This window comes from Nycticebus coucang, chromosome 1, assembly GCF_027406575.1.
Source record: "Nycticebus coucang isolate mNycCou1 chromosome 1, mNycCou1.pri, whole genome shotgun sequence".
In the NCBI taxonomy this organism is placed as follows: domain Eukaryota; kingdom Metazoa; phylum Chordata; class Mammalia; order Primates; family Lorisidae; genus Nycticebus; species Nycticebus coucang.
Window position 1 is genome coordinate 153,293,673 of NC_069780.1, and position 136,637 is coordinate 153,430,309.

At 42.4% G+C, this 136,637-nt stretch overlaps 1 protein-coding gene, 1 long non-coding RNA gene and 1 pseudogene across 3 annotated transcripts; 1 reads left to right on the top strand and 2 right to left on the bottom strand.

The window, feature by feature from the left end:
• The first annotated feature begins 15,020 nt into the window (after window positions 1-15,020).
• On the top strand, window positions 15,021-15,814 carry LOC128583131 (40S ribosomal protein SA-like; annotated as a pseudogene).
• A 29,550-nt stretch (window positions 15,815-45,364) lies between these two features.
• Window positions 45,365-49,694, bottom strand: LOC128589614 (uncharacterized). The gene is made up of 3 exons (XR_008381111.1): window positions 46,406-49,694; window positions 45,839-46,035; window positions 45,365-45,737 (listed from the first exon to the last, which is right to left on the bottom strand). It is a non-coding gene; the product is annotated as an uncharacterized LOC128589614 (long non-coding RNA).
• A 20,454-nt stretch (window positions 49,695-70,148) lies between these two features.
• On the bottom strand, window positions 70,149-99,684 carry SNX18 (sorting nexin 18). 2 transcript variants are annotated; one of them, XM_053590618.1, is made up of 3 exons: window positions 97,869-99,684; window positions 85,645-85,690; window positions 72,712-72,753 (listed from the first exon to the last, which is right to left on the bottom strand). In XM_053590618.1, exons 1-2 carry the CDS (start codon window positions 99,487-99,489, stop codon window positions 85,662-85,664), a joined length of 1,650 nt encoding a protein of 549 aa, XP_053446593.1. In that variant the 5' UTR covers window positions 99,490-99,684; the 3' UTR covers window positions 72,712-72,753; window positions 85,645-85,661. The 2 variants fall into 2 exon arrangements, with proteins under 2 accessions (XP_053446591.1, XP_053446593.1); XM_053590616.1 differs by lacking the exon at window positions 85,645-85,690 and having other exon boundaries at window positions 70,149-72,753.
• Between the last annotated feature and the right edge of the window lie 36,953 nt (window positions 99,685-136,637).

Here is a 136,637-nt window from a genome sequence, read left to right on the forward strand (position 1 = left end):
ACAAAATGTGTTTATGTCTACAAATAAGAAAAAAAAAAAAAAAAAAAGATGTTCCAGCCACAAAGTTCAGAAATTAATCACTATAAATTAATTCTGATTAATTTATGGTTGCACTTAAAAAGTTAAGTGCAAGGAACTTCTGGTTGCTTTCAAATTGCAAAATTTATAGATCAATAGTTTATGGTTCTGTTTGCAATAAAAACTTAGCTTTTATAGTAAATTTGATTAATTTCCAATGCACTAAAATAGGTATACTGATAAGCATTAATTATTCTAAAAATGCTTATTTCATGAAGATGACTCAATTATTTTTAATATTCCTAAATAACATGTGTTTATAAATGTCTACCTTTCAGATTTCTAATGTATTTTATTTTAATCTGGGGTTTTATTTCCTCAGAAATAAAGGCTTGCAAGTTTTATGTATGTGACTCTGAGTGAAAAGGCAGGTCCCCAGAAATGGTTTTACCCTCTGGGACCAGGGTCTCAATTGTTTATAGACTCCCCTCTACAGAGAAAAACCAAAAGGGGAGAAAATACTGACCTGAGAAATAAGACCTGAGGCTCTGCCTCCCTTTCCTGAACCTACTGGTTCTGGGCCAAGGCCCCTTAGAAGTCCTAATTCATCCAGGACAAAGCCAGACCCCAGATTTTCTCTTCCACACCACCCTCTGTGCCAAGGAGAACCTTGATTCTACTACAGCCATATGAAGAAGTTCAAATAGGTTAGAAGAAAGAGATTCTGACCAGAAGCAGTTATGAGGAAAGACCCTTAAATCCATTTCATCGCCTACTCCCACTGACTTCTAAGGGCCCCAAAGAGCCCCTAAAACCTTTCAGTATTGAAAACTACTCTCCTATAGACTACTTGTTTTGCACAGGGCTGTTGTTGGGGTCAAAATGAGATCATAGCCAGAAAGCAAAGCAGAGTCTATTTGAGATGCTAGCGCCAAGATTGCTAAGATAACAGATGTAAAAGTCTTATATATAATGGGGGTGATATTATATTATTAGTATACTAATAATAAGAGTCAAAGTTATTAGATTCCAAGTATTAACAGTTGCTTCTCTTGTTCATACTACTTTGTATATTTCTTGACCAGTAAACTAACAATAAAATTAGTATCTCCCAACAAGATGAATAGCTCCATGAAGGTAAGATGTGTGTCTTTTCTCTCTGTCTTTACACAAGGTAGAGCCTTAGTAAATATTTGTTGACTAAACGAACACAGGATACGAAGCTAAATGCCCCAGGAGAGTAATGAAGCTGGACAGTCTTGCAAAAGAACATCAGAAAAATGTGAAATGTATACAACAGGTAACAGTTGTTGAGCCTTTCTACCAAGCCGGCATGGGTCTAAGTCCCTAGGCCTATGGTCCCTAGGAGATATGCACTATTATAACACTTTTTTTTTTTTTTAAAGAAACAGAGCTTCACTTTGTTACCAGGGCTAGAGTACAGTAGCATGGTCATAGCTCACTGCAGCCTTGAACTCCTGGGCTCAAGTGATCCTCAGCTTCCTGGGTAGTAGCAAACCTAATGATTTTGATGTCAGAAAGACACTGCCTTGTGTTTGGAAGGAATATTTCTTATCTGCCTGGGGCTTGGCTAAATAGAAAGAATGTATGTTTCCTTTTTAAAGAAATCACAGAAAATCCTTCCATCCCTGGCCTGGTGCAGGCCTGTCTGGTGATCATAGCCCCCAGTACTCTATGAGTGCCACAGTGAAAAAAGGCAGATTCCTGGTATCTATTCCAGACCTGGTGAATCCAAATGTGAGGGTGGAGCTCTGGGTGTTTGCATGATTTAACAAATCCCCCACTTGAATCCTTTGCCCTGAATCAGAGAAATTTTGCCTCCAGTTGCAAATAGAAATGGAGACCGAGAAGCCTGCGTTTTATATCCCAAGCAGGGGTGGCGGCTTCATAGAAGACTTAACTAAAATTCAAGACATTAATTCACTTCCTAAAACATTCTTATCTCCCTTCTCAGTGGTTTGCCAGGGTTTTTAGAAATGGTCACACCACCATTCTGTGCCCAGCCTTCACTTGACATACATGTGTGTTGGGCTTGGGGCTGCGAGGTTCTGTGTGTATGGTTTGACTCTATCCAGAACACCAGGATGCACAGACGAGCTGGGACTCAGGTTGCAAGGGCAGATTTCCATCCCCCGCTGGTGCCAACAACACCCTGCAGGCAGTCGCAACGTTCCAGATTCCCTCAGAGGAAGCCAGTTATCTGCTAGGCTTTCTTTGCTTTCCAGGCAGAGCTCTGCCAAGGACATGTTTTAGCTGGCTCAATTGCCCTGGCCTCTGCATATCTCTGGGATGCTATGCTAAGAAAAACATGGCCCAGGAGGTAGAAGGGAGGCAGGATTCTTGTCTGGTAGAACACAGGACCCCACAAGGAAAATGAGTTTCAGAGGTGCTATTGGACCAGCAACCAGCATCTTCCCAAGACTGTCATGAACCCCTCGACATTTTCAGAGACCTACTGCTAGTAGGAACAAGAGTATGCCAGGGAGTTCCTGTACAGCAGGAGAGGAGGTGTAGGGGATGAGGGGAGGGATCTCCTTGTCTCTCCTACAGAAGGCTGATATACAGGAAATCTGCTCTGGCCCTGTTGGGGTTTTGCAGTGGGGCTGAAACTTAGAGACCACAGCATTCATTGACAAAGAATGGCTACAGTGAATGTGGCTATTCATCAATCACTTGTACAATGTAATTAATTACCTATGACTCCTCTGATCTCACATCTACTTGGGAAGTTCTGCAAATCATTTTAGATACAATTCAAATTGCTCTCCTCTAAGATGCCTCCTCTTGACTTCTAGAGCAGCTGTCTCCAACCTTTTTGGCACCAGGGACCAGTTTCATGGAAGACAATTTTTCCACGGAAGTTGGGGAGTGGGCATTAGATTTAGAGTCTCATAAGAAGCGTTCAAGTTAGATCCCTGTGAAGCTTCACTGACTCCTCGGCTGCTCGCCTCCTGCTGTGCACCCCTTACCAGTCTGTGGCCCCCCGGGGTTAGGGGGACCACAGTTCTAGAGGATCTTTTAGTTAATGGTGAATGTTACATGGTTCACTCAGGTGTTTTATACATGGTGACATCTTCTCAGTCTCTTCTAGAGAAGCAAAAGAGTGTCTTTCCCAGCTGTACATTTGCTGTGGCACCCAGAATAGAGGCTAATAAACAGTAGGTGCTCAGTAGAAGTTACATGACTAACAGCTTTGTGTAGAAGAGAATAAACTCAGTCATGTGGATGATAATATCCAGCATTTAGTTACTGGCAGAAAGAGAAGTGAAAAAAAAAATTACCAAATCATTTTATTGGGAGCCTCTGTAACACATACAAAATAAAACATCTGCTGAAACAATAGCCTGGATTAATAGTATGAACTTTGACTCTGTGATTTCTGATTGTCCTTAAAACTATCCTGGATTCATTTCCCTACAAAATAACAGGGTGCTGAGCACAGTTCTGTGAAGCATTCTTTCAGAGATTTCTCAGCCCTCAATAAAAGGGTGGCTTCTCAATATTTCAAAAGGGGTACAGCTGTTAGTTTTGGCTGGGGGCAAGCACTGAGCTTTCTCCAAATGGAGGTGGCATGATGAGATAAACATGGCTGTATGATATAAAAATATGTCACTATTTTCATCAGAAACTAAATTCAAATAGCCTCATAGAAATGTGTTGTTCTGGTTGGCCTTGAATTACTACAGCTTTCTAAAATTCATTTTTGCCTCTGTAGGTGACACAAGTTCAACAGAGAAGGGCCTGGAGACCTGGGCTCCCCTGGGTGCCAGGAAAGAGAGGTTAGCTTGACTATGCAGCAGCAGCTTTGCAGTCCGTGGGCTGTCATGTCTTTCCAAAGGCCATAAGGTCCTGGATTCAAGGGCAGTGAGTTAAAGGTTGCACCTTGCTGTCAGCAAAGTCCATGGATTTGGATCAGGAACAATATTTCCATTGACTGATGAGATGATGGGTCAGCTCTCAAACTCAGCAGAAACTCCCAGAGCAGCGAGGATGCACATCCCTCAAGGGGTCTCCCTCCCTCTCTGCTCCCTCCCTATACACACATACACAGGTACACAGGTCTCCTCCCTTTCTCTCCCAAACCCAGGGATTTGTGCAGGCAGTCCAGGGATTTAACTCAAGGGAGACAATGCTTGAGACTCTTTCATCAATGCTCCCACCCATGTTTATAGAACAGAGACCAAGGGTCAATGAGTACAACGGCGCTAAAGCGCTTTCATCAAATTTTTCACCTGTGGAGTGGGACCTGATGAAGCCATCAGAAGCTGCCTGATGTCATACAGACAATGGGTAAATCAAGGGGAATCTGAAACCAAACTCCGAGTTCAAACCTGGCTGCTGCCCATCCTCTGACTCTGCTTCTTTGAGCTTGTTTTTTCCTTTATAAAATGTGAATATAAATATCAATCTAGAGGGATCCTCTTAAGGATTGAATGAAATTTCCTTGTCAAACGTTTAACAGCGTAGGACCTTAATAAATGCTAGCTAAATAGTCTATTTGGTCTAATTTTCCTCCCATAATGCAGGGTAGATTCAGTTGGAGGTGATCTTACTTGTCTATCCTCTTAGTTTCTAGCCCTCTCTCTCTCAGTTACATCATATTTCACTACTATTTTCATTCTAATCTATAAGGCAGATGAGATGTTCACCAACTCTTCCAGTGAGAGCCACACCTTCCATAACTCTGAGAGCAACTTTGTACAAAGCACTGTTAGTTGCTACGGAAAATATTCAGTAAGTACAATAAGTACTTCATTGATGTTTTCATTTTGTTTTGTTTTTATTTTGAGACAGAGTCTCACTCTGTCACCCAGGCTAGAGTGCCATGACCTCAGCCAAGCTCACAGCAACCTCCAACTCCTGGGCTCACGCAATCTTCCTGCCCTAGCCTTCTGAGTAGCTGGGACTACAGGTGCCCACCGCAACACCTGGCTACTAATTGATGTTTTAGTTGAATGTTGCCCTGGCTTCTGTAAGAAGGAGACTCACCACAGTAACTGCAGCCCCCTGGGCATAATCGTTACAATAGTCACGCCATAGTTAGCTTGACCCAAGTGAAAGCTTCGAACGGTTGACAGAAATTGTTGTCCTTCAGATTTATTGTATTGTGCATGTGTTATCTGTACAGATTCATTTTAACTTCTACAGTGATGTATAAGTAAGTAATGTATATTCTACACCAGCATCTAAAGGCACAGAAAAGCCTGGCGTGGTGGCTCCCACTTGTAATCCCAGCACTCTGGAAGGCCAAGGTGGAAGGATCACCTGAGCTCAGGAGTTCAAGACCAGCTTGAACAGAGTGAGACAACATCTCCACCAAAAATAGAAAAACTATCCAGGCATTGCAGCAGGTGACTGTAGTCCCACCTACTTGGGAGGCTGAGGCAAGAGGATCTCTTGAGCCCAACAGTTTGGGGTTGCTGTGCGCTATGACACCACAGCACTGTACCCAGGGTGACAGAGTGAGACTGTCTCTGTCAACCAATCAATAAAATAAAGGCACAAAAAAGTGAAAACTAAAATGTTAATTTGTCTTTCCAAGTATGGATAACGAGGTAAAGTTTTCCATTTTGCCAGAAAGCACTTGAACTCACTTCTTTCTGAGTTAGAGAAACAGTGGCAGGATGATGAGAAGAATATGGACCGTAATCCGCAGATAGGTGTGATCATACCCTGCTCAACAGGGACTCCGCAGTGCAAGAGACCAAGGGACTTTCCCAAGAGCCACGATGCAGTCCCAGAAAAAACTTTACAAGAGACAGTGTTTTCAAAAATACTTTGTGAGCAGTGAAGTATAAAATGAGATTCTGGCAAACTGCAGGCATTTGGTAAGCAGCTAGTCAGCTCCAGAAGCCATTAGACATGATGGATGGAAGATGTCCTGACCTCGAGAGAGTTTGCAATGTAGGGGACACAGGTGTCCTGAAGAAGTCTGTGAGGGGTCCAGCAGGGATACACCAATTCTGAAAAAGTGAAAGCAGAGGCTTCTCTCAAGGAGGAGACATGAGGGGACTTGTACCCTGAGGAGCTAAACGTTCATCAGAAGGACAGGCAAGAAAGGAAGGAGAGGCCCAAGGGGCAGCGTGGGTTAAAGCACAGCTGTGAGATAGCCTGGCTGATCTGAAAAACCACAGGGTTTTCCTGTGGCCAGACTCTACAGATGGGGCTCTGCGGACTCATTAGAGATGAGGTAGGAAGATTGTGCAGAGGCCAAGTCATGGGCACTGGCCCTGCCAGGAGACACATGATCAGACTTATGTTATCAGCTTCTTATGGGAGCAGCTTCCTGGAGAAGAGGCTGGAGGTAGGGACAGTACCTCTACATACCCCATAGTCATAGGAGAGGCCACAGACAGCCACTGCTGGACTACACAGTGAGGTCATGAGACTGAAGAGGTGATGGTGTGGACAGAGGCATGAAAGAGGCAGAGGCGACAGAACTCAGTCAGTATTCCTGAGAGCCGTCCAGGTTTCCATCTGGAATACTGGAGAGGATGGGGGTGTCCTTCACCGAGAAGGGAAACACAGAGGGCAGATGGCCATGTGGTGGGCTCAGTAACAGCCTCTCTGCTTCCATTCCTGGATCCCGGACATTGTGGATGACTGAAGCCTCGCTTTTTGATTCACAGTGATTTCCTTCACTCACCTTCCTGGTGAGTAGCTTAGCTAAATAACTGTAAAATTAACTGTAAGAGCGTAACAGCCCAGCTCTACTTTCCAAATGATTGCCCTGCAGTAAAACGCATAGGCAACATGATGTCAAGGGGAAGACACAGGTGCCAGCTCTCAGTGCAAAGCCCATGTAATTTGTCTTTGGTTGTGTGTCAGGGCCTAATAAGCACCTGCCATGCTTTTCCGGTTGGGGGGCAGGACTCAATAAGGCCTTGCTGCAATGATGACTATACTGCCTATGAATCCAAACTGTGGCATGCTTTTCAGCTACAAGAAGAAACCATAAATCTTTAAAATCACGACAAGGCATAGAGCCAGATCCCACCAAGGGGCTCCTAAATCATTTTCTTTCCTTACCCAGAACCCCAGGTCATTCTGAAATGGAAATTATTCTCTGAGGAAAGAACAGAGTATGAATGAGTACATGTCAGCAAAACTCATTTTTAAATAGCCATTTAACAACATTAAGAACCTGTCCTCTATTGGGTCACCTTCCAAGCCTGAGGAACCACCCCGTGAAGCAGAATAAAGGCAGCTTCTCTTCCAAGCAGCACGTTCTAACATGTATATCCTCCTTATATTGCTTTTTAACCACAAACCACATACAAGTGAACGTACCTTCTCACTGTAATTTGCTAAGTTACCCACACATAGTTTAGAGCAGCTGGTTCTCAGCCTGAGCATTATTGACATTTTGGACTGGGTAATTTATTGTTGGGGCTGTCCTGTATGTTGTAGGAGATTTAGTGGGATCCCTGGCCTCTACCCATTAGATGACAGTAGTGCCCCTTCTCCCTCAATTGTGACAACAGCAATTGTCCCCCTTGTCAAATTGGCCTGGTCGAGAAACAGTGCTCTATAGTAACATTACTTTTTAAAGTCAAATTCAGACATACACACTCAACCCGCTGTTGTAATGAGACAATTGAATTGGAATTCTTTCATCGGTCCAGGCCCAGCACATTTAGGGTACTGAACAAATAGTTTACTACAAATGTAAGAAGTGAGCTGTCCATCATCCCCCAAAGCTCTTGCTGATTCTTTTTTACTAGACAGGAATTTATAAAAATAATTACAGTGTCTTTGTACCACTGTATGCATATATCAGTCATCTTTCAGGAGCCAGTAGCAAAAACCCAGCTCAAGGTAGTTTAAGCAAAAAGGATAAGTTTTTTATGGTTTCATGGAACAGAAAAATCTAGGGATAGAGTTGGCTCAAGACATACCTGGACAAGGTATTCAAACAATATCACCAGTGATATTTTACTTTCATCTTTTGGTCATATTTTCCTTCATGTTGGTCTTATTTTCAAGATGCTTTCCCCCCAGATAGTGACAGTGATGGCCAATGAGGCTCCAGAATAACAGACTATAAATTCCAATAAAAGTAGATCTCTTCCCAAAGCCACAAAATATATGGCATGAGGGATGGGATCATAGTGTTGACAGCTGTGTTATCCTCCATTCACCCCTAAGATAGACACTGCTCACTGGAGATCAAGTTTCAGTAAAACTTTTCTACTGCTATAGAACTGTCTGCTCTGGATTTTTAGCTTACATTATTATATAAGTCCTGATATACTCTGTCTATTAAAAGGGACAATTTATTTTCCTTCCTGCTGAAACAGGAAATTGAACAGCCTAATAAAAGCTGAAATATTTCCATGACTCTTTTGCCACAATATCGTGAATGTGCAATTCAGTTTTGAAATATTGGCATTGAGGTCTTGATTAAACTTTTCTTCCAAAACATCGCTGAAGCACTAAAACAAGGTATTTGTAAGCTCTTAATTGCTTCATGTGCTCCAAAATATGCTTTACGGAGGACTGAATTCACCTTGTTTTGCTCACTTCTGTAACACTAATACCTGGCTCATGGCAAATACATTAGGAAAAAGAAAAGCCCTATGAAGTATTTGGTCACTACAAAGACTGAAAGTTAACTACTAAGGAGACTGTGGCTTGTTGATGATAACTCACCCACATCTCTCCTAATTGCTCATGATGAAAAATCATAAGGCAAAGAGAACTTCAAACACAACTTCAATACCAGGAGAATTAAACATCCTGAGTACTATTACTTAAGCCCATTGAGAATATTTTATGCAGCTACTACATAATGGGGTATTGGATTGATCCTATATAGTGTAGAGTGATTGATTATTTTCGGAGTAGAGATCAAACTGACTGGGACACTGATGAGGTCAGTTAATGTGTGCTTTCAGATCAATAGCTCAATGTGCTACTGGATACTCAGGAGCCTCCCATAAACTTTGAACCACATTTCTTTGTAATGAACTGAGCATACTTTTAAAGATCTGCTTACTCATAACTGAAGTAAAAAAAAAAAAAAAAAGTTTCTATTCTGTTTCTATGTTAGTGAAAGTTCCAAATGCTGAAGGCGTGGAGAAGAAGAACGTCATATCGAATGAGATTACTGACAAACCAAGATAATGAGAGTCCTACCTGAAGTCCAGGTTGGTAAAGGCTTATTTGTCTTTCTTTGCATATTTCACACACACATACACAAAAGCCTAGAACACCAGAATCTCACTAATGCCAGTTATTTATCTAACTTCCATCTACCCACTCCATGCATTTTAGGGAAGTCTAACTCCATCAAAATCCTCCCAAGTGGTGTGTATTAACTGAGCGCAGGAATGGAGATGACTTGGCTATAGACACTCCTCTGTAAGTTCTTCTAGCTGCAATGTGGTACCTGCTAGTTCCTTCTCTCCTGCTTGGAGACTGCTGCCTCTTGGTGCCTACTCTAGGCCAGCCTTGTTTCAGAGCCACACTGCCCTCCACAGCCTGCGCTCCACCAGTCCTCTCACTGAAACGGAGCAATGATGGACTATATGCCTGATGCTGGCTATCTCTCATGGAGACTTGTGAAAAGGCTCCTGCCTCTTTTGGTTTTATTGCTTCAACTCCCCAGGACTCTGACACATGTTCTGGGGGATTCAGAAAAAGAGCAAAGCTCAAAATATTTCTTATCACTGGCCTTTTATCCTCAAACGAAGTTTGAGCAAAGGACTCTCTTTGCTCCAAGGGTGAGCCACACCACACCACTGGCTAGCAGACTGGTCTGAAAACTTAGGATTCATAGTTCATGCCCTCAAGCTTATATACTCTCTAGTTCTCATATTAGGGCATAATCACTATGGATGTGAAACAAGTGAGACTGAGCTCACAATGTGGAAGGTAAGGTCATGAGTTTTGGGAAGGTCCAAAACAATCTTCTTATGTTTATTGGCAGTATTGATATTAAGGAAAGAAAACTCACAGAGTGATTAGCATTGACTATGGAGTATAAGAAAACTTATCAAAGAGTATGCTATTTATTCTTCTCTACTTCAAATATAGTCTAACTTACAAGTATTTTAGCTTGCAGTGAAGAACCAGACTCAGAAATCAAACTACCACTTATAAGTTGTGTTCAATTCATCACATAACTTAACCTCACAGAGCCTCAGTTTCCTTATTTGCAAAATGGTGATAATATAGTCATTAACTTATCAAATTATGTTATCATCAGATAAATGAATGAACATAAAGAAAGTAGAGTACCTGACACAGAGTAAGTGCCTGGCCAAGCTTTTAGCTTTTAAGTGCATAACTGTGTGTCTACACACCTCAACTTCTTTATAATACAGGTGTTCAAAAGCATTTTCATAACCCTGCTAGAGAGTAGTCAAGTTCAAAGCATTTATGAAAAGGTTGGTTGCTATTTTTAAAAACCAGCCCCAAATATTGATTAAAAGTGACATTTCTAATTCTTTCTTCCCACTATGTAAATAGCACACAATTCTCACAAATAAATAGAATCAGTCTGTATAAATAGATTCCTAGCTTTCTCCACAGCCAAGGACGGCTCCTCTTGAATTCTTTTTGAGAATGCTTAGGCTCGTCCCAGAAACCCATGCTGAGTTTACTATTCAGACCAGATTATTACCAGGCAATTGGAGCAGTCAAATTCCCATAGCCAATTTTCTATAAAAATCCCAAGTAATTGAAATGGGAGGAAGGTACCCAGTAAAAGTCAGGGTGAACAATCAGCACAGTAGCTTTCTACAGCCTCCAAGGCAACGTACTCGAGGCATTTTATTGGAGAGTTGACTAACTCTTATCTCCAGGGCATCCTAGCTTCAACCCACTCAGCTGCTCAGGAACAAGGAGTGTGGCTAAATGAACAGCCAGAGGGATTTACTATTAACCCTTCTCACACATGGAAGTAATCCTGTGGATGCCCTTTCATTGCACTTTTTCTTTTTCCCCAATATAACAGTGATGTTGCTGTGCTTGATAATCTTCTGTTGGAAAATATCGTGACTGGCTGGTCACTAAATAGGGGTGTTGTGACCTTCCCTATAGGTCCCTTCAAGGGGAAGACATATCTGCTAGGGATAGGCTGTTACTATTTTAGAAAAATGGTCTCAAATCTCTAATGTCTGATCATTTTGACTGCTCAGGATTACCCCCTGCACCAAGGCCAACAATGTCTCTCATTAAAAGGGGTGCAGCAGAGGTTGGCCAGTGGCTCCTGTCTATAACCCTGCTGCTCTGGGAGGCCAAAGAAAGTGGATTGCTTGAGCTCAGGAGTTCAAGACCAGCCTGAGCAAGAGCAAGACCCACCCGCACCCCAACCCCCATCTCTATAAATAGCCAGGCGTTGTAGCAGTCCCAGCTACTTGGGAGGCTGAGGCAAGAGGATTGCTTGAGCCCAAGAGTTTGAGGTTGCTGTGAGCTATGACACCACGACACTCTACCCAGGCTGACAGAATGAAACTTTGTCTCAAAAGGGGGGGAGGTGCAGCAGAGAAAGATGAAGCTTTTCTTGCCTCCTTTCATGCTTAGAAAAGAATGACCTTGAAATCAGAAAGTTGCACATTCCCCACCTAGGCATGCCACTAATTTCACAGGTAAAAAACCAATTCTGACATTAACTATGCTAATTGACGAAGTACCTGTTATTAGTGAGGATATGAATAGCAAGTTCTTGTCTCTGGACTGTGCATTCTCGATTAGAGTCCGCAGACATTTGGTTAGATTCACAGGGGTCCTCAAACTTCTTAAACAGAGGTCAAGTTCACTGTCCCTCTGACCATTGGAGGGATGGACTATAGTTTAAAAAATAAAAAAACTATGAACAAATTCCTATGCACAGTGCACATATCTTATTTTGAAGTAAAAAAACAAAACGGGAACAAATACAATCACACTGCCTCATGTGGCCTGTGGGCTGCAGTCTGAGGACCCCTGGACTCACCTATGTGGGATCTCTTGCCCTTCTCCCTTCTGCCAGGGGGTGATGCATCAAGAAGGCCTTCATCAGATGCAGGGCCCTCAACCTTTAACTTACCAATGTCTAGAACTGTAGGAAAAAAGTCTCCACTCTTCATAAAATACCCAGTCTCAGGTATTCAATTATAGGCATGTAAAACAGACTACGACAATTCCTTTAGGTGGGGCTTTGGCTGCTACCCAAGCTGTCATCAGTCTAAGCTCTCCCAATTTTGGTATTCATCTGCTTCACACCCTGCAGGCATCCGAGTAACCCCCATCCCAGGTTCTGGCCATCAGAATTCTTTGGCACATAACAGGCATCTTATCCCATTAGCCAGGTACAGCAAGGAATGTTTGACACAAGAAATTTTGTGGAGGTGGGATGAGAGGGAGCAAGAGAAAAGGTCTTTACTCATGGGTCTGGAGTAGATGACCTAGGAACAGGATCCAGTGGCTGGGGGCCCAAGGGATGCTGGTGGGGGAGTGTTGCTGACTAGAAACATCATACCTAGTGCTTCTGTCACCATTCCCAGAGTCAGTATTTGCCCCTGGTGAAGATGGTAACAGACACTACCTTCGAACACGAATCAGTTACATGACACTGGAGAAGGGAGAGACATATGGCTGCAGCTCTGGGAAACAGAAATCAGCTGCACCATTTCTGGCAGCCTTGCAATCAAGTGGAAATTATTTTGTTTTTCTGGTGTTTATGACAAATGTAAACCCCAGTGCATATGCCAATAAGGTCCAGCTTTAAAACTTTAACTTCCCACCAGGAAAATTGGGAAAGAATCTGTTCTTCAATAGCTCTGCTGCCGGGCCATCACTTGAATGGTGCTTATTAGAAATAGCTTATTACTGACAACAATAATAATTATATTTTTTTGTCTCCACTTTCTGGTGATAAGAACAATAATAATTATAATAACAAGGAATGATTAACAAAATCACTGAAGCAGCCTTCTTGTTCCCAGTGGCTGCCGTCAGTGATACGTATCTCTAATCAAAGCTTCAAAACATTTTGTTCAAGGCATGTGGCTAGCCCTGTCATGGTCCACAGTCAAGTTACTTCCCCACCAACCCCAGCCCCTGCCCTTCTCTTTTCTGTATCAAGGATGGGCCTATGAAAGTGGAGTTTATGCCTTCAAAGAAGGTAGAGACTGAAAACTTTTGGAGACATCTGGAGGTTCCATTCTAAGAAAGTGAAAGAAAAATTAGGAATCAGTAGGCACAGTTTCCTAGTTTACACCCTCTTCTTCCTTCCTCTTGAGTTGTTCCTGGAGGAAAAACGACGTTTTAGAAAGTCATTGCAGACACCAATAGTCAGTAGGAGAATGGAATCTAAAATGAGTATTACCAAAGGGGACCTGGGGGGTCTCAGACAGCAGGCTACACTGGGGCTGCAGGATAAGGTGGGAACTAAGGTCCAGCAGGGGTCTGACTGTAGAATCAAAGTCATGTTCAAAAGATGACTGGACTGGTAAATTTTCTGTCTGAGTCTGGAGAGGACCCCTTTGGGAGTGCTTTCTACTGGGAACCAGCGGGTTTAGGACTACCTGAGGCTGTTCAAAGGGCAGAAGAATGATCTTAAAAACCAGGAAGAACTGCTATATTTATCATGCATCTCTCCTAGGGAAATGTCCTGTCAAGGGAACAGGAGCAGCCTGAGACTGTCAGAGTTCTCTTCGGGTCCAGCTCAGCTCCTAGAGAGAAAGCAAAGATCATGGGTGATCGTGCCTGTGGGGACGAGAAAGAAGGAAGGCAGGAGCTGGTGAACTGAATTTATATGGGATGATCTTTAGCTTCCTAGTCTGTTTCACTCTGGATTAGGATAGAGGATAGCCATAGAAATCAACCAGAAGAGTTGTAAAGTCAGTGAAGAAAGTGATTCTGTAGTTTCCTAAAAAAAGAATCAAGCAATGTTGGGGAAATTGAGATATCTGATCAGAGTAACTTCCCAAGTACTCAGACTGTGAACTGTGTTCATAACTAGCTTGCATTTACATATTCCTGCCAGAGCTGCACAAGGGTTGCTAACCCTGTCCTAATACACACTCCTAATTACTTCAAGACCATGACCGGGAATACTAAAATATCTCAGAGGTCATGTTCTTCTGCTGGTAGAGGAAGAGCTGAGTAACTAGTAAACATTTGTGATTATTTAACATGTTCCAACAAATAACACACTGAAACAGCAATATTGTACAAAGAACTCCTTTGATTATTTGCCTAATCAGGACCTAAAGAACAGAGTCAAGAAGGGCAGCCTCCAAAACTCCTGTCTTGGCTGAGAGGTAAGCCTGGCTTGTAAATCACTCTATCAACCCAGCAGATTCCAGCTCAGGGAGCTGCATGGACATGTGTTTGAGTCTCACAAGTCATGTAAATCACTTGCTCCTCATCTCCATTTCTTCATGTGTAAAATCAGAGCAACATCCCAACACGTTCAGCAGTCATGAGGTTTGGTGAGCCACAGAGCACGCTATGCACGTGAGATTAAAACTCATGACAGATGTGACACAAGGGTGGCCTGACATCACGGAGGCTCCTACCCTAGGCCTTCCTGTATTACTGTGGCATGGTGATTAATTGAAATATTAACTTGTGTTTGTTTTCCCTATACTTTTTTCTTCTCACTTTCAAGGAGATCACCAAACCCTTGGTATTTCCTTGATTTCAGCACTTTTGTAGGGTGGGGCAAACAGAACAGATGTGAGGCTTTTTAGTCTTTCATGAAAATTAATACCATCATAGACATTGTGGACAACATCCCCAAGAAGAGATAAGATATGTTTTGGGGACAACAAGAAGGGAAGAGAGATTTTCTCCAGATGTCAGAAGTCCTAAATAAAAGGGGAAGCCACAAACAAGTGTGGGGGTACCTGTACAGCCACATTGCCCACCACAGTAGTTACTGTCCAAGTGTGGTTTTTAAGCTTAAATTAATTATTTTCCATGCTCTCAGGAGGGTCTGTACAGCATGGTTTGGGATTCCCACCATCACTTAAAGGGAAACGTTCACAATGTCCGGAGCCCTTGATGTCCTGCAAATAAAGGAGGAGGATGTCCTCAAATTCCTTGCAGCAGGAACTCACTTAGGTGGCCCCAACCTGGACTTCCAAATGGAACAGGACATCTACAAAAGGAACAGTGACAGCGTCTGCATCATAAAGCTAAGAGGATGTGGGAAAAGCTTCTGTTGGCAACTCAGGCCATTGTTGCCACTGAAAACCCTGCTGATGTCAGTGTCACAGCCTCCAGGAATACTGGCCAGCGAGTTGTGCTGGAGTTTGATGCTGCCACTGGAGCCACTGCTACTGCTGGTGGCTTCAGTCCCGGAACCTTCACTAACCAAATCTAGGCAGCCTTCCAGGAGCCTCCCCAGCCGCTCACAGAGGCGTCTTATGTTAACCCGCCTACCACTGCTCTGTGTCACACAGATTTTCTCTGCATTATGTGGACATTGCCATCCCATGCAACAACAAGGGAGCTCACTCAGTAGGTCTGACGTGGTGAATGCTGTTCTCCACATGCGTGGAGGTCATGCCTGATCTCTACTTGTATAGAGCTCCTGAAGAGACTGAAAAGGAAAAGCAGGCTGCTGCTGAGACAGCTGTGACCAAGAGGAATTTCAGGGTGAATGGACGGCTCCAGCTCCTGAGATTACTGCTACTTAACCTGAGGTTGCAGACTGGTCAAAAGACTGCAGGTGGCCTCTGTGCCTATTCAGAAGTGCCAGCCTGCCACTGAAGCCTGGTCTGCAGCTCCCACTGCTCAGGGCACTGACTGGGTAGGAACAACCATGGAGTGGTCTTAAGCTATTTTTCCACAAGCTCTTAAACATGGTGGAAATAAGGTTTCAGGAAAACAAACATCTGTTTTTAAAAAGTTTTAATTAATTAAAATTAAATATAACTAAAAATTCGGTTCCTCAGTGGCACTAATCCACATTTTAAGTACTTAATAGCCACATATGGGTAGTGGCTACCGTATTGGGCAGTGCAGTTACAGAACGTTGCCATCAATGTGATTATCCCCTCGCAACCTCATAAGAGTCCCATAAACCAAGAACAGGAATTGGCAGCTGAGCTGCCCAGCATGAGACATTCAGGTTGGGAAAATGGGGCCAGTGCTTCAGTACTTCAGAAAATAGTATGGACCCACAACTGTAAACTAGAGGGACCACCCCTGTGCCAGAGGGTTTAATAAGACCTGAAGATTTTTACACAACTTAGCGGGTAGGGAGCAGATACCATGGCTGAATTTGAATTTCCCACCAGCCTAGGAGGATGGGCACTAGGATGATTTAAAGAAAATAAAGAAATGCAATGATCTTTGTACACTTGAATGTAGAGAACTAAGATTAAGATCTGCTACATTCAGGCGGCACCTGTGGCTCAGTGGGTAGGGCGCCGGCCACATATACGAAGAGTGGCATGTTCAAACCCAGGCCCAGCCAAACTGCAACAACAACAAAAACAACAACAACAAAAATAGCCAGGCATTCTGGCGGGCGCTGTAGTCCCAGCTACGTGGGAGGCTGAGGCAAAAGAATCGCCTAAGCCCAGGAATTGGAGGTTGCTGTGAACTGTGATGCCACAGCACTCTACCAAGGGTGAGTGAGACTCTGTCTTTAAAAAAATAAAAAAACTGCTACATTCATATATATTTGCATATCTACATGTGCACACACTACCCTCACCCAAGCATTCATCCTTCCTTGACTGAGTTTATTTCAACAGTAATTTCACAACAGGGAGGGGGAATTTAAACAGCCCAGGCTGTCTCCACCTTAATAAGTACTTGTCAGTACACAAATAGGTTACAACCTATTATTTAAAAAGCATGGCTCCAGAGTCCGGACGTGGTGGCTCATGCCTATAATTCTAGCACTCTGGGAGGCCGAGGCAGGAGGATCACTTGAGCTTAGAAGTCTGGGACTAGCCTGAGCAAGAGCCAGATCCCATGTCTACTAAAAATAGAAAAATCAGCTGGGCACTTGGAGGGTACCTGTAGTTCCAGTCACTTGGGAGGCTAAGGCAAGAGGATTGCTTAAACCTAGAAGTTTGAGGCTGCTGTGAGCCAGACTGACACCACAGTACTCTAGCCTGGGGCAACAGAGTAAGACTCTGTTTCAGAATAAATACATATAAATATAAATGGCTCCAATTAGAAAATGGGCAAAAGACATGAAGAGACATTTCACCAAAGAGAACATACAGATGCCAAATAAGCACATGAAAAGATGTTCAGTGCCATTAGCCATTAGAAAAAGATAAATTAAAACCAAACTATCACCACACACCTATCAGAAAAGCTAATGTAAAAATCAGTAACAAAACCAACCCTGGTGAGGAAGTAGAGGAACTAGCTCATTCATACCCTGCTGACAGGAATATAAAATGGTACAACTACTCTGGAAAATAGCTTTGACAGTTTCTTTTTTAAAAAAATGTAAATACCGGGCGGTGCCTGTGGCTCAATGAGTAGGGCGCCAGCCCCATATGCCGAGGGTGGCGGGTTCAAACCCAGCCCCGGCCAAACTGCAACAAAAAAATAGCCGGGCGTTGTGGCGGGCGCCTGTAGTCCCAGCTACTCGGGAGGCTGAGGCAAGAGAATCGCCTAAGCCCAGGCGTTGGAGGTTGCTGTGAGCCGTGTGAGGCCACGGCTCTCTACCCGAGGGCGATACAGTGAGACTCTGTCTCTACAAAAAAAAAAAAAAAAATGTAAATACCATATGATCCAGTAATTGTATTCCTGGGCATTTACCCCAGAGAAATGAACACTTACAGTCACACAAAAACCTGTACACAAAGTTCATAGCAGCTTTATTTGTAATAGTGAAAAACTGTAAAAGTCAGAAAGGTCCTTTGACAGGTGAATTTTTAAACAAATTTTGGTACATACCTATTTTTAAATACTACTCGGCAATGAAAAGGAAGGAACTTTTGATACATGCAACAACTTAGATGAATATCCAGGGAATTATGCTATAGTAGCCCTCTGAAGGAAATAGGATAGGTTCTCACACCAAATTTTGTTCAAACATCGGTACTGATGACACTGCATGCACTTTGAGAGGCTATGAAAAGGTTTATCACTTAAAGATTTGGGGGAACAGGTGGACAGGCTTCTCAAACAGGTGCAAAATGGCCTGAGTGAGCAAGAAAAGAAAACTTCCTGGGGCTTCTTGCTGCGATTAGGGCTTGGGATGGAGTGAGGGTTCCTGTACAGGGGCAGGTTCGGGCTCACATGGTCTGAATCTCTTGCCAGTGCCAAAGGAAAGAGAACCCAGGCTTTCTTATTGGCTCGTGCAGGTGTGGGGCCGAAGGGGAAGGGAGAAGAATGAGGCATAGAAGCTACTAGCAAATATCAAAAAATGGAATCAGACTATTAGATATGATGAATGAAAAAGGCCTGTCTCAAAAGGATAATGGATATATCCATTTATGTATCATTTTGAAATAACAAAATTTCAAGAAAGGGAAGACATATTTGTTAGTGATCCCCAGGGTATAGAGATGGGGTGAGGACGGTGTGGGATGTTATCAAATAAATGGGCAACATGAGAGATCCTTGTGGTGTTGGAACTGTCAGTGCCTTGACTGTGGTGGTGGATACACAGGTGGATATACAGGTGATAAAATTGCACAGAACATGCACACACCCATACACATGAATACGAATAAAGCTGGGGAAATCCAGAAAAGAGGGGTGCATTGTATTAATGTCAAATATTCTGGTTGTGATATTACCCTATAGCTTTGCAAAATGTCACATTGGGAGAAACTGGGTAAAAAGTATGCAGGATCTCTCTGTATTATTTCTTAAAATTGTACATGAATCTACAATTATCTCCATTAAAATTTCAAATTTAAAAAATGCTTAGATCAGGGAAGGGGAGTCAGTTTGGACTATAGGACACTCTGAGGTGTGAAAAGGAGCAAGAATGAGTGAGGCCTCGGAATTGAGCCAACTGACAAATTGCCATTACCAGGTCTAATATCCATCATTAGGACCAAAATGCTGAGTAAACACTTGGAAATACAGCCAAATGCAAGGTATAATTTAGAGGAGGCTTCTAATAATTTGAACACTGCTCACGTTTATGATATACGGACCAAATGGAAAAGAAGATTCATCTAGGAATTATCAGATACCCACGTATGCAGGGATGTCATCTCTTGTTTACAATTTAGTCAATCTTAAACTTCTTCAATAAAACATTCCCTAAAAATAGAAGAAAATAGATGGAAGTCAGGTGTACAGTTGGAAGCAGCCATTCAGAAACTGAAATACCTGGAAAAGCTATACAAATGTTGCAGTACACTCCATAGCACATCCACACTTATCACAATACAAAAGCATTATTTTCAATAGTTAACTTTTAAGCTATGTGTATTTTACTACAATTCAAAACAAGAACAAGAAAATGTTCAAAAGTTATGAATTTTTAAAAAGGGTCAAAATCGATGATAAAAACTTCAAAAATTTTAATACTGATTACATGTTAAAATGCTCATATTCTGGTTATCTTGGGTTAAAGAAAATATATAATTAAACTTTAAAAAATATTATTTTCAATTACAAATTTTTGTTAAAATTATGCCCCAAAGCTAAGTCATTTGAACAAAACAGACCTCCAGGGAGACGATTCTTCTATAGCCCAGGTGTTTGGGGCACATAGCATCCTACTATGAGAAGCATAGCTTTTTGTTTTCTAAGACCTTCAAGTTAAATCTTTCTTTATCTTAAAAAAAAAAATTATGGGCCTTCTCCATTCCTATTACCTCACTTGACTAGCCTAAGGGGGAAAAAAGTTCTTTTTTAAATTTCTAAACTAACTGTGAGTCTTTGCTCGTGTTCTTCCTTCCACGTGGAACAGTTTTCTAGCCCTCTTCCTCATGAGTATCCCTCTATCTATGACTTATGGAAGTCCCAGGTAAAATGCTACCTCCATAAATCCATCTCTAATTCCCCAATCAGAATGCGTTTCCTCCTTGTCTGTCTCCCAATTCTACCCATTTTAGTTACTGTCCTCCCACTTAGGGGTGTAAGTCTAAGATGGAACGTGTGTAGGCACCTAGTGACTTAGAAAGAAACATGGTGGGAAAGGCCCAGGCTGGGCCCATCTACACATTTCCCCATTGTGATCTCTCCACTCCCACCATTTTAAGTAAATAGCATTCAAGTTGTATCTCTGTCCTCTCCTTGAATTCAACTTGCATATCCAACTGCCTACTCAACACATCCACTTTCTCACCTAAAGATATTCCAACCTTAGCCTGGCCAAAGCAGACCTCTCCATTCCTCACCCTGCCTCCAACCTGACCCAGCTCACTCACCTGTGCCGTGATCCACTCAGCTGCTTCAGTCAGAAACATCTAGGAGCAACCCTAGATTCTTGTTTTCCTTCACGCTGTCCCCACCTTCAATTCACGAGGAAGTCCTGTCAATTCTTCCTCCTAACCTACCCAGTCAGACCCTTTGCACACCCACACCATGGTCATAGCTTCCAAACTAGCATCCAGTTTTCACATCTCCTCTTATCAGTGTTATCCACATAGCCCCCCGGGATCTGGTATATCAAATCATGTCACTTGCCTGCTTAGAACCCATTAGTGAATTCTAATCACAGCAGAATAAAGGCCAAACCTTCATCCTGACTTCAAAAAGTCCCTTGTTTATTCTCAAATCTTCCATCTTGACTATTCACCCCTCACACTCGCTCTGCCCTCTGGTCTCTTTTCTGTTCCTCCAATGGTCCAAGCCTGTTCCCACCTTGCCGTCTTTGCTCTAACGGTTCCATCTGCTGGGAACCTCTTCTTTCCGACTTCCTGCTGCTTACGTCTCATCTTTGACATTCAGATCTTAGCTTACCTGGCACTTCCTCAGAAAGACTGTCCCTGGCCACCAAATCTAAGATCAATACCCAGTCATCTTCTTGCCCTCCTTAAGTTATGAGCATGGCATTTTTTTGTTGGTTTGATTATTTATTGTGGCAAAATATATATAATATAAAATTTACCATTTTAACCATTTTTAAGTATTTTATAATTCAGTTACATTAAGCACATGTACAATGTTGCACAACCATCAGCATCCTTTCCAGGACTTTTGCATCTTCCAAACCTAAAATTCTGTATTGAATAATCACACCACATTACCCCTTTCCCCAGCCCCTCGTAACCTCTATTATATATTCTCTCTGTGCATTTTCCTACTCAAGGTATTTCAGATAAATGGAATCATACAATGTTTGTCCTTTCATGTCTGGCTTATTTCACTTAGCATAATGTTATCAAGATTCATCAGTGTTGTAGCCTGTATTAAAACTTCATTGTCTGTTGACACTGAATAATATTCCATTATATATACAAACCACATTTTGTTTATCCATTCACATGTCAATAGACATTTGAGTTGTCCCCACGTTTTGGTTATAGTAAATAACACTACTAAAAACATTAGGACAAAAATGTCTGTTCAAACCCTTGCTTTCAATTCTAAAAATGGAATTACTGGATCATATGGTAATTCTATATTTAACTTTGGGGGAGAGCACCAGTCAGCATGGCGTTTGTATAATGTGTTTGTCTGCTTCATTAGAATGTTGATGAAATCGAGGCCACATCTGCCTTATCCATCGCAGAATCCCCAGCACCTAGAACCATATGTGATCCATAATAGACACTCCAAAGTTTTAGTTAGATGAATGAATGGAGGAGGTTGTTGATGCCACTCTGTCACCCTGTCACCCTGTCGCCCTTGTCAGTGCTGCTATGGCATCCCATCACCGCGCACAAGAAACAGCCAGTACACGGATTGAAAGTACAAGTTGGCAAAAGGTGGACTCCCCATTGGTGCAGGAGAGCCCTGAGTAACCTCTGCCGTGGCCTTTTATTGAAACAATATACAATAGGTGTGGGGGGTGCCCTGTGATGATGTACAAGGGCTATGTGCTCTTTCCCCATAGGCTCGACTGCACCCTGATGCACCACAAATGTTCAGGGTCCAACACCTGCTTGCTAATAAGCAACCGATCTTATCTCATTAAAGCAAGCAGTTGCTTGAGGGCTTGCCTCCAGGCTGCAAAACATCTCCACGCCAGCTAGGAGGTCCTTGGTTATTGTTAGCATTCTTTCTCCTTTACACTTTGTTCTCTTTAAATAGAGCATAGGCCCCTTGAGGGCACGGATAGTTCGATCCCCTGAGAAACCCAGCATTTAGCACATTGAAGGTACACAGTAACTCTCAATCTCCAATCTTTGCTTACAGTTTGGTTTTCTCAGCAGAGCTGGGTAGGGTCGACCTGATGATTACGCCCTAGTAAGAAGGGAGGACTTTCTCAGACAGAATGAAGAAGTGTTTTTTCAGTGAGCCAAGAAAAATGCCAGCGAGGCTCACAGAACAGTTTGCCTCTGGGGCACCTCCTTTTCCTTTTGGTTTCTGGACTCTAGCATTTGCCAGAACCAGGTCAGAAAGAAGCACAAACAGCTGAAAAATCTGTCAAATGACATCATCGGCCTCTGGGAATTGAGGCATATCAGTTGGGTTTGACTGAAAAACAACAAGGACTTGAGTCTTGGGTTCAGATATAATACAAGTTCTAGTATCTCAAGCTTTCTTAAAATTTTAGATAATGGTCCATGGATTAAACATTTATTTTTAAATGATTTTCAAACAACTTTGAGCCTCATACTTCTGGTTAATCACCCCATATACAGGTAAATAATGTATTTACCCCCTATATTATACGTAATAAATTATACACACATACTACAGAGCACATTTTATGTGTAATAATTGGTTGCCATTTCTGTGAAGTTTCTCCCTCTATCTTGCCAGTCTCTTTCACTATTGAGGAAACATCTTCATTTCAGCTGAAAGACTTGGGGCAGAACCCCCCAGCCAGCAGTGTTTGAGGTAAAGGGCAGTGAGAAAAGCCTCCTAGAATCTTAGCATTATCAGGCTCCAAAAGCCTGCTAGACCAGGGCCATTTTCCCAGTGACCCCTATCAATCCCCCCAAGCACTGTCTGCCCTCTGTATCAGAGCCACTGGCCTCCACCCAGCTCCTGACTCCATATACCTCTGCCTGTATGATTCCCCAGACTCGCAGCCTCAGGCCTTCAACCTTTGATCACGGAGCCTTCCAATTCTGCATCTCCTTGCATTTAAAAGTCTCCTAAGACTCTCCAAAACAGCATGGTACTGGCACAAAAATAGAGAGGTAGATGCATGGAACAGAACAGAGAACCAACAGATGAACCCAGACACTTAGCGTCATTTTGTCTTTGATAAGCTTATCAAAAATATAAATTGGGTAAAGATTTTCTATTTAACAAATGGTGCTAGGTAAATTGGCTGGCAACATGTAGAAGACTGAAACTGGACCCACACCTTTCACCATTAACAAAAATTGACTCTCAGTGGATAAAAGATTTAAACTTAAGACATGAAACTATAAAGATCCTTGGAGAGAGAGCAGGAGAAACACTTGAAGAAATTGGCCTGGGAGAATACTTTATGTAGAGGAACCCCCGGGAAACTGAAGCAATATCAAAAATACATAACTGGGATCCGATCAAACTAAAAAACCTCGGCACAACCAAGAACACAGTAAATAAAGCAAGCAGCCCTCAGAATTGGAGAAGATATTTGCAGGTTATGTTTCTGACAAAGGTTTGATAACCAGAATCCACAGAGAACTCAAACCTATTAATAAGAAAAGAACAAGTGATCCCATTTCATTGTGGGCAAGAAACTTGAACAGAAGCTTCTCTGAAGAAGACAGGCGCATGGCCTACAGACACATGAAAAAATGCTCATCATCTTTAATCATCAGAGAAATGCAAATCAAAACCACTTTGAGATACCATCTAACTCCAGTTAAGAGTAGCCCACATAACAGAATCCCAAAACTACAGATGTTGGCATGGATGTGGAGAAAAGGGAACACTTCTGCACTGCTGGTGGGAATGCAAGATAATACGTTCCTTTTGGAAAGAAGTTTGGAGAACATTTAGGGATCTAAAAGTAGACCTGCAATTCGATCCTGCAATTCCTCTACTAGGTATATATCCAGAAGACCAAAAATCACTTTACAACAAAGATATTTGCACCAGAATGTTTATTGCAGCCCAATTCATATTTGCCAAGTTGTGGAAGAAGCCCAAGTGCCATCGACCCATGAATGGATTAATAAACTGTGATATATGTATACCATGGAATATTATGCAGCCTTAAAAAATGGAGACTTTACCTCTTTTATGTTTACGTGAATAGAGCTGGAACACATTCTTCTTAGTAAAGTATCTCAAGAATGGAAGAAAAAGTATCCAATGTACTCAGTACTATTATGAAACCAATTTATAATCACCCACACTTTCATATGAAAGATAAAACGCAACTATATCCCCAGATGAAGGAGGGAAGAGGAGGGAAAAGGGAGGGGAGGGGGAAGGTTGGACGGAGGGAGGGTAAACAGTGGGACCACACCTATGGTGCTTATCACAAGGGTACATGTCAATCTATTAAGTGTAGAGTATAAATGTCTTAACATGATAATTAAGTAAGTGAGGTGAAGGCTATGTTAAATGTAAGCATTCCAAAGTGTATATAAAATCAGCACATTGTACCCCATAAACACATTAATGTATACAGTTACGATTTAATAAAAAAATAAAATAAATAAAAGTCTTTTAAGACTCTCAATACCAGGGCTCTGCCTCAGGTGATGTCCATTCTAGTAGGGCCATAATTATGGAAGGGCTTTCCTCACTTAGGAAGTACTATCTGACTCTAGGATGGAAGGTTTTTTTTTTTTTTTTGGTTATTGGCTGGGGCTGGTTTTGAACCCACCACCTCTGGCATACGGGACCAGCAACCTACTCCTTGAGCCACAGGCGCCGCCCAGGATGGAAGTTTTATTAGGATTATTCAGGCCTCACAGCCAGCTAATTTGCCAAGTTGAAGAACTGACCCACCTGTGCTCAGGACTTAAGAAGCTAAAATTCTAGGAGACACCATTGAGGAACCAACTGAGCCATATCCCAAGAAGTGACCTTGGCTTCTACTGCAGGCCATTTGGGGTTTTCTCTCCCCATAGTCCACCATCCAAAATGGCAGAGTAGTGCATTTATTTATTATTAATTTATTTAAGTCCTTGGTAAAAGTGTCCTAAAACAGTAATGTCTAAATGTATGTAATTCAAAGCAATAAATGCAACATTCAAATGTGGTTTGTAGGGTGGGTGGGAAGAATTCAGCAACAAGGGTTTAGAAATTCTGTAGTTCAAAGCTGGACACAATGGCTCACACCTGTAATCCCAGCACTTGGGAGGCTGAGGCAGGTGGATTTCCTGAGCTCATGAGTTCAAGACCAGCCTGAGCAAGAGTAAGACCCTGTCTCTAAAAAATAGCCTGGCATTGTTGCTGGTACCTGTAGTCCCAACTGCTTCAGAGACTAAGGCAAGAGGATCGCTTAAGCCCAAGAGTTTGAGGTGGCTGTGAGCTCAGATGCCATGGCACTCTACCAAGGATGACCAAGTGAGACTCTGTCTCAAAAAAAAAAAAAAAGAAAGAAAGAAAAAAGAAATTCTGTAGTTCAGAAGAGCCACGGTACTGAGGGTTTAGTCACAATTGCATTAAATGGAATTACTGCAAAGAGCCAGCACAAGGTCTCTTTACCCCACTCGCTATTTTTCAATTGACATTATCAAGGTATAATTTGCATAGAACAAACAAAATTCCCCCATTTTAAGATGTGTCATGGTGGAAGGAGAAAAGACCACCATCTCCACTTACAGAAATTAACTAAAAGAACTCATAAACTCAGCATATAGTTGTATCCTAAGCTAAATACTTTAAATTAGCACTTAGTATAGGGACGTAATAAGGAGACACAGGATGTAAGAGAAAAAGAAACAGATTCTGGAATCCACGTGCAGTCTCTCTGATACTCCCTCCCATCAAGAGTCACACAGAGGTCATTCTTTCCCCTGCAACAAAAACGCAGTGATGTGTGATGTATAGCGGATGTAGCCCTCAAAAGATGCATCCATGTCAGATCCAATGCAGTGGCTCACACCTATAATCCTAGCACTCTGGGGAGCCCAGGCAGGGGGAATTGCTTTAGCTCAGGAGTTCAAGACCAGTCTGAGAAAAGTGATACTCCATCTCTACTAAAAATAGGAAAATTAGCATGATGGTGGGCACCTGTAATTTCAGCTATTCGGCAGGAGGATTGCTTGAGTCCAGGAGTTTGAGGTTGCTGTGAACTAGGCTAATGCATGGCACCCTAGCGTGGGCAACAGAGTGAGACTCTGTCTCAAAAAAAAAAAAAGAAATATGTATATTTATGGAGCCGGTGGGTATCTCAAGATGAAGAGATCATCCTGGAATGTCACGATAGGTCCCAAATTTAGTGATAAACATTCTGGTATGTGTAAAAGAATATCAAAAAGAGATAGGCACACAGAAAAGGAAGAGAGACCACAGAGATAGAGATTGGAATGATGCAGCCACATGCTCAGGAAACCACCAGAAAGTGGAAGAAGCAAGGAATAGAATCCCTCCTAGAGCCTCGGGAGGGAGCTCAGCCCTAATACCTTTATTTTGAACTTTTAGCCTCCAGAATGTGAGAGAATAAATCTCTGTTGTTGTAAACCACTTAGGTTGGAGTAATTTGTTACAGCACCCATAAGCTACTAATACACTGTGCATGATGTTTCTGCCCTGAGAGCCTATTAAAGACTCAGCACCCAAGGTTTTAATTGGAGGCTGGTCACCTAGGCACCCCCACCTAACACATACCAAAATTCCAGACTCTCAGAAGGAAAGCACTTTGCTTGCACAAATAGTCCAGACACAGTCAGCCACCTTAGAAGTTAGGGAACAGTGAGAAGACTCCAGAAATCCAAGTTCTCAGATACCAGCCAAGGGCCAATCTTGCAGCCAGTCCTTACTAAGAATAGCAGTCTCGGGCATGCTATGTTTACTCTTTTCTGGACATTAGGGCACAGTCTGATAAGTTTTGACAAATGTATGTGGTCATGTAATCACCACTACAATGAAGACATATTTCAAAAAAGTTTCCTGTATCCATCCCTTTGCAGCTAGGTCCTGGCCCCTCTGCCCAGGCAACATGATCTTCTATCACTATAGTTTTACCTTTTTATAAAATTTCATTTACAAATGAAACAACATAGCATGCAACCTTTTGCATTTGGCATCTTTCAACTGGTGTCATGCTTCTGAGATTCCTTATACTGTTCTTTGACCCAGTAGTTTTTTTCCCTAGTAATGTTAAATAGTATTTCTTTGTATGAACATGCAACAATTTGCTTAACCAATGTATCTTTCTTTTTCTTAATGGCTCATTCTTCTGTTGCCTATCTAAGAAATTTTTGCCTAATCAAGGATCACAAAGATTTTCCATCTCCTAGAAGTTGTATAGTTTTAACTCTTATGATTGTTTATAATCCATTTCAAGTTGAGTTTTGTGTAACAGATGAAGACTGAGATTTATTTTCCCCTATATGAATACCCAATTGTCTCTATACTGTTTGTTAAAAAGACTATACCTTCCTTATAGAATTATCTTGGCAAAATCAATTAACAATATATGAATGCATCTAAGTTAAGAATAGAGTCTTTACAAGGTCTATGCTTTCACCAATACCAAGTTCTCTTGATTACTGGAGCTATATTGTAAGTCATGAAATCAGAGAGTATAAGTGTCCCAACTTTGTTCATCTTTCTCAAATTTGTTTTGGCTCTTCTAGGTTCTTTGCATTTCATATACATTTTATTTTATCTTATTTTGTTTATTTATTCATTTATTTTGAGACAGAGTCTCACTTTGTTGCCCTTGGTAGAGTGCTGTAGCATCATAGCTCACAGCAACCTCAAACTCTTGGGCTCAAGTCATCCAGTAGCCTCAGTATTTTATTTTTAGTAGAGATGGAGGTCTCACTCTTGCTCAGGCTGGTCTCGAACTCCTGAACTCAAGCAATCCACCTGCTTCAGCTAGGATCACCCAGAATGGATTATGGGCATGAGCCACCACACTTAGACTTTCATATACATTTTAGAATATGATTATCAATTTCTACAAAACAGCCTGCTGAGATTTTGATTGGCAATGAGTTGACTCTATAGATCATTTTGTGGAGAACTGACATCTTTACAATATTAAATCTTCCGATCAATGAACATGGTCATTGACCATGGTATGTCTCTTCAGTTATGAAGGCCCAGACTATATTCTCAATTTACTATAGTTTTTCCTCATCCCAATCCTCAGAATTGTTAAGAAAGATTTCTTATACACTTAATGACAGAAAAATATATTGATTATGTAATGTAAACAAAAATGTCAGTGATTCAAATTCCTTCCATAGTAGATTGCAACTTTCACTCCATCTATATTCCTGAAGGTAGATCCCTTTGAATTTTAACATAGAACATCTGACTATCAAGAATATAATTGTGATTTTTCAGGAAGAGAACTCGGCATGGGGCAGAAATGGAAACAAACTCTAATCTTTATCATCATTTATTGCAAACACACTGACTTCCTATGTTAGCAAATGTAGAGCATCCACCCAAGGGCATGACTCAGTCTCCCTGTAAGAATCAAACCAGCCAACTGACCAGGAAGGGAAAGCATTTTGTGGTCCATGGGTTTTGGTTTCACAAGTGCTAGGAATGAACTTATCTTTCTCCGGATGAATTCCCAGCCCCTCTGTAGACATCCAGCAGAGAAGAGTGTACTGAGGTGGAGGCAGCTCAGCTGAGATAAGAAAGAAGGTTGATTCTGGAGCTGTGGAGGCCAACACTGACAGATCGCACAGGAGGCATTCTAGGCTACCATGTGTGGGGACCCAGACCTCTGAGGAAGGGGCACAGGAGGCAAGGGTATAGATGGGAGGCAGGTCAGGCTTAAAACACCAAATACTCCTATTTCTTGGACATCCAAGGTCCACTATAGGTCTAGGCGACCCTCAAGTGACAGCTCAATAATCCATAGAGATTATGAATCTGTCCCATATCTCATGGACCTCTTTCTAAATCACACTTCTGTGTATTGCCTCGGTAACCATGATTGGGGGAAGTATGTTGAACATTGCATATCACTTTTTAATCCTTGTGCTCCTATTTCATTGAACAATGCAAGCCCCATGGCTATTTTTAAGTGCAAGGGTACAATAGGATATCTCCGTGTGTGCCAGAATGTAAAGAACCTGAGTGAAGTCAACCTTGACTACAGTAGCCAATGGGAAACATCTTTCCAAGTGCTCATGAGCCCACCACAAATGGTGCAGCTTTATCCCGTGGGCCTCCCCAAGCACAGCCCTCTCCCCAGCACTTGGTAGCCAAAGTGCTGGATCCAGCCTACCTCAGACTGTGGCCATACTGGTGCATTGAGGTCTTTACTCCTCTGATTTATGGAAGCTGGCTTTGCTTCTGAGACAGGGAGAGAGATGAAGACATCAGGGGAAGGAAGAGAAAAGAAGTGAGAGACGCCAGAGAGGCCGAACTTCACTTACTTTGTCTCTTTAGCTTTCACTGACTCACACGGGTGGAGGGAGAATTCATGTCAAATGATCACTCACCAAGTACCAGGCATCAGGCACTTGGGCAAACAAACAGTGGATTAAATGCTGTCTGTGTGGGCAGGAGGCCGGAGCAGGGGAATGTCTGAGAAAAAAGTGCTTCAGTTTGAAATACATTATATCACAACTGGTTTTTCAAAGATGAGGTCTTATTCTGTAGCCCAGACTGCAGTGCAGTGGCTTGATCCTAGCTCACTGTAATCTCAAAATGCTGGGCTCAAGTGATCCTCCCCGTAGGCCTCCCAAAGCACTGGAATTACAGAGATGAGCCACAGCCACTGGCTCATCGATTTCTAATTTTGTGTGTGAAGATCTTGATATCGTACAGTACAGATCCAGATGTCAGGCACTTTGCCATGCTTGTTAATATGGACAGCTGATTATAATTATTCATTGCTATTAAATTGCTGCTTAAAAATTTTCCCATTCAAGTTAATGAATCAGGATGTTATCTGGACTTATCTTTTCCCAGGAAAACTGTTTCCAAATTCCTAATGCTTTGACTTGAAGAATATTTAAGAAAAAAGGACAGCTATAATGTATGCATGGAATTCATAATAAGTCTGTTAGATATCTTCTTCAAAAGGAAGAAATGTCAAAACTCAAAGCAAAATATAAACATAGGCAATAATAGAGGAGATTTTTCTGTAACCCAAATGTTTCTTATACAACATCCATTAATTTGACTTAACACTTCACCTCCAAGTTTGTGGATTTTGAAATTGTAAAATCCTCACAAATTCATACAGCATGAGGTCATAGGATGAAGATTCTCACCACTGTGGCTTCTTGATCTGCAGTAGAATTCTGTTTTCATTCTTGCCATTGCTCTTCTCTTTCAACCCAAATTTAAAATGTTTCTTCTTTGACTTTTACAAAACAAATAAATATGGAAACACAGTAAGAACTTGAGGGCATAGTAGACTTTGCAAAATGATTTCCTATCTGAGTGACCCTGATGCAAATAAATTTATGGCATATCAGATACCCCTACAGCAGGCAAAGGGAGCGGAATGATGTGGTTTAGCTCGAGCATTAAACTCCTGCGGCAAGGAATTGTGCAGAGTCAGAGATGGTGGTGAGATAGGTATGGTGCTGATCCGAAAATCCACCGTGGTGCCAGTTATAGAGGCTGAAAAATCTAAGGTCATGGGGCTGCATCTAATGAGAGTCTTCTTGCTGGTGGGAGGCAGCACAAGGTATCCCAGCTGTAACTTTTTAAAGGGTATATCTTGCCTCCCATTTGGTATTAAGTTTTGGTAAATAAGTTTTCATTTTTAGAATAAAGACCAGAAATCAGGGTGGGATTGGAGGCAAGTGAGCCAGGTGTAAGCAGGGATTACTGGCCAGGGTAAAAGCCAGGTCACCTGCTAGAAGCTGTGATCAAAGGCAAGGATCACATGTATCAGGCCTAGAAAGATAGGCCTGCTCTTCTGCCAAGTCTCTCTACAAAAGAAACCAGTGGTCTGACTTAAGCTCCACTGAAGAATGGCAGTGGAACAAAACAGGCTTGGGGTTGTAATTCAGCATGAAGTTCTCAACCATTTCAGTAACAGGAAAGGCCCTCCCTCTAGAACTGCATAAATGAAACATGCTCTGCTGGACTCAACTACTGCACAGAGGCTGATACACCTAAGAGCATTTGAAATAGCCCATTTGGCCTTGATAATCAGCATCAGAAGGAAGGGAATACTATCTCATTTGAATTTCTAACTATTCACAGACATTGGGAGAAGTCAACTGGAAAAGGGCAAGTCTACTTTACCGCCAAAGTTAAGTGGTGATCATTATGATTTTCCTTTGGAACTGGAGAGAATACTTCTCTGTGGCACTTAGAAGGGCTCTGGGTGACTAGTTTTGCAGGCTCCATGAATCCAGCACAGCTTCTCCCTGGGCCAGCAGAAGTTATGTTACAGCAGCGTCTTCACTTTGCAAGGTCCACACTGGGAAGGGAAAGAGGGAAAGCTCTGGAGCTGCTGGGCACTCCCCAGGAGCGTGGCTTTAGCTGCTTGCCTTATCTGAAGCTTTGCCAGTTCTCATGCCTGACTAATTCTCTGTACCTCAAATTCTTTATTTTGAAATGTACCTCTTAAAAGTGGCTTAGAGGACACAGCCTATTATGGAGCCAAAAGTTTTCCTTTGTAACCACAGTTTAATTGCTTCTTTAATTGCTCCCTGAGGGGAGTAGAATTTTTTTTCTTAAGTGTGGAAGGAATAACCATCCCCAGGCCTCAGGGTTTCCCACACCAGCAACTACAGCCCCCTTCACAGTGCACAGCTAGGGGCAGGGCACCTGTGGTCTCCGGAAGGGAAAGGCAGCGTGGTTCCGGAGGGCAGTAGCCTGAGAGCCAGCAGCTAGTGAAACGGAACAAATGACCAGGTGGAAGGAAAGAATCAAGAAGGAAAGGAAAACATCTTAGAGGACAGGCTTGGAGGGGTTAGAAGGCAATGGCAGGGCAGGGGGCGGGAGATGTGTGTGTGTGTGTGTGTGTGTGTGTGTGTGTGTGTGTGTGTGTGTGTGTGTGTGTGTAACTTTCAAGTAAAGCTGCCCAGTTGTTCCCTGTATCTACAAAAAGGGAAAACTTTTTCTCTTTTTGTTTTAATAGTTTAAAACCATCTATTAGATAGGATTGGTGTATGTTGGCTCTGACCAATTTTATGCTGCAGCAGTTTAAAGACAACAAAAGTTCATCTTTTTCTTACATGAAAGGTATAGGCAGCCCAGGGCTATTACAGTTGCCCCACAGTGGCGATTCCCAAACTATGCACTGAGGCACGGCAGGGTACCACAGTAAATTTTACATAAAGAAAGTAGTGATACTTGACATTCATCAGAAATTGAGGGAACTACTGGGATGAGGTAGTTCAGAGTTTCAACTTTAGATCTGTCACATTCTCTTTGGTGAAATACCTTTGCAAAATGCAAATATAAATGATAGTACTATTGTCCAAGGTCTGAGAAGTTGTAGAGTTGTGATGTCAAGGTCTGAGAAGTTGTATAGTGCCCAGCAGGTGCACACATCTCCCTGGTAAGTGATTGAGGTTATTTATGAATGGAAATAAGAGTACTTCTTTCTTTCAATTTATTTGTACTATATTTTCACATGGCTTCTAAGTCATTAGGACATAAAATATATCAAATTATATAGATACAACTACTTAAAAATAAGATTTTTAGCCATTTCTTTGCCCTAAAGTAAACACGGAAAAGTTACCCAGACTCTGTGCTGTGAAACAAGAATGCTTGGGAACTTCTGACACTGGGTACTGGTGTCAGAAACACAGGTTCCCTTGATTTTGTTACTTGGCTTCCTCGGGAATTGGCTTCTTCCACAACTTCTTCTTCCTTGACAGGACAGGAGCAAAGGGGGTACACATTTTCCTTTTATAGACGCAGCCTAGAAAATGGACTCATTACATCTGTTCATGATCCACTGCAGAGAACGTAGCTGTATGGTCACACCTTCTGCATGATAGGCACAAAAATTCAAACTGCACCCTAAATGGCCATGTGCCCAGAAAAATATTGGGGATGTTATTAGTGTGCACAAAAATGGAAGTGTAGATACAGGGAACAACTTGTAGCCTCTACCACAGACCACAAGAATAGAAAGCAATGGTTCAGTATCCCTCCACTCTTGATAAGTGATAGTGTCCCCAACAGCAATAAGGTGAACGAAAGGAGAGCAGCAGGCTCAGAGCTCTGAGGGCAGCACCAACAGTGAGTGGGAGTGGGGCGCAGCTGCACGTGGGGCACCATATTGCTACGGGACATTAAGGGGGTTTTGATTTCATTTCGTTTTTTGCCTTTTGGAAGTTATTAGCAGTTTTCAATCTATACATGTAAAAATATTCACTTTTGAAGCAAATGGTCTTTTGTTCTGGTAAGAGCTATTCTCTGTTCCAGTGGAAGACAGTAATTAATTGTCTTTGGCTTGGTCAGGACCCATTAGTTATATACCATTAATGTGCATCCCTAATCACTTGTTTACATGACCATTTTATATAAGATAAACAATTCCCTCTTTTTTTTATATTCAGATTATTAAAAGATAGTTGATGAACTAGGGTGCCCACACCAAGACCTGATAATGGGGTAAGGTAAGGGATTCCCAAGTTTAAAATAATGCCTATGAGATTAGAGTTGACTGGATCAGTGAGCACACTATTACAACAAAAATCGGATACCCAAGAGGAACATTTATCTAGAGCTGTGAGGCTTCAACTTTGCCATCTGGAGTTGGGAATACTGGACACCCTCCCTAGAAGAGGGGCTAGGAGCAAAAGAACTGAAATGAGTTGCCATCAACCTTACAGAGTGCTCACCTTTTGCCCTGGCAAGGGTCCCTTCCTCGGCTGTATTTTTGACATATACGTATACTTTGTTAAACTATTTTAAATTGCACATGACCTTTTGTCCACCCTGTACATGTTTGTTCATGAATCTGGCCATTTTCCTCTTTGTGCTATGAGCTGCCATGACTTTCCCTGGCTTTGCTGTTGGCTTCATAAAGGGGTGATATGGGGCTAGATATGCCTTGCTATGGTTTAAGCATCCCTTCCAAAACTCATGTTGAAATTCAACTGCCACTGTGATAGTATGAAAAGGTAGGACCTTGAAGAGGTGATTAGGTCATGAAGGCTCTGTTCTCATGAATGGATTAGTGCTGTTATCAGAGGAGTGGGTTAGTTAGGGTGGAAGTGGGCTCCTCATGAAAGGGCAAGTTTGGCCTGACTTCTTCTGTCTCCCGAGCTCATTTTTCGTCTGCCTTTCCACCATGAGATAACATTTACCAGATGCCAGTGTCATGTTTTTGGACTTCTCAGCCTCCAGAATTGCAAGCCAAATAAACTTGATTTCTCTATAAATTACCCCGTCTGTGGTATTCTGCTCTAGCTGCAGAAAGTGGGCTAACACAGTTCCCATGACCAGCCCTGTCCCTTATTTCTCCACAGCAGCATCCCACCAGGCTGCAGATATGAATAGTTGCAAGGGAAAGATTTGGGAGTGGCTAAAGGACATGACAACATGGGAGAAAAAGTAAAACTTGGCACTAAACTTGGCCATTTCCAGGGTCCAAGGGAAAGGAAAATAAAATGTATATAATTCATGCCCCAATTCCTACTTGTGCTTCCTGCCTGGAGGCCCATTTTCCCCCATTTTTCCTTTAGTGGGGCCTTTCCCTGTAGGAAAAATCTATCCTCTGTCCATATGGGTTAGCCTTCTCTTAGACTTTGGGGACGTACTACTGTGTGTAGAGTCCTGTGACTTTGCCACTGGGAAAGAAGCACCCATCTGACCACTTCTCTGTTGGGAAGCTCATCACAGGGTCTTTTTTTATGCTCCTGCTATAGCCTAATGCACAATTTGCACTTACTCTGATTCTCTCTGACCAACCCACACAAGCCAGGCCCAGAAAATCAGCTACAGTGGTCACCTAATCCAGGGGAAGTCCTATGTCTCTTTCTTCAAGATGACAGAGGAAGCCAGTGTGACAGAGACCCACAGATTGGGACTAGGCCTCTGGGGCTTTCAACTCACCCCACCCACCCAATGCTAAAGCTGCTTTATGGGCACAACCTTTCAGCCTCCTGCTGTGTGATTCCGTTGCCAATTCCCTACACTGTCCCCCCACACAGAAAGTAGGTAGTTTGTCAGGACATGTAAATCATGATGTTACCTTCTGATTTCCCTTGTACATTCTATTCACAGAGTACATGGTAAAGGCTTCAGTCACACAGTCAGAGATACGTGCCAGCCACCAGTGTGGCCTGTCCATCCAGGAAATTCAGCCTAGAATAACACCAGGGCATTTGCACAGGACAGCCCAGGATAGGCTGCTTCCACGACCACCCATCTGTGTGAGCACAGCCAGGCCTTATTCTTCTGGTGGCTAACTGTGGGACTGTGGGAACACACACACAAATCGCCCCATTTTAAAGAAAAAAAAACACTTTTCCTAATTGTCGTATAATCTATAATGATTTCCCTACCTGAAATTAAGCAAGTTAGTGACAGATTTTTGTTGCTGTTGTTCATGTTTCTGTGTTTAGAACCATTCCCTTTCCCTATAGGCCCTCAATGCACAGACAGCTGGCCAGTTATTAGTTTACTCAGACAAGACCATGAACCCCAAAGGCCACACTCTAGCTACACAGAGACCTGATTGAAACTTTTTTACCTTAAGTCAAATCACATTTTTAGTTAAAGTATCCTCCCCTATTAGTCTCCATAAACAAATAAGGAGTAATATATGAACTTATAGGGTGTCCCTAAAGCCGCCATACATAGGGAAAACATAGCTAAATGTACCTTTATTTACAAACTATTCATTACAAGATTTCACAAAAGATTTACAAAATTCTGTGTTAACTACCTCTTTATAACATTTTGTAATGAATATTTTGTAAATGAAAGTACATTTAGCTAACATTTCCCATTTTCCCTATGTATAATGACTTTAGGGGCAACTTTTGGGACATGCAGTATTATTCCTCTCGACCCAAAGTAAACCCAAGTAGTCAGGGGAAGTTCTATTAAAAGGCTACAATACTAGCAACCCAGAAAGAGTCTCCCCCTGGCCTGAGGAAGTGCTGCAGGCTTGACAATGGCTGACATGGGCCTCTGCTTTGGGTGGTCCGAAGTACAGTGGATTTAGCAGCAACATCAGGCTTTGCTGGAAGCAACAAGATCACAGCAGATGTCATTTGAGGAGCCTGAAGCATCCAGTAAGGTGAGGAGATGCAGGACTGGCCCTCAAGGCTGAGTAAGCGCTTCTGGACACTGGAAGACAGGAAGGACCAGGACTATGAACTTTCCCACCATGGGCATAGAAGCACTCCATATCCTGAGACAGCCAGTGGATTCCATTATTTATATACCCGGCTGGGAAAGTGAGACATGTGTTTCTACATAATTTAGTTTATTTCTCAAAAAGTGCTAAGCTGTAGGTACCATTTTGAGTCCCACTTTTTATACGAGGAAAGTAAACGTTGGTAAAATCATTAATACTAGCCCAATGCTACACACCTGGATAAGAGGTAAGCCCAGGTTTGCTGACCCCAAGGCCCTTGTTCTTAACCTGTGGAGGTCAATAATAATTGATTGACTTCATCATGACACATCATGTGGCAAGCCCTGGATCACTCAGAGCCCAAGATCTCTACAGCAAAGGACAGACCCAGAGCTAGATCTGGCTCCTGAAATAAGCCCCACTTAGATGCTTACTTTTATGCAATAAGTGTCTATTAAATACCTATTTTTCAGAAGTATGCTTGGCTTATAAGAGAAAAGAAATCTCCTAGGATCCTTTCTGAGATCCTTGCCTTGGTTGGGGACACAGGAACAGCACAGGTGAATGCAGTGTATATGGTGAATAACATAAGGCAATTTATAATGAATTGTATGGTATTTGCCATAACTTTGATAGTAGCTCAGAGAAGAGGTGAATATGGGCTGTGCTAACTCAGGGAAGACTTCATAGAGAAGCAGCAACCTGAACCAAACTCTCAAAGATGGGTAGGATTTGGACAAGGAAAGAGGCATGATCACACTTAGTAAATACTAAAGGCAGTGATAATAAGTTATGTATTCAGCTTGTCCTTTTGTTTCAAATTCCAAACAGATTCTACATTTAGGGGAAAAATTATATAAACACAAAATTTAAAAAAACATAAACAAAAGTATCTAACATTGCATCATGAACTTTTCTTGTCGACGCTCATTGGATGTCTTGTGATTTCCTCAGAGTGTTCCAGCCCATTCATAAATAATTTCAGTTTAGGGTGCAGGCACCTGCCACCCTCTGAATGATCTTTAGAGATATAATAAAGGAAAAAGAACCCAGATGCCTGGGTCTAGGGGCCTACACTAGCAAACTATAGTCTGTTTTTCTCTCCTAATTTTTAACAAGATGACCAGAAGCTTTTAAAGTAAAGCAGAGTTTTACCCATGAAGTGAGTTTTTCTCCAAAGTTCTCCACTTCCTGTTTCCAGGGAGGCTCTGTTCCCAGGACCAATCTAGGGTTGTAAAAGCAAATTCTCATGGACAACCTAAACGTTGGCTTTCTTGGCACTCAAATCCACAACCACAGCTCTGCAAAGGGCCAAAGTGAGTGTCCTGAGCTCAGCCTGGTGAGCGAGTCCAGCTGGTGAGGGTGCAGCTGTTTCCGGGCTTATCCCCTAAAGCTGCGGTCTTAGCATCTTCAGATATGAACAGGCATTGGCAATCAGATGTTTTGCTACATTGCTACAATTAACAGAATAGAGATTAGGTTCAATAAAAACAACCATCACTCACATGGAGGCTTTTGATAAGGAGGACGGTTCAAGGGAGGCGCCATCAGGCCAAGAGATCTCAGAAATGATCAGCTGCCAACAAGCCTTGCCAGCCTTTGCTACACTTTCTAAAGGGAAATCTTTCTCTGTTGATTATTGATTGATGGTAAACATGAAGCTCAGAACCAGAACAAAGGAAGGAGAGGGGAACAGTAAGAGCTGGAGGATGGGGGGTTTGGGGGCGGGGGAGGTGAGTCCAGGAAAAGCTGGATGAGTGCTGCAGATTTTATTTTGGTTCACACCCAAATGAAACCTGGACATGATCAGATATATAACATATATATATATACACACACACACGTATTTTTTTAACCATATTTTAAAAATCTCCCTTTCAGCCATTTGTTCTTTTAGAATCTATAATCCCAGAGCAATAGCAATCCCAGCTCATTTCCTAAAATATGCATTCCTTTTTTAGACAACTGCTTTCTAACTTGGCCCCGCCCCCACTTCTACTTTCTGTTTCTAATTGTTCCCACGCAGTGGAGCCAGATTAATCTTCTCAATGTAACTTGGCTTGCAAGTATATTTATCCAGGGTTTGTTCATGTTACCCCTTGACACAGAGAGGTCAAAGGAAAGGACCCAGGTGACTCCATGCAGAGAATTCAAGGTGCTCTACAATCTCAGCTCCCATAACAACTCTGTCACTGACTCTGCTGCCCTGAGACTGGGGTCAGCTTTTACACCTTCCCTCTGTGCTTCCAAATCGGTCTTTTCAAGCTCTATCTCCTCCATTACACCCACCTATTTCCCCTTTCCTGGGGAATCTTTTTCCACATTCTTGCCAATCGGTACTCACTTTTGAGCAAAGTTTCCCTAAAGCAAAAGTCAAAATGCCCAAACGGTCTCTCCTACTGTGATAAGCAAACTTGGTTTTTTTAATTTACCCGAGAAGCATACCAGGTCTCCATCAGAGCAGGAATGCCTCTGCTTCTGAGTTCCTTGCCAGAGACTGAGCCTCCTTCTTCTCAGCCACTGTCTTGGACAGAAGGGTAGGTTCTCGGTTGATACTTTGAGAAAAGAATGAAAACAGTGGCCATTTTTTCTCTTACTACACTTGTAATTTGTCAAATCTAATTAAACACACTTGCAAGGAGCCCTGCAGGTTGTTATATAAATTGGCTTGAAATCTCAGCATACCTTAAAAAATATATTCCCATTCTTTAGCTAAATAGAAGCCATATGCTTTACCTGGCTATTAAATGAACAAAATACTTTAAAGCTGTAACTGCTTGGCTTTAAGAAGGCTTCAAGCAATAAAAGTGAACCATAAAATTGTAAAAGAGAAAAAGAAGTGAGGGAGCAAGCAAGGGGAAAGCTAATAGTCCATCTCATTCTTAGTCCCTAAATTCCATACTTTTAACAGTACCAGCAGGGGTGGTGCCCATAGCTCAGTGGGTAGGGCCCTGGCCACATATACCCAAGTTGGCGGGTTTGAACCTGGCTCAGGACAGCTAAAACAACAATGACAACTGCAACCAAAAAAAGTAGCCAGGCTCTGTGGCTGGTGCTTGTAGTCCCAACTACTTGGGAGGCTGAGGCAAGAGAATCACTTAAGCCCAAGAGTTGGAGGTTGGTGTGAGCTGTGACGCTGCAGCACTCCTGTACCCAGGGCGACAGCTTGAGACTCTGTCTCAAAAAAAAAAAAAAGTACCATCAGAATTTATCTTTTAAGACATTCTGCTAAATGTGGCACTCCTGCAAAAGCATAAATAAAATACAAATGTCAACCCAAGCTTAATGAGGGGAGGCTAGTGTGTGTTAAGGCTGGCTGTTACAAATGGTTCTCATTTTATTGACCAGTTGGATAATCTCTATCAGGCAAGTATCTATCTGTCTGTCTCTCTTTCATGCACACGCACACCCACGCACATCCTAATGTGTTTTAGCCAGTGTGACCTGAGCCAGACTATATGCATTCATGGATTCATTAAATGTAAAAAACAAATTAGTCACTGAGTGCTGTTGGTTTTTACTCTTGCAAGCCTCCCCTGTGCACTTGGCCCTGCATTCTGACTTACTGGGCTCTCGTGTCACCTCACAATCCGGTGACTACAAGGAGTGTGAGCTATTCCAGCCTCTCCAACTCCAGATAGATGGATGAATGAAAGAGGGAGTAAATAGAATTTGCATTTATTAAAGTAAATAACTGGATTGGTTCCTGATTCTATATTCACTTTCTTCGCTCATTTGACCAAAAAAAGCATAATGTGATTTTAAAATAAAATAAGTCTCATACTGTCTCAGGGATTCTTAGGGGTTACAGAAAAGATATACGACGTGGTTCTTGACATCAGGGTTATATCAGCCTAGTTAGAAAGGAAAGATGAAACAACTTTAAATTATGAGACAATAATTCAGTGCTCAATGATCTGATAAGTGAAAGAGAATATAAGGTAAGTGGGGTTATAAGCAGGGGGAACGAAAGCCATGGGGGACATTTCAAAAGGGTAAAGTAGCTACCCAATTTAATCACTCCTGCCTGCCCCCACCGCGAATTGCACAGATGGATTTTTTTTTTTTTTTTTATTTACAAGGTTCGGAAGAATATTCAGTGACATCTCTTCCCACCCTATTCCTATATTAACGGCTTTTTGTTTTTTTTGAGACAGAGCCTCAAGCTGTCACTCTGGGTAGAGTGCCATGGCATCTTAGCTCACAGAAACCTCCAACTCCTGGGCTTAAGTGATTCTCTTGCCTCAGCCTCCCAAGTAGCTGGGACTATAGGCACCCGCCACAACGCCCAGCTATTTTTTTTGGTTACAGCTGTCATTGTTGTTTGGCAGGCCCCGGGCTGGATTTGAACCCGCCAGCTCAGGTGTATGTGGCTGGCGCCTTAGCCACTTGAGCCACAGGTGCCGAGCCACAGATGGATATTTGGTTGCAAGAGATAGAATTCTCGGGCAGTGCCTGTGGCTCAGTGGGTAGGGCACCAGCCCCATATACCAAGGGTGGTGGGTTCAAACCCAGCACCAGCCAAACCGCAACAAAAAAACAGCTGGGCGTTGTGGCGGGCGCCTGTAGTCCCAGCTACTCGGGAGGCTGAGGCAAGACAATCACCTAAGCCCAGGAGTTGGAGGTTGCTGTGAGCTGGGTGACACCATGGCACTCTACAGAGGGCAATAAAGTGAGACTCTGTATCTACAAAAAAAAAAAGGGGGAGAGATAGATAGAATTCTCTTGAGCTCCCAGAAGTGAACAGGAATTTATTCTAGGGGCCTAGGGACATCTTATAGGACCAGAGCAGGGAGTCCAGCTGGCCTCATGCAGACAACAGGAAAGACCTGGAACCAGTCCACTCGCTGTCTCTGTCACCATCCTTCCATGGGTCGGGGGGACGGATTACTGCTGCTATGCAACTGACTCATTCCGGGCTCTCAGCACAGAAGGTCAGAATGACTTCCCCTGACAGCATCGGCTCCTTGGTCTTCATGACCTCAGCTAACTAACTGCCTGTGGCTGCCTGTTCCCAAGTGCACAGCTGGAATTCAGCACGGACTGACCCGCTACTCCCCTGGAGGCAGGGACAGCAGGACTGTCTGATGCAGGGCTAGGAGTGGGTGGGTTGTCCAAGCAGGGTCTGGGAGCAGGGAGGAAATGATTGGCATCCCCAGTACAGAGGACAGTGAGTACACACTCAGAACTTGTCTCTTATGACACAAAAGGAGAACACATTGGCTTAGAGAAAGGCTGACCTCTCCAGAAAAAAACTGACCTGGCATTCAGGAAGTAGAAATGTTTGTGATGGATCACATTGCAAGTGGCATGTTCATTTCAGCAGTAATTAAGTCATCAGACTTGATTAATGGACCTATGTTGAAGAGTTATGAGCTGCGGAGCTCATCTGACATCCAGAAATAGTGCACTGATTTGCCTAGGATGTTCTATAGCTACAGGACAAGCCCCTCCTGATAAAGCTATAATTGCAAATAGAAGAGGCGGGGCCAGCCAGTCAGGGAGCAAACTGAACCTTTTTGTAGCTGAAAATAGCAATGGAGATTTACCTACTAATCCTAGCTCTTCCTTAAACTAGGTGTGTGATTATAGGCAAGTTGCTTAACCTCACTGGGCTTTGATTTTCTCCTCCATAGAAATGAGGCCTTACCAAAGCAAAAGCCTTAGACTTGGATTCTGCTCCTTCTCCCCTAAGCTGGCTTCAACTTGCACTTTATAGATTTCATCCTTTCTGATGTCTTCTCCTAACAACTGCTGAAACAGTTGAGAAGGTGGGGTGGAGGGAGGAACAGAGCTGATACTTTGATGTGCATTCATGAAACATCCATTCATCACTGTACTCCTATGACATAAGTATTCCTGTATTCCTGTGACATAAGTTGTCTCAGTTCATAGATGAGAAATGCTTTCTGAGAGGATATATGATTTGCCAAGGGTGTTATGGCTAGGAATTGATAGAGTTAGAGGCTTGAAGGTTTGAACCTGAGCTCAAATGCCAGTCTTCATTTACAACAATACAGCCACTTACTCCACACCAAATAAACATCAGGCCTTACAAAGTTGCTGTGGCCTCATTTGGAGGGAGGGAAATGATCCTCGCAATATCCACCCTGGCTTGAAGCTCACACTGCTGTGCTAATCACGTGTTGTCACCGTGAAGATTCAGAGCCACCATTCAGTACATAGTCTCCACTAGTACAATTAGGGTAAAGGCTGCAGATGGCAGGGAGCTGAGGTCTACTGTCATTGAACTCAGCCATTTAGTTTGGGATTCAGAAAGATAAAACTCCCCAAGAGCCTCATTCCCACTGGCCTCTCTGCTGAAATGGATCCCAACTTCTACATCTGAAGGACTCAAAACCTTGAGGACACCTGTCGCCCACAATGGCCTGTGTTCCTTGGTACCCCAGTTACTGCGGTTGCATAACATATTACCCCAAAACTTAGTGGCATAAAACAAAGACAAATTATGCTTGTGGATTCTATGGAGGTGGCTTGGTCTCCAGCCTCAACTGGAAGGCTAGAAAGTATGGGGCTGGAATCACATGAAGGGCCACTTACTCACTGGCACTGTAGTTGGGAGAGAATAAGTTCTCCTCTGTCCCTTGGGATCTTGGGCTGGTTCTAAGGACTAAAGAGACATAAGACAGGTTAACAGGAGAAAAGGACACGTTTTACTAATTTTTATGTGTACATCAGTTCTTCACAAGGTGCTGGAGGAGCAGACAAGATGACAAATACTGCTGTGGCCATTTTTTGAAAACTATAGTCTGCTGTACTTAAGATCAGATGCTTCTGAGACTGGCCTAGGGCTCTGGAAGGACAATCCTGGGCCATATTGTTTCTGGCTAATGTCTAAAAACTTCACCTGACACCAGATTGACCTTGGAAATGGAGGGAATGCAACCATTTTTGACTCTGCATCTGGCTAGGATCTTAGCCCTTCACACATGCACATGTGTGTGCACACTCATATCCACCAACACACACACACACACAGCAGCCCAAGTCATCTCAAATCCTGCTGATTCTTATTCTCCGACATCTCTCATCCCTCCTGCCTTTTTGTTGCCATACCTGCCACCCCAATTCACCAGTCTTCAAGTCACTTGAGATTTGCTACCAATGATGAGATTCCTAACTATCCCTAATGTCCATTTTCTCCTCCCGTAGTAATAAATCTCTCCTTTTTAGCTCCATCTTTGGTACTTCTTTTGATTATGGTATTTGTACCGCTGGTTTTATCTTTCTGAATGTGTCAAGTATTATATGCAAAGCCCCAGGAAAAACAAACTGCCCCTTCCCAGAGCATCAGTTTTACAATTTGGAAAGGTTTTATGCTTTTGTTCTTGATAGCAATTTAAATATTTTTATAAAGTGATACAAGCACCAATATATTATAAAATCAAATGCACCATTTATATTTGTGTTTCAGATAAAATATGAGGTCTTTTTTTTTTAGAGACAGAGTCTCATTTCGTTGCCCTCAGTAGAGTGCTGTGGCATCCCAGCTCACAGCAACTGCCAGCTCTTGGGCTTAGGCGATTCTCTTGCCTCAGCCTCCCAAGTAACTGGAATTATAGATGCCCACTAAAACGCCCAGCTATTTTTTTGTTACAGTTTGGCCTAGGCCCTTAGTATATGGGGCTGGTGCCCTACTCCCTGAGCCATAGGCGCTGCCCAAGGTCATTTTGTTGTTGGTGGAAGGACATTTGAGCTATACCCCAGGGTGACAGGTCACTACACCTCTAATAATAGTGATACTTGGGTATACGATTTGAAAAGCATGCATTTATTGCTCAGAAACACATTCAACTAAGTGGTGATTAACAGAGTCAAAAGTTACTTACACAGCAAGAAGTAAGGAGGGAGGCAGCTATCTGTCCTTGATTTGGAGCTCCATTGAGACTCCCCCAGCCCTTCCTTCAGGCCTGTTCTCAAGTCATTCATTCCCTTACCATTTCCTTCCTGCTGTCACACAATGGCTATTACAGCTCCAGACATCAGTCTTTGTGGTCAGTGTGGTTACAAGAAAACAAAAGAGTGTTGCTAGTTTCATATTCCATTTTTATTAAACAAAGTATAAGCCTTCTCCAAGCCCCCAGGAGACCTCTACTTACTTCTCACAGGCCTGAGCCATCATATGGTCAGCCCTAGGTGAAAGGAGGCTAACACTACCAATAAATCAATCATCTACAGTTGGGCAGGTTGCTCTCCTGGATCAAAAAAATAAAAACATTCAGTCTGGGCATGGTGGCTCACGCCTATTATCCCAGCACTTTGGGAAGCTGACAGTGGTAGGGTCACTTGAGGCCAGGAGTTTGAGACCAGCCTGGGCAGTAGAGTGACACCCTGTCTCCACATTTGAAAAAAAGAGCAGGTTCTGTTAGTAAGAGGAAGGGGCTAGATCCAGGGAGGCACTAACAGGAGTGTCACAGTCTTTTTCTCTTCAGCTAGGTCAGTTTTCTGGTTGATCATAGGGCTGGCACAGTGTGGGGGCAAAACAAGCCATTGTTGCTTGTAGGGGAACAGAGACTTGCAGCTCACGCAGCCTCCCCCGAGCCACCCTCCCACACACAGTCTCCATGGCAGGACCTCCAGCCTGCTGAGACTCCGCATAGTCAGGAGCCATCTAGGCACAGAACCCAGCTCTGGGGTGGCAAAAAGAACTCTCTGTCCAGGTAGGTCTTTGCAAGGGTCTTTCCCAAGGACACCAGCTCCAAAGTCTTCAGAAAATGTGAAGATCTTGACCCACAATTCAGTTAGTTAGTCCTCGCTGAGTCCCTACTCATGGAGCATCAAGGATTTATGTATGAAAAACAGAACTACAACTTCAGAGAGTTTTTAACCACATTCCAAAAAGTTGCCTAGACAGTTGTATCCAGAACACATAAAGATCTATGGAAAATGACAAAAACACTGCCATTAGAATTATTTAATAGGCTTTATTTTTCCTTCAGGCACTTTATTAGAAGACCACCAGTCCATGGAAGAAATGAAACGACACACCTAGTTCAGCCTTGCAGAGCTAGCAGCTTTGCCTGCCACTGACTTCCCAGCCCCAAGAGAAAGGGAGGGCTCCCGGGCTCCAAGGAAAGAAAAGAGGGAATTGAACTTAAGAAGGAACACACAAGAGGCCTCCTCCAACCCAGAAATCATAAAGGAGCAGCAGAGAGGACCAAGAAGCACAAGGCCCGTGGTGTACAGGGTATGTTTCTGTAGCTGTCTGCCGGGATTACATTTCTGAATCATTCCTTAACCCTTGGCAAAGAGGCTTGGCTGCTTCAGACTTCTTTGGTGGCTTCCTGGAGAACAGGAAGTCTTACATCTGTAAAGAACAATGGATTTTAACTTTTTAGTATTATAATCACTTTCACTTAAAAACATTTAAAGTCTTACCAGAATGTTCATTCACACTAAAGTTTTTACCTGTTCCTTAGGTCACCTAATCAAGCAGGTTTTCAGACAGGACAAGAGTTTCTTTAAATCCTTAAAAATCTTAATACTTGAGATCCTTTCACATAATCCTTGTAGGTGATTAGTCCTTGTATTTTCTCATACTTTTTTGTTGGTGGTGACTAATTGATTTGCATTGAAGGCTGATTCCATGATAACCATGCAAGGCTCTGTGAACGAAACAAAGTTTATGAGATCATGAGCGCTCCACTTAACTGCATAGAATACAATCTCATGCTAAGCATTGGGCTACATTTCTTAGACCTATTTTCAGATTGATTAAATAGATGATGTTAAGCAATCAGCGCATACAGTGCACCTCTGAAATGATGATGCAGCTTCTATATAGATGTGGGCAACTGCATTTGTCTCCCAGGGCTGCCGTAAGGAAGTGCTAGCCATAAGACACAAACTGTAGCAACTTAAAACAACAGACATTTAGTCTCTTATAGTTCTGGAGGCTAGAAGTCCAAAACTAAGGTGTCAACAGGACCGTGCTTCTGTGGAAGGCTCTAGGGGAGGGTCATTGGCTCTTCTCACCTCCTGGTGCTGCCAGCAATCCCTGGTGTCCCTCGGCTTATAGGTTTTTTGCTCCAATGTTCACTTTCACATGGCATTCTCCTTATGTGTCTGTGTCCAAATGTCCCTCTTCTAGGAACACTTTTACACTGTTGGTAGGACTTCACTCTAATATGGCCTCTTTGGAAAGAAGAATGGAGAATCCTCAAAGAACTCAAATTAGACCTTCCATTTGATCCTGCAATCCCATTATGAACCATCTACCCAGAAGAAAAAAAATCATTTTATATAAGGACATTTGCACTGGATCATTTATCACAGTTCAATTTACAATCACCAAGATATGGAAACAACCCAAGTGCCCAGCAACCCAGAAATGGATTAACAAACTGGTATGTGTGGCTCGGGGCCTTTAGCTCAAGCGACTAAAGTGCCAGCCACATACACCAGAGATGGCGGGTTCGAATCCAGCCCAGGCCTGCCAAACAACAATGACAACTACAATTTTGGTTGTAGCTGGGCATTGTGGTGGGAGCCTGTAGTCCCAGCTACGTGGGAGGCTGAGGCAAGAGAATTGCTTAAGCCCAAGAGTTGAAGGTTGCTGTGAGCTGTGATGTCACAGCACTCTACCCAGGGCAACAGCTTGAGGCTCTGTCTCAAAAAACCAAAAACAAAAAAAAAAACTGGTATGTGCATACCATGGAATACTATTCAGCCATTAAAAAGATGGAGACTTTACATCTTTTGTATTAACCTAGATGGAGTTGAAGCACATTCTTAGTAAAGTATGACAAGAATGGAAAAGTAAGTATCCAGTATACTCAATAGTAATATGAAGCCAAGAGGTGATCTAACACACCCACATAAGAGAAAAACTCGATTCTAGTTGGCAGAGAAGGAACAAGGGAAGGAGGAGAGGGGAAGAGGAAGTGGGATCGGTGTTCTCCCACTTAATGGGCACGATGTGAGAGTAGCTGGCACACCTCCTCGGTGCAGGGCACAACTATGAGACTCCTCTTAACAAATGCAAGCAGTGTAACCTAGTTGTTTGGACCTCACATTAACCTGAAATTAAAAAATCAAAGTTCCTTTCTCCTTAAAAGGACACCAATCCTTAGATTAATACCCACCCTAATCCAGTACAGTCTCATCGTAACTTGATTACATCTGGAAAGAGCCTATTTCCAAATAAGATCACATTTACAGGGACTGAGGGTTAGGATTTGAACATATTTGGGAGGGGGACACAATTAAATCCAGTATACTGTCCATGTTATGTATAAAAGAAACAAAAATTTGTTAGAATTTTAAAACACAGTGGCAACTTCTTTGCTGCCCGCTCCCCTTGAATCTGAGTGGCTTGCTATTGCTTTGACCAATACAGTACGGCAGAAGTGACATTTTATGTCTTTGAAGGCTAGATCATAAAAGGCCACACTTTTGCCTTGTTCTCTGGAACACTCACTCTTAGAGCCTTGAGCCACCATATAAGAAGTCCAACTACCTCAACACCACGGTACTGTGAGGAAGTCCAAGCCACATGGAGATGCTACAATCAGGCACTCCAGTCAACAATCCCAACCATGTTCAGAATTTCAATGAACTCAACCCAAGTGCCAGCCGTGAGAATGAAGAAAGAAGCCTCCAGAAGTTTCCAGGCCCCAGACATTTCAGTCATCCCCAGTCATTTGAGATTTTCCAGGTGCAGTCCCAGACTTCATGGGGCAGAAGTACGCCATGCCATGGTCCATACTTCCCTCCCACAGAATTCATGTGATGTAACAAATTGGTTGCTATTTTATACTTCTAAAACTTAGATTGGATTTGTGTGGCAATGGATATTGGATCAAAGGTTTCCCAAACAACATGAATAGTACAGTCACTTAAAAAAAAAAAAATGAATGAATTAAGTGCATGCATAGGAAAAGTCTATGAAGTTTGACTCCAAACTATTAGTAATTATTTGGGGGTGGGTAGAGTTAACTCTCTTCTTTACTCCTTATTATATTTTCTGAATTCTCTACAATAAGCTCAAATTACTTAAGTAACCAGGGGGGAAAAAAGTAATTTTCAGTTGGAAAAAAAAAAAATGTACTTCTGGTTGTGCATGCTGGTTGTGCAAGTAGTAAAGAACTTCTAAGGATGGCTGAGGGCTCTCTGTGCTGTAACCATTCAACATACAGCTGATTCTGCATCAAATGCTCATTTTAGCTGAATAAGTCCCCTACCCTCATAGGATTGAGTCTTGTCTCTTTAGAGCTGGGTCATATGGAAGTGACAGTAACTGAAAAGGAGGTTAAGGCACTTTCTTGGGCACTGTTTTCCTTTTCCTCAGCATTCAGGCAACCACCCCTTTTTTTGCAAATGGAAAGAGCACTGGTTGTGCACCAGCTTGAGGACAGGAGCAGGTGGAAGAGGCAAAGAGAGAAGTGGGAGTGTCCCCTGGAGGCCTGGGAGATGGAGTCAGGGTACTGTGGCATCCTTCCTTGCCAAAGAGTGGGATTTCTATGCAATCGCTTGATAAAAGGGTGCCCTCCTACACCCCAGAATTGGGCCTGCGTACTGCCGATGTTATTTCCAACACTACTCACAAAGTTCCTAACTAAAGTGTGTCACTGGAGCACAGTTTTTCTTGCAGAGACACGGCATTCAAAGGTTAACAACACATCCTGCCAAGAGCACAAACACAATCTTGGCGTGACACAGGAGACGGCCTTGGCCCTCTTGAATGGCCACACTTTAGAAACCCAGGGAAAGCAGGGACAAGCAAAAGGCCACAACTGAAAGGAACAGACCTTGTGATTCACACACAAAAAAATAAAAATGTGTTCAAATGGAGCCAAGGGTGAGTTACATGATAATGTGTGGTTTCTAAGGAAACTTTAAAAGCAAATAGTGCATTAGGGGGGAAGGCACTCACTGAACAGAGAAGTTCCCAGACGCAGGAACCAACACTGTCCCTTCCAGCAGCTGCTTGCCACTTCTTCACAACATTCCAAGCCAGGGACTGCATCCACTTAGTCCTCATCAGCGGGAGCAGAAGCAGCAGCAATCCAGATGCCCTACCCTAGCTGGCATTTAATCACTAAATGCTGTAAGGCCATCATCTCATTTACTCCATGTGACATCTTACAAGACAGTCTTAGTATCTTACATTTACTGGTGATAAAACTGAGACTCAGAGGTTCAACAACTTGTCCATGCTATATCATACAAACCAACTGAGTCAGAATTTGAACTCAGGCAGGTAGCTCTGAGTCCAAAGTCTATGCTCTTAATCTTGACTTTTTTTTTTTTCTGCAGTTTTTTTTTGGCTGGGGCTATGTTTGAACCCACCACCTCCAGCCATATGGGGCAGGTGCCCTACTCCTTTGAGCCATAGGTGCTGCCCTAAAGCAATTGTAATTTTTTTTTTGCTGTTTTTGGCCGGGCTGTGTTTGAACCCGCCATCTACGGCATATGGGGCCAGCGCCCTACTCCTTTGAGCCACAGGCACCGCCCCAACCTTGACGTTTTTAATATTATCCTGGTGAAAGGAAATTTGATGATGGAACAAACCATTTAAGCCCACATAGATGTTCTGTGTTCTGATTGTATCCACTGGACCCTTTGACTTCGGTGAATAAGACTGTGTCCAGGGTCTGACTCAAACCAGATTTCTGACTCACAAGGCTGAGGGCAGGCCGTGAACATAATAGATGTTGGTGGGGAAGGCTGTGGGTGTGAACTCCTTCAAGACACAGATGGCCAGGCTTTTCCCCAGCAATAGGCTCCGTTCTGCATCTTTGAGCATGGCTGGAAGATGGTCAGTGAATTCTTTCCTCTAAATGAAAACACATTCACTAGTTAATTTTTATAATAAAATTATGGCTCACTAGATGAGCAAAATCTCGAATAGATGGAACTGTATAAAGCTAAAAGTACAAATCTACCCTTCACTTTACCCATCCTGACTTTCCCATTCCACTGCTGACAAACTCAAGTCCCTACTGCTAACAGTTTGGAATATGTTAAAAGGCACCTTCTAGGCCTCTTTTAAAAAAATATATTAAGTTTTATATATGCAGGATGATACACTTTTAAAGACGTATCAATAAGTTACAGAATAATATCACAAACATATAATCATAAACATAAAAATGCCTACTTTACCTTTTAAAGTTGTTTTCTAGTATTTGATTTTTGTATTTTAATCCTTAAATGGGTTGAAGTGATAAAGAATGTTAAAATAAACATAATTTATAACTATTTTTGGTCTAGAAATGCCACTTTTAGCAAGTTAACCTATACAAATACTCATGCTAATATGCAAGGGGGTGTGTTAATCTGCGTTGATATTTGCAAATTGCCCTCCTAAAATAAGCTGTCAATTTTTGTTCCCACAGTGTGTGATTTTGTGTATCTTTATACCATTACCAACACTGATTGTTGGTGATCTTTAAATTTTGACAAATCTGACAGGTTAAAAATTCATTATTTTAGTAGCTATTTCTTTAATCTTTACTGAAAATGAACATCTATAAAAAGATAAATATTATCTTTATCATATATACTCATCTTCCGTATTTTTTCTGTAGTTTCCATATATGCATACATGACATGTATATATCACATACACATACATGACACATATGTCAGACATACACCATGCGCATACAGATCACATATACATGCACGACATGTTGACATATCCTTTGCCCAATTTTCTTTTGAGCTGTCATTTTCTTATTAAAATGTAGGTGCTGGGTGGTGCCTCTGGCTCAAAGGGGTAGGGTGCTGACCCCATATGCCGGAGGTGGTGGGTTCAAACCCAGCCCCAGCCAAAAAAACTGCAAAAAAATAAATAAATAAATAAAATGTAGGTGCCATTTATAAATAAAAAATACTGAGGTGAGAGGATCACTTGAGTGTAAGAGCTCAAGACCAACCTGGGAAACACAGCAAGACCCTGTTTCTACAAAATAATAAAAATATTAGCCAGGCATGGTATTGTGCACCTTTAGTTTCAGCGACTTGGGAGGCTGAGGCAGGAGGATTACTGGGCCCAGGAGTTTGAGGTTGCAATGAGCTGTTATCATACTATTGCCCTCTAGCCTGGGCAACAAAGTGAGACCCTATCTCTAAATAAATGTTTTATCAATAACATGTTTCAAATACTTTTTCTAAGTTTCTCATTTCTTTTTTAATTTGTTTACAGTGGTCTTGCCATACATAAAATTTCAGTTTTTAGGCTGGGCATGGTGGCTCATGCCTATAAATCTAACACTCTGGAAGGCCAAGGTAGGAGGCTCCTTTGAGCTCAGGAGTTCGAGACTAGCCTGAGCAAGAGTGACAGCCTGTCTCTACTAAAAACAGAAAAAGTTAGCCAGGCATTGTGGTGGACACCTTAAGTCCCAGCTACTCAGAAGGCTAAGGCAGAAGATCGCTTGAACCCAAGAGTCTGAGGTTGCTGTGAGCTAGGTTCATGCCATGGCACTCTAGCCTGGGCAACAGAGTAAGACTTTGACTAAAAAAAAAAAACTTCTTTAAATTTTTAGACATCCAAGGCAATCAGACTTTTCCTTTGTTATTTCTTTTATTATGCTCTTTCCTCAAGATTATAAGAGCATTCCAGCAATTTTTCTTCTTAAACATTTATGGTTTTATGTTTTATAAAGAGATCTGATTCATAAGGATTTGCTATTTTGTTGTAAGAATTCTTTGTTTTTCTTGATTAATATAAGAGTACACACAATTACATTGTTTGCATTTGTTAAGTAAAGTCCAAGTTATAGTTAGATCCTTTACCCAGGAGGTGTGACATATACCCCTATATTGTACCAGTTAGGTGGAAAATTACTGAACCCCTGCCCCTCTTCTGAATTTAACTGTGTTTTTCTCTCAAGTGGGCCTACAGTTGTTAATCTACCAGTTTCATTCATGACTACATCAGTAGCTTGCTTTTCCATTCTTGTGATAACTTAGGAGGATGCCCTCTGTTGTAAGAATTCTAATTTGTTTTATATTTAAACAGGAAGCTAATTTGCCCCAATTTATTTATTAATAATTATATCTTTTCTGCAGTGATTTGGGGATCTTCTTGTGCATCTGTTATTACTGATATAATTTCACATCTTTTTTTGGACTTGATATTCTATTCCATTGATCTTTTTAATACTGACCCAGTACTATATTATTTTAATTAGTTTAACTCTATGACTTAGTATCTATAAGGCAAAAGGTACATTCCCTTTGTTATTCTTTTTTTTTCTAGAATAGTATATTTAAATTAGTAGATAAAATTCAGCATCGTTTTGGTAACTTCCTATAAAAACTTCTAGAATTTTTTGTTGTCTTAAGTTTAGAATTAGGAAAATGTTTTGTCCTAAACATTGAATCTACTTTTTAAAAAATTATGTCCATCCATGGGCGGCACCTGTGGCTCAGTGAGTAGGGAGTGTGGTGGGTTTTTTTTCTTTTTTCTTTTTTTGTAGAGACAGAGTCTCACTGTACCACCCTCGGGTAGAGTGCTGTGGCGTCACACAGCTCACAGCAACCTCTAACTCTTGGGCTTACGCGATTCTCTTGCCTCAGCCTCCCAAGTAGCTGGGATTACAGGCGCCCGCCACAACGCCCGGCTATTTTTTTGTTGCAGTTTGGCAGGGGCTGGGTTTGAACCCGCTACCCTTGGCATATGGGGCGGGCACCCTACTCACTGAGCCACAGGCGCCGCCCGGGAGTGTGGTGGATTTGAGCCCAGCCCCAGCCAAACTGCAACAAAAAAATAGCCAGGCATTATGATGGGCACCTGTAGTCCCAGCTACTTGGGAGGCTGAGGCAAGAATCACTTAAGCCCAAGAGCTGGAGGTTGCTGTGAGCTGTGATGCCAAGGCACTCTACCGAGGGTGATAAAATAAGACTCTGTCTCTAAAAAAAAACAAAAAAAATTATGTCCATTCATATAGTCATCCTCTTTAATGTTCTTATGAAATTTTATAACTTACTTCATGTGTTTAATGTTAATTAATTTTATTCCTAAGTGTTTGGGTTTTGCTACTACTGTGAATGATGGCTTTTTTTCTCTTAATGTTCTATAGCTGTTTATTGTTTGAATATAATAAAGCTGTGTTGGATTTCTTTCATCATAGCTTTTTTTCTCACCCAACTACTATCTTCCAGAACACAGATGGAGAATGCTACAGAGAGTTTCAGAAAGTGATTATTAGATATGGTGATGGCATGATTGTTTATGAAAATATGAATTCATACTGGTAAAATCTGCTTTATTTCACAGACTGATATATTATACTATAAGTTTCTCTCAGCTAGGCATAGCTAGTATTCTCATTATAGAACAGACATCCATTTTCATAGTGTAAACACAGCATTAAAATTTAGATGGAGTCCATATGTCTGCTCTAAGATTGAACTTCTTTCAATATGCCTTTGTGCACTGAAACTTTGCATCTTCAAAAAAGTACAGTCCTAATGCATTCATGCTTTTAAGTAATATAAAAAATGAGAAGATCTCTATATGACTTACCATTCACTAAATTAAAATAATAAATCAATTTATTGTGGCTATTTTATGACATGTAAAACTTCTAGATTAAAGATGGTATATTCATCTACCCACATTAGCCTTATTTTAAAAACCTACAAAGATATCAGAATAATGTGTATAATATACTACCATTTGTATAAAAAGGAGGGACATATTCATATGTGTGCTTATATACTCATAGAATATCTCTATAATAATATATAAAACCTGGCATCATTTGGTATCCTCTTGTGATGGAGAGTGGAGGCTTCAGATAATTAGGTGACTAACTTTCCACTTTGTACTATGAATTTTCTATCTTATGCAGGTATCAAATTAATGAGCTTCTATGCCAGAAACATATTGAAAAACAGTAATATTCCATGTTTGCCATGTGAGAATTTTTAAAAAATTGCAAATGGGATATAAGTTGGTACAATTACATTTGATGGATCAGAATTTTTTTTTTTTTTTTTTTTGAGACAGAATTTCACTTTGACACCCCTGGTAGAGTGCCATTGGTGTCATAGTTCACAGCAACCTCAAACTCTTGGGCTCAGGTGATTCTCTTGCCTTAGCCTCTGAGTAGCTGGGACTTAATAGGCGCCCACCACAACACCCAGCTATTTTTAGAGATGGGGTCTTGCTCTTGCTCAGGCTGGTCTCCACCTTCTGAGCACAAGGAATCCTCCCATGTCGGCCTCCCAGAGTACTAGGATTAAAGGCACGAGCCACTGTGACCAGCCAGGTCAGAATTCTTAACAAAAAACTTCCTTGATCTACATTTCTGATTCTTTCTGCAGGATGGACTCCTAGAAGCAGAATCACCATATGTGGTAGGCAGAATAATGGTCCCCTAAATTGTCTTTTACGTCCTACTCCTTGGAACCAGTGAACATGTTGCGTTACACAGCAAAGGGGAATCAGAGTACATGAAATTGAGGTGCTAATCAAGTGCCTTTGAGATGGGGAGATTATCCTGGATTATCCAGGTAGATTCCATGTAATCACCAAGGACCTTATGGATTAAAGAAGGAAGCAGGAGAGTCAGCGTCAGCGTAATCTGGGTGAGAACTCAGCTCTGGACAGAAGGCAGCCATGCGCCAAGCAATGTGGGCAGCCTCAGAAATTGGAAGAGGCAAGGATTTGCTCTAGACCTTCCAGCATGAGTGCAGACTTACCAATAACATCTTGATTCCAGCCTAATGAGATTCTTTTTGGACATCTGGACTCCAAAACTGTAAGATAATAAATCTGCACTGTTTTTAGTGAACAAGTCTGCAGGAATATGTTACAGCAGCAATTGAAACTAATATACTGCATCAAAGAAATACTCATGCAAGTAAAAATATGCAAAGAATCTAAATCTTCAATAATAAGGGAACATAAACTAAATGCATTTTACATGAAGAAATCTTATTCAATTAGCAATCACTTGATTTTAAAATTCGTGAAATGTTTATGAGAAAATATTAAGTTATAAAAAGAAGCTTGTACCTGATTCCAATTATAAAAATTATATACTCATGTAATATATATGTGGTATTAGAGCTCGGCTACAAAAAAATGAAGAACCACTGAAGGTATTACAAACAGAGGAGTGTAAAGAATCAGATCCAAACAAAATCAGAGGAAAACTGTAGGAGAAGGTTCTCAAAGGGCCTCTTCAGAGGTCAAACTAGACTGCTAGGGTTATGGCTCCCTTTATCTGGATCAAAAGGGTGGAGTATCGGGTGGAGTCACTAGCCTGAGGGCATATGGTCATGAGTCCCTTAATGATGGGAACACATTCTGAGAAATGCATCATTAGGTGATTTTCTCTTTGTGCAAACATCAGTGTGTACTTCCCAAACCTAGCCAGTATAGTCCATTACACACCCTGGCTGTATGGTATGGCTCGGAGGCTGTACACCTGGGCAGCATGTGAATACTGTAGGCAGTGGTAACACAGTGGAAAGTATTATGTTGATATGTATCTAAACATATCAAAACCTAGAAAAGGCACTGTAAAAATGAGATGGAAAAGACAAAAAAATGCTACATCTGTATAGGGCACTTACCATGAATGGAGTTTTCAGGACTGGAAGTTACTCTGGGTGAGTCAGTGAGTGAGTGGTGAAGGCCTAGGGAACTTGTAGGCCTAGGATTTAACTGTGCACTACTGTAGATTTTATAAACTCTGTATACTTATGCTACATGAAATTTCTGGAAAGATATTTTTCTTCAATAATGAATTAACCTATTAGAATTTTTGACTCTTCTGTAAAACTTAGCTTAAAACACAAACACATTGCACAACTGTCCAAAAGTTTGGTTTTTTTTAATCTCATTCTGTTATCTAGATTATAGTGGTGTGACCATAGCTCACTGTAACCTCTAATTCCTCAGCAATCCTCCTGGGTCAGCCTCTTGAGTAGCTGGAACTATAGGTATACACCACTGCTTTCAGCCTTTTTTTTTTTTTTTGAGATGGAGTCTCACTCAGTCATCCTCAGTAGAGTGCCCTAGCACCTTAGCTGATAGCAATCTCAAACTCTTGGGCTCAAGCAATTCTCTTGCCTCAGCCTCCCCAGTAGCTGGGACTACAGGCGCCTGCCAGGAACTAATAATGACCAAGGGTGTTCACTGCAACACCATTTGTAAGACCCAATTATTAGCAACCTAAGGGCCCGTTAATAAGAGCATGATAAAGTATTATGTCATTATTGTGGATGCTGATGATTTTAGGCTTTCACCAGAGAAAGCTACTGACAGTAACCTCTCTTTCTGCTTTTGGCAAGGGCTTGCCAACCACTTTAAAATAGAAGGGAGAGAAACTATAGCACAGAAACCCCAGTTAATAAATTGTCCTGTGTGTAAATGCATAGCAATATAACACAACACTGAGACCATGGGACTTTTGGATCACCTGATCTTAATTTAATTCTTAAACTCCATAGATATGCCAAGGACTGTGCTAAACACTGGAAAATAAAGTGAAAAGCAGCCAACTGACTAGAGAAGGAGGAAGAGAAGCAGGCAAGAGAATTACACCAAGAATAACCAATGCCAAAGGCAGAGGAAAGCATCGGGTACCCCAGGAACACAGAGATGGTGGGAAGATGGGACAGGGACGGCTGCCATTAGAAGGTAATTCCTGAGCCCGGTCCCAAAGGAGGAGTAGGATTCAGCCAGACAAAGCAGCCTTAGAAGGCCAAGCCAGCGGAGGAAACAGCTCACAAAGGGCTAGCTGGCACCATGTCCAGTGTGGGTATGGGTGTATGGGTGGGGTGGCACATGAGAAAGCCAGAAAATTCTTACAAAAGACTTTTACATAAGTATCTTTTTGAAGTTCCCTGAACCTCAGTTTCTCCACCTTTATATTAGAATCATAAAAATCTTTCTTTCAGGGGAGAATTAAAGCATCTGCCCAGGGTCTAAGGGCCAGAAAAAGGAAGACTCAGCTTCTGGAAATCCCTGCCCTATACTCTCTCCACCAGGCCACGGCTGTACCCAAGAAAGTCCCCTCTGCCTCAGGCAGACTGAGGCCAGTTCCTTTTTTTTTTTTTTTAGCCATAATGTATTAAAAATTTAAAAAAAAATTGAGTTATATTTTTTCACCATTTCTATTTAACAAGTCATTGCTTTTAACACATACAAAATACAATGAAATATAATTGTCCTATTCAAAAAGGGTTACAGACTAATGCTTTATTAATTCATAGTTCATTATAGGCCATGCATTCTGGTAATGGAACAGAGAATTAAATTTTATATAATGAACTTCGTTTGTTTCAATCCCTTCACTGCATCTCTGTGACTCTCTAAGGCCTCATTTAGGGAGAACCTTTGAGCGCCCTGGTGAATGAGAAGCCCACACAGCCTGCAGTGCTAGGCCCTGGTTATGTCCACACATTGGAAAAAAAGCAAAACTGTACATCAGAATCATCTGGGGAGCTTTTAAAACATACTGCAGCCAGGGCTCCCCTCTAGATTCTGACTCAATTGGTCAAAAGTGGAGTTGAGGCATCATAATATTTTTATAAAGTCCCCAGATGATGCTAATGTAAAGCCAAGGTCCAAAAGTAGGAGAGACTAAGAAAAGAAACTAAGTTTTACCAGCTCATTTGCAGATATTTGTTACAAGACAAACAATGGTAAAAAAGAGATAAACAAATGGGAGCAAAGGAAAGTGCAACACAAGCCTCGCCAAGGACCATCTGGTGGTAAAACTCAGAGGCGCCCTGGCAAGCAGGCAGGGCCCAGGAACCCAGTGGAGGCCAACCGTGAAGATAATGAATCAAATGTGTGCACATTAGGGTGCGGGAAGGAATCCAAAAGAATTGTGAACAGTCTGTTAAAGTCTGCTGATTCAGTTTACAAATGTCACGTGGCAGCACCCTAGCCAGGCAGTTATGAAGTCCCCAGAGTGGAGGGAGACGCAACTCCTGGGCCTCGACTCTATTGAAGACACTGGAGCTGATCAGAGGGAGCCCACGTGGCGACCCCCGAGAGGGACGACGTTCTCAGGCCACAGCCAGGATAGCCCATCTCCTGATGCAATGCAGATGTATGCACCAGGCAACTTGAAGGTGGCTTTCTGTGTCTGACCTCTTGTCTGTCTATTATGCCCAGGGACAGCAGCCCCAAGAACTTATAAATAGAGTTTAAGAAGATTATTCTCTGAGAGCTACTTTCTAAAATCAGTCCTTAATAGATCGTGAGAGTCATTCTAAATATAAAAATACTCTTGAATCATGGCAATATGATTGTTAAACCATAAGGTAAGAAGTTATCAGTCAAAGGGGGACAGCCCTCAGGGATGGGAGCATAGAATACAAAGGAGGGAACTGTTCCTGTGATTCTCAAGCTCCCTACTGGGGACCTGGTGTCCTTGTCAAGGGACTTAACCCAACCGTTCTCAGCCTCCACAGCTGCTATCTTGGTATGGGCCACCATAATGCCTGGATTATCACAAAGCCTCCCATCTGGTGGTCTCTCTTCTTCTGCCTTTGCCCATCCCCACAGAGCAGCCTAAGTGGCCCTATCACAATATGAGGCAGATCATGCTCTTACCAAACCCTGAGAAAAGGCCGGAGTCCTCACAACAACCCGTGTGGCCCTCTGAGATCTGCTATCCACTGCTCACCTCTGGGTATATCTGCTCCTACTGCTCACCTCTGGGTATATCTGCTCCTACTCAGGGTATATCTGCTCCTACTCAGCCCTGTACCACCACTGCCCACCCTCACTCCACCCACCCTTCTCCCACTCCAGCCACTCTGCCCCTCTGCCGTGCTCCAACCATGCCTGGTGTGCTCCTGCCTCAGGGCCTCTGCACCTGCTGGTGGTGCCCTGGTTGTCCACATGGCTCACTCTCCTTACTTCAGGTTCAGAAGGCTGTCCTAACCACCTCCCTGAGAACAGCAAATTCTCCCAGTCCTCTCTGCTCATACTCCCTACCCTCTTCCCCAATAATTTCTCCCCTTCTATCATCTATTTTACTAATCTGTGTGATTATTACGCTTCTCCCCACAACTGGGATGCAAATTCTTATTGGCTTTGTTCCCTGCTGTATTCCCCGTACCTGAAACACTACAGGCACCAATGAAAACTCATTAAAAGATTGAAGGAATCCATGGGTCCCAGGCTGTCTCCACTGTGCTGATGGCTTCAAGCTTGTGAAGTGACTCCAGTGAGTGCTGGCTCTGCGGTAAAACTACATTTCTCACAGCAACCTTTAGATGATAGTGATTTGGATCCCACAGGGGAGAACACCTTGGTCAGCAGCGTGTTCTCAATGAAGTTTTTGTATTGAAGGAATGAAAGAATCAATATGTCCCAGCTACTCGGGAGGCTGAGGCAAGAGAATCACGTAAGCCCAAGAGTTGGAGGTTGCTGTGAGCTGTGATGCCACAGCACTCCTCCCAGGGTGACAAAGTGAGACTCTGTCTCAAAAAAAAAAAAAAGAAAAGAAAAGAAAAAATTAGTATGGCAACTTATTTTTTCATCTTATTTAGGGTGTCTGACTCCAGAAGCTGTGATGGTGGTAAGTTCATTGGTCTTGACCTCTCACCAGACCCCGGGGCCACCCACTCAGAGGCCAGCCTTCCTCATGAGTGTGGAAGATCAGCTTGCACCTTTACTTCCTAACTCCCAATTGTGTAACAGGAGAACAAACAGCAGCTAGCTGGCATATGTGGATTTGACAGTCAAGTGACAGCCATTCACAAATGTCTCAGAAGGGTGTGATGTGCAGTCACATCACGACACTGAAGCACGATTTTGAATCCTGCAGGCTGATGCACAGAACAAGCTGGCATGGTGCTGCTCTCTCCTCCATTCTCCTGGAGCTAGGACAGAGGTCTGTGAGAGGCTGCCCTAAGAAGGCAGCCAACTGCTGGTGGCAGTGACACCAACGCTGAGGGCTAGCCTACTTCCAGTTTTCTTCCACGAAGTGCAATTTAGTATTATTCACAAAGCTGGCAAGTCACAAAGGTCTTCTGTCCTTTAAACCAGAACTCGGCTGTATTTCCTGCTCGTGTCTAGCATACTGCATGGACCCCAGGGAACATGCAAGACAGGGACAGGCCCTGTCCCCCAGGAGACCACCCAGCCCCTCCCAGCCCGTGCATGCATGTTTGCCTGCTTCTCTCGAGCAACCCAGAAAGTGATCAAGAGCATGAGCCGTGGAGTCAGGTGACTGCATTCAAATTCCAGCTCTGCCACTTTCCAGCTATGTGACCATTATGGAATGTCTATAAGCCTCAGATAATAGTACCTGCCATTCCCAGAGCGAAATAAACACTTGATATATAAGTGGCAGGAAAAGAAATCACGCTTAGTCCAGGATCTTAGCCCTTAGTTGCCAAGGGTAATGATTCCCAAGGGCACTATTTTTAAACTTTGCATTTTCTAAAACTGGAAGTGGAACAAGGTGTCTAATGAAATTCGGTCTACACGAATAATGTATTTGAGTCAAGGTATGGTTGCTCTAAAAGCCACTCAGAGGCACGAAATTCAACTTCCATAGTGATTGTATTACCCATCATTCTAGAATGTCTATATGCAGTGGGGGTCAGGGCTGACATACTAAACACAAAGTGTCCTAGGTCTCAAGTATTTTTAAGGTGTGAAAAAATGCAATAAAATCACTATTAATTTGAATAAAATCAAATTCCATATTGCCTTCCTTAGATACTCCAGGTTACAGCTACAGACAGCATCCTAAATGGATTAGTGCTTACCTCTCAGAGACCAAGGGAGAGCCTTCCTGAAAAGGGGGCTATCTCTGGAGAGTTGAGTCCCTCCCACCCTCACAGGAGAAATCAGGGGAACCTGAAAAGCATTGGAGGATTAGGCTGCTAGACAGGACATGGAAGGATGCAGAGCCAGGGTCATGGGAGGCAGGAGGCCAGAACGGGCTGTGGTCCTGTGGCTCAGGTGGGCAAGGCAGGTGTCAGGCGAAAGAGTCAGGGCTGAAGCAAGAACCTCTGCCTGCCTGGGACCAAAGTGTAGATTCTAGGTATTCAACCAATGGAGGGTAAAAAATAGTCTTAAAAAAAAAAAAAAAAAACTCAACCCACTAAGAAATAGTGGTATAATAAAAAATTCAAATTTTTAAAATATAGTATAACAACCATTCACATAGCCTTTACGTTGTATCAAATATAAAGATTGAAAGTATATGGGAGGATGTACATAGGTTATTTGCAAATACTATGCCATTTTATATGGCTTGAGCATCCATGGATTTTGGTATCCACAGGGCTGGGAGGGTTGTCCTGGATCAATTCCCTGCAGATACTGAGGGATGACTGTGTATGCCATTACCAATGAAAAAACTGGCTCAGGTTAAGTGACTACCCCAATGTCACACAATATTGAGGAATATAGCTATGTTTTATAAAGTACCTGCTTCTGAAATTTTTAATCACATCTCATACTTTCTTTCCTTTTTTTACAGACAGGGTTTCGCTCTGTCACCTAGGCTGGAGTACAGTCGTGTAATCATAGCTCACTGCAGCCTCAAGCTCCTGGGCTCAGGCCACCCTCCTGTCTTAGCCTCCCAAGTAGCTGGGACTACAAGCATAAACCACCAAACCTGGCTGCTTCCCCCGTTTGTTATTGAGACAGGGAGTATTACAAAATGGTTAAAACTTTACAAGGTGATTAATTCAATACTCTCAATAATTCAATAAAACCTAAATAGGCCTACCCACCATTAAGGAAACTGAGGCTCAGAGACATGTTAATGAGTTGCCTGAGGCCATAGAAAGTGGAACAACTAGGATCTGACCCAGGTCTCCAGCTCCCTTTCTCAGTGATATGCTAGGTCAGCTTACAGAGAACTCCAACTACTCAGCAATTATTAAGTCCTAAGAGCCATTTCCTGGAGTGACTGAAAATTTAAACCACTATAAAAATAAAGTTTTCAAACTTCAAATTTAGAGATTGTTTCCAGATAAGCTGGTGGGACATACTGCAACGGAATACCACATATCTTGAGTTTTTCCAAGCCCAACTGAAGGGGGCAACTTGGCCCTGCCTTTGGCACATTTCTAGAACAAATCACTTAATGAAGTTGAACTGTCCTTTAAGACAGGCAGGCCAATGTGGCAGTTTTGGAAGTTCCCTTGCTACCACAAGAAAAATGGGATTGGGACATCCTGAGAATCAGGGCCAAGTGGGGAGAATTTGTGATCTCTATTAAGGCTGTGGCCATGGATAGGTCCCTCCTACTGCCCCCGGCCCCCAGAGGCCTAAAGTAGGGGCAGATAGGCCTGGTCTTCACTGCTGGGTTTCCTGGGTTCCTGCCCTTGGTGCCCCAGCACAGCATTACCTCTCCATCCTCTGCCTAGAAGTCTACACCACCACTCCCCAGACCCCTCATTTTACTACTCAGGGAATTCTGTTTTTGTGACCAAGTGACATTCATGGCTAACCTGCATTCTGACCAACTGGAATGAAATATTTGGCCTGTGCTTCTGCCAAGGCTATGTTATGACAACTAAAATGCATTTATAGTTGCATGGAGGTGAAAGTTGGGAAGGAGAAACAGGTTTTGGACCTTTTGCCTCTCTGTTCATAACAAGGTGGGAAAGTCACACCCAGACTTCTCAGCCTATACAGAACTGTAGTCAGCCTTTCCCATCGAGGCAAAGCAAAGCAGATTCTAAGGTTCTCCTTGCACCTTCGTGCTGTGCCCAGTGCCCAAAGAATGACAGAATCCCTATCAATCCAACATTGGGGACCTGGAAGATGTCAGTGATTTCTGAAAAGCAGGGAAGTGGCATCCACAATAGTCTCAATTTGAATCTCAGCTCCGTTATTTACTTTGCGTGACCTTGGCAAAAGATGCCAGATGTTTTTAATCTTAACTCATCTATAAATGGAGAAACACCCTTCCTTACAGGTTTGCCATGAGGATTATCAGATAAAAGTCATAGTAAGAGGTACCATCATTTCCTTTCTTTCCTCACATACCCTTGAACAGAACCTCTTCTTCTCATGGTCTTCCAAGTCATGGGTGATCTGTCCAGGTGTCCACCACTGCTCCAGGCAGATCTAGGAACTAAAAGATGACTTAGCCATTTTAGACATGTTGGAGGATGCTAAGTAGCCAGGCTACAGAGATAAAAAGAATAAAACAAACCTATAAAGATAAGCAGATGCCAAGTTACAAAGTCCCACAAAAAAACTAGATGGGACATTGGTCCCTTTTGGGATGCACCAGGTCCTTATGTCCATTTTGCTTTTGGCTTAGGTGGCTTGAGTTGGCCTGTTTCTGGCAACCAACAGAGACAGCAGGTAACTACTTTACTTAAGCACCTACTTTGCATCAAGTTTGTTGGAATCATGGTAGTTATTAAAACATCTCATTCACACTTTATTGCTCTATGCTTAATTACTGACATCAGCAGATACTCCCTGAGACTACTTCAGTGACTTATAGTTTGAAGTTAATCAAATTACCTGTAAAGTTTCATGAACAATTTATAATAGACAGAAGCTTAAGAGACAGAACACGCTCTCCTATTTTTCTTTGTAAGTCTTCACATTAAATAAACGCCTTCTTGATGAATGGAGAAAAAATAATTGTAATATTCCACTGAAGCTGAGAAATAAAGCAATCTGTTTATTTTTTAAAAGAAATAAACATGGCCGATCTGCACTAATTATAACATTCTGAAGAAAAAACAGTATTCGATCAGGGCACCGTGAGTCTGGGGAGATAGGACTCCAGGCATCTCTGGCTGGTGGGAACTGCCTATCATCACTCCTATGAGGATACAGGGAGTCAGCGAGAGACTTCTGGACCCCAAGAGGACTAAAACAGTGGAAAACTGGCAAGTGGTCGCGTGTGTTCAATCCGTCTAAACCCGCCCACAGCTTCCACAGGCACAAGAACTTAAAGAGCAAGAGGAAGTGAAAAGAAAATTAGGGCAAGGAAACAGATAAAAGAAACCACTCATGAGGAAGAATCAGCAGAAAACTCCAGGCAACATGAAGAACCAGTCCAGAACAACCCCGCCAAGGGACCATGAGGTAGCTACTGCAGAGGATTCCACCTATACAGAAATGTTAGGAATGACAGAAAGGGAATTTAGAATACACATGTTGAAAACAATGAAAGAAATGATGGAAACAATGAAGGAAACTGCTAATAAAGTGGAAAATAACCAAAAGGAAATCCAAAAACAGAATCAAATCAGAGATGAACGATATGAAGAATATAAAAAGGATATAGCAGAGCTGAAGGAAATGAAACAGTCAATCAGGGAACTTAAAGATGCAATGGGAAGTATAAGCAACAGGTTAGACCATGCAGAAGAAAGAATTTCAGAGGTAGAAGACAAAGTTCTTGAGATAACTCAGATAGTAAAAGAGGCAGAAAAGAAGAGAGAGAAAGCAGAACGTTCACTGTCAGAATTATGGGACTTTATGAAGCGTTCCAACATACGAGTTATAGGAATTCCAGAAGGGGAAGAAGAATGCCCCAGAGGAATGGAAGCCATACTAGAGAATATTATAAAAGAAAATTTCCCAAATATCACCAAAGATTCTGACACACTGCTTTCAGAGGGCTATCGGACCCCAGGTCGCCTCAACTCTAACCGAGCTTCTCCAAGACACATTGTGATGAACCTGTCCAAAGTCAAGACAAAAGAAAAGATTCTGCAAGCTGCCAGGAGTAAGCGCCAGTTGACCTACAGGGGCAAATCCATCAGAGTGACCGCAGACTTCACTAATGAAACTTTCCAAGCAAGAAGACAATGGTCATCTACCTTTAATCTACTTAAACAGAACAATTTTCAGCCCAGAATTCTGTACCCTGCTAAGCTAAGCTTCAAAATTGACGGAGAAATCAAATCATTTACGGATATACAAACATTGAGGAAATTGGCCACAACAAGACCAGCTCTACAGGAAATACTTCAACCTGTTCTGCACACTGACCACCACAATGGATCAGCAGCAAAGTAAGAACTCAGAAATCAAAGGACAGAACCTAACCTCCACACTGATGCAAAAGATAAAACTAAGCAATGGACTCTCACCAAATAAGACGAATAGAATACTACCACACTTATCAATTATCTCCATAAATGTTAATGGCTTGAATTCCCCACTGAAGAGACATAGATTGGCTGACTGGATTAAAAAACACAAGCCATCCATTTGCTGTCTGCAAGAAACACACCTGGCTTCAAAAGACAAATTAAAGCTCCGAGTCAAGGGTTGGAAGACAATTTTTCAGGCAAATGGAATTCAGAAGAAAAGAGGAGTTGCAATCTTATTTTCAGATACATGTGGATTTAAAGCAACTAAAGTCAAAAAAGACAAAGATGGTGACTTTATATTGGTCAAGGGAAAACTACAACAAGAAGACATTTCAATTCTAAATATTTATGCACCCAATTTAAATGCTCCCAGATTCTTGAAGCAGACCTTACTCAGTCTGAGCAATATGATATCTGATAATACCATCATAACAGGGGACTTTAACACACCTCTTACAGAGCTGGACAGATCCTCTAAACAGAAATTAAACAAAGATATAAGAGATTTAAATGAGACCTTAGACCAACTATGCTTGATAGACGCATATAGAACACTCCACCCCAAAGACAAAGAATATACATTCTTCTCATCACCCCATGGAACATTCTCCAAAATTGATCATATCCTGGGACACAAAACAAATATCAACAGAATCAAAAGAATTGAAATTTTACCTTGTATCTTCTCAGACCATAAGGCACTAAAGGTGGAACTCAACTCTAACAAAAATGCTCAACCCCACCCAAAGGCATGGAAATTAAACAATCTTCTGTTGAATAACAGATGGGTGCAGGAAGAAATAAAACAGGAAATCATTAACTTCCTTGAGCATAACAACAATGAAGACACAAGCTACCAAAACCTCTGGGATACTGCAAAAGCAGTTTTGAGAGGAAAATTCATCGCTTTAGATGCCCACATTCGAAAAACAGAAAGAGAGCACATCAACAATCTCACAAGAGATCTTATGGAATTGGAAAAAGAAGAACAATCTAAGCCTAAACTCAGTAGAAGAAAAGAAATATCCAAAATCAAATCAGAGATCAATGAAAATGAAAACAAAAGAATCATTCAGAAAATTAATGAAACAAGGAGTTGGTTTTTTGAAAAAATAAATAAAATAGATAAACCATTGGCCAGACTAACTAGAAATAGAAAAGTAAAGTCTCTAGTAACCTCAATCAGAAACGATAAAGGGGAAATAACAACTGATCCCACAGAGATACAAGAGATCATCTCTGAATACTACCAGAAACTCTATGCCCAGAAATTTGACAATGTGAAGGAAATGGATCAATATTTGGAATCACACCCTCTCCCTAGACTTAGCCAGGAAGAAATAGAGCTCCTGAACAGACCAATTTCAAGCACTGAGATCAAAGAAACAATAAAAAAGCTTCCAACTAAAAAATGCCCTGGTCCAGATGGCTTCACTCCAGAATTCTATCAAACCTTCAAGGAAGAGCTTATTCCTGTACTGCAGAAATTATTCCAAAAAACTGAGGAAGAAGGAATCTTCCCCAACACATTCTATGAAGCAAACATCACCCTGATACCAAAACCAGGAAAAGACCCAAACAAAAAGGAGAACTTCAGACCAATCTCACTCATGAATATAGACGGAAAAATTCTCAACAAAATCCTAGGCAATAGATTACAGCTTATCATCAAAAAAGTCATTCATCATGATCAAGTAGGCTTCATCCCACAGATGCAAGGCTGGTTTAACATACGCAAGTCCATAAACGTTATCCACCATATTAACAGAGGCAAAAATAAAGATCACATGATCCTCTCAATAGATGCAGAAAAAGCATTTGATAAAATCCAGCATCCTTTTCTAATTAGAACACTGAAGAGTATAGGCATAGGTGGCACATTTCTAAAACTGATTGAAGCTATCTATGACAAACCCACAGCCAATATTTTACTGAATGGAGTAAAACTGAAAGCTTTTCCTCTTAGAACTGGAACCAGACAAGGTTGTCCTCTGTCACCCTTACTATTCAACATAGTGCTGGAAGTTCTAGCCAATACAATTAGGCAAGACAAGGAAATAAAGGGAATCCAAATGGGAGCAGAGGAGGTCAAACTCTCCCTCTTTGCTGACGACATGATCTTATACTTAGAGAACCCCAAAGACTCAACCACAAGACTCCTAGAAGTCATCAAAAAATACAGTAATGTTTCAGGATATAAAATCAATGTCCACAAGTCAGTAGCCTTTGTATACACCAATAACAGTCCAAGATGAGAAGCTAATTAAGGACACAACTCCCTTCACCATAGTTTCAAAGAAAATGAAATACCTAGGAATATACCTAACGAAGGAGGTGAAGGACCTCTATAAAGAAAACTATGAACTCCTCAGAAAGGAAATAGCAGAGGATATTAACAAATGGAAGAACATACCATGCTCATGGATGGGAAGAATCAACATTGTTAAAATGTCTATACTTCCCAAAGCAATCTACCTATTCAATGCCATTCCTATCAAAGTACCTACATCATACTTTCAAGATTTGGAAAAAATGATTCTGCGTTTTGTATGGAACCGGAAAAAACCCCGTATAGCTAAGGCAGTTCTTAGTAACAAAAATAAAGCTGGGGGCCTCAGCATACCAGATTTTAGTCTGTACTACAAAGCCATAGTGGTCAAGACAGCATGGTACTGGCACAAAAACAGAGACATAGACACTTGGAATCGAATTGAACACCAAGAAATGAAACTAACATCTTACAACCACCTAATCTTCGATAAACCAAACAAGAACTTACCTTGGGGGAAAGACTCCCTATTCAATAAATGGTGTTGGGAGAACTGGATGTCTACATGTAAGACTGAAACTGGACCCACACCTTTCCCCACTCACAAAAATTGACTCAAGATGGATAAAGGACTTAAATTTAAGGCATGAAACAATAAAAATCCTCAAAGAAAGCATAGGAAAAACACTGGAAGATATTGGCCTGGGGGAAGACTTCATGAAGAAGACTGCTATGGCAATTGCAACAACAACAAAAATAAACAAATGGGACTTCATTAAACTGAAAAGCTTCTGTACAGCTAAGGAGACAATAACCAAAGCAAAGAGACAACCCACACAATGGGAAAGGATATTTGCATATTTTCAATCAGACAAAAGCTTGATAACCAGGATCTATAGAGAACTCAAATTAATCCACATGAAAAAAGCCAACAATCCCTTATATCAATGGGCAAGAGACATGAATAGAACTTTCTCTAAAGACGACAGACGAATGGCTAACAAACACATGAAAAAATGTTCATCATGTCTATATATTAGAGAAATGCAAATCAAAACATCCCTGAGATATCATCTAACCCCAGTGAGAATGGCCCACATCACAAAATCTCAAAACTGCAGATGCTGGCGTGGATGTGGAGAGAAGGGAACACTTTTACACTGCTGGTGGGACTGCAAACTAGTACAACCTTTCTGGAAGGAAGTATGGAGAAACCTCAAAGCACTCAACCTAGACCTCCCATTCGATCCTGCAATCCCATTACTGGGCATCTACCCAGAAGGAAAAAAATCCTTTTATCATAAGGACACTTGTACTAGACTGTTTATTGCAGCTCAATTTACAATCGCCAAAATGTGGAAAGAGCCTAAATGCCCACCAAGCCAGGAATGGATTAACAAGCTGTGGTATATGTATACCATGGAATACTATTCAGCCATTAAAAAAAATGGAGACTTTACATCCTTCATATTAACCTGGATGGACGTGGAAGACATTATTCTTAGTAAAGCATCACAAAAATGGAGAAGCATGAATCCTATGTACTCAATCTTGATATGAGGACAATTAATGACAATTAAGGTTATGGGGGGGGGAAGCAGAAAGAGGGATGGAGGGAGGGGGGTGGGGCCTTAGTGTGTGTCACACTTTATGGGGGCAAGAAATGATTGCAAGAGGGACTTTACCTAACAATTGCAATCAGTGTAACTGGCTTATTGTACCGTCAATGAATCCCCAACAATAAAAAAAAAAAAAAAAGAAAGAAAAAACAGTATTCAACGTTTCTAGTTTATAAATAAATAATACCCTGTTTTACTTATTCTGTTAACCAAAGATAAAGTTGGAAATAAGGAAACTGAATCATGTTTATGGATTGAAAGGTTTCAGACATGGTATTTGATTCTGAGAAAATGAAGACATAAATGGAAAAAATGGCCATCGCAATAAATTTAGTAAAGAATGACATTTACAGGTTTATACATAAACTTCACATGGTTCACTTGACAGACTAAATCAGTTTTCAAGTCCTTAACTATACCAAGAGCAGCAAAATTGAAGACAAAAATAGGCATTTAAGAATCTGCTATATTATTACAAATAAACCTAACTGTATCAGTGAAGCAAAAAAAAAAAAAAAAAATCCAAAATCTAAAACCTGGACTACTACACTATTCCAGCCATGTGTGCAAGTTTTATGTTTCACTGTCAAATGTGTTCCCTCATTCTGGGTGTGAACCGCGCACTTCAGATACAACAGCCTGGAAGGATAATGGGATTGCAATGCACGGCTGCAAAACCAGTCTCGCTAGATTATGGCTACAGTACACAGGCAACTCCATCTGTAATCACAACCAGGTGCAAGTGCACATCATCATAAATATATCACGTATCAGAATTACAAATCACAGAAATAAAGACAAATAATGGCAGGAAGGGCATGATAGTTTATTTTAAAAAATTGTACCACACTGATCTTGATGACCAGCATACACATGATAATGGCTTTTCTCTTGGGTATTAACATTGCAGTATCTCTGTATACTGAAATGTTTCAATAGGACCAAGAACGTTAGAGAATAAAGATCTTAGATGAACATGAACACTAATAATTCTGGTGTCTGCCCCCATAGAATGTAAACCCCTTATGAAGCACTGTAATGTTACCTAGTTATGAAGAACAAAAGTTCTCTTACAAGTAGGCAGCATGGACTTATACTTCCTTGCACTTTCATGTTTAGTTTTATAATTTATGTCTACCCTGGCTAAAGTACAATCATACAAGACACCTCAGATAATTTCCATGCTACCATTGTACAAGTTTACTGATTTTACTTTAAAAAAAAAAAAAATCAAACCACCATCAAAGTAAAGAGGCAAACAAAAGTGACTTCCAAATCATTTGAAAAACATAGTGCTTATTTGTCCAGTACAGACTCAAACGTAAATGCTACATTTAAAATTTCCAAACGTCTGCAATAAAATTACCATTTATATATGGGTTTTTTATAGAACTGTATTTTGCAATCAACAAGAGAAAGTTACTTTTAAAACAGCAATATATTTGGTTACAGTTCCACGTATCTGTAGTAAAGACAAAGCCATAGGATGTTAAATCTGGCTCTAAGTAACCTAAGGTACAAAATTTTGACAAATATCAAAATTACGATAATCTGATCTTAAAAATTCAACCCATGAGATTACATTTGAGAGAGTAAATGTGCTGTTGAGAATTATTTCAATAGCCTTTTCTTTTTATGACTATCTACAAACTGACTCTTTTTTAAATCATTGTGACTCACCAGTATTTCAAACCTCTTTACTTCTGTTTCCATTTTAGTACCCCGGGATTTCTGAGGCAGCATTAAGTTTGACTTCATAAAAACAGTAGATACTTGGACTTTTCAGTGAGTTTTTAAATCTGTAAACTCAATAATCACATTATTTAACTCAGCAACTATAAAAACATTGAGATGTTGGCATTAAGCCAGAATCTCTTTGTGCTTTTTAAATTAAGCTGCTTTGGAATCTTTTTGGTATTTATCAGCCATTTGTATTTCCCTTTTAATAATAAAAGAATATATTTAAAATAATTTTTAAGATTAACTGTTCTGGGGGGTTTATCAATACTTTTTTAAAAACACAGTATAAATCAATTATTCTTTTCCTTCAGTATTTGGAATAGTAGAGATTATTTCTGGTCCCTCCTTAGATCAACCAACACTACTTTTCATCACGTAAAACACTGAAATTTACAGACATCCCTGAAAAGTTTTTAAGTAAACGAGTGAATCACAGTGGAGTCTCAATCAGTTAACAGTGTAGATCCATTAAAAAAAAACAAAACTGAATATTAAAAGAAAATCTTCAAGGTAAAAAAAAAAAAACCCTCCTGAAGAAGTAAAACCAAGTGTATGTTGTCACTGATTCTATCATTTTATCCCCTGATTGTTTAGACTCCTCCTTCTCCGTGTTGTAAGATTTGTAATATCCTCACGCCAAGTTTTGGGTACACTTGCGCGAAGAGGCTATGCTGCTGTAGCATCTAAGGGAATATAGCGGCACCATTTCTTCCCTAACACGCTTCCTATCCAAGATGAGCACCGAGTCTCACTCCTCTGCATTCACCGGCATCTTATCAGGAGATAATACTTGCTGTGCAAATCAATGACGGCTGATCCTCCCACCCTAGCCCCACTGCCAATATGAGGTTATCATCAGTTTGTCATTATATGCACTGGCCTTTCACTCTTTCAATCAGAAAAGTTGTATTATACTTTTTTAAAAAAAGAGGGAGAAGGAGAGAAATGAAAAATCAAGAGTCTAAAGGCACAAAGTCGCATAGCTGCTCTAGTTGGAGTTGTAAACAGAGAACAGGTTGAATTTAGGTAATCCCAATCCGTGAGAGTAAAAGGCATCTACAGCGGGCTTTTATCCAGCCAGCTTTTTTGAGACCCTTCGTGGGTTTTGAGGTCTACAAAGTAAGCACTAAAATACCCATACTTCAAAAAGCAATAAGGCAAATAGTATAATCATTATTCAAAAGTTACAATGGTAGTGTAGGCATACATAGTATAATTTAGTTACAATGTGTGGTACTGTTTCTATTATATAACCATATTAACTGTTTATTTCCTACGTAATTATATATTCAGCTGCATTTCAGTTGAACACAAAACCATCCTTGTACCACCACCGATAGTTGGCAATAGCTCTTTGATAGCAGTTTTTATTCTGCTGGAGAAATTATCCTCGAACTGAAAAATGTCCACAATGTCCAGTCATTAAACACTATCATATTTGTGAAGAGCTTCTTCCAACTTCTGGGTCACTTTTTGGAAAAATATTATTTGTTGTTGTAAGAAATGTTGCATCTGTGACTTAAAGTCTCTTACTCGAATTTGATGGAAGTGGTGAATTTCAGCCAAAGTGGCAAAAGAAATAGTGTTACAGCGATCCTGAATGCCGTCGGCCTTCTGGACCTCCATCTTCCCTTCTTCCACATGTCGCCTACTCTCCTTTACTTTGGTAAGAGCTCCTAGAGTTAAAATAGTAACAATTAATTAATTGCAAACACATGCCACATATCCCAATGACATAACTACATACTAGACAGACTCCTGGGCATTATAAATGCCTCTAGAATTTAAAGTGGTAACGATAATTACTCTTTAAAAAAAGAAGAAATCTGGTAAAATTTCTGAAATCATCCTCATTGCTAAAACTTCTCTTCAAAAAATTAGCATTTGCATACTCACAAAGTATCTGTGGCATTTTTCGTTTCTTCCAAGTAAAGACACAATACATAACAGAGAATTTTCAAGAAACTATCCTTAAGACAAAAACAAGAAACTGCAGTTTTCACATGTTTAAAAGGTGACACCATTACAGTCACACATATTAAAAGAATTATACTGTATGTAAAAACACCCCATAAAGAATACAAACCCACTTCCTCAACAGTCTTGCTAAGGAATTATTGTGTAAGACTCCAGAACCAGTCTCTGAAACAAGTTAACACAGACTCAGGCTGTGTTTTGGAATCATGCCATGGTTGGTCTACCAACAGAGTCCTCATCAGGGCTGGCCACGCCCAGGTCTTATCAGCTGAAGTGCCTGAAAAGGGGGTGGATTACGCATGCATGTCTGGTTCGGACTCCACCTTCTTTCAGGAGACCCAAATCTGCAGTACAAGGTCTCTGAGCAACAGGAATTCACCACTTTTTCTTTAGGGACTGTAAGATCAGTAACTATTAAGTCAGCCCAAATGATGACTTGGGAATGATGCCAGAGGTGCCAAAACCTCTTGCCAACAACTATCACCAGCAAGTGCTGCAGGGGTGGGGGCAGGGATGTGGCAGGTGGCATTTGAGGGCAGACCCTCCCCCAGAAAATCACATAAAGACACATAAAAGACTGAGGATGTTCAGGAGTAGGAACACAGGCTCCTCTTGGGTTCTTATGAATGAATAATGGTAAAGCTCAAATCACTTGAACAAAACCAGCTGAAGAATTCAGACTTCCCAACTCTACCTAGCACTCATTCCACTAAATCATGCTGAAAGACAAGACAGAATAGAGAGAGAAACAGCCGGGACACTGGCCTGGCAGTCCTAGAACATGGCAATACTGGTTGGGGGGGGGGGCCGGGGGGGGTGGCCTGGGGAGGAGGAAGTCAGAAACCTGAGAGACTCTGCTTCAGAAATGTCCTGCTTTACTTAACAGTGAAATATACAAGGGAAGATGCCATATTTCTAAATTTCTTCAAATCTCTTACAAAATAACAGAATATAAACCCAATATTAAATAAAACCATTATTAAAGGGCTGGGTATGGTGGCACATGTCTGTAGTCCCAGCATTTTGGGAGGTAGAAGCAGGAGGATTGCTTGAGGTCAGACATTCAAGACCAGACTGAGCCTGAGCAAAACAGTGAGACCCCGCCCCCATCTCTACAAAAGATTTTTTTTTTTTTTGCAGCTTTTGGCTGGGGCTGGGTTTGAACCTGCCACTTCTGGTATATGGGGCTGGCGCCCTACTCCTTCAGCCACAGGTGCTGCCCTCTACAAAAGATTTTTTAAAAATTAGGCGTGGTAGTATGTGCCTGTAGTCCCAACTACTTAAGAACTAAGGTAGAAGCATTACCTGAACAGGAGTTCAAGGCTGCAATGAGTTATCACACCACTGCATTCTGGCCGGGTGACACAGCAAGACCTCATCCCGATTAAAAAATAAATAAATAAAATAAAATAAAATAAAATAAATAAATAAATAAAAATTAAAATTAAAAAATAAGGCTTGACGCCAGTAGCTAAAGTGGTGAGGGCGCCAGCCACATGCAGTGGGGCTGGTGGGTTCAAACCCAGCCAGGGCCTGCTAAACAACAATGACAACAATAACAACAACAAAAAAAAAAAACAGCCGGGCGTTGTGGTAGGAACCTGTAGTCCCAGCTACTGGGAGGCTGAGGCAAGAGAACTGCTTAAGCCCAAGTTTGAGGATGCTGTGAGCTGTGACAGCACAGCACTGTACTGGGGGTGACGTAGTGAGACTCTGTCCAAACAAAAAAAAAAAAGAAAGAAAGAAAGAAAGATGGGTGGTGCCTGTGGCTCAAGGAGGAGGGCGCTGGTCCCATATGCCACAGGTGGCAAGTTCAACCTAGCCCCGGCCAAAAACCACAAAAAATAAATAAATAAAGATAAAACTTTTAAAGGTAAAACCACATATTTTTCCACAGTTCAAGGGCCTGAGAAATGAAAAACCACTGACAATAAATTTCAAACGCATATATGCACGTATGTGTAGGTATGTACATACCCAAACATTTATTTTTATTCATTTATTCTAAGTGAGAGCTTTAAGTGAAAAGCAGCACAGCCTTGAACAGGAGGGACAAACGGGCACTGAACACCCATGCAGCACACAACTTCCACTCCACCCACGGCAGAGAAGCGTGCTCTGCTAGACACAGGAAGACCCCTACCCCAGTTCCAAGAAACCATCACTCAGAAAGGCCGGCACTTTAAAAATCTCTACCATGGCTAACAGAACCAACGGGGGTGCTAAAACTTGTCCCCTTGCTGTTCATAGAGAGCAGGGTGCAATGACTCACACCTATAATTCTAGTACTCTGGCAGCCCAAAGTAGGTGGATTGCCTGAGCTTGGGAGTTTGAGACCAGCCTGAGCTAGAGCAAGATCTGGTCTCTAAAAAAGTCAGGCGTTATGACAGGTGCCTATAGCCTATAGTCCCAGCTACTCGGGAGACTGAGGCAAGAGGATTGAGGTTGCTGTGACCCCAAGAGTATGAGGTTGCTGTGAGCTACAATGCCATGGTACTCTACCCAAGGCAACAAAGTAAGACACTGTCTCAAAAACTAAAAACAAATAAAAAGATAGAAAGCAGCCTAGTCAACAGAGCAAGCCCTGCCCCCAAAAGGGAAAGAATGAGAATTTCTTGTACAATGTTTGTCTTTGATACTGGTATCAGTTTTACATTTTATATACAGAAATTTAAGTTGAAAAGACCAGGACAGTAGAAGAGGTAGAACTAAGGGAAAAAAATTTTCCAAGGACAACTGAGAATATAAAATGATGAAATACATGTTTAAAATGGTCAAGAGAAAATTAAAAGACAAACATCTCATGTGATCTATTTTTTCATCTGATTTTGAGCGGGGGTTCCCCAGGAAGCCATGGTCCAATGTTCAAACACAGAGGACAAGCACACAGGGTCCTATCCTGCTCTGATTCTGTTCTGTGTAATGGTTGTTGCCAGCATTGATGACATTCCACCAGTATTACTTGATCTAGTCACTACAGCCTTGCTTTTCAGAGGTCTGAAACCTAGCCCAGAGTTGTATGAATGTCAGCTAAAGGTGCAGCTTGTCAAACTTCCAATTAGCTCACCACATTTTAAAAAACCACATTCTAGCATATAAAGTTGTAGGTGTGCACCTATAACAACCAATTTAAAAATGATTAAGTATTAAGTTTTCCCATCTTACCACATTGGCATACATTTTCAAAACTCTCAGATACAGCAATGAGTATTAAAATCTCTCTGAGGCCTAAGGACCTTTTGGCATTTAATATTTTTAAGCTTGCTAAGTGTACATACTAACAGAACCAAAGAGAATTTAAGATTTATGTTTTTTGAAAAATCATTTCATAGCCTTCCAATTAGTTTTTCCTATACACATTTGAACAGATATTTAAACACATTTTAAACACATATTACTGTGTCTTCCTCCCTATGAAAAAAGTAATTATAGAAGTACTAGTTTACTGACTAGGAGTAAACAGAAAAAAGATGTGACATCTTTTAAACAGCTCAAGCTATCCAGATGAACAAACAGCAAGGGTATTTTAACACCTGGGGGGGGGGGGGGGGTGACAACACAAACCAATTACTTTCTAGAGTTCCCAGGAAGCTTCCCACTGAGCTCCTAAGCTCCCAGTCACGCAAGAGGAAAGTGGAAACATATTTTTCCAATAGAAATGACATTACAAGCATTGGTTAGATGTTAAGCGAAATCACATTATTATTAGAACTAGAATTTGGGTTTTGTTACAAATGGCTGGGTTCTCACAGTTGATTTAACAATTCTCAAAGTGAGAATTCTCTGTGCATATATCTAGACCTCACACATATTTTCATATTCAAAACCTTAAATATTACAAGAAAGGCAGAAACAGTAGAATTTTCAGTCAGGTCTAACATGTTGGAGAATAAAGCTAGTGAAGCAGAGTTAAATCATCACAGACTTAAACAATTATCAGAGGGGCTTTAACTAAAAAATGCAGTCAGTGTAACCTAATTCTTTGTACCCTCAATGAATCCCAAACAATAAAAAAATAAAAATAAAATAATAAATCGCTACAGACTTGCTACTTCGAGGACAGCTTTAAAAATTAATTTGTAGCTGCTTAAGGAACTGCAGAGGTACTATACAACCAGCTGCAGAGCTGTAACAAAGCATTACAGCATCTTTTAAGCATTCTTTCAGCTGGACTGAATTTTTTACCAAACCCAAGAGGAGTGTAAATAAAAGCTGAAAATGTTGCCCAGAATCTAAACAACAAAGGGACCACACATTTTTATCATGGGATCGATACAAATACAGGCACAAGTTTCAAAAGCTCCAATTTTTCAGTGGCTCATTTAGCAGAAACCTGCCCCTGGCCAGCCCCCTCCTCTCACAAACATCCGATTGCCACACTGCTTTCAAAACAGAAGAGGGAAATGAAAGAGCAGGGGGAGAAATTATACAATGAAGTCTAAGGTCAAAGGCAGCACTGTTAAGAATAAACAAAAGGTCCCATGATACTCAAGGTTAAGGCAACGGTTTTAAAAAAATAATAAACAGGAGCAAACAGAGAGAAAAACATTTTAGAATGATCGTGCCAATATACACCTACAAAACTGCTTCCTGGGCTAACAGACTTTGGTTAGCTGGATCTGGAATAGCATAGGCATATTAATAAGATTTTATCACAAAAAGGAAATGTGGGCAAGTATTAAGTTCTGAGATTAAATACAAGGAGGCTGACGATACACAGCAGTGTGGATGAATTCTTAAAAACAACAATGAAGGCTCGGCGCCTGTGGCTCAAGCGGCTAAGGTGCCGGCCACATACACCTGAGCTGGTGGGTTCAAATTCAGCCCGGGCGTGCCAAACAACAATGTCGGCTGCAACCAAAAAAAAAAAAAGGCTGGGCATTGTGGCGGGTGCCTGTAATCCCAGCTACTTGGGAGGCTGAGGCAGGAGAATCGCTTGAGCCCAGGAGTTGGAGGTTGCTGTGAACTGTGATGCCACAGCACTGTTACCCAGGGTGACAGCTTGAGGCTCTGTCTCAAAAAACAGAACAAAACAATGAAGTGGTAACATTTCTATTATAGTTATTAGAAAGTTGTAGAGACTAGTAGAAAAATACTACTTACAAGAAAGTACAATGAAGTAGCACAGCCTCCCCCAGTTACACAACTGAAAATAAATTCTTAACATGAACTGAAGAACAGGAAAAAGTATTATTGAAAGTGAGGCAATGTATGTCAACCACATCCCTTAACTGTGATTCCCCAACAGGCAAAAGGAAGCCCAGAGGCCTCCGGGCTGTGAGGCTGAGCCTCCAGCACATTGCCATTGTCTCTTCCTCAGGGGATCTCTGCCAAGGAGGCAAAAAGCAGCAGAGAGAAAGGTTTACAGGTTGAGAATGAAGTTTCAGTGGAGCACTCAATTTAGTTATTAAATTAGTCTGGCAAATTATTAGAATTTTTTTCCCAGGATACAAAGTTCACTGAAGGAGCAGGAACCCTGAAAACATTCCCCTCATCACCAGGTTCCACAAAACCGCCCCTGGGGAAGTGGAGGTAGAGCTAATTCCCAGGTTAGAATGGCAGATTTGGTTCCCTGGTTTGGTTTTGTTGGGTTTTTTTAAGCTGAAAAGGCCTTAGAAGAGTTTTTTATGCAATTCTCTTAATCTTATAAACAAGTGCCAGAGTCACTTGCCTAAAGTTCCACAGCTAATTCACAGCAAAGAACCCACCTTTCCTACCTGTCTGCCAGGAGTTGCAAGCAGGTGTCCTTGTTCAAAAAACCAGTTCATCGGCTTGGCGCCAGCCACATACACCTGAGTTGGCAGGTTCGGATCCAGCCCCAACAACGATGGCTGCAACCAAAAAATAGCTGGGCATTGTGGCGGGCACCTACAGTCCCAGCTACTTGGGAGGCCGAGGCAGGAGAATCGCTTGAGCCCAGGAGTTGGAGGTTGCTGTGAACTGTGATGCTATAGCACTCTACCGCGGACGATAGCTTGAGGCGCTGCCTCAAAAAAAAAAAAAGAAAACCAGTTCATCTTTTTTGTAGGTACAGATGAATGGATCAATGGATCAGTGGATCAGGCCTGAGACTGGCCTTAACCCTACTACAGTCTGTTGAAAAGGGAACTTCCCTTTTCACATTTTGAGAGTTAAAAGGAAAATTTAAACCAATTTTTACTTTGTGTTAGGGCCTGTTATTAATAAAATCTCCTAGACTCCCACACTGACTTTAAACATGCAAAATTCCTAACAGGGCTCATTTTCAATTTGTTGCAATTGCCAAGGCTCAGAGAAGGGCATTCTGCCCCACTTTTCCACCATCTATCCCAGCTCCAAAGAAACCCAGCAACTTCCACCCCCTCCTACTACCCTTTTTCTTTGTATCTTATAATGTTCTATAATAAAATATGCTCAGGCTGGAAAGAGCAAAGCAAGAAATATCTGCATGCTTATTTATAATACATATGTACGGGCGGTGCCTGTGGATCAAGGAGTAGGGCGCCAGTCCCATATGCCGGAGGTGGCGGGTTCAAACCCAGCCACACAAAAAAAAAAAAAAAAAAAAAAAAAAGAAATATAATACATATGTACTCAATTTTGAAGGATTATAATAACAATGTAGACAATGAATATAAAAAGATTGAGTCTAATCACATGTCAAGGTTTAAAATATTATTACCTTAAAGTGCTCAAATTTTAAAAACTCATATTATAAATTAATGATCCAGGAAGTCACCACCATTTTTAAAAAGCATCACATTTTCACAATCTGTCATTAAACTATTTCCATCAGTAAAACCTAACACTGAAGAAGCATTCCAGTGTCATCATTTTTTTTTTAATCAGAGTAGCGAAGCTCCAGTATCATCTAGTCCACTAGCAAATACCAAGAACCCACTGCAGGCTGAAGTAAATAAGCACACTAGCAAATGCATTTGCACTACGCTAAACCAAACTGCTAATGTTCCCCTGCTTCTGATCAGCAGAGAGGAACAATTTTCCGAGCAACCTGAGTGACTAGGAATAAAAATCCTTCACACAAGGGTATATGTGAATCCTAGTAATTGTGGAATGTAAAGGTCTTAGCAAAATAACTAAGAAAATGCTATGAAAGCTATGTTAACTAATGTGATGAAAATGTGTCAAACGGTCTATGAACCAAGTGTATGGTGCCCCACGATCATACTAATGTACACAGCTATGGTTTAATAAAAATAAATAAATAAAATAAATAAATAAATAAAAATCCTTCACACACTGTCCAGCCTCATGCATTTTAGCCAGGAAGGGCCCCACCCTCCTTTAAAGAAAGTGTCCACCTCTTCCTTTCTCTCTTGCCTCCTTGCCTCCTTTCTCTCTTCAGGACCCCTGCGAGACTTCCAAAACAACCCTGTCCAGTTCTTGCACCTGAACTTTGCCTTCCTTTTCTCAATCAGATCCCTTATCCTCAATATATTTCCTCTCTTCTAAGACTGATGATACAAAAGGCCCAGTCATTAAGCAACAGGAATCCAAAGGCTACATTTTTCTCCCTTCAAAAAATAATAAATAGGCCGGGCCAGGCGCCATGGCTCATGCCTGTAATCCTAGCACTCTGGGAGGCCGAGGTGGGAGAATTGCATGAGCTCACAGGTTCAAGACCAGCCTGAGTCAGAGAGAGACCTCATCTCTAAAAATAGCTGAGCATTGTGATGGACACCTGTAGTCCCAGCTACATGGCAGGCTGAGGCAAAAGGATCACTGGAGTCCAAGAGTTTGAGGTTGCTGTGATGCCACTCTACCAAGGGTGACAAGGAGAGACTCTGTTTCAAAAAAATGAAAGAGAAAGAAATGGAAGAATCTTACTTAATTTTGAAATCATAAATGTGTATGTGTATATGCCAAAAACATTAACTAGGTTTCCTGTCTTCTCAGGATCTTTCCCTCCAAAAAAAACAGAATCTCTGGTGTAATGGACAGAAAAGGAGACAGGCTGAAGGGCAGTAGGGACACCCACAGGCAGTTTCTCCAAACTGAGCTCAGCCTGTTTTTCTTCATTCCCTGGTACACTGAAAATGTTGAAAGGAAATGCTAATTTGGCCAAAGTGGTCCATTTGGTTCTTCCCCTCCCCTTACTGGTATCCACACCCCGCTAACTTCCCCGCCCAGCTCACTCCCCATCACTTCTTCCCCTCCCCTTTCCTTCCACACTTCTGGTCTCCACCCACTTGTTGATTACCTTTTCCCTCTCTCTGCTCCAATATTTACTTTTTAAAGTTGAGTAAAATGTCTCAAAAAGTGAAGGCCAACACCCCCTAACACAGAGGGGCAGGATGGCAGCCCATGCAGGCAGTAACCCCAGGGGAGCACCTGCTCTGTGCGAACCTGCGCTCTGCACTTTCCATGTCTTATTTTCTCTTTAGCCCTAAAAGAAAAGCAATCGGTAGAAAGTGAAACTTACAGAAGCTAAATAATTTTGCTAATGATGTCCAGCTGCATGTGAACCTGGGTCTGCCCAACTTAAGCAGTTCTGTACGTGATCTACTGGGGACTGTCTCACCTATGCAGACCTCAAAGCCGCAAAGATCAGCCTCAACACACAGAGCACAGCACCTGCACACCAAGCACCTCCGGAGCCTACACCACCTCAGGTATAAGCGACCCACAAAACTCTTCCAGCCCAACATTCTGCTCCTGCATCAAGCCATACTAAGAAGGCTCCCAGTCTGAACCACACTAATAAACTCTGGAGAGTACCAATACTGATACTGAACTCAAGTAGTGAGAGCAATTTTTGAAGGGACTAAAGGTCCTTAAAACCAAGAAATATCAAAATTCAAAGGTAAATAAGTGACAATAAATAAATTTATTTAAATAAATATATTTAAAAAAATAAATTAAGCCATTTTAAAAAGGAGATAAGAGGGTGACGACAAGGACAATACGCCAGTGTAGTGGCTCATGCCTGTGATCCTAGCACTCTGGATATCTTGAGTTCACAAGTTCCAGACCTGCCTAAGCAAAAGCAAGACCCCATCTCTACTAAAAATAGAAAAACTGAGGCAAGAGGATCCCTTGGGCCCAAGAGTTTGCAGTTGCTAGATGCCACAGCACTCTAGCCAGGGTGACAGCCTGATACTCTGTCTCCAAAAAAAAAAAAGACAAGGTCAGTAATTGCCAAAAAGGTTGCTTGATGGTTAAAAAATAATAATCATCATTTAAAGAATTCAGATCTCCTCTAAGTTTGGTTTGGTCCTGAAGATAAAGTAATTTGTTCTAGGTAAAAGCCTTGTTATATCCTAAATTAAGAAGCTCTTACAGTTTCATTCAGCAATCACCTAATTTAACAGCAAGATGACATTCAGCATGAATGAAAACATTCACTTAAGTGTCAACACCTTAAAACAGGATTGCTTTTACTCACCATGCATGTATACAGATTCACACAGCTTACCTTGTTCCAAAAATGGAGAGGAAAATCACATGACTACATCTCAAAACAACTGTTCACTGCTAGGCAATTTTTTATATATGTAAAGGTTCTGTATTTTAGCTTATAATGAATATTAAATACGCGATAAAATTACTAGAGTGATAGTTTGAAGAATTCCATAAACACAGTGTCTTTAATTCAGAACAATCTTTGGATACAATGGTAAAAATGTTGATTTGCCTATAGTCAAACAAGTACAGATGAAGACTTTAAAATCTGAGAACAGGAAAGACAAGAAAATAATATATTGTTTCTTTTCTTAAAGATATGATATCCACAGACTCTTAATACAATGAGGTAGAAATAACATCCTTGATAACAGTGAATACATAATAAAACTTTAAAAAACAACTGGTTTTGTAAAGTAAAATCCGTACAATGATTTAAATTCAGGGAACACAACTAATACCTGAAGTCCGCAGTTCAAAATTCCTAATTTCCTAATTCTTTTGCTGCATTGACTTGTGCGTGGATCTGCACGGATAAAGCAGCATTAGATGTGTCTGCAAGATGCTGGTGCTTTGGGTTCTGTCCACACTTGACATGCAACAAACATCTGTACCAAGAAAACAGCGAACTTCAGAAACTACCTTTAATTAAAGGTAAAATCTTTTTTTTCTAGAAAGATAAAGGCAGACCTAAGCTGAAATAAATCTAAATACAGGCTGCTAAACAGAGGAGCCCCTCTATGTGGGGCAGGAAGCGCGTTAAGTGGCACCAGCTCTTTAGAAAAGACAACAGGGAGACAGCTCAGAAGCAGGGCCAGGGCCTTCTAGGATCCCAGACTCTGAAAGCTTCTGAGAGCGCTGCAGTGAGGAGAGTATTTTCAAAGAATCTGCTTCTTAGTTTTAAGTACTATTTACAAATAATGCCTAGTTTTCAACTGAAATTGTAAACCCTGTTGTCACAAACAGCTACTTACGCGATTGGTGGTACTGTGAACAGCACAGCACAAGCATTCATCATTTTCCTCAGGGCCACCCACCCATAGCCTCCACCACGGGTGCTTCACATCATTTAAGGATCACTAAGCTTTGGAGATAAGTCTCAGATCAGCTGTTTTAAACTTAAGAACGCCCCCACCCCCACTGCGTGGTTTTCCTACTTTCCTTATGCTGGCAGGGGCCAGGTGTCCATTGGCCGTGAGTCTTTACTCCAGCCACAACTGCACTTCCTTGTATAAGAGCATGAGTAACCAACTGAACACAAAACAAAGCACCTCAAAGTGTATCAAGTTTTAAAATATACACCAGAGTCAAAACATGAAAACTTACACATTATCCGTGCTGACATTAGTATTTAAAGAGGTCTTCTGCAGACAACAGGTAGCTTTTGTGAAAATCATGTCAGTATAACTAAATACAATAAAAGGCCTGAAAATGGAATTTTTTTTTTTTTTGAGACAGTGTCTCAAGCTGTCAGTCAGGGTAGAGTGCCATGGCGTCAAAGCTCACAGCAACCTCCAACTTGGGCTCAAGCGATCCTCTTGCCTCAGTTTTTGTATTTTTAGTAGAGGCAGGGTCTCACTTTTGCTCAGGCTGGTGTTGAACTCCTGAGCTCAAGCAATCCACCAGCCTCAGCCTCCCAGAGTGCTAAGATTACAGACATGAGCCACCTCACCCCGCCTGAAAATGGAATTTTCTAAGACTCCCTTCAGCCCTGTACCTTGTCTTTCCTTCTAATCCAGCTCCTCCTCTTAGTCTGCCCATTCCTATCAGTGGCTTCCCCACTTCCTATCACCCAAACCTAAAACCTCAGTTACCACTGTACGGCTCAGGAGAGCCAGCCTGTCACCAAGTCCTCCCATTCCACCTAGCAGGTGTCTCCAGTCTACCTGTTCCTTTCCAAAGCCACCTTCTCTGTGCACAACCACCAGGAAGAACTTCCTAAAGGCCTGCCCTCAGGGGTGGCTCCAGGGAAGGATGTCTCCAAGAACTCACAGTTTAAATTGCTATGGCTCCGTTCCTGTTAGCAATGTGGGAATAGGAAGAGTATTTACCTCAAAAGCTCCTACGAGTGGTTTAAATAGACATAATGAACATAAAACCTGAAGTACCATGCCTGGTATCCAGTAAGTCTTCAAAATACGTCAGCTATTTTGATTATGATTCAGATGTCACTCTTTAGTGCAAAACTTTCAGTGCCTGCTGACTGCTTTTAGAACAAAAGTCTTCCAGCAAGCACACTAGGTATTACAGCATAAAATGCAATAGTCTCAAGTCAAGCAAAAAAGGCACTGAAATCCTGGCTCTTATTAGCTGCATCTGGAAATCACTAGCCGTAACTTCCCTGAGCCTGTTTTCAAGGCTCACCGAAAGTGGCTAACACCCTGTTAGGGGAGTTAAGAACTGTGCTTGGTTTAATAGGATCTCCCTTCCCCAAATTCATATTCACCTGGAACCTCTGACTGGGACCTTATTTAGAAACAGGCTCTCTGCACATGTAATTAGTTAGTAAGGACATTCTGGATTAGGGTGGACCCTAAATCAAGTATCACTAGTGTCCTTAAAAGGAAAAGAGACACAGAGACAGACACAGGGAAAATGCCATATGACAATGGAGGCAGAGACTGGAGTAATGCGTCTGTAGGCCAAGGAAAGCCAAGGATCTCTGGAAGCCACCAGAAGCCAGAAGAGGAGGAAGGCGGCTCCTCAGAGCCTCTAGACACTTTCATTTCAGACTTCTAGTTGCTAGAATTGTAAGGGAATAAATTTCTGTTCTTTTAAGCTCCCCAGTTTGTAGTAAACTCTTCCAGCAATCTTAGGAGACTAACACAATAGGGAAATAATTAATGCTTAAAAACATAGATACTAACCATAAGATAGTTACTCAGTGTTACACACCAGGAAACTGAGGCTGAGAGACGTTAAGTCTATAACCCAAAGTTACAGAGGGAAGCTGGCAAGAACTCAAACCCATGAGGTTCTACCAACAATGTCCAACCTGCCGCCTTGTACTGCATATAGATTATCTGAGGACTGTTTTGCTTATTTGTGCGGTTGGATATTGTGAAAAGCAATCACAGACCTTTTTTTCTTTGCTCATCAGCTTTTGTTAGTGTTTCTGTATTTAATTTGTAGCCCAAGACAATTCTTATTTTTTATAATGTGCAGCAGAAAAAAGAGGTTGGACATACCTGTCTCTAGTCCATGCTCAGAAGCACTCTGTTGTCATACCCATTCCTGCATGGAATTAAGACATAATGCACACATTATGCCTGGAATACTGCCAGGCACATGGCAAGCACTCAATTAACAGCAGCAATTACTATTACCATTTCCACTCCCTTAACTTGCTTGTTCTCCAAGTCAAGGGTCCGCAAACATTTTCCTTAAGATCCAAATAGTAGGGCGGCACCTGTGGCTCAGTGAGTAGGGTGCCGGCCCCATATACTGAGGGTGGCAGGTTCAAACCCAGCCCTGGCCAAACTGCAACAAAAAAATAGCCGGGCGTTGTGGCGGGCGCCTGTAGTCCCAGCTACTGGGGAGGCTGAGGCAAGAGAATCGCGTAAGCCCAAGAGCTGGAGGTTGCTGTGAGCCGTGTGACGCCACGGCACTCTACCGAGGGCAGTAAAGTGAGACTGTCTCTAAAAAAAAAAAAAAAAAATCCAAATAGTAAACATTTTAGGCTTCACAGGTCAGGAGGCAAAACTGAAGCTACATAATATGTAGGTACTTATATAACCACTAAAAATGGAATCATTTAAATAATAAAAACCATTCTTAGCTCAAGTGCCGTAATTAGGTAACGGGACAAATCTGGCCCTGGGCTGTAGGTAGCAGACCCCTGCTCCAAGCCATCACCAAGCGTCTCCCTTGGTGACTCCAGTCCCTTGTCTGCAGGTCATTTTATACTCCTCTCTGCTTCTCACCCCACTCCCTGTAGGCAAGCAGCTCCTTCTGTCTCCTCCTCCTAAATAGCCCCATTGTCCCTATTTAGGATTCTATCACGTCTTGCCTAAATTATTGCAAGAATTCCCCATTTCACTTCATCCCAAGCCATACTTTACTCCTGCCATAAAGACCTGTCCATCTAAAGTGTGAGCCTGAGGCCAGGTGGTGACTCACACCTGTAATCCCAGCACTCTGGAAGGCCGAGGAGGCAGGTGGATTGCCTGAACTCACGGGTTCAAGACCAGCCTGAGCAAGAGTTAGACCTCGTCTCTAATAATAGCCAGGCAATGTGGCAGGCACCTGTAGTCCCAGCTACTTGGGAGGCCGAGGCAAGAGAATCACTTGAACTCAAGAGTTTGAGGTTGCTGTGAGCTGTGATGACACAGCACTCTACTGAGTGTGACAAAGTAAGACTCTGTCTCAAAAAAGATAATAAAAAATAAAAATAAATAAAGTGTGAATCTGACCTCATCAATTACCCAACTGACTTTCCATGTTTCCTCCATCACCTCAATGGCAACTGTCAACCGAGCACAATATCAAAACACACATGAGGAGCTTTTTGAAGAACACTAATGTCCCGGAAGCATTATTGTCCAGGAGACATTCTGGTTCAGGAGGTCTAGGGTATGACCAATGTTTTGCTATAACCACTTCACAAATGATCTGAGAGGCAGCCACTGCTGAGCCCCATATGGTTCTCTCAGCCCAGAGTGCCTCCGCCAACCCCACGCTCCGCCTGCTTGGCAACGTTCGATTGTGAATCCTCCCATCCACTCCCCATAATTACTCCCTCCTCTGCCCTATGTCACATCATAGCACATGTCCATGACTGTGTACACACTACATGCTGACAATCTCCCTCACTGATCTGAGCACTGAGAGCCCAGATTATCACCTACTATGGGCTTATTAAAGCTATCCCAGCCTGTAATCCTAGCACTCTGGAAAGCCAATGGCAGGGGACTGCCTGAGTTCACAGGTTTGAGACCAGCCTGAGCAACACTGAGACCCTGTCTCTCAAAATAGCTGGGCATTATCTCGGGCACCTGTAGTCCCAGCTACTTGGGAGGCTGAAGCAGGAGAATCATGTGAGCCCAAGTGTTTGAGGATACTGTGAGCAATGAGTCTAGAGCACTCTACTAAGGACAACAAAGTGAGATTCTGTCTCAAAAAATAATAATAAAATAAAATAAATAGGGCGGCGCCTGTGGCTCAGCGGGTAGGGCGCTGGGCCCATATACCAAGGGTGGCATGTTTGAACCCAGCCCTGGCCAAAACTGTAACAAAAAATCAGCCAGGCACTGTGGTGGGCTCCTGTAGTCCCAGCTACTCAAGAGGCTGAGGCAAGAGAATCGCCTAAGCCCAGGAGTTGGAGGTTGCTGTGAGCTGTGATGCTACAGCACTCTACTGAGGGCGATAAAGACAGACTCTGTCTCTAAATAACAAATAAAATAAAATAGGCTATCTCAAAGCATTTTCAAGACCACCAGTGCACTTTTCACCTCCACTCCTCCAAAATCAAACCATGACCGTGTTTCAAAGGGGAAAACCAAATGCTACCACCAAACCAACACAAATTGAAAATCACTCTCCATTTGCTGGACTCCCATTCACTCTGTTACTCTCAGCACTTAGTTAAACCTACTTTTACTTCAGTTTTCTGTGCACACATCCCACCTCCCTCATGGAACTGAGCCTTCCTTGAGGGCAGGTTCCTTCTGCTCATCACCTAAGCTAAGTGCTCCATGCACTCAAGTCAATCAGCAAGGTCAATGTGCTCTCTCTGGATTTTGTGCATTAAATTAAGCAAATGGGACCCATAAAAGTATTATAATTAGAGCTTCCAAGGAGGAAAATGTGTGTGTTAAACACCAACTTAAAATACCAAGAATCAACATAAAGTGAGACCATGAGAAATATGGTATTAATTCTCTGGCACATGAGGTAAGAGTTTTCAAGCTTCCTCTCCCCTCCCCAATGGATTTTGGAAAGTCATTTCACAGATACCTAAGACTTTTAAATCACTTACATGCTAATTAATGATCTCATCCATTAAACATATCCGGATCCTATATTTATTTCCTGTACACTTTTTTTTTATTATTAAATCATAGCTGTGTACATTGATGCGATCATGGGGCACCTTACACTGGTTTTCTACACAGTTTGACACATTTTCATCACACTGGTTGACAAAGCCTTCCTGGCATTTTCTTAGTTATTGTGTTAAGAGAATTATATTCTACATTTACTGAGTTTCACATGTATCCTTGTAAGATGCACCGCAGGTGTAATCCCACCAATCACCCTCCCTCCGCCCATTTTCTTGTACACTTTTAAACTCTGTTATCCATCATCATATAAATGAAAAAACAAAAACATCCTATAAATTGCAGAAGCCATCTATCTCAAAACCAACCAAAAAATAGCTATTGAGGGCCTACTTCATTCATTCAACAAGCAATCATTAAATACATACTGTGTGGCAAGGCGTGGTGGCTCACACCTATAATCCTAGCACACTGGGAGGTCGAGGCCAGTGGACTGCTTGAACTCAGGAGTTCAAGACCAGCCTCAGCAAAAGCAAGACCCTATCACTACTAAAAATAGAAAAAGCTGCGGTAAGAAGATCCCTTGAGGCAGGGTTGGAGGTTGCTGTGAGCTATGATGTCACAGCACTCTATCCAGGGTGACAGCTTGAGACTCTGTCTCCAAAAATAAAAAAAAAAAAGCCATACTATGCATGCGTAAAATGATGCAGTTACATAATAAAGGAACATAAAAACATGACCCCACACTAACCAGTGACCTAACATTGCATCCGGTGATTACTCACAAAAGGCCCAGTCTTGGAATGGGATACTCCAAGAAAAGGTTCTAAAGCTGAAGCTTGACTATGCCTGTGTTGGGATGGGTAGATGAGGAAAGGAATCCAAGAGCCCAACTCATCTAAAAGGATAAAACTAAAGTCCTGGTTACCCATCTCCACACCTGTTCTAGCAGCTCTTATTGTTGATCAGGACAACTACTATGGTTTCACCCTTGATGGCCCTTCTTTCTCTCAGACGCCATACCCCATTCCTCAAGAAAATTTGCTTATTCCACCTCTAAAATGTATCTAGGGTGGGTCCCTCCCTTCTGTCATTCTACCCTGGTCCAGGCCACCAGCACTCTCACCTGGTTTACGAGAGAAGTCTCCTACTGGCTCCCTGCTCCTGCCTTTAACAATGCAATCCTTTTATTCCCAACACAACAACAGGAATAAGCCTGTTAAAATGTCCAGGTGGATGTCATCCCCTGGCTCAAAACCCTGCAATTGCTTCTGACTAGAGCTTTTATTCCAAGTCCTGACAGTGTCATGCAAAGCCTTACAAATCAGACCTTCCATGACCTCATCTCCTACTAGGATCCTCTTAGCTCCAACCACCTGGCCTCCTTGCAGTTCCCCAACCTGCCTCGAACCCACCGCCTCTGGCATATGGGACCAGCGCCCTACTCCTTGAGCCACAGGTGCCGCCCAACATCTCACCTTCTCAATGAAATCTACTGCCCATCCTTTTTAACACTACATCCTGACTCCCTATGTCCTCTTTTCTTGCTCTAGTTTTTTCTCCTAGTGCATGCTACACTCCAACATACTTTATAATTTAGTTCCTGTATTTGTTTTTCATTGTGTCTCCACCCTGTAAGCTCCACAAGGGTGGTGATCTTTGTTTTGACCACTGATGCAATCCTAACACCTTTAATAGCACCTGGATGATGACAAACACCTAAATATTTGCTGAATAAATTCAGGTTTATCTTTGAAGGTCCTATGAACAAATCTAATTATTTTAGTTCCTCTCCCTAATCAACGTCTCCTTTTCTAAATAGTACATACAATTTCTTTAGCAGAAAAGGAAAGACAATCACAGTATAAGATAAACGTCCTAAGAAAAGGGACAGAAATGGCATGTGGATTAAAATTCATTCACTGAAGCTTAATAAGCTGTAAGTATAAAATCAACATTAGATTGCTTCCATTTTTGGAGAGAAGACAATTTTAAAAACTCAAAATGAAGTTTGTTTTCAGGAAAGAAAAATCCTTACATTTTATCTCTTTGGTGGCTGTATTAATTACACCCCTCAATGGGGTCAGAGAGAAGCTGCTTTAGCTGTCCCTGGCACACAACTTCAGAACACCAGAGAGCCCTCACCAGCAGGCAGGAGGCCAGATAGGCATCACTATTTGAAACACCCGGTGGAGTAAACCTGCATGCATGTTTGCTGAAAGGAAATAAATGTGCAGAGTTCTTTCACATCAGTGGATAAAGTATAACCATGCTCCTAGAATACAAAGTCACAAGAGCACACAGAACACTATTAAAACCAGTCTATTTTATTTTCAATATAAAAATGTTATTCAGAAAAAAATCAACCAACAAAACGTACTTAGTTAATCATGAACCTCATACATGCAGATGAGGGAACTGAAGCTCAGAAACATTAAAGTGATTTTCACTGCCTGCATGAATGTTTGCTGCAGGTACTAGAAGCTGGGGGTCCGGCAAGAGACAACTTACACACACTCTTTAACGTGAAGAAATTAGTGACTCCGAAGAAGACCCACATTCAGCCCTCTGTTAACGATTATTTCTGGTATCCAACACAGGAACCTGATTGAAATACATATGTAATTGCTGGATGAAAACTCCTTGGGCTTTTGTACTTTTGCCTGTAATTGGAGTGGTAACCGGTTGACAGAAGGAATAAGATTATTATACCTGTCTTTTAAAGTAGAGTGCCTGCCCTTTTAAAAGAACCTTTTGGTCAATTTGGAATTCTGAAGCAGGAGGATCACTTTAGGCCAGGGTTTGAGACTAGCCTAGGCAACAAAGTGAGACCCCCATCTCTAAAACAAAATAAATAAAAGCACCTTGAACTTCTCAAAAGTAAACATTTAGTGAGTAGCCAAAACCAACCATGATATTTAATTTTTAAGTTATTTAATTTTTATGTCAACTTTGTAAGGAAGTGTTCCTGGTTGGCCAAAGAGAACGGCCCCCTAGAGCCCACACTGGCACACAGACAAGCCTGCTCGCACAGCAATAAGACTCTGCACATGCAAGACTTGGCACACAGCCCCTTAACTGGCATGGCTAACTCAGCTCCTGCTCTTTGGCAAACCCTGGGAAGCTCCCTCCAGAGGCAGATTGGCCCATTCTCCAGCCATCAGCAACATGGCACTTAGCACCACCATGGCTGGTTGGTTGACCTGTCTGTAACACTAGCCAAAGAACTCAGTGAGGCTCAACCAGAGTCCGCTCCTTCCCTCCTGCAGACACAGGTGAAGCAGCCAGATTCTACTCTGATGACAAATGGTACAGGTCTGTCTTCTGGATACAATCTCATCAAACAGGTCTAACCAAGGCTGTGCCAGTTTATCTGTAATAACCATTTGGTTAATAACCATGGAGTTTCAAAATAGACAGCAAATTAAATCTAACTTGTTTTTTTTCAGCCTCCATTAGTTGCCCATGCTGGAGTGCAATGGCCGCTCACAGTGATCACAGCTCACTGCAGCCTGAAGCTCCCGGGTGATCCTCCTGCCTCAGCCTCCTGAGTAGCAAGGATTACAGGCACACACCCCAATACCCAGCTAATTTTTTAAAAATCTTTTTACAGAGATGGAGGTCTTGTTATATTGCTCAGTCTGGTCTCAAACTCCTGGACTCAAGCAATACTCTTTCCTCAGCCTCCCAAAGTGCTGAGATTATGAGCACAAGCCAATGTGCCTGGCCCAAACTTGACTTTAAACTTGGATTTAAAAATACTTAGAGACAATGTAAGAATAGGTTTTTATTCAGCCTGCAAAAAAGAAACACAGTTTAAATAAGTATCATCTTTGTAAGTGAATCAGGAAACTTCTTAGTTGTTTGGGTTCTACCAGCATGCTTGAAAATCATAGGATGACCAGATGGGATGACATTTCTGAAGGAAGAGTAAAGCCCAATTGAGCCTACAGGCTTCAAGAGTTACTGGGAGAATGTGGGTGGAAGGGTATGGCCTCTGCTGCCTTTCTGTTCTGCTGTGGTCAGTGGAGCAGACTGGGCTCGGGCTTCCCAGAGTGATTATGAGGAGGGCTTCATGGCTCAAAAAAGAAGTCTGAGAAACCACTGACAGGGTGATGTGAGCAGTGTCACCACCTAGCTTCTTGGCCAAGACTTTCCTTGGCCCATGACATTTACATTTTAGCCACGGAACTGAGTCATCTTATTCCAAAAGCCTGAAAGATTACCTTATTTTCACTAAGAAAATACAAACTGGGGCAAAGGGTGAGGATAGAAGTGAAGTCTAGAAAATACCTGGAGGTGGAGGGTAGGGGAGAGGAGAAGTGGGTTTAAACAAAGACAGGGCTAAAAAAAAAAAAAAGGATGAATGACTCAAGTATTACAAAAAATGATCTGTGTAACCTAAAACATTTGTATACCTCTTAACATTTTAAAATTAGAAAAAAATAAAGCCTAAAGGAACGTTTCCAAATTATTCAGACAGTATTTGATTCCAGTGGAGAAGAAACTAAGAGCATATGATGTCATTTTAAAGCAATAAAACCAATTCGCCGGTGAAAAGAGAGAGAAAGAGAAAAAAGATGAATGGCCTCAACTTCTAGCTCAGAAGTTTCAAAATAAGGATGAATTTGCAAACAGGCCAGCTTCTAAGAGCTTTTCTCTGCCTTCCTCGCACCACTGGCCCAAGGCTATTTCTAGGCCATGGGACAATGGGGAGCAGACAGGGAGGGTCTAGTCTAGGTGCAGCTCAGCCTTACCCTTGTGTGCCCTGCTGGCTCTCTCGCTATCTTTAATTAATGTCTGAGAGACATTAGGCCAACCCTACTAGTGGTAAAAGGGTGCACAATGGTGAAATTCTACCCAGCAAGGCTGACAGGCCCACTCCTGGTATACCATTCCTCAGGTCCTGGGGCTATTCTTTATTGAAAAGAAGCCTCCATCTGAAACATTTAGAAAGCAATGATGTCCATTCTGCACATTCAAGAGTACAGAAAACAGACTGCCTGTTTGTTTATCTGGTTCTGCCTCCCTGCTTTACATAGCTCAAACTAGATTTTACCAACACATCATTTAACATGATTTTATACCTTTTCTCTGGAATAAAGGAATTTCACTTTAAGTAACTCCTTCCAGCCATCAAGTCCATATTCATAAACAAAGATAAACCAACATTTCTCATCATCTAGCTTTTATAATCTTTCCTCTTCGAAATAGCCTTTAAGAAATAAGCTAAAGCTTTTAAACCACAACTTGCTGCCATCCAGATTTAGCTTTATTAAGTATTAGAGATTAATCGTATGTTTGGGAAGAAAACTGAATAGCTAAGAAACTGATAATAAAACATATGCTATGTACTTCTCCAAACTCCCGACATCAGCATTATAAAGGCATACTCCAGGCAGTGAGGATAAAGAGATGATAAAATCAAGACCACAGGGGTTACACATCAGTGATAAACACACGCTGCCTCTGCCTATGAACAAAGAACTGAAGGGAATCCTGTTAGGTCACAGCAACACACGAATAAAACTCAAACAGATTCTGAGTTTCCATCTAATGTGCTTCAAACTATAGCAAATTGCCTTCTCCCTTCACTCAGTTCCATTAACCTAAAGATGTCTGTTTATTTAAGATCCCATTAGTTGAAGAAAAAATTAAAATTCTAGAATTCTTTTAGCTCGAGGAACCACATGGCTTTCTGCACTTTTGCAGGAAGTACTTACAGTAAAACTATTAATAGTTTAAGCAATGGTTTCAGTATTGAGTACAGTTAGAAAAATGCCCACTCACTGCATGTGAGAGTCCTTGAGTTTTCCACCCTCATTCTGAAGCTGGGTCCTCACCAGGATGGCCACAGACATCCATCCAGGGACCAGTGTTTTCTGAATGGGACATGAGGGCAGACTACAAGCAGATGTCCATCCACTGAAACATGACTCCTGGGTTGAATGCCCAGGAAATGCTATAAAGAGGGAACTAGTAGGAACCTGCTTCCCTTGCCAGGTTTTACCAAGCAAACCTGGGAAGGAAGAGATGCCATGAGATCACTACATAAAAGGAAAAGTATCAGGAAAGTAGATTAAAAGGTAACTAATTTGCTAAAGAAACTTATGACACGGTGGATAGCTGAACTACAGCCAACTGTGCGACACAGTGATGTCCAACAGAACTTTCAGCAACGTTCCACACTTCTGCTGCCCAACAGGGTAGCAACTAGCTACTAAGTAAGCACTTGAAATACGGATAGTGTGACTGAGGAAATGAATAATTGTTTTATTTTTAAATGAAATGGCCACTTCTGGCTCAGGGAAATAACATGGAATAGAAAAGGTCCAGAACATTTCAAATGCTGACAGACCCCAGCAGTCTTCTGGAGAAGAAAAAATGTTGCTTTCTTTTTCCCAGCAATTAAGCGGAAAAATTAAAATGTCTCACTCTCCTTCTTAACTTCTTTTTTTTTTTTTTTTTTGTAGAGACAGAGTCTCACTGTACCGCCCTCGGGTAGAGTGCCGTGGCGTCACACGGCTCACAGCAACCTCTAACTCTTGGGCTTACGCGATTCTCTTGCCTCAGCCTCCCGAGCAGCTGGGACTACAGGCGCCCGCCACAACGCCCGGCTATTTTTTTGTTGTTGTTGTTGCAGTTTGACCGGGGCTGGGTTTGAACCCACCACCCTCGGCATATGGGGCCGGCGCCCTACTCACTGAGCCACAGGCGCCGCTCCCTTCTTAACTTCTTTAAAATACATTTTCTAATTATGGTCTATCTCATTTCCATGTGGACCATCCTAATACATGATTAGAACACGTAAGAACGTTGAAGTAGTGAAATTGCTTTTCTTCTCTTACACGATGAGAATTTAAGAGGTAAAATAGTAACTGAACTTTTTCTGAATTCTTATTTCTCTCTAATTTGAAATACAAACTTTGGACTAAATACTTATATCAAAAGATTGGTTAAACTGCTTAAGATTTTAGTTTGTCTTTTGTTGTTGTTCTCTTCTCAAAAGTCATGGCTTTGAGAACTTACGGGGAAAAAGAAAACAACCAATGAACAAAATTCCCAAGGGCTCATACTGAAGAAGATTAATTCCAATAGCAACTGCATGGTTAAGGTAGAGGGGCAGGAGACTAAAGCTGCTCTTTATAATCTCAAGTCCTAAAAGTATGCTCAAAAAGCTTATATTTGTCTATCCTAGAAATTGCTAACACCTGGCATCCTCGATAGATACGTACTACAAGCAAATGCTTTTAGCTTCATGTATTATATACTGTCTCTTTAAATGGCAGTACATTCTAAAGACATGTCATCTAGGGACATAGGCTCACTACATCACACACCAAGGTTACAGTAGAAACAAATTACGGTATATTGAGTATCAACTGGTGTTCTTTCCGAAGTTCCTAGAGATTATGTTTAGTGCCCTTGAATCTGTTTAAGCCAATAAAATGATACTGGTTTGAATGAAGGAGGTTTTTCAAATCCCAAGCAATGGCAGACAACTCCAGTTTTAATATCCGAAAAAATAAACTAAATGGTTTAACAGACTAAGTAGATTACTTAGGTAAACTCAAAATAGACCTTAGGACAAGCACCACACCTTTTCTAATACATATTTCAACAGCAGGGCACTTAACAAAGGCTGAATGAAAGCATGGTCTTGAATGACAGTAAAGCCGATGAATGAACTGATACCAACCTCCAGCAGACACACACCTGCATGGTTACATTCTCTTTCAACTATTTACCCACGATTTGCATAAACTCACAGAAATGTATAAAAGAAAAAGCCAGCAGGGTCCAGAATTAAGTAACGAAATGGAATCTGAATGTTAAGGTCCTGGATTAAAGGTTCAAAAAGTCAGTCCCAATAATACCAGCCAAAAAAAAAAAAAAAAAATATATATATATATATATATATATATATCAAAGATTCATAATAATTCATACCAAAAAAACATGCAAAAAGGGAATGCAGGTGCAGGTTCAATATAAGCCAACAGCAATGTGATTGTTCAAAAAGCTAATTCAATCTTAAGACGGCATTTACTAATTGTAAATCACAGAGAAAGTTACTATTCTCTATTAAAATAAGTACTGGTGTTCAGGGTACTCTGCAGCAGCAACAACATATTCCAGGCATTTTACCGCATCCCCTCCATCCCCACCCCAACACGTTAGGAGTCAGAAGATTAGTCCTTGGAAGGGGAAGGAGAGAATAGAGACGAAGAAAGCGAGACTGCTGTCTCCAAATGTCTGAAGGCCTGACATGCTGATGAGGAATAGATTTTGTACAGTTCCAGGGAAAAGACAGACAATCAAAAGAGGCAAATTTAAGTCCAATACAAGAAAGACCATGCCAAAGATCATAAATGGCCTGAGCCACCTGAGTGAGCACGTCATCACTTGAAGGTCAGACTTGATGATCCAAGTGGGTTTCTACCCAGCAGGAAGTTAGATTAGATGACTCCTGCTCACTCTCCCCCACACTAGACTTTCACAGGCAACACTGCCCCCCTAACTCAAACACCTCTCCACTAAGTCAAGGCATGACATGAGAATGCACACTCGTGAGTAATGTTCACAGATATTACTGCTATAATCTATTTTACAAAAAAAAAACAAAACAGTAATTTGCAAATTCCAATGCTTTAACAGAAGGTGGAGACAGTAACTACTAATAAAACTCTGACAATTGGACACCTAACTCATTGCTATACCAGAAATACCACTCTCCTACAACAATCACATTCTGTGCATTTCTATGTAGTTTCCCTACATAATTTCCCTAATATTATTAATTTCAGTTGGCTTAGAGAGTCCAAACACAAAATAACTAAGCTTTTCCTGAAATTACAGTGAGCCTTTTACCTCCTTTTACAAAGGTTGCAAGCAAGAAACCTATTCAGTTCTTAAACTGCCCCAATTCAGATAACAGATCCTAATTCCTCTACTAGAGTAGGAACTGAGGTGCAGAGAGAGAAAGAGGACTCACCTTTCTTTGCGGACATCCATTTTTCCCTATAATTTCCTCACTTTCTGAAATCCACCACTAAGTGACACTGAAATGTCAAATGGATGCCTGACAATGGTTTGGGTCATCGCCTTCTAATTCTACCCTAGTCACAAGATTACAAATCTGAGCAGCTCATTACTCAACTATTCCAGCACCGTCAAAAAAAAAAAAGTACTCTCAGAACCTTCTCTGACTGGAAGATACTGGAAGGGGGAAGCTACCTGTCTATCCACTGCACATTCTAGGGAAAACGGAGGTGCCTAGACGTCCACACCCCCGCTGGCTTCTCAACTTGAAAAAGAAGAGTCTGAAACTGACAAAGGTACTCCTGTCAAAGTCATTTCTTTCAGCCTGAACAATACATTCCGTATCACCTGCTGTGAAGGCCAGGTTTTACCTTTCTGAACATGGATGATGTCCGGGAAGTTGGCCAGGTGCCCCTGATACAGCGCTAACAGGTCCATGACGGGATCCAGGTCCTGCCTGGGCTGCTCAGCGAAGAGCTCGCCGATGGCGTCGTAGGCATCTCCGGTGAAGGCGATGGCCTGATTCAGGCCCACAGAGAAGGCCTGCTGGTCCAGCTCAAAGGCCTGGCTGAGGCCGCGGAAGGACTGGCCCACCTTCTGATACTCCTTCTTGAAGCCAGTCACCTGCTTGCGCGCGAACTCGTTGGCCGTGTGGTTGAGCTGCAGCGTGCTGTCGTCCATCTTTTTGGTGAAGCACTTGAAGCCGTCGATCTTGCTCTCCACTTCCTGCAGGTCAAGGGCGGCGGCGGGGGGCGTGCTCAGTGTCAGGAAGAAATTTGCTCCCACCATCTCGTCCCTCTCCGCCTTCCTCTTGCCCTGTTTCCAGGCCTTCTCATCGGTGCTGCTGGGGCACGTCAGGAAGTGCTGGAAAACATCGCACTGCGCCAGCACTGGATGGCTGGCCATGTGGTTCATCCACCAGATCAAGCCCTTCCTGCGCTTGGAGATGAAGTCTTCCTCGAAGCGGCCTGTGGCCTGCTTCTCGGGTAAGTGGGGCACTGAGATGACTGGGAACTTCTCGGCCAGGCGAGCATACAGCCAGTCGAAGTGCTTGTAGCGCCTGTGCACTGGCACCTGCGTGTGCGTGGGCACCAGCTTGTAGGAGATGTAGCTCTTCATGCCTTTGAACTTGGTCTGCTTGGTGGGGTCGTCGATGGTGCACTGGAAGGGGTAGGGGTTCTCCTGCCACTCCGGGCCGTAGGGCCCCAGCACCACGCACAACTTGTCCCCATCCTTCACGAAGCCCGATGCCTCGCCCAGCACAAAAGCTTCCCCACCGGACTTCACAAAGGTGGAGAAGCGGTTAAGGTTGCGGCTCACGGTGGCAGAGCTCTTGGCCCCGGACGGGTGGTGCTGCGGGGGAGCGGAGCCACTGCGGGAACCTAGCGACAGATCCGAGCGTGTGGACAGGCGGTAGCGACCGGCAGCGCCGCCGCCCGCAGACGACGAGCCGTCGAGGTCCGGGTACGCGCCGCTACCCAGAGCGCCCGGTTCGTCCGCCACCGTGGAACTATCGTCCCACTCGTCGTCCCAATCATCGTCGCTGCCCTGGCTGGCCTGGTAGCCGCCGTACAGCTGCTGCGGCGACGGCTGCAGGGCGCCCCCGCCGTACGTAAAGCCCGCGCCCGGCGGCTGGAAGGTGCTTGGTGGTGGCGCCTGCTGCGGCTGCAGCAGCGGCTGGAAGGCGTCGGGAGGCGGCTTGAAGGAGGTGGGCGGCGCGGCGGGCAGGGGTTCGAAGCCTCCGGGCGGCACATTGGCGTAGCGGGCTGGGGCGCCCGGGCCGCCGTCTCCCGCCGGGCCGGGTTCGGGGGCGCGGATCACCTGCACGTACGAGGCCGGGAAGAGGCCGCGGTCGCCGCGGCTGTTGACTCCCTCGAGCCAGCCCTCGATGTCCTGCTCGCTGCACAGGCTCAGCACCTCATGTTCCCGCAGCGAGATCTCGCCTGGGTTCTCTGACCTGAAGTCGTACAGTGCCCGGGCGCGCAGCGCCATGGTCCCTGCGCCCCGGAGGACGGTCTCGACTCCCGGTGTCCAGAGCCGGAGCCTGCCCAAGGGACCCGCGGTACTGCCCGCGCCCTGGAGCGGACTGGAGCCCAGAAGGCAGCTCGCACCCCACCGCCCTGCCCGCCAGTCGCGCCCTCCTCGCGGCTCAGCTCGCAGCGCAGACTGCCGCGCTGTGTCGCTGCGGCCGCCGCCGGTCGGGGGCGGGGCCCGCCGCCTCCCACGTCCCCAGCTGCGCTAATCCACGACCGAGAGCCGCGCGCCAGGCGAGAGCAAGCGATGGCCGAGCCGCCGGGCCTGCTGTTTGGCCCGGCTCCGCGGCCGCGGTTGCCCCCTCGTGGCTAGTGCTGCGAAGTGGGGCGACAGGGTGAAAACGTCAGAGTAAAGGAGGAGGTTTCTATTCAGAAGTGAATTAGCTGAGAAATTTTTAAGCTTTTAAGTAAAAAAAGCTTCCTGGGGGGCGGCACCTGTCTCAGTCGGTAAGGCGCCGGCCCCATATACCGTGGCGGGTTCAAACCCGGCCTCGGCAGCACTGCAACAAAAAAATAGCCGGGTGTTGTGGCGGGCACCTGTAGTCCCAGCTACTTGGGAGGCTGAGGCAAGAGAATCGCTTAAGCCCAGGAGTTGGAGGTTGCTGTGAGCTGTGTGAGGCCATGGCACTCTACCTAGGGCCATAAAGTGAGTGAGACTCTGTCTCTACAAAAAAAAAAAAAAAAAAAAACGCTTCCTGGAAAGTTAGTATTTGCATGCTAATGAATGAACGTTCAAAGTTTATTACTTTAAATACTCAGGGAGTGTGCCTAGAATGGCTTAACGCGCTAACGATAGGTAGGAAGCCTGTGCCGGAGAGCTGCTCATTGACGGAGTATCTCCTTTCCCTCTGCTACTCACTGGGGCTTTTTGGCAGAAGAGCTAGAGAATTTCCAATAAAATCAGTGTGCGCAGAGAGCTAACATTCTGCACGGGTCTCCTCTCCAGTCGATGAGAGGTCGGACTTCGGAGCCAGGCTTCTGGCGGCAATCTGTGTTCTGACACTAACTAGCTGTATGAACTCGAGCAAATCACTTACCTAGTACCTACCTCCTGGGTGGTTGTGGGGATTCCGTAATAATGTAATCCCTATTTTACACGTGAGGAAAATGAAATCTTACTGTGTGGGAAACACTGTATGTGAGCACAGTTTAAATGTTTGCTGCTGCTGTTTCTGCTGTTACTGTTCTTTGGGAAAGCAACATCCCTGGCCTCTAAAGCGAACAGGGGCTCTAAAATCAGTATTATAGGGTGCACATCGGGAAGGGTCCCAATGTTCACGTTCCTACTCCTACTCTGGATCAATTACCTGCTCTACAGTCATCTTTACGTTTCACTACATTTGTATTGTTTTTAAGATAAATAGATCAAAAATCACTTCTTGAAATATTTACTCCAATATCCTATAGTTGTCTTGTTTCATTTCTTCTTTTACTTCAGTCTATAATTTTCCCAAAGCTTTTTCTTTTCATAATCCCCTCTTATTAAGACTAGCCTAATTATTCCTTTGACAATACTTCTAATTGGGGTTCAGTATTCATATGTCATTAATTTCAGCTTGTCCTCTGACCCTTTTCAAGCAAATCTGGGAAACAGGCCAGAAGACTATGTGATTATTGTAAGGGCTGTGGTTTTATAAGCATTCTGCACAAAATCACCAACCCAGAATACCAGAATTACTCCCACACTGTTTATTCTACTACAAAACCTTACTTCAATTCAGTAAGCAAATTCTAAATTAAATTTTTAGCTGAAAAATTTGGGTCATGACTACTCTCATGGGAAGGAGGGGCATTGTATTTCAATGCCAACATTTTATGTGTCAGAAACATGAAGTAAACATTAACTAAATATTTAGAACACAAATTATTTTACTTATTAACTCAAAAGCTAACCTAGAATATTTAAGATAAATAAATTTAGTTTGACTCCTGCTATTCATCTGGTAGTTACTTATCAATTAAAGAGTTACTTACAATAACTTTAGGCTTATTTCAGGAGTTTAAGGTGATGGTTTTTACAGACTGCTTGAGCCACTCTGTAGAAGTAGCAGTTGAGGAACTTTGGGGTATAGGAGCACAGGTGTATGAGCATCTGTGGGTGCTCAGTTTGTAGGGGTCAGTGGGAGGCCTTTGTGTTTGCCAGGCATCTGGCTTCTGGAAGGATGGGGACAGGGTATCACGGTGGTTGGCCCTATGACCCTCTGAAGGGTCTTGGATAATAGAAAATGTGTTCAAATATTCAAAACTTGTTCACTCAGGGAAATAGATATAGTAATACATTTTTTTAAGATTTCTCTGGAAAATGGAGCATGGTATTCATAATTTAGTTTCTACACACAGTCATTGTAATCATCAACAATTTCTATTTCACAACACTTCAGTAAAGAAAAGTCTTTAGGGAGGCCAAATGGCCACAAACAACTGTATATTCTCACTTCCTCCCTTGACCTGAGACACAGCTTAGGTGGCCTGGCCCTTGACTATCTCTCCTAATCCTCTCTCCCAATCAGAAAAGCCACAGTTGCTTGGTGCCCATAGCACAGTGGTTACGGCACCAGCCATGTACACTGAGGCTGAGGGTTCGAACCCAGCCTGGGCCAGCTAAACAACAATGACAATTGCAACAAAAAATAGCCAGGCATTCTGGCGGGCACCTATTATCCCAGCTACTGGGAGGCTGAGGCAAGAGAATCGCTTAAGCCCAAGAGTTTGAGGTTGCTGTGAGTTGTGATGCCACAGCACTCTACCAAGGGCGACATAGTGGGACTCTGTCTCAAAAAAAAAAAAATAAAGGGCGGCACCCGTAGCTCAGTTGGCAAGGGCGCCAGCCACATACACCTAGGGTGGTGGGTTTGAAGCCAGCCTGGGTCTGCTAAGCAACAATGACAACTGTAACCAAAAAATAGCCAGGCGTTGTGGTGGGTGCCTGTAGTCCCAGTTACTTGGGAGCCTGAGGCAAGAGAATCACTTAAGCCCAAGAGTTGGAGGTTGCTGTGAGCTGTGATGCCACGACACTCTACCCAGGATAACAGCTTGAGGCTCTGTCTCAAATAAATAAATAAATAAAATTTTGAAAAAGAAAAGCCACAGTGATTTCTTTCCTATTTCTAGAATATACCAAGCATGTTTCTATCATTGCTGATCTCCCTCCCTGGAACTTCTTCCCCTGGAGATCCACCGTGCCATTCCATCAGAATCAGCATGCTTTCTCCATCTCTCCTTTCTCCTCCTGCTTCTTCCTGGGAGAACCTGGCAGTATGAAGAGGGAACCTGGGTCCCTGAGTCATCGATCCCAATCAAACTTTGTGGGAGAAAAGTCCTTTGTTGGGCTAAGCCACTTAAATTTCAGGTTTTGCTTATTGAGGCAGCTGGTATTAATTATCCCGACTAATACGGTCTTCCTCAATCCCTCCCTCCCTCCCTCCCTCCCATCCCCCATCCATCATGCAGTCTCACTTTTCTTCATAGCACTTACTACCTAAGATAAACACCCCTCCCCCTATTAGAACAAAAACCTTTTCAGGGCAGCAAGTTTGTTCTGAGCACTGGGGATACAGCAATGAACAGACATGGTAGGCAACCAGTAAATATTCATTCAATCGATGAATGAGAGAATGCCCACTTATTTCCCCTGTAGATGCTGTCAGCTCTTCCCAGTGGCTCTTACCATGTCTGGGTCTGTTTGCCTGAATCCTTGAATTCTCCTGTTTGCCTGCCAACTCTTAGTATGTATTTCTAAGGACAGCTAAATAACACTTCTCTTTAACTCAAAACCTTAAAACTAACTCAACCACTCAGAAAACACCTCTCCACTTTTTCAGAGACTACTAGAAATTTCACTATTGCTAAGTCATTATTTTTTTTAAATAACTTCATCAGGGCACAGTGGCTCACACCTGTAATCCTAACATTCTGGGAGGCCAAGGCCAGTGGATTGCCTGAGCTCAGGAGTTCAAGACCAGCCTGAGGAAGAGCAAGACCCTATCTCTAAAAATAGCTGGGCATTTTGGTGGATGCCTGTAGTCCTAACTATTTGGAAGGCTGAGGCAAGAGAATCGCTTGCCCCCAAGAGTTAGAGGTTGCTATGAAGGTATGATGCCGTGGCACTCTACCAACGGTGACAAAGTGAGATTCTGTCTCAAAAAATAAAAAGTAATCTGATTCCTAGGGTTTCTCAGGATTTAATGAGGTAGTAAGTTTGTGTGGTATTTTACAGTGCTCAAAGTGAAAAATTAATTTTAATAGAATTAAAATCAATTTCCCAAAATGTGTGATTCATTCTTCAGATGAACACTTGAACTGTTGACTTTGATAAATCTGCATATTTAGATTCTATGATGGTAGATTCTTCTGCAGTGGTGTTTACAGCTGGAAATGTACAAGTGCCTAAAAAATTGTCCAGCACTATTCAAGAAATCCCTAATTTTTTATTACTTGATCTCTTCAATAAACAGTTCATTTCTGCTGCAAAATCAAACTAGATTGTGATTCAATATTTGTTATCTGACAGCTCCCTTTGTAAATTTTCCTCTTTTCTCAAATGTGTTTGACTAAATTAACCCAGCTATGACTGATGAGTCAATGAGATACATTTCCCTATTTGCTCTGTAACTGCAAATGTTTTCTTCCTTTCACAATGGACATATCATTTCTGCATAATAATTATTAGTTTATCTCTTTCCACTCACTACAGTCCTCTCTACTTTTTGGTGTCTTACATTTGAGCCTAGCTTCCTTCTCTACCCCTATAAGTGTAAGAATTTGCCCCATACCCAACTTCCAGGGGTAAAGCAATCACTTCCGGGGCATTACCACGAGTAATTAATATTCCTTTCTGCCACAACTCTCAGAGTATCTAGAAACTTCCCTCAGAATGTCTATTGGTTTGTCTTTCCTTCTGCCAAACAAATAGACATTTGCTTCATCCCTCAAGGAGCTGGTGGATGAAACTGCAGTGGAAACCATTTGCTATGTCATATGGTTAAGACATATACAGGAAACTATAAGACTTAGCTGACCAGGGTGGGAGATGGGGTTGTGATCAGAGAAGACTTTATGAAGCAAACACTGCCTAATTTGATTAATCCAGGCTACAGTGGGATGGGAAAAGAGTAGAGATGACTTGTATTCCTTGAGAGTTGACAAAAGCCAGAAAACTAAGAGCCCATTCCCATTCCTTCAGTTACTGTACTAATATGTGAGTGTCTGCAATGTGTGGGCCACTCATAAACTAATGTCAGTTAAGACTGAAATGGTCCCTGCACTCGTAGGACTTGGGACCTAGAGGAGCCTGAGCAACCAGGTGGATAAAGAGGGCATTTTCTGAGATGAGGCACACACGAAGAATAGCAGATGCCGGCTAGGGAAGATGAATATAGGTGGATATTGATTCTGAAGTGCCTCCAGGACACCCAGGGGAAAATGTTAGTAGTCAGTTGCACAGAAAGCTGTGGAACCCACAAGGAAGATGTAGGTTGTGCCTTGGAGTTAGAAGTTAGCATCTCAAGCCAGGTGCAGTGGCTCATGCCTGTAATCCTAGCACTCTGGAAGGCTAAGGTGAGAGGATCACTTGAGCTCAGGAATTCAAGTCCAATCTAAGCAAGAAGGAGATTCCATTTCTACCACAAATAGACAAAATTATCTGGGCATGTGGCAGGTGCCTGTAGTCTCAGCTACTCGGGAGGCTGAGGCAGGCTAATCACTTGAACCCAGGAGCCTGAGGTTGCTGTGAGCTAGGCTCATCCCACGCACTGTAGCCTGGGGCAACAGAGTAAGACTGTCTCAAAAAAAGAAAGAAGTCAGCAACCCATAGCTAGTAACTGAAGAGCTTATGTTGTGTAGCATTAGGACTGATAATGAGCTCTCGCACATCACCTCGTTTCATTGTTCCTCTTCCTCTGCATGCTTGAAAAGGAGGGACCAGAAAGAGCAGAGGAAATTTAGAAAAATTCTGCCTTGGAAATTAAGAGAAAAGAGAAATTTAAGTAAGTGTAGAAAGTGGTCACAACAGAAAAAGGCACCAAGCATTCATTTAGATTTAGCCAAAGAAGTCATTCAACGGATTTACAGTGTCCAAACACTGCTGACTGAGCCCAGCCCTGCTGCCTCCTGGGTTCCCTTCCTCTGATCATGGTGTTAGCACACAACAACTCTCCAAAGGTTGAAACTCCAGTCACCCTTTATTTCCTCCCACCCTTCATCTAAATGTATCCCCTCTCCATCCCACCTGTATCCTAAATTTAGCCCTTCTCTTCATCCATTCTGCCACACCTGAGTCTAAGCTGCATTTCTTACTCTAATGGATTATTTCAAATGCCCTGGCCTTTCCAGTTAGCTAGCCTTCTTCCTTTTTCCTCACTAGGTTGCATGCCTGTCAAGACTTGGGACTTTGACACATGTTCTTTCCTCTGCCACTAGTAACTCCTTCTCTGTCTTCCTCTGCTTGGCAAAAATGTTGGTCATCCTTCAGTTCCTTTTCATCTAAGAAGCTTCTTCTGGAAACCCCGTGGAAACCCCTTATGTTCTCACCACATTCTGTTCATACCTGTTTTGTGACATTTGTCCCACTGTGTCATGAGGATTTGTTGCCAGTGTCAACAGAAAAGAACCCAAATTCAGTAAAACAATTTAAAGAAGTTTATTCTGAGCCAAATATATGTGACCATCACCCAGAGATACACACCAAAGAAACCTTGAGCAAATGGACTCCCTGTGGTTGGGTTACAGTTTGGTTTTGTACATTTTAGGGAGCAGAAATTACACTTAAAGTCATAAATCAATACATGGAAGGCATACCTTGGTTTGTCCTGAAAAACTGGGACATCTCCAAGCAGAGAATTATAGGTGGGTCAAGTGATCTCTAAAGTAAATTGATGACCTGTGGCGTGGTTTAAGCTTATGTTGTGGAGCCTTAGGACTGATAATGAGTTACAAAGCATATGTCGAGGGGGGTGCCTGTGGCTCAGTGAGTAGGGTGCCAGCCCCATATACTGAGGGTGGTGGGTTCGAACCCAGCCCTGGCCAAACTGCAACAACAACAAAAAATAGCTGGGCATTGTGTGGGCGCCTGCAGTCCCAGCTACTTGCGAGGCTGAGGCAAGAGAATCGCCTAAGCCCAAGAGCTGGAGGTTGCTGTGAGCTGGGATGCCACAGCACTCTACCAAGGGCAACAAAGTGAGACTCTGTCTCTTAAAAAAGAAAAAAGCATATGTCTAAGAAAAGAAGGGGCCATGACTGACCTTTTCATAGCCAGCATCTCAGCTGTTGGGCATTTCTAGGGTCCCCTTGGCCAAGAGAAGGGCCCATTCAGTCAGCTGGAGGGATTTAAGATTTGCTTTTAGGTTACAACAGTCTCTAAGTCAGCCTTCACTTGTTTGAATTTCAAGTGTGAAAATTCCAGGAGTTCAAAGTGATTGTTTTTACAGACCACAAGATCCTTGATTTATCACTCGTATTTTTGGTGGCTAATGTTATGACAGAACTACAAGAGGTACTCTAAGATTTCACAGTGAAGTGATCAAATCGATAGTGGCCATAGGAAACAGAGCGTATTATAAATGTGGATACAGCATTAACCAAATTTGAGAGAAAAATAGATGTTTGGGGATAAATACCATGAGTTTAGGTTTCTGGATATGAAAGAAGAATCTTCTGTTCTCATCCTTTAGTTTGGAAAAGAAATAAAGTCATTAGTAAGTTAGAAAATGAGAGGTCCAGAAGAGAAGAGGAAAAATAAAACAATGAAATAAGCACCCAGTTGCTCCAAGAAAAGAATCTACTACTCTTACTTTCTCTCATTGTTAATGATGGTGGCTCTCTCTGGAGCAATTGTTGTCAGTGGTCTTTTGAATAAATTCTAATGAAGCCAGAAACTTTATTTCATTAACACATCAGAACTCCATCTAACTTCTCTAAGATGGTTTTGTTCTTCCATTTCCAAAATCACAGTTTTATACATGAAAATTCAAAGTGAAGACCACATTAACCCTTATTTTAAATAATAATCAACATAACTCAGTGACCTATTACAACATTCCAGTTCAAAAGTTAATCCCCTAAATCAATCCACCTAAACTACTCAAGATAGACATTTAGGGTGGGAGCTAAATTTACAAAACAGTAAGAATGAGAGACAGAGGTCAAGGTCACTGAGGACCTAAACCGATCAGACCAGCTGTGTCACGAATGCCCTAGCCTGATTGAGTCCATCTCATCTCACTACATGTGCTTTCAAAAGTACTATAATTCATTTGAACATTCCATTTCCATTAAACAGACATTTGTAGATATTATTTTGACTGTGCTACCTTGCTGAATTCTCTTATTGCTTATATTAATTTTTGTCTATTGATTCTTTTGTGTTTCCTGCCTTATAATATCATTTCAAGTCTAATTCTAATTTCTTCAACTTCTAATTTCTTTTTTTTTTTTTTTGGTATCACTTCATTAGCCATTATTTGACTTGAGCTTTTAAAGGAGCAGGACTCATTCAAAGAGAGGATTGGTGTTGAAAGTGGGAAAAATATCAAAGATGCAAACATGTAAAACACCACAATGAATGCTGAGAATCAAAAGAAATAAGTAATGTTATAGTATAAATGATAGTAAGATATGAAAGGAATTAAAGCAAAAACACATGTAAGGAAATTGGACTGTATGAGGATGAGAAGTGTTTGAAATGAGGGAAAGGTAAAAGCTCATGCAGTTGTAAGACAACTCATGACAAGAAAGGTGACAAGCTCAAAGCACTTCAGGGAACTACTGAATTGAAATAGGAGAAGGATAAACCATGTTCATAGAAAGAGTGGTAAGAACAATGCTTAGAAGGTAATGCAAGAATGCAAAAGCATGAAGGAGCAGGAGGATGGGACGGATGGACGGTGTCCTTGGGCAAGATAGAGAAGGTAGTTGGAGAAACCAGCCTGGGAGGAAGGAGGAGGAATTCAGCTTTCAACAGGATAATCTTGAGGTGCATACTTTCAGTATTACACTCCTGTGAGGGAGGAAAAAGGAGAGGCACATTTTATCCCAACTTTACCACCTGAGTTGCCTGATGGCAGTATTGATCTCTTATTTGGCAAATGGTAGAGCTTGGACCTGAAACTAGCCTTTTTAGTGCCAAAATCAGCCATCATTCCACTTTGTGTGCTGCTTTCAAAATAAGTAGTGCTTGCACAGCTGGTTAAAATAAGATGCCAAACAACAAGGAGAGACTAGTGGAGGTAGGATGGTGGAGACAGACAAACTAGGATCACCTGTGTAACAGAACTTAACAATTGGGGCTTTGATCCAGCTAATACGAATGGGAAAAAATTGTTTAAGACTATGCACTTAATCGTCTCCTACTCTGTTGGGAGTAGGAGACACTGTCTCAAAAAAAAAAAAATAAGAAAGAAGGAAGGAAGAAGAAAGAGAGAGAAAGAAAGGAAGGAAGGAGAAAGAAAAAGAGAGAGAAAGAAAGAAAGAAAGAGAAAGGAAGGAAGGAGAAAGAAAAAGAGAGAGAGAAAGAGAAAAAGAAAGAGAAAGAAAGGAAAGAAAGAAAGAGAGAAAGAAAGAGAGAGAGAAAGAAAGAGAGAAAGAAAGAAAGAAAGAAAAAGAAAGAAAGAAAGGAAAGAAAGAAAGAAAGAAAGAAAGAAAGAAAGAAAGAAAGAAAGAAAGAAAGAAAGAAAGAAAGAAAGAAAGAAAGAAAGAAAGAAAGAAAGAAAGAAAGAAAGAAAGAAAGAAAGAAAGAAAGAAAGAAAGAAAGAAAGAAAGAAAGAAAGAAAGAAAGAAAGAAAGAAAGAAAGAAAGAAAGAAAGAAAGAAAGAAAGAAAGACAGTTGTATAGAAATGTGGTTAGACAAAAAAAGAGTATGACCTCAGGGTAACAAACCAAGGGGAACTCAACATGGCCTGTTTGTTAAGATTCTCCTCAGCCTCTCTGTGTAGAACTCCTTCCCTCCTGGTTTAGGGCAGGACCCCCTCTAGAATGAGGGTCTTAAGGTCTAGTTTCATGTAAGGTAGGTTAGAGTATTCCTTTGTGGGCAACTCTCCTACAGAAAGGTGGGGGAAGTTCGGAATAACCTTCTTGCTTCTGTGATTTTCTCAATTGTCAAGGTGCCGTATTTAGGGGTACCATGTTCTGATCCCCAACACTGAGAGAGCAAAACCCTGTCACCTTTTCGGAGCATGGCCTCTATAAAGAGGTATCAAGTTCAATTGCACAGGAGCAGTTTCTCTTTTCATAAACATTCAAGACTCCCCTATAGCTTATTAATATGCACATCTGGCCATCCCACTTAGCATAAATTCCTGTTCCCATTGTTCCTCCCTTGAAGCACATGTTTCTGCTCCCCAGCCTGTGGAAACAGCCCCCTCCCCAAGCTGCAACCCTTTATGAGAAATAAACTTCTCCTTTCCAAATTTGTGAACTTCGTGATTTTCTTTGGTTAACACCTCCATCCTCGTATCTTTACAATATGAGAAGAGTTTCCCCAAAAAGCACCAGGACTAGCTTTGACTCTCTAAAGCAGAGTGAGTAAGGTTTGGTTGTTTGGGGTTTTCCTGAAAGTTCAGCATCAGAGTTAGACTCAACCATTCCTGTACTTTTCTCTCTCCAGGTGTTGTGAGCAGTGCAAGGTCAGAGACAACCAGATTTACATGTGTCTGTGTCTTTCTACAACGTCAGACTTTTACTGATGCTGTTTCTGTCATAAAAGCCCTGAGCTATGTGGAGTTCCCAAGGAGGCAATTCTTTCTCATTGTTGCCCATTCACTGGGTGGTCAGAGCTGCTAATACATGGACTCTAGCCCTCACAAGTCAGTCAATATTGCAAACAATACATAGTAGTATACTTCATCAATATATAAATATTATAGTTTAAAATTTCCACACCAAAGAAATTAGCATTTAACATCAAAAGGAAGAAAAGTAATGAAAAAGAGGCATTGAATCAGTCTGAGGGAAGTGATGTAGACAAAAAGAATGTTCTGGGCTAACCTGGTTGGTTGTCAGGGAAGGTGCTAGCATCTGGCAAGGAAGCTTTGATTTTGGCCCAACCTTTGGCAGCAGATGCCTAATTGCTTATCATGAGGGACAGAAGGTAGTCACCATGGAAACAATTGCACCTGGCTGGAAAAGTCCTATGCCCCTGTGTATCTCTGTGTCCAGATTTCCTCTTCTTATAAGGATACCAGTGATATTATACTGTGGCCTACACTAACAGCCTTGTTGTAACTTAATCTCATTTTTAAAGACCTTATGTCTTAGTCTGTTCCAGTTACTATTAAAAAAAAAAAAAAAACAACCCACAGACTGAGTAGCTATAAGCCAAAAGAAATTTCTCACATTTCTGGAGACTGGTAAGTCCACACCAGGTCAAAGGCAGATTCAGAATGTGCTGAAGGCTCACTTTCTGGTCCATAGATGGCGCCTTCCTGCTGTGTCCTCACATGGAGGAAGTGGCGAAGCAGCTCTATGGGACCATTTTTTTTCCTGTTTTTTTTTTTTTTGAGACAGAGTCTCATTCTGTTGCTTGGGTTAGACTGTTGAGGCATCAGCCTCACTCACAGCAACCTCAGACTCCTGGGTTCAAGTGATTCTCCTGCCTCGGTCTCCCAAGCAGCCAAGACTAAATGTGTGGCATAACACCCAACACTAATTTTTAGTAGAGAAGGGGTCACTCTTGCTCAGGCTTGTTTTTTTTTTTTTTTGAGACAGAGTCTCACTATGTCGCCCTCACAGCTCACAGTAACCTCAAACTCTTGGACTTAAGTGATTCTCTTGCCTCAGCCTCACAAGTAGCTGGGACTATAGGTGCCCAGCACAACGCCTGGCTATTTTTTGGTTGTAGTTGTCATTATTGTTCAGCAATCCAGGGCTGGATTCAAACCCACCACCTCTGGTGTATGTGGCTGGCGTCCTAGCCGCTGAGCTATAGGGGCTGAGCCAGCTCAGGTTGGTATTGACCTGAGCTCAAGTGATCCTCCCACCTTGGCCTCCCAGAGTGCTAGGATTACAGGTGTGGGCCACTGTGCCTGACCTAGGGCCACTTTAATAACCACATTATCCCATTCATGAGGATGCTGCCTTTATGATCCAAGCACCTCCCAGTACCATCCCATTGATTAGGTTTCAACATATGAATTTTTTGGGAAACACCAACATTTAGGCCATGGCACCTTATCTCCAAATACAGTCACATTCTGAGCTACTGGAGGTTGGGGCTTCAGCGTGTGAATTTTGGGAGACATAATTCAGCCCATAATAGGCTCTATGTCCTCTGGCTGCACTTCCCAGGCTCCTCTGTCAGCTAATGTCCAGCTGGACTTGGCCACTGGAGGTTCTGGAGGAAGACTGCAAGCTGGGAGAAAGGAGAAAGCCAGAGTGTCTTCCAGCCTGACTCAGGAAATGCTCCAGCAGCTGCCCTTCTTCCTCACTCACCTTTCCTGGGACAGGCGCACCATTAGCTGCTTCTGCTTGGTGAAACTCCCTCCAAGTTCCACTGACACTTCCTCTTCCCTCTGACTGGCTCTCTGGACTTGGAGTAAAAGTGGCTGCCTGCTGCTGCTAATCTCTGGGTGCTTCACTGTCCTTTGCTTGCCTTTTCGCCCATTCCCATCACTTACCGAACAAATTACGTGCATTCTCTCCCTTTATTTCAAATAGCCATAGTGGTTTCTGCTTTCTTGGTGGGAAGCTGACTGATGCAAATATCTTCTGAAAAACATATATCCATGAAAGATGATGGGCTGGGGCATCCTATCTTAAAAGATCTCTGAAAAATCTGCTACTCTTTCCTGATTGCTTTTTATTGCCAAGCCTCTCAAAAGTGCCTCTGTTTTGTCTGCCTTCGTCAGTTATCTATTGCTGTGCAACATTTTACTTCAAACTTATCAGCTTACAATACACATACCTTTATCTCAGCTTCTCACAGTGGGTCAGACGTCCAGGCACATCATGGATGCATCTCTTGGCCAGTGTTTCATGAGGCTGCAGCAAATGGTCCACTGGACTGTGTTCTCACCTAGAAGTTTGACTGGTGGGAAACCCACTCCCTGCTCCCAAGGTCTTTCGCTCCCTTAAGGTTATAGGACCAAGGTCCCCATTGTCTTGCTGGCTGGTGGTTGGGGCTACTGTCAGTGCTACTAACACCTCGCCACATGGCTCTCTCACAACATGCAGCTCACATCTTCAAAGCCAGCAAGGAAGTCTCTGTCTTTAGTCAGCTAAGACAGAGTCTTATATAACACCACATGGTCAAAGGTGCGACATCCCATCACCTGTACCAAAATTCCTTTTGGTTTGAAACAAGCCACAGGTTCTACCAGGACTCAGGGAAGGGGTTCCACGAAGGCATGACTCATTGTGGGTCACCTTACTGAGTGCCTGCAACACTGCCTGTGGGTAAACAGATGGCCAGCAGATGCACAAAGTGACAAGTCTCCAGGCACACCTGATATTTTTTCAAGATAATCTGGTGGTCACCGAGAGCAAGCCAGAAGGAGCAAAGAGAATGGGCTAGCTAATTCTTACTAGAAGTAGAAAGATCCAGGGGTTAGGGCAGGGGCTGAGAGAGACTAACACGAAGCAGGCCTGGGCGCATGGAGGAGGGTGGAGATGGGAACTGTTCTGCCTGTGATAGGGGCAGACCCAGTTGGCAACAGGGAGAATATCAAAGGATTAGGAAAGTACTAGAAGTGGGAAGAGCCCAGTCAAAAGAGCTAAGGTGTAATGCTAAGTAGCAATCAGAAAGCACAAAAACGTATTCCAGTTTTGTAACTTGAAGACTCAGTTTCCCCTCCCCCACCATCCTAGCCAATGAAAAGAGGCCTTATGCCCCCAGAGGGTGGGAAACGATGAAGAGCCACACACAAGCCACCAGGTTCCCTTTCTGACCCTATGTAATAGTGGCACAAGGGCAGAGCCCAGTTTCATTTCCTCTCCCCGGCGTTCTTAAGCTCATTGTTAAGCTTTCTGGCTTCCTCCCAGTTCTCAAGTTCTACCAGCCCTTGGAAGTAGCTGACTTCCTCAGCGCTGGGCTGTCCCTGTCCCCTCCTCCCTCAGTGTTTCTCTTCTGGCTCCTTAGGGTCCTTTTTCAGGGAGTTTTAGATTTTGTAATTTCAGCTCTCCAACTCAGGTGAAACCTCAAATTCACATCTCCAGCCTTGCATGTCTTCTAGGCAGGCACTTGGGAAAAAAGGATGGGAGGACAGGTTTTCACTTTGCGCCATGTGCCCTCCTACCAGTGGCCCAGCCAATGCATAGAGGGTCCTGTTCTGTTTTTTTTCCTACCCCCCTCTCATATATATAACATCCGGTCTACCAAACTGAAACCCTGGAAATCTTCTTTGGAATTAGTACAAAGAGCAGTACAGAATGGTTCTTGAGCAGGAGCATAATAGGATGCATCTTCCTTTTCTTTTCTCTATGCACATCTAATTCTTGTGCCTGGCTTTTCATATCCTCTGTTGGCCAGCCCTACCTAGCTCCCAGCCTCATGTGACGGCCTCCTGAGTCCTTCACTCTGGTCAGCCTTGGTCTCTTGACGAGTCCCTTTCACAGGAGAGGACCACCCAACCCCTTCCCTTGGACTGAGAAGTCAAAAAGCAGATGACGTGAGAATGGGCTCCAGGGCCACACTGCCTGGGTTCAAACCCCAGCTCCATCTCTTACTGGCTGTGTGACATTAGGAAAATGACCACTCTTTGTGCTTCAGCATCCTCAGCTATAAAATGGGGGAGTGGTGTAACAGGTGCAAAGCACTTAGAACATTCCTGGCAATTAGGTGACATTGATCAGAAAAACCAAGCAGTGAGGACCTCCACCCCTTTTCCTCTGCCACAGCTTAGCTGTGTTACCATGTGTCATCAAACAGTAATATGACTTACTATTTTTTTTAAATTTCCCATCCTTTATTTTACAATAAATCTTAGCAACAATTAATTGAATATTGTTTCCAAAATTTTCTGTGTGTGTTTGTTTAGCAGGCCCCAGCCAGGTTTGAACCCACCAGCCCTGGTACATGTGGCTGGCACCCTAACAACTGAGCTACGTGCGTGGCGCCCCACCTCCACTCTACCCCACGTGGCGCCCCACCTCCACCCACCCCCGCACATCCAAAATCTTTATAAGTATGTTTCTTTTTTTTGAGACAGAGTCTCACTATGTCGCCCTTGGTAGAGTGCTGTAGCGTCACAGCTCACAGCAAACTCAAACTCTTAGACTTAAGCGATTCTCTTATGTCAGCCTCCTGAGCAGCTGGGACTACAGGTACCCGGCACAACACCCAGATATTTTTTGTTGCAGTTGTCATTGTTGTTTAGCTGGCCCGGGTTGGGTCAGAACCCGCCACCCTCGGTGTATGTGGCTGACGTAGTAACCACTGTGCTACAGGCACCGAGCCTATAAGTAGGTGTCAATTAAGTAAGTCTTACTGCAAATTATATGCACAAAATTCCAAGGTCACAAAATCAAATGGCTTTATCTAAAAGCAGTTTACATTTCAACTTATACTGGTAACCACTCTGGGGATCCTAATAAAACACAAGGCATTTTAACATCTAATTGGCTTAAATGAACTAACTATACTAATATTATAACAGGTTACATTTCATTTTTAAACCTGTAGGAAATAAGCTTCAAATAAATGCCTTAAATACCAAGTAGGGGCCTTTTCACCATGGTTTCAGCGGGCTTAGGCTCCAATCTTTAATCCACACATATTTACCTGGAGAGCGGGGATGGACTAGGGGTGATAACTAACAAGATATCTATCATTCACCCGTTCTGAAACCTTTTTTTCATTATTTTTCCCAGTGACATTAGTTGGTTAGTAAGTCAGTAAGTTTTGTTTCTTCCAGTTCTTTTAGGGTCCCTGGTAAATTTCTTAAAATGGGAGGAGTCTTGTGATACAGTATTTTATAGGGTGAGTAACCTATTTATTTATTTATTTATTTATTTAGTTCTTTGAACCAGGTTACATTGATTGTATTTGTTAGGTAAAGTCCCTCTTATAATTGTGTACCGCCCCCAAAAGATATGTCACACAGCGTAACCCCCCGGCCCCTTCCCTCTTTCCCTGTCACTACTCTCCCCTTCCCCCATCCCCCACCATGCACTACGTCATTAATTGTCCTCATATTAGAATTGAGTACATAGGATTCTTGTTTCTGCATTCTTGTGATGATTTACTAAGAATAATGTGTTCCACCTCCATCCAGGTTAATACAAAAGATATAAAGTCTCCATCTTTTTTAATGACTCGATAGTATTCCATGGTGTACATATACCACAGCTTGTTAATCCATTCATCCATTCCTGGGTTGGTGGACATTTAGGCTGTTTCCACATTTTGGCAATTATAAATTGAGCTGCCATAAACAGTCTCAGGAATGTGTATTTTTTTTTTTTTTTTGAGACAGAGTTTCACTATGTCACCTTCTGTAGAGTGCTGTGGCATCACAGCTCACAACAATCTCTAACTCGTGGGCTTAGGCAATTCTCTTGCTGCCACAATGCCTGGCTATTTATTTATTTATTTTTGCAGTTTTTTTGGCCGGGGCCAGGTTTGAACCCGTCACCTCCGGTATATGGGGCTGGTGCCCTACTCCTTTGAGCCACAGATGCTGCCCACGCTCAGCTATTTTTTGTTGCAGTTTGGCCAGGGCTAGGTTCGAACCCGCCACCCTCAGTATATGGGGCTGAAGCCCTACCCACCGAGCCATAGATGCCACCCAGCAGGTATCCTTTTGGAAAAGGATTTTTTTTTTTTCTTCTGGGTAGATGCCCAATAATAGGATTGCAGGATCAAATGGGAGGTCTAGTTTGAGTTCTTTCAGGGTTTTCCATACTTCTTTTCAAAAAGGTTGTATTAGTTTGCAGTCCCATCAGCAGTGTAAAAGTGTTCCCTTCTCTCCACTTCCACACCAGCAATGACTTACTAATTTTAACCAATATTTTATATTTTAATCTGTTTGTATAGAAGTATAAACTGCTATGGGTCTTAGAAAAAACAATTGCCATTTTCAAAAAGGGCTCTTTTCTCTGCCTTCCCCCATCCAAATTCTATCCCATTCTTCAAGAGCTCAAGTCCCACTTCCATAAAACTCTTCCCTGTTGCTTCATCCTATACCAAATTCTCATTGCTATGCCTACACCATAGAAGTTAGCACCGAACTGTTTTTGTGGGTCAATGTGTTCTGTTGGGGTCTCTAAGAGTCTCCTCAGTTAATAGCTCTCCACTTTTCAGACTGAGTTCTGACAAACCAAAGAAGTAAAAAAGATAGTTAACAGGTGGAACCCAAGTTGTCACCTTAATTCTGAGGAAGCTAAATTGTAGGATGTACTATAGGTTGAGGGCCAAATGCACCTCCTAACTACACTGGAAAATTCATTGCCTTTTCTTTGTAGGATCATACCCAAAGTCACTCCACTCTAAGAAGTTCTCTCCTCTCTCGTAAGAATGAGCATAGAAACATGAGAAGCTAAAAGTATGTTTAAGGAAAATTCCTTCCTCTGAAAACCAGCAAGAGGTGTAAAAGCCCATTCCTTTATCAAGATTTTCTCATGTAAACTGTAAACTCTTTAGGGGCAGAGCCTAGATTTTAAGTTTCTGGTGCATTCTTTATAATCCCTTGAAGGGTATAGGCACATGACAACTGCTTGATAATAATAATTGTAGGCTCTGTTCTAATCACTATCCATATATTAGCTTAATTCATCCTTAGAACAATCCTATGCGTAGCTGGTACTAACACCAATATTTGATGGCTGAGGAAACTGAGGCACAGAGCTCACACAGTCAATAAAGGGCAAAGCTGACATTTATACCAGTTTGGCTTCAGAGCTCATGCTTTTAACCACCATCTCATGCTGCCCTCTTTTTTTTTTTTTGAGACAGAATCTCACTTCCTCACCCCCGGTAGAGTGCCCTGGTGTCAGAGCTCACAACCTCTAACTCTTGGGCTCAAGGGATTCTCTTACCTCAGCCTCCTGAGTAGCTAGGATGACAGGTGCCCACCACAATGCCCAGATATTTTTAGAGATAGGGTTTCACTCTAGCTCAGACTGATCTCCAACTCATGAACTCAGGCCCACCAGAGTTTGGTCCACCTGCCCACCTTAGCTTCTCAAAATGCTGAGATTATAGGCGTGAGACACCACACCCGGCCTCATGCAGCGCTCTTTGAGGTTCAAGGGCAAGAGCATTGGTAGAAATGGAGAGCATCTGAGTTCAGAAACTGAATGGACACTAGTCCTGCTAATGTCCAGTTGAGGGACACTTCTTTTTACTAAACTGTCAGAGAGTATCAGAAATCCTTTGAAATTATCAATTATGTACTACTTTATGTACTTGGAAAGAAGTCTGTAATTAAATTTAAGGTACTATTGCAATCATTTTTTTATGTAATACCTGACCATTTGTGCAAAAATAAATTGTAATGGCTCATTTTGCAGTGACTCACACCTGTAAATCCTAGCGCTCTAGCAAGGTGAGGTGCGTGGATTGCCTGACCTCACAAGTTCGAGACCAGCCTACTGGTCTCAGGCCAAAGGAGACCTCGTGTCTAAAAATAGCCAGAAGGCTCAGCACCTGTAGCTCAGCGGCTAGGACTGTGGCCACATACACCAGGGCTGGCGGCTTCGAACCCAGCTGAGGCAGGCTAAACAATGACAACAACAAAAAGCCGGACCTTATGGCAGGCACCTATGGTCTCAACTACTTGGGAAGCTAAGGCAAGAGAATTGCTTAAGCCCAAAAGTTTGAAGTTGCTGCGAGCCGTGACTTCATAGCACTCTACAGAGGGCAATATAGTGAAACTCTTGTTTCAATAAATAAATAAATACATAATGAAATGGCTCATTTTCTTTCAATTGACAAAAAATAGCTTCTGGCTCATATTTTCTTGCTTACGTGATTAAACTAGAATTTTTGGTATGTACAAGAATAAGGAAGTTTCCTTTCTTTCACTGTTTAATGAAGGTTAAAATTCCATCCAAATATTAATTATATTTGAAACCATATCTTTACATTGCATTTCTGTGATCAGTTTCAGACTCAACTCTAAGTAGGAAGTAAAAAAAAAAAAAATCAATGGCCGTTAGTGTCTGTTACCACTAGAGGTCACTCTCTAGTCTTTTATTCATAAAAATCAACCCCTAAATATTCTGTTATGTCTCCTATGCTTTTACCATGGAGAAAAGCATGAGAGGCTGTTAAGGTTATATCTCAAGCTTATTATCATGATGTCGTCTAAAGTAGAAGTAATTTCCAAGTCAAGCCTGGTCTGCTTTAGTTGACGGTGAGTACTACTGAGGCAGGGCAGACTGACGCAGCTTCCCTCTGCTCAGGGCTGGACACAGACTCCATTTCCTGGGCCTAAAGCAGGCTTGTCAACAAGTTTGATCAGTGTTCCATCTAAGCCACCACTCCCCTGGAAAAATGGACGCTCAAAACATCTCCACATTCCTACACAATGGCAGTTTTAAAATTTACTTCTGTCCACAGGCCTTTGGCGCCAACAACATTCCCCTTCCCCCAATCCCCTGCCTACAGGGAAGTAGATAAGATTAGAAATCATATATAAGGCATTGTCACTCCTGACGGCAACCCCATCCGATGCCCTCCGCTGCGCTGGAGGCTTTTCCTCTTTCCTTTCTCTTATCTATAATAAAATCTATCTCTTGCTTAATCGTGGTCCATGCATTCATTCTTCAATTGCTGAGACCAAGGACCCAGCCGAGAAATTCTGGTAACACTTCTGTGGACCAGGCTCTGTGATAGTTTTATGTACATCACCTCTGAATTCCACGTCTTTACCCTTGTTATACAGATGAGGAAACTGACGCTCAGGAAAACAATATGATTTCCTCAACATCACACAATTGCTCAACATGGACTTAATTCAGGCTGTGAACCCAGCTCAGGAGTGGTGAATAAAAAAGGAAAATTTCTAATGATGCCTGACCTGAAAAAGGACCAATGGAGTTTATTTTATTTATTTATTTAGTCATTTTAGACATAAAGTCTCACTTTGTCGCCCTCTGCAGAGTGCTGTGGCGTCACAGCTCACAGTAACCTCCACAGCTCCCGGCTATTTTTTTATTGCAGTTTGGCAGGGGCGGGTTCGAGCCTGCCACCCAATGTATAAGGGGCTGTCGCCCTACCTACTGGCCACAGTCCCTGCTCCACCAACTGAGTTTATTTCACCTAATCGGACATTTGGCATTCACCTGGAGGAGAGGACGTTAAAAGGAGTTAAATAATGCCAATATTCTTGTGGCTGGCGCTTGTAGTCCCAGCTACTTAGAAGACTGCGGCAAGAGAATTGTTTAAGCTCAAGAGTTAGAGGTTGCTGTGAGCCGTGACAGTACAGCACTCTACTGAGAGTGACATACTGAGACTCTGTCTCAAAAATAATAATAATGATAATAATACCAACAACTCTAAATAGAATTTACAGCTAAACAGTTTTTTTTTTATTTGTTTTGTTTTTGTTTTTGAGACAGAGTCTCACTTTGTCACCCTCGGCAGAGTGCTGTGGCATCATAGCTCACAGCAACCTCAAATTCTTGGGCTCAAGTGATTCTCACGTCTCAGCCTCCCAAGTAGCTGGGATTACAGGTATACACCACAGACGCCCGGCTATTTTTAGAGATGGGGTTTCACTATTGCTCAGGCTGGTCTCCATCCTGTGAGATCAAGCAATCCCAGAGTGCTGGGATTACAGGCGTGAGCCACCGCGCCTAGCCTTAGCTAAACGGATTCTAGCAAAACTGCTCTCTACATGTAGAACCTTTGTTATAAATCCCACTAAATCTAATTTGTCCCTAGCCTTTTAACTAAAATGTAATTAGTAAGATCATTTAAAGGACCAGATGTAACAAGACTGTTTATTTAGTTAATAAATAAAGCAGCTGTATTTCTACCTTAGACCTTCAACCACACTGTCTTGGGTGATCAAGATATAAGTGCATATGCCTAGGAAAGGGGTCATTTTTACATGTAAGGTCTATAGGTCTTAATGGTATGATTTCTGGTACAAAATTGTGCTGTAATCCTATCATTCCATAAACTTGGCTACATTTGTCAGTGATGTGAATTAAATTTATCCCACACACTAATAATTCCATTGAAACTGATCAGCAGGCACTTTATGCCCTCAACATTAATAAATGTTAGTTCTTGTATTGTGCTGAATCTGAATCTGCTCAATAAGATCACAATGAGCTTAGACTTATTTGCTATAATGCCCTTGTGTTTCCTGGTCTACTGCTATTTAGTAAGCTGCTGATTACTAAATCATAGATGGAGAATAAATTATCAGTCCTGACTACACCAATTGCATGTAGAAAAAGGCATCCAAATTCATCCTGCATGAAACATATCCTCTCCAAAATAAATCTACTAAGAAACCTTAATCTTCAAGAATATGAATAAAGAGCACATTCCCTATAGATGAGTGTTGTTTTACATGCAGGATCATGAATTATATTTGTTCTGTAACTTTAGCCCATCAAGCCATTTCTTCATTAAGTCTGTGAAATGTGAAGACATAGGTCTAAAAAAAAAGAAAAGAAAAGAAAAAATATGGGGTGAAAAAGTACACAGGAACTTTATATATTCCATGTACTCATTTCTATTGAATTAGACATCACAAGGACTTTCAATCTGGAAATGTATTGAGGATCAGGTATTCTAATGTCCCCTTCCCCTCCAGGATCTTGGAACAGCTGTTCTTCCCCCACCAAAGCCAGTTAATGTGGACTTTTAAATTACTATTTTATTCTAATGATAAGCAACCTAATTAGTTCCATTAACTGAAAAGCCTATAAGAGTACAACAGCATGGAAGGATTTTAACCTCTTGTCTGTAGGGGAACAGCCATGCTGCAGAGAATTTCTACTGCAACATAAACGCAAGAAGTAAACTCCTGTGTGCACAGGAGGCAGATCTAATTTCAGTTTATTTTGCTTGCTGGCTCACCAAGGTCTTCTCCCCTGGGCCTTGGATTTATTCTTCCTATTCAAGACAACAGACATGTTTGACAGAAGTAAAATTTAAGTCACAGCAGATCAAATAACCCAAAGATTTCATTCTGATAAGATTAGAATACAAACTAAGTCAGTTATTACTGGGGAACTCTTCATCAACATATAAAGCTAGCTGGGCAAGGCTCACACCTGTAATTCTAGCACTCCAGGAGGCTGAGGTGGGTGGATTGCTTGAGTTCATGAGTTGGAGACCAGCCTGAGCAAAAAAAAGCAAGACTGTCTCTACTGAAAATAGAAAAACAGAGGCAAGAAGATCACTTGAGCCCAGAGGTGGAGGTTGCTGTGAGCTATGATGCCACAGCGCTCTACCCAGGCAACAGCTTGAGGCTCTGTCTAAAAAAAAAAAAGTAAAGCTTAAATGTAATTATCATAAGTGTAGTAAAGTATCACAAGAATGGAAAAGCAAGTATCCAATGTATTCAATACTAATATGAAGCCAGTAGGCGAACTAATACAGGCTCACACAAAAGAAAAACTTGATTCAATTCAACCTGAGGGGAGGGGAGGAGTGGAAGGGGGAGGATTGGTGTGCTGTTACCTAGGGGCACAGTGCAAGGGTATGCAGCAGACCTCCTGGGGGACACAACTACAACTGGGACCTCACCTAACAAATGCAAACATTGTAAACTAATGGTTTGTACCATCATATTTACCTGAAATATTTATCTGAAATTAAAAGTTCTAAAAATAAAATAAAAACATGAAAGGTCATTAAAAATAATGATAATTATAAGTGTGTAGGGAAAGCAAAACTTTACCTCTTCTGTCTGAAGGTTTTTCAGCTGGGCCTGAAAATTAAATTGACATAAAACCAATCAACAGAAAAAAGCAGGAAAACTTAATAAAAGGGTTAAATGGCCCCCAAATCCTTCATAACGAAATGAAGCCCCAAAGATGCGATTAGAGTTGAACACTTGTACTGAATTGGACAAAGAGTAATAAATTATAAAAATGCGACAAGGCAAAGGAGCTCGTGTTAGAAGTGAAAAAAATAAGCATTAGTTTAACAAGTATCATTTGTACCACATTCTCATCCTTGATAATAAATATAATACCTTTTTTATGATACAGGGAGGGCGCCTTTCACATGAGAATTTCTGCTTCTGCTTTGAAGAAACAGAGGAAGGTCAGAGTGATCTTGTATCTGCTGCTTTTCAAGTACCTTTAACTTAAAATATCAATATGCCAGAGCAGCATATTTGGGGGTTGGCATGTTCTTAACTCCTTCAAGTACAATAAGTGAAATATAAGTGAATATAATTTTTTTTTTTTGAGACAGAGTGTCATTTTGTCACCCTCAGTAGAGTGCTATGGCATCAGAGCTCACAGCAACCTCAAACTCTTGGGCTCAAGCAGTTCACTTGTCTCAACCTCCCAAGTAGCTGGGACTACAGGCACCTGCCACAACGCCTGGCTATTTTTAGAGACAAGGTCTCACACTTGTGCAGGCTGGTCCAGAACTCATGAACTCAAGCAGTCCACCCACCTCAGCCTCCCAGAGTGCTAGGATTACAGGTGTGAGCCACTGAGTGAATATAATTTTTAATTATAGTTTTTATCTTGATTGTAGATTCACTTGCAGTTATAACAAATAATAGAGATTTAAAAACAAATAATAAGGGCGGCGCCTGTGGCTCAGTGAGCAGGGCGCTGGCCCCATATACCGAGGGTGGCGGGTTCAAACCCAGCCCCGGCCAAACTGCAACAAAAAAATAGCCAGGTGTTGTGGTGGGCGCCTGTAGTCCCAGCTACTCGGGAGGCTGAGGCAGGAGAATCGCCTAAGCCCAGGAGTTGGAGGTTGCTGTGAGCTGTGTGATGCCACGGCACTCTACCGAGGGCAATAAAGTGAAACTCTGTCTCTACAAAAAAATAAAAAATAAAAAGAAAAAGAAATAATAAGAGATTTCCTGTCCTCTTTACCCAGTTACTCTAATGGTGACATCTTGCAAAACTATAGTATAATATTACAACTGGTATATTGGCATTGACGTACCCAATCATAATTTCCTAGGAAACTGAATATAATTTCCAAGGCAACTAATACTCTTCTGAATCAGAACAATTGTCTATTTAATTAATTTTTTTTTTTTTTTTGAGACAGAGTCTCACTTTGTCCCCCTTGGTAGAGTTCCATGGCCTTATAGCTTATAGCAACATCCAATTCTTGGGCTTAAGCTATTGTCTCATCTCAGCCTCCCAAACAGCTGGGACTACAGGCGCCCGCCACAATGCCTGGCTAATTTTAGAGATGAGGTCTCACTCTTGCTCACATCCAGCCCAGACCAATGATGTCCTTAGCTAGGATCTGTCAGTAGCACCAAGAACCCTTATACAAAATAGGCTAGGGCCAGGTGTGGTGGCTCCCGCCTGTAATCCAATCATTTGGGAGGCTGAGATGGGTGAATTGCCTGAGCTTACGAGTTTAAGATCAGTCTGAGCAAGAACAAGACCCTGTCTCTAAAAAATAGCCAGGTGTTCAGAAATCTGTGTTGTAACAAGTTCTTCAGATGATTTCTAATGAATGTTAAATTTAAGAGATCAAGCCTAGAATTTGGTTAGCCTAGCCAGGCCTCTGTAGTCTTTAATTAAGTTGTTCAATTTGAAATTTGGTTTATGGAATTGGCCAGCCTCAATACATGTGGAAGCTAGAATTTCTCCTCAGATCCATGCCTGGGTTTTCAATCCAGTTTACTGGAAAGGTCTGTACTGAACTATAAAAGCCTTCATACTTATATGGCTTCATTCTCCTACTACTGATGAAATGGCTTTCATGCAGAAGGACAGCAAAGTGGCCACACTGCCAGGTCATTTACATTCATGAAGCACTTCAGGACTCATTTCAGCAAATTGCTGAGGCTCTGGTGTGGGCATCTCCTTGGTACGCAGGCACAATGAAGCCCCTTGAAGATGGATGGTACCCCAGGTGTTTATCCCAGTAGCATCCCCCAACAGCCTCCAGCACACTGATTTCAACCTGCACCTGCTTCAAAAATCTTTCTTTGGATCTCAGATGTTGAAAACGTCATTCTGAAACACCCGTCTGGAGAACGACATAGAACTCATCCCACAGGCCCGAGCCAGCCACGTCTGCCAGGCAGAGCCAAGTTCTAGCACCTGTGTGTTCAGGCCGAATGGTTCCAGATCCAGTTTGATTTAGTTCCTTATTGTTCACATGACAGAGAATTCACAAAATATAGATACACTGGGGAAAAGACCATTTCTGGCAAACCCTAAACAATTTCCTCATGTTCTTAAAAGGTGTAAATATTACTTACTGAGTCAGAACTTGTATCTTGAGCCCACTCAGCAGAACTTGATAGGCCATAGCCTGCCCTACCTAATGAGTGATGTCTGCATAATGTGATAGGCAAATTTACCTCTTCGGATATCTTTTTCTGAAATTATCAAATACTGAAAAAATGAGTTTTTGTCTCTGGAAACGGAAAAAAAAAAAAAATAGCTGAGACTGTCTCAAAAAAAAAAAAAAAGAAAGAAAGAAAGACAATAAGCTGTGCCCTGTGGCTCATGCCTGTAATCCGAGAGCTTTATGAAGCCAGGCTAGGAATTCAAGACTAGGCCGGGCAGCATAGAAAGACTGTGTCTGCAAAATATCAAAACTCAAAAAAAAAAAAAAAGGAAAGAAAGTAATAGTTTCTCTTGGATTTCACCCTTCACATTTAGTAGTATCCCAAACATTTGCAATTTATTTTAAGAGTCTCATGCTCTACCAACAGAGCTATTATTTTCTCTTATTTCTTTTATTAAATCATAAAGAGGTAGATCATGCATGCAATTTATTTTAAATTGCTACTAAGAGGAAGATCAATCATGAACATATCTATCTATTATAATTCTTCTCTGATGAACCCCTTTCAATTTTGCCCTTGAAGATTTACTTTCTGCCCACTTTCACCCTGGGTAGTAGCCCATGAGGCTGAATTTAATGAACTGCAACAACCCTTTTCTTTAAAAAAAAAAAAAAAAAAAAAAAGAAAGCAGGATTTCACTCTATTGCCCAGATTAGAGCACAGTGGTGTCATAGCTCACAGCAACCTCAAACTCCTGGACTCAAGCAATCCTCTTGCCTCAGCCTCCCAAGTACCTGGAACTATAGGCACATGCCACCATGACCAGCTTTCTATTTTTTTTTTTAGGGATGGGGTCTCACCGTATTGCCCAGGCTGATCTCGAACTCCTGGCCTCAATTGATCCTCCTGCCTTGGCCTCCCAAAGTGCTAGGATTACAGGTGTAAGCTGCCTTGCCCAGCCAGCTGCACACTAACCTTGGGCTAGCTGTGTCCCTCCCTGACATCCATGGCTCCTGACAGTCAGCTTTCTCCATGAAGAGAGCCCTCTCCAGGTGCTGACACCCACTCCCTGCCCTCACCTCTTCCCACCTAAGGATGGGAGGACCGGTATGGTCCCTGTTGGTGCTTCCCACCCCACCTCAGTTCTGTAAGGAGTCCCTCTGTTAAGCTATTTTTCACTTCCCTCATATTGCTATGTTTTCTCCCAAGACCCCAATGTTCAATACGTGAACATACGTGTAATAGACCACTACTATCTTTCCAATGTTCTCTTTTCCCTCAACTTTATGGACAGTGTTATTCCAGGGTTTTCTTCTCGCAGATGTAGGAAGAATTCAAGGAAAACCAACATTTAAAAGGAGAGCAGTCCAGGTGCTGGCACTCTGGGAGGCTAAGACAAGAGGATTCCTTAAGCTTAGGGGTTCAAGACTAGCCTGAGCAACAGTGAGACCCAGTTTCCACTAAAAATAGAAAAATTAGCCAGGCGTTGTGGCAGGTGCCTGTAGTCCCAGCCACTTGGTAGGCTGAGGCAAGAAGGGTGCTTATACGCAGGAGATTGAGGTCTCTGTGAGCTAGGCTGACTCCATGGCACAGCAGTGAGACTCTGTCTCCAAAAAAATAAAAATAAAATAAAGCCTGAGGTTCCCAGGCTTCTCAAACTCTCTTTCCCACTTAGTTAGCACCTAATAGGGATATCTAACCTGTGGCCTACAAGCCACATGTTGATTATGTCAGAACTGTTTTTGCTTATATGTGGTATTGGCTATCACAAAAAGTAGGCACAGATCTTTTCTTTGGCTGATCAGCTTTCATTGTGCTTGTGTATTTAATGTGTGGTTCAAGACAACCCTTGTTCTCCCAACATGCAGCAGAGAAAAAAAAGGTTGGACACCCCTGACAGAATCTTCTTTCCAGAAGCTCACAGGGGCCTCAAACTAAATGCTTGAGAGTGAACGCTGTAACAAGCTGTCCAGAGCCCCTTCAGCGATAATGGACTTAGTCACCCAGATGCTGATAATGTTGCTGGAAAACAGCCCTCAGCTGATGGCCTTCTTGGGGTCTGGCTGGGCTGAAAAAAACTGCTTCATCTCAAGTCACGCCTCCTTCCAGGGCAGTCTGCACCCACTGACTAATCAAGCAGTCAGATACAAGATCTGGCCCCCTTGACCCAACTTGCAAAAACGTCTGCTCTTCTAACAACCCCCAAACCAGCAATTTAAAATGAAAAACATTTATTCTCTCACAAAGCAAGGGGTCAGGAATCCTGCAGTGTTCTGTTTCAGGGATTTTTATGTTGTTGTAGTCAAACTGTCGGACTCTAAAAGGGCCAGAGGTCGGCCTTACTGTTGGCAGAAGGCTTCAGTTTCTTACTATCTGGGCCTCATGATAATAACTGCTCCTGTTTTCCACAGAAAGCAGGCTTCCTTCATAATTTCAGCCTAATGCTAGAATTTTCAGTCACTTTCAGTTATTAGAATAGTTCCTGCTAGCTGTTAATGACTTATTCTTAAGTTTCACTGAGTTTATTTTAAAGGTTTAGTTTCATATCCATTTATGTCTCTCCCCCTCACCCCCACTCCTGCAGCAGAACACAGGTGTGGTCTGGTTCACATGCACCCATTTTTTCCCACCACATCCCTGTTGGTAATGGCCAGGTAGGTGGAAACAGAAGAGAGAGGTGCCCTGTGAGACCCAGCTCATTGTCCACATGCTCAGTGTGGATAGAAGGCAGGCATCATCTTCCGGCAAGGGATTTGCTCCTAAGCAGTACCTGACATTCTGGGGGTTCTTTATAAGAGATTCATTCTCAACTTCAAGCCCAGCTCCTGAGCTGCCAGTCTTATCTGTCCCATTCCTCTTTGCTTAATGTCAGGGTGTCCCAGACGAGACCAAAGGTCCACATAAGTTCAAGACCAGCCTGAGAACTCATCTCTACTAAAAAGAGAAAAAGTGAGGCAAGAGGATCACTTGAGCCCAAGAGTTGGTTGGAGGTTGCTGTAAGCTATGATGACACCACAGCACTCTACCCAAGGCAACAGCTTGAGACTCTGTCTCAAAAAAAAAAAAAAAACCAAAGCTCCAAATTATCTGCTCACCATAGCCAACTACTAGGTCTTCAAGGCTTATGTGGAATCCATCTTTCAAGCCTCCAGGATATCATAACTTCAAGTGGAGACGATTGTGACCCCTGTGCTGTCTGTCAGTCTCCCACTATGCCATCTCTTCCCATTGCACTTTGCTGTGGCAGCACAGGGGCTGGACAGTGAGCCTAGCACCCCGCAGCTGCCCACACAGCTAATGGCACGTCAGATACCCACAAACTTGTGAGTAGTTCTCTGGACAGCTCCTCCCTCAGCTCTCAGGATGGGAGGCAACCCAGATCCGTCTGCTGCCTTTGTTCTGGGGAATGAAAAGTCCTATATGGCTATCATACTTCTAAAAAAGGCAACAGCCTTCTCCCTCTCACCGTCATTTCACTTTGGGCTGTGAGGTGGTGGTGCTGGCTCTGCATTCTGGTTCCTCTTAGCAAGACTTGTCAGGGCATAGCTGGCCCCAGCAGCTGTGGTTCTAGGAATTTAGAATGTGAGGTGTTTAACTCATTTGATCCTCAGCTATGACCATTAGGACGCCATGAGTTACCAATATTTAGCAGCTGTGTCATATTTAAAATTAACCACCTCTCCCCTAACCATACGCTGAACCTGTATTATCTATCTTGCAGCAGCCTATCACCATTCTCCCTGTAAGTCAAGACAGTCCCTCACAAATCAGAAAGATTGCTCAGCTTGCTTTTCAGTTCCGATGATCCCAGGTAGAACCTGTGAGTCATTGAATTCCTCCTCTTCCTTTATGCCCCTGCTCTGTTATCTGGGCACATTGTTCCCCTGCTTTTGGCAGCCCCTGCATCTGCCCAACTGTGTTACCTAGTGATTCTCAGCCTTGGTTTCTCATTGGAATCACCTAAGAAGATTCAGACTCCAATGATGCCTATGTCCAATTTTAAGAGATTCTGATTTAAATGGTCTGGGGTGGAGCCTGGACAATTACGAGGAGGTTCTTGTGTGCATCCTCTCACCTGAACTCCTACAGAACTAAATGGTCTTCCCAGCTCCCCACCCTCCTCTAGTCCAACCTTTATGCTGCAAAGCTGATCATATCACGGCCCAGCTTAAAACTCGCCTGTGTATCCCCATTGCCTTCAGGGTAGAGCCCAGACTCTTCAGCAGGACAGAAGGGGCACAGCGCTCAGAAGACAAAGCTGGCAAGGGAGTTGGGGCCTCATCACACAGAAATTTGACTCTGGGGCTAACTGCTTGTGCTGCTTCATACCCACCATGCTGGAGACCACAGCTCCACCGGCTTTTGCTCATTTGAGCTCCACTCACTGAGACCTACTATGTGTGAGGCACTGGGGATACAGTGATGAATAAAACAATCATCCACACAGACCTTACCCTCCAGGGCTAGTTGGCTGGATCACTGAAGGAACCACAGCCACCCTCCCCCAGGGCAGTATAATAGGATTGACCACATCTCTCTGTGAACCCACACCATGACCTGATGATGACTGTACAATAGCACCTGTGTCCCTCAGTACAGCTCCTAGTTTATATGGATGTATTTTTCTAAACAGCATAGCATAAATGCCTTGAGGTCAAGAATTGCATTGTTTTCATAGCATTGTATAATGTCTGAAGAAACAAAGAACAGAAATAAATCAATTAAAATAATTACTTGTACAAAGGTAGTTTTTTCCCTTCTCTCTCAAAAAGAGTGGAGGAAAAGAGTGCTGGAAAATTACCAGGGCAGCCTATATTTAGCCTAGCTCCTTGGGATATCTAATTTTATGTCCTATAGTTAACAAACATTAATGAAGTATCTAAATGACATAGTTCATTGAATTATTACTCCGTGATTGTCCTATTTCCAGTGTTTGGTTTTGTTTCCCTCTCGTCTTTCTACCTACTGTTGAGGAGGGATACAATTTGACCTTCTTTGTTTTATAAAAGATCACCTGAGTGGATTTTTAAGTTAGTACAGCTTTTAGGCTAAGTACACAGTCGTGAAATAAGAACATCCAAAAAGAAAAAGCAAATGAGGATTGGAATATGCATCACCACATTGGCCAGGGTGGGCTCTGAGGGAGTGGACACAGCCTCCCTTAAAAGACCTCGGAGGTCAGGCAGAGTCCTGGCCCATGGGGAGGCACCGTGGAATGAACCAGCAGCTCTTGGGGTGTGGGGCACCGTATTTAACCATGACACAGGGTATAATTATTGCAGCTGACTCACAAATGTGGGACACAATCATTATCTCTTACTGAAGCCCACGTGATATGAGGACATTATGGTAACTCTTTGTCACGCCATGTTGAAATAACAACAAGGTGCTGATGATTTCAGGGCTAAGGCTCCTTGTCATTTATCTCACCAGCAAGTCAGACTTTCACCTGTTTAAAATTAAAGAGTAAACCTGGGCCTAGCAGCTCACACATATAATCCTAGCACTCTGCAAGGCCACGGCGGGAGGATCACTTGAGCCAAGGCGTTGGAGACTGCAGTGAGCTGTGATGATGCCACTGTACTCCAGCATGGCTGACAGAGTGAGAACCTGTCTCTAAAAAAGAAAAAAAAGCTGAGGCACCCAGAGACTAGTAAAAGCTGGAAAGTGAGAAGCCATTACCCTACATGCACTTACTGAGCCTGAACAAGGGAAAGGAAATGGAACTTCTCACCAGTGTGGGCTAGAGACAAGGACAGCTGTAGTCACAGAGGAAAGCAGCCCTGCCAGAATCCAGACCTGACGCAGTGAGAGTGGAAGAAGAAATACCCAAACCCTCTTCCTTCCACCCTTTGTGCTCCTGCTGGTGCCTTCCACTGGGGGAATCCAACCTCCCAGAGGGCAGTCCCCTGGGGCAGAATAGAGTAGAGAAGGATGGAGATGAGGAAGGGAAGAGTGGAGAGGAGCCAGCACAGTACATACGTATGGCATTTATTGTTTACATTGACCTTTCTAATCCACTTGGAGTTTTTCTTTTTGATATATGGTATGTAGTAGTGATGAGCCTTTAATTTCATTTTTCTGAGTAGCCATACAGTAATCCTAGGTATATACAGGGTGACATAAAGTTCATGTGCAATTTAAAATGGTTTAACGTGTAAATTGCACACAAACTTTATGTCCACCCTGTATATCGAGTCATTTCCCCATCTATTGTAACTGTGACCATTTTCAAGCTAAACTCCAGATTACGTGAACAAGGGAGCTCTGATCAGTGTTTTCTACTCTGTTCTATTGACTTATAATAACATTGTTTTAATTATTGTGGCACTATAATATGTTTTTTTTTTTTTTGGTTTTTGGCCGGGGCTAGGTTTGAACCCGCCACCTCTGGCATATGGGACCGGCGCCCTACTCCTTGAGCCACAGGCGCCGCCACACTATAATATGTTTTAACATTTAATAGAGCAGCTCCTAAGTATTCTAAAGTTCTGATGAAAAAATAATAGGGAGTGAATAGCTTTGAAAATTGGGGGGTAAATGTCAAATATAAAAAGGTTTCTAGGCTCGGCGCCTGTAGCACAGTGGTTACTGCACCAGCCACATCCACTGAGGCTGGCAGGTTCAAACCTGGCCCAAGCCAGCTAGACAATGACAACTGCAACAAAAAAATAGCTGGGTGCTGTGGCGGGTGCCTGTAGTCCCAGGTACTTGGGAGGCTGAGGCAAGAGAATTGCTTACACCCAAGAGTTTGAGATTGCGGTAAGCTGTGACACCACAGCATTCTACTGAGGGTGAAAAAGTGAGACTCTGTCTCAAAAAAAAAAATGTCTCTAAGGCCACAAGGCCGGTCCTGGAGGCTTATGCCTGTAATCCCAGCATTTTGGGGGGCCAAGGTGGGTGGATTGCCTGAGCTCATGGGTTCAAGACTAGACGGAGCCAGAGTGAGACCCTATCTCCAAAAATAGCTGGGCATTGTGGCAGGCACCTATAGTCCCAGCTACTTAGGAGACTGAGACAAGAGAATCACTTGAGCCCAAGAATTTGAGGTTGCTATGAGCTGTGATGCCACGACACTATACCGAGGGCAACTCACAGCAACCTTAAACTCTTGGGCTTAAGGATTATACTTTTTCTTCTACAAGACATCAAAAGAAAAAAAAAAAAAACAAAGACTGGCATTCATTTTTCTTCTTGTTTTGATTATCTTTTGCTGGGAATAAACCACCCCAAACTGTGACTTAAAACAATAATTATTTATTTTTGAATGACTCTGTGTGTTGATTGGCCTTGACTGGTCAGTCCTTCTGCTCCAAGTCCTCTCGGCTAGAAGCTCTCCCAGGCTGGAATGTTGAGGAAGGGGTATGGGCTGTCAGCTGGGAGCTTAGCTGAGGATGCTGGTCAGAAGTTTTGGTTCTCCAAGGGGAGTATCCACATGGCTAGGATTTTAAAAAGCCAGTGTTTGAAAGAGTATGAAATGAGAGCTTTAGATTTCTTCAGACCCATCCTCAAAAGTGACATGACACATCTTCCTTCTTACTCAGCTGGCCAAAGAGGGACACGAGGCCAGTCCACACTCAAAGGAAGAGCAAATTGCCACTCCTCTCATCCAGAGGGGGGATCTAAGCACTGTAGCCATCTTTAAGCCACCATGTTTCTATGTTCTTTTGGAAAGAACAAGGAAAAGGGTTCTCTCAGTACTTCCAACGACCTTTTATCTTCTGTCTCTTTATTCTGAATGTGGTTTGCATTTGCACTGTGACTCACTTGTTAACGTAGTTCAAATATAAGCATAATTACAAAGGAATGAAAACAGAAATGAGATACTTTGTCCAGATGACCTACTCTAGGAATGAAAAAAGTTTGAAATGACTTCTGAAAAAATAATTTAAGTCTTAAGCATCTTAAATGCAGCTGCAGTGCTCTATTTTAAAAGAGGCAGGAAGTGAGGGAAGGGAAAAGAAAAAGAGCTATTTTTAGCCACAGCTACAGTTGATGGGAGACAGTTTGCAATGATCAAGGAGGGGTTCATCAAAACCTGAATTTAGGGTGGTGCCTGTGGCTCAGTGGGTGGGGCGCTGGCCCCATATACTGAGGTTGGCAGGTTCTAACCTGGCCTCTGCCAAACTACAACAAAAGGTAACCAGACGTTGTGGCAGGCACTTATAGTCCCAGATACTCGGGAGGCTGAGGCAAGAGAATTGCCTAAGCCCAGAAGTTGGAAGTTGCTGTGAGCTATGACACCACAGTACTCTACCGAGGTTGATAAAAAAAAAAACAACCTGAATTTACTGGATGTGTTATTAGAATTCTACTCTTTATTTTCCATTCCATTATTTGATCTATTATATTTTAAGAGAAAATTTAGAATCTAGTAGAACACTATGTTATTCTAACACTTGGCAATCATAAATAAAATAGAGAAAAACCGAAAAGATATAGCTAGTATCCAAAACAAGATAAACAGGCTTGTTACTCATAGCTAAGTGGTTAGGGTGCCGGCTACATGCACAAGGGCTGGTGGACATGAACCCATCCAGGGTCTCTTAAACAACAATGACAACAATAACAAAAAAAAAAAAAAAAGCTGGGCGTTGTGGAAGGTGCCGGTAGTCCCAGCTGGGTCTCTAAGAAGGCAAGAGAATTGCTTAAGCCCAAGGAGGTTGCTGTGAGCTGTGACACCACAGCACTCTACCAAGGGTGACAGAGTGAGACTCTGTCTGAAAAAAAAAAGAAAAAAAAAGTAGCCAATGAGAGAAGACAGTTCAAATTTGCACAGAAATGAGAACCAAGGAATTCAGCGGACAGGAATCAAGTTCACATAAGACAAACCCCCATATCAAAATTACTAAGTGCTTGAAGAAAGTTAATGGTAAGAAAATCAAGAAATCCACATTTAAAATGTGTACTCTCTCCTGATAGAATAAATGTATAGAACAATTCCACAGACTTTGTAAATAATTATGCTTAGGATGTTCAAATAATTTTATAAAGAATTATGTCCATTTTAAAAGAATAAGAAATCATGGAACAATAACAAAAATAAGAATAGTTTTTTGTTTATTTGTTTTGTTTTTTGAGACTGAGTCTTGATTTCTTGCCCCCCGGTAGAGTACGTGGCGTCACAGCTCATAGCAACCTCCAACTCTTGGGCTCAAGCCATTCTCTTGCCTCAGCCTCCAGAATATCTGGGACTACAGGTACCTGATACAACATCTGGCTATGTTTAGAGATAAGGTCTTGCTGTGGTTCAGGCTGGTCTCTCACTTGTGAGCTCAAGCAATCCACACGCCTTGGCCTCCCAGAGTGCTAGGATTATAGGTGTGAGCCACCTCACCTGGCCATAAGAATAGTTTGATACAGAGAAAAGCTCAATTAAAATCATAGCCATTGGGAAAACACACACAGTATGTGAGATAAATCAGAGACTTGGTATCTTTTTGTGCTTTCTACCACACAATACTATGGTTTAAATGGGTCCTCTTCAAAATTCAGATGTTGCTAATCTCATAGTACTAAGAAGTGGGGCCTTTAAGAAAAGACTACTTTTCTCATAGACTTGTTGGTGAAACTGCAAGGGGGCTTTGGTCTGGGTCTAGTTGCTCAGTGCACAAAGATCCAATTATTGAAACAACAAAGATTGCCAAGGAAGAAAGGAATTTTTTTTTTTTTAGGCAATGTAACACAATAAAAATTTATTCCTTCACTCAACAGAGTTCAATGAGAGCTGGTGGTGAGACTCTTATTACAAACCGTTGTTCAAGGACCAAAGCTCTTTCTTTTTATCCTGTAGTTTTATTATCTTCTAGGGCCTTAGGGTTCTCTTCTGAGTCCACTGCTTTGGTGTAGCAGAGGAGGAGAGAGAGGATGGAGGGTTACCAAGCAGAGAGTGGCGGGCATCACACCCACTCATTCCATTGGCCAGGACTGCATCATGACCTTACCAAATTGTGGAAAGGCTGAAGAAGTAATCCAGCTCTGTGAACTGTTTCGGTGTTCAGTTGGCACTCAGTTGAACTGCCTTGGGGAGAGCTTGAGCAGGAGTGTGGAGAACTCTGGGCATTGTCTGGGGCCCCAGACTGAGCCCCTGAGCTGGGCGCAGAAAGCCATTGTGAAAGAACTGCCAAGAAAGGAATTTTTTAATAAGACAGACATGTTGTCTGGAGAAAAAGAAGAACTGCCTCAAACACATCTCAAATCTATCTTCCCGACTAGGAGGATCATGGGCTTTTAGAGGAGGGCCCATGTGCCTTGAGGCAGGTCATGGTATAACTAGCAAGGAAGCAAGGAGCTGGGTACACTGGGGGCAGGTTGAGGGGCAGTAACAAATCTTAGGGTCAGTAACAAATCTTAGGGTCTGCCCAACAGTCTTCAGAATCTCAGCTCCTTTGTCTTGCAGAAAATCTGCCATTTTTTAGGAAACAATTCCAAAGGTCAAGTAGTTACTTAAGGCAGAGGATTATATTTATTCAATGGGGGCCAGTTACAGACTGACCATACAAAATGATCCCATTACATATTCTTATGCATATGGCTTCAATATATGGTGTTGCCAACCCCACCCTCCACCCATGGAGCATTTTATTAATTTATTTATTTTTGAGACAGACAGTCTCCCTATGTCGCTCTCGGTAGAGTGCTGTGACATCACAGCTCACAGTAACCTCAAACTTTTGGGTTTAAGCGATTCTCTTGCCTTAGCCTCCCAAGTAGCTGGGACAACAGGCGCCCGCCACAAAGCCCGACTATTTTTTGTTGCAGTTGTCATTGTTATTTAGCAGGCCTGGACCGGGTTTGAACCCAGCTGCCACTGTGTATATGGCTGGCACTCTAACCACTGAGCTATGGTTGCCCACCCCATGGAGCATTTTAAACAGTGATAACTCCACATTTACAATAATTCATTCCAGGGACCCAAGAGGCTCTGCCCCACAGCAAAAGCTTAGAAGAATCAGTAGTTAAGGAAGAAAGCATTGTCCGGATCCCTGATCTTGGCCATTTTCCTCCCTTATATCCAGAGTGTCATTCTCTCTTCACAAAGGGTCACAGCTAAGGCATTTTTGCAACTATTTGCTGAGTAGTGCCCTATCACGAAGCAATATCTGTTTTTCTTTCTTTTATTTTCTTTTTCCTTTCTTTTTTTTTTTTGAGACAGAATCTGACTCTGTCTCCCTGGGTTGAGTACTATGGTATCATAGCTTACAGCAACCTCAAATTCCTATCCCCTTGCCTCAACCTCCCGAGCAGCTGGGACTACAGACACCTGCCACAACAGCCAGCTAGTTTTTCTATTTTTAGTAGAGATGGGTGTCTTGCTCTTGCTCAGGCTGGTCTTGAACTCCTGAGCCAGGCAATCCACCTACCTCAGCCTCTCAGAGGGCTACGATTACAGGCGTAAGACACCGTGCCTAATCCTGAAGCAAGATCTTAATACATTTTTGTTGTTTTTAGTTGTATTGTGAGGAAGAAATTCTCAGAACTCTGACAAAACTACAGCTATTTGGGAAACAAGTAGAGAAAGAAAGCAGGCCAGAAAACCATGATTACAGCAACCCCCTTCCCACACTCCTTTAAATCCACATGGCCCTGACAAGAGTGTAGCCATCCTGGGAGGACACCTAGTGATACAGCAGGTCAGGGACCAAATGGCACGGTCACAGCAATCCCCTCCACACCCTCCTGAAATGCTTTAGGGCCAGTGTTCCTGGGAAGCATCAGGATAACCTACCCTGATCCTGGCTGGCACTAGAGATAAGGTCTTTTTCTT

Excerpts from the sequence above, each read along its gene's own strand:
- SNX18 (XM_053590616.1), bottom strand. The coding sequence starts at position 99,489 with ATGGCGCTGCGCGCCCGGGCACTGTACGACTTCAGGTCAGAGAACCCA. Across the intron at positions 72,754-97,868 it reads CATCATCCATGTTCAGAAAG|GAGCTCTTACCAAAGTAAAG; the intron begins GTAAAACCTGGC and ends TTTTAACTCTAG.